The 144,179-nt window shown below is 39.3% G+C and overlaps 5 protein-coding genes and 2 non-coding genes across 11 annotated transcripts; 3 read left to right on the plus strand and 4 right to left on the minus strand.

Annotated features, from left to right (window-relative positions):
* Positions 1–4,270: 4,270 nt before the first annotated feature.
* Positions 4,271–4,342, minus strand: trnac-gca (transfer RNA cysteine (anticodon GCA)). The gene has a single exon. It is a non-coding gene; the product is annotated as a tRNA-Cys (tRNA).
* Positions 4,343–5,211: 869 nt separating this feature from the next.
* On the minus strand, positions 5,212–5,283 carry trnac-gca (transfer RNA cysteine (anticodon GCA)). The gene has a single exon. It is a non-coding gene; the product is annotated as a tRNA-Cys (tRNA).
* A 7,210-nt stretch (positions 5,284–12,493) lies between these two features.
* lfng (LFNG O-fucosylpeptide 3-beta-N-acetylglucosaminyltransferase) lies at positions 12,494–22,076 on the plus strand. Its single transcript, XM_084743847.1, has 8 exons — positions 12,494–13,036; positions 18,569–18,617; positions 18,823–18,925; positions 19,050–19,203; positions 19,310–19,395; positions 19,750–19,915; positions 20,026–20,111; positions 20,473–22,076. The coding sequence occupies exons 1-8, from the start codon at positions 12,638–12,640 to the stop codon at positions 20,537–20,539; spliced, it is 1,110 nt and encodes a 369-aa protein (XP_084599973.1). The 5' UTR covers positions 12,494–12,637; the 3' UTR covers positions 20,540–22,076.
* An 11,971-nt stretch (positions 22,077–34,047) lies between these two features.
* ttyh3a (tweety family member 3a) lies at positions 34,048–66,060 on the minus strand. Of its 3 annotated transcripts, XM_084743751.1 has the most exons (16): positions 65,701–66,059; positions 65,032–65,217; positions 59,002–59,171; positions 56,263–56,374; positions 55,879–56,099; positions 54,393–54,488; positions 52,857–52,929; positions 50,956–51,031; positions 46,517–46,572; positions 45,750–45,842; positions 43,395–43,487; positions 41,806–41,942; positions 39,705–39,878; positions 38,675–38,750; positions 37,053–37,154; positions 34,048–34,717 (listed from the first exon to the last, which is right to left on the minus strand). In XM_084743751.1, exons 2-15 carry the CDS (start codon positions 65,155–65,157, stop codon positions 37,074–37,076), a joined length of 1,584 nt encoding a protein of 527 aa, XP_084599877.1. In that variant the 5' UTR covers positions 65,158–65,217; positions 65,701–66,059; the 3' UTR covers positions 34,048–34,717; positions 37,053–37,073. The 3 variants fall into 3 exon arrangements, with proteins under 3 accessions (XP_084599877.1, XP_084599878.1, XP_084599879.1); XM_084743752.1 differs by having other exon boundaries at positions 65,032–66,060; XM_084743753.1 differs by lacking the exon at positions 37,053–37,154 and having other exon boundaries at positions 65,701–66,057.
* Positions 66,061–67,376: 1,316 nt separating this feature from the next.
* snx8a (sorting nexin 8a) lies at positions 67,377–84,807 on the plus strand. Of its 3 annotated transcripts, none has more exons than XM_084744896.1 (14): positions 67,377–67,625; positions 67,727–67,791; positions 69,894–70,021; positions 72,077–72,206; positions 73,406–73,596; positions 75,060–75,180; positions 76,120–76,256; positions 76,407–76,487; positions 77,530–77,690; positions 77,882–78,011; positions 78,107–78,175; positions 79,561–79,710; positions 81,608–81,757; positions 83,701–84,807. In XM_084744896.1, the coding sequence occupies exons 2-14, from the start codon at positions 67,770–67,772 to the stop codon at positions 83,779–83,781; spliced, it is 1,551 nt and encodes a 516-aa protein (XP_084601022.1). In that variant the 5' UTR covers positions 67,377–67,625; positions 67,727–67,769; the 3' UTR covers positions 83,782–84,807. The 3 variants fall into 3 exon arrangements, with proteins under 3 accessions (XP_084601022.1, XP_084601023.1, XP_084601024.1); XM_084744897.1 differs by having other exon boundaries at positions 67,377–67,619; XM_084744898.1 differs by lacking the exon at positions 69,894–70,021 and having other exon boundaries at positions 67,380–67,625.
* A 1,308-nt stretch (positions 84,808–86,115) lies between these two features.
* Positions 86,116–94,119, minus strand: nudt1 (nudix (nucleoside diphosphate linked moiety X)-type motif 1). The gene is made up of 4 exons (XM_084744696.1): positions 93,887–94,119; positions 93,615–93,780; positions 90,816–90,961; positions 86,116–86,764 (listed from the first exon to the last, which is right to left on the minus strand). The coding sequence occupies exons 2-4, from the start codon at positions 93,764–93,766 to the stop codon at positions 86,592–86,594; spliced, it is 471 nt and encodes a 156-aa protein (XP_084600822.1). The 5' UTR covers positions 93,767–93,780; positions 93,887–94,119; the 3' UTR covers positions 86,116–86,591.
* Positions 94,120–94,240: 121 nt separating this feature from the next.
* mrm2 (mitochondrial rRNA methyltransferase 2) lies at positions 94,241–95,648 on the plus strand. Its single transcript, XM_084744695.1, has 2 exons — positions 94,241–94,694; positions 95,201–95,648. Exons 1-2 carry the CDS (start codon positions 94,343–94,345, stop codon positions 95,629–95,631), a joined length of 783 nt encoding a protein of 260 aa, XP_084600821.1. The 5' UTR covers positions 94,241–94,342; the 3' UTR covers positions 95,632–95,648.
* Positions 95,649–144,179: the final 48,531 nt, after the last annotated feature.

Consider the following 144,179-nt stretch of genomic DNA (forward strand, 5'->3'; position numbering starts at 1 on the left):
AACCTCCGGGACAACTTCAGCATTCAGCCTTTGATTAAGGAGCACAGTTATGCATGGATGACTTCCTCCAAGGTGCCTGGAGGTTGTGGGAAAGGCCCAGTGAGCAAGTGTGGCCTCAATCGGGGGGCCGGTCCTGCCTCACTGAATGGACTGCACAGACTTGAGCCCAGCTGAGCAAGAGGGAACTCACTGTAGATCACGTGATCAAGGCTGAACCTGATGGGACACACGTAACTCTGTGTGTGTGTATGACACACTAGTTCTTCTCCTTAAGGAACTTTTTCTTCCAAAAAATATGTGTTGAGCACAGAGAAACTAGTGTCAAACTCTGCACATTCATCATTCTGCACATTCTGGAGGTAAAACAAGTAAAGTAAGAATAATCAAAACATATTTTCTGGTGGAGGAGGACTTTGAAGAACTGCTTTACTTAGTGTTGGGGCCAGAATTAATTGATAAGGTCAAATGCAAGAACAACACATTAATCTTAGCTTGACCAGGACACTGTTGTAAAGATCGAGGCTAAGGCTGTTGGCCAGAAGCAGACTAACACAAGCTTAACAGTGCAAGGCTCTGGTGCAGGAGCTGATAAAAGGTCAGGGCTGTTTGTGCCCAGCCTCATCTCAGCACATCTGTGTTGGTGTGAGGGCTCGGACACAGACAGCCTCGTATTAAACAGTGTGATTAGTGTGGCGCCCGTATGGAAGCCTATGAGGGTGATGGGTTGGCTGCCTTTTGAAGGAGATTAATATAAGAGCGCAGGCAGGGAGGAGCACCTGCCGTCCGTCTACTCAAAGACTGGCAGAGCATGAGATCTGACGCTATCTGTGTTTGAAGTGCCGTCTTCATGCAGGGCGACCCCAGAGTGCTTTAAATGACTGAAATGCTTGGTTCCTGCTTGTGGGTTAAAGCAAAAGAGGACAGTGGAGTTCTGGTTAAGTGAGAATAAATGCAGTTTGGTGTGAAGTTGCAAACCCTACACCCTACATGTGATTTTTCCAGATATCTGCAACATGATCTCCTCTATCCCGGTCATGCCATGCAGCATTTAGGTCCTAACCTAACCTGCGCCTGTCATGGATGTCTCCCATGGGAAATCAAAAAGCTTGTAAGCAGTGCTAATGCTACAGTTTCCCACGGATACAACAAGAGCTGTACACGGCTGATACTCTCTGAGAGGTCACTGCGAATCATGTTTCTGACACTAGTGTGCTAAAATTCACTCAGTTCAGAAGCCCTGGTGTGAACAGGCTGGAAGATTTATTGTCAGTGAGTGCTTGATTTACATTTACAGTTTGAAATTTTGTCAGAAAAAAAAATGTCAACATGCTAAATCCCTGTTCTTTTCACAAGCCCCTGACAGTAGAACAAGGCCTCTGCTAATCCATTTAATATGAGAGGATCAGCCCAGTTGGACCCACCACAAGGGATAAACTGCTGCTCTGTGGGACGGAGGCTGCTCTTGTTCGCCGGCTGGAGCCGGGCCAAGGCTGGTGCCAGGAATTAATCCCAGTACAAAACGAGCGATTCCCTCATCTGACCAGGTTGGACAGTCTGGGAAGAAGGTGTGTGTTTATGTGTGTGTTTGTGGAGTCTGTTATAATAAGGGATTTTCTGACAGGTGGTTTGTTCAATATATGCCATGTGCCCCCCTGTGCTTGGCCCTGATACCCTTTATCCCCTTATACTAAGTCCTCCTGTTGTCATTATTGCCAGTTGCCTGATTTTAATTGCAATTAACGGATGATTCAAATAAAAAACAGCTTTCAAAGCTGGATAGATGATGACAGATCACAGAGAAATGACAACCTCTGAACATGTGGCGTGCTCAATATATGCCACGTGCAGAGGTGGGGAGTAAGCTAATGCATTACACGTGAGTAAAAAGTAGTTTTCTTGAAGTGATATTTTGGATTATGGTTGCATGAGGTACTTATTGATAATCAGCATGTAGCTACAGTAGATGGCGGTCGGCACACTCCCAGTTAGGAGCAACAGAGAGGAGCAATGTACTGCTGTGGACAGAGTCAGCAACATAAGAGCCACTTAAAAAGGTCCATCTAAAAAGAATATATTCACCACTTCACTTTGTCATCAGACAGCAAACGCAAATAAGCTGCAGTGGTTTTCAAAGTGGGAGGTGGGCTTCCCCAGAGGGCCTCCAGAGCGGTTCAGGGAGGGTTCAGTGAATGGAAGTAAAAAATTATTACATTAATCATTACATTAATTACCCAAGGGAGATCATATCAAATAGCCAAAATATGTGTGATTTGTTAAAGAAATAGTTCAGAGACTCAGTGAGGGGGATTTTTCCCAAGCTTTGTCTGAGAAGGCCCACAATCTCACACTACGAAACCCCCTGCTGTAGGTTAATTTTTTGACATTAGTCAAAGTAATGCCAACTTCAACATTAATTTTACTTTCAGAAATGCAGTACACCCTAAAAATCTATTCTTGAGTATAGATTTAACTCTTCCCACCACTGGCCATGTGGACACCCCTGCTTGGCCCTGATGCCATTTATCCTTTAATACTGATACTGTTTATCCTTTAATACTGATATCATTTATCCTTTAATACTGAGACCTCCTGTCGTCATTTAACACCAGTTCCCTAATTTTAATAGCAATTAATGGATCATGAGAGTAATCTGAGAAAACTGTCTCACAGAAATATGAGAACTTGTGGATTCATGAACATGACAGACCGGGTAGGACAACACTGAGAAAAGGAAAAACATCTCCTCCAACCTGTGTGTACATTATATTTAAGGATTGTCTGTTCAATTAATTACCAGAGTGTCTTTGATAAGTAGCCAGCATTTACTAAATTGTCTCTCGCTGTTTTCAAAGAGCAATAAAGTAATTTAACTGTCCTATAGTCACATCTGCTTCTCATTGTCACGGCTCCTTAATTTGTCTGCCCTCCCCTGTTGCTGTATATCACCCTGCTCCCTGCGGAGCTCACTCTCAGTAAACAGTAAGGAATGACTGAACTTTGCCGCTCCGTATTATAGAAACATGAACCAAAAACCACAAGTCGTAAAAACAATAAGGAAAAGGTTTAAATCTGGCAGACTGTGAAATTGAAGGGTGGTAATTAACCTTGATCCTCTGAAAATGATTAATCTTGCTAGTTGCTAATTGACCTCTGGCTGCAGAGCAAACATTAACATCCTAAATAAATACAGATGGAGTATACTGCAGAGATGATTGACCTTGAATTTCTTCACATCTGTCATTACTCTCTGTGGGGTGTCACAGGATCAGAGGGGAGTATTGTGTTAAAGCTCGGGGGACAGCAAGCATCTCAGAAATATTCGGTTCTTTCCTGATGGGGAATGTTTGCAGTGGTTTCCTTTCATGCCGCTGGGAGAAACCACAAAGCCCTGAGGCCTGGGAAGTGAGGAGGTCGCAGAGGTTTGAGTATTCCTTAAACAGATCCAGTGACAGGACGCTCTGAAGTGAGAGACCCAAGGGAGTCCCCTTCACCTATTTACCTGTGGTCACGTGGCCACCAGTCGTTTAAATTAAGGAGTCACTGAAGTCTTACTGCAGGAGCTTTTTGCTGCAATTAATGATGCACTTTTCTTTCACTTTTAAAGGAGCAATATGCAGCAATTGCATATGCAAAAAGAAGCCCAAATTGTGCATTAGACACTTTTCAATTTGGCAGACGTTCTGCATTAATTTGATCTCTAGTTGACATGAAATGGGCAAACATTAACAGTTCTTCCCATCTCAGATAAATATTTCAGGACAATATGGCTGTAGCATTGTTTTCAAAGAAGCAAGTATTACAACTTAGCATGTTTCCTTAATCTCTGATGACATATCATGGTAATTTTATCATTTATTGCAGCAAATATATTAGATTTGTCCCTTTATGACCAAAAGAGTAAAAAAGACTTTGTGATCAATTTGTTGTATTTGCAGATGTAGAGCTGTTTATCCTCCCCAAGGACTAATAACTTCTTATCATTTCTGTTCATTACCTCTTTTCGTGTGTTTTTGACATAACTTTGCTGCTTACTTATCATTTCTTATTAAGTTCCTCATAAGTAACTTCTGTAAATGTCTGATTGCTACAGACGGAGTGAGATTCAAGCCACAGATGTCTCTATCTACAGTTAGTTACATCCCATCATGGCTTTCTAACTTTTCCAGCATTTCCCCAGCATGTAGAGGGGTTGTCTTTCACTTTTTTGCACATATTTTCATAACAACATGCTTGTGATTCTTTTCCAATTATGTAACTTCCGCTAAAGTTAAGGGGGCATCCGGATTTGAACCAGAGACCTCTTGATCTGCAGTCAAATGCTCTACCACTGAGCTATACCCCCTCTCACATGTGCTTATTGTATAGATTCTCCAGAAGAACTAGTAATAAACTGTTCATAAACACAGCATTCAAAGTTGGTTGGATTTTGTGGTCAATGGTGCTCGAATCCGTTCCTGGGTCGCTAATGTGACAGCCCCCTCACAGAGCTGGCTGCAAAACTCACACAAAATGCAAAAGGCAGTGTTTGGTTTGTCTGTTCTGGGCTACTGTAGAAACATGGTGATGCAACATGGTTGACTCCGTGGAAGAAGACCCTTTGTAGGTATAGAGAGACAAAGTCACGACCTTTCTGCTGTGCCCCATGACCAAAAATTGCAAAAAATATGAAGACAAATATTTATTTTTATCCCATTTGAATTTATACATATGATGTTTGTCAAAACATTACATTACAAAACAAAAAAAGTTGCAGTTTGTTGTAGGTTTGTCGTAGTTTTATGTGAAACCGCTCAGTGAACTATGTATCTCACCTTGCCCAATATATATCATCAACTCCAACTTTGATGCCTCTTGTCATGTTATCTTACCTGAAGTGTTTTATTTGCTGTAAACTTGACTTCTACTTAAGTCTAGGAGGCATCCACATTTGAACCAGAGGCTGCTTGAGCTGCAGGCAAATGCTCCTGAACTATAATCTCTTAATGTTGCTGGTTTGTAAGCTTCAATTACCTTGTTATTAACTTCCCAGGATGCAATTTCTGTAAATGTTTGACTCCAGAATGAGTCAGATATGAGTTCTTGGCATGGCATTTCAACCATTTGAGCTTTTCACCTGCATGTAGAAGGTTTATCCTTAACTTTTCTACTCTTTCCATGCATGTAACAGTGATTATTAAGTCTTCTCCAATTATGAAATTTTTGCTAAATTCAAGGGGGCATCCGGACTTGAACCGGAGACCTCTTGATCTGCAGTCAAATGCTCTACCACTGAGCTATACCCCCCCATCATTATTTCATTGAAGGACTAAATCAAATGAAAAAAATTGTCTAAACAGAGAGGAAGTGGCAGGTCTTTCACAGCAGTTTTATCCAAATGGGCATGTTACTGTAAGAACTAGTCCCTTAGAGCTTAATGTCATGTTTTTTGACTGTTGTTGCATATCATCAAATTTAACTTAATTCACTATTGCTGTTAGCACAAAACACTGGAAGCTACTGTTGCCACTCACATCTCTCTGAAAAAAAAAAAAAAACAGGAATTACACAATGAGTGTAACACCCACATAACACTCCCTGAGTGAAACCTCAGCAGTTTCCCACCGGAGCTGCTCTCGCTGCAGCTCCGCTCTGCCTGCCGTCCCGTGAGAGTCTGACACATCAGACTGCTCTGTCATTTTCACAGTATCAGATCCCACAGCCCTATTCTTCCTCCATAATACACACAAAGATCATATCTCTGCACTCTTCATGTTCCACAACATAAAGCCCTCCCTGTAACACTGGTGAGAAAAGAGACAACAGTCATTCACAATTCAGGCCGTCCCACTAACTGCATTTATGTTTGGAGCCACAGTCGCGAGGCTGTGAAGACCAGACAAGACTGGAGTCCTCCTAATTTAATGTGTCGATCTCTTGATGTTCCCAGAACAACAAGGGACGACACAAAAGGGAGAGTGCTGGGAAGCATTAGGCTGACGGAGTGGAAGTAGGGCAGGAGCAGGGGGTGACGAGCAGGTCTGAACAGTTATGCAAATAGCTCGTGTTCGCCTGGTTATGGAGAAGAGAGTGAAAAGGGGAACAATCATGACATGGGGGGCCACTTTAAAATAGGACATCAACCACCAGCCGTGAGTTTCCTGTTTTCATTGGATCTGCAGAGTCGAGTCTTTCTCCTCTGCATCCTCGACTCAGAGCCCCGAGCTTGTTTATTTAGGCAAGAAATTCAGAGTAAACTTTATCGCTACTGATACATCCTCCAACAAATCAAAAGTCAACTATCTCCGACACGGTGATTTTACATCTACAACAAACTCTTTACATACAATGTTCTGTGATTATAGATAAAAACAAACCTGATTATCCACACCGCCTCTGCAATGGCTCACACATTCAATGTTTTTAAAGGATAACTTCAAATTTGAGCTTATTTGTTGTTTTGTGTCTAAGGCTCGTTTTACACACGACTAGTTGCCGGTTACAAAATGCATAAAACATAATTTCCATGCAGCCTGATAGTTACACAAAGCAATTCAAAAATGACCAAAGTATATACTTTTTTCAAACTGTTTTTTAAATTGATCCAGTATTGAGGAAGAACACTGCAGCTGTCAGCCATGAAACAGGCTGCAGTATAATCTAGGCAATTGCAAAAAATCAGTGTAAGAGCACTAAAAATGCTTGTTTTATCTTGGTTCATCTTTCCACTGCCCCAACAGTCACCAACTCTGGTTGAAATTAGCCTATAATTCACCAAGTTAGAAATGAAAATATTCTGTCTCGACACACATCTAACACATCTAAGTTGCACTGCGGCAGCAGAAAGACAAACCAAGACGGTTTTGGTGAGTTTTATTTTGTAATGGACTGTACAGCCATAATATTTTCAGATGTAACTTGGTGAATTAAGGGTGAGTTTTATTCCCCCACCAGTCCCCATTAGTCACTAATGCACAAAAACATGCGGAAATAGGGTCCAGGTTGAAAGATGCGTAAGTCGTCCTTTAAATAAGAAAGGACCTGATGGTGAGAGGCCACAACAAACTATTAAAAGGACTTCAATGACTCCAGTGTGATATGATCTTTGTCTGCTGGACCTCCCATTATACATCTCAGCAAGGTAGCTACAGCCTACAGACAAAAAGACACTGTGTATTGGTTAAAGCCAACACAATGAGAGGCCATTTCACAGGCCACCAACCTCTCACCTCTTAAAATTTACATTCTGATATGGAAATAACTCAAAGTTGTCAAGAGCTTTTAGGGGTCTCTTGAGTTTATTGAGCTCTTAGTGGAAATATAAACCTCACGGGTCTCCAGTAACAATGAGTAGAGAAGTCAATGCTGTTATGAGACAAGGTGACAAAAATTCTTCTGATTTAACGAGGCTGATATTTCTGAGTGACTCACACATGATTGCAAATAAAAGACGGTTTCTAGGTCTTATTATTGAATAGAAAAAATTCTGTTTAACATGTCCAGGCATGCCAGCATGTAACCTGACACGCCTCAGCTCCTAGTTGACCTTTTACAGTTAGAAAATTAACCCTGTGTTCAGTGTTGGGGGGTAGTAAACTACTTTGTACGTGTAAATTAACCATAGTTTAACTGCACTTTGAAGTATCTTGCGAGTAGTTCAACTACATTCGTATTTGCATTGTAATTCAAGAAGTTTTTTGCTCTTTGCTGCTGAACCTGCAGAAAATTATGCAATAAAAGGAAAGGAATGATTTTTTTAAATTTTACTATTGTTTCTCTATTGACTGATGGATATTGTAGACAAAACCAAAGCTGGCATTCCTTGCACTTCCTAATTACTATTTAGGTATTTTATTTATTTTTCATTTTATGTATGACTTGTGAACAAGTGCAGTTTTTGCAATAAACTTTTTTTTTTTGCTGGCATGTGATTTTTTTTGTATTGTATATTGTTGAAGTTTTGTACCATAAGTACAAATACTCAATAGTTTACAAGAACATTTTCGCTTTCTTCTTTTCTCACTTAACGTTCTTTACTTCCTCCTATGAGATGACAATACCATCAGGGGCCACAAGCCAGTTTGAGCTTGAGGCCCCTGGTTTAGGTTTTGGTTTAATTTAGAAAATAAAAATACACATGTTCTTATTTTTTACTCAAGTATTTGTCAATTATTAATAAATGACTTGTAAACTTTTAAAAAATCATTGCATAGTGAGATGCACCAGATATTTTTAAAACTTAATGGTTATAGTTAGTTTGAAAATCATCTATAGACATTATTTGGATGTCTATTATAAAGTAGCAGCTGAGAAGAACATTTGTGCAGCTTTTCTCATTGTCATTATTGATGTTTTGTTCTTTATCTCAGCTCAGGATCTGGTCTTATGCCCCCATTCTACCGGTTCATTGTGTTTACCTGAAGGAGGTCCATTCAGTCTTATGGGAACTCTCTATGCAGATCAATAAAAATGGGTCATATTTATTTGTCTCTTCAGCAGCTGAAGCATTCTCAGCCGAGGTCCTTGGAGAGCTTCCTCTAATGTTGCATGAGGAGGGAAACTGAAACCGAGTTCTGAGGAGGACGCCCGGTCCCCTGGCTCTCACTTCTGGTGTGACCTGTAATCCCATCAGAGCGAGTGTGTCCATACTGGGAAAATAAACAGGACTGAAGACTGATCCCACTGCCGGGCTCTCATCCACTGATCCTCAGTCTTATACCAGTTATATTTACTGTAGCTCTTGTTCAAACTTGGACAGAGGCATTCATGTTCATTGAGGTTAGTTGCTTTTATTTTGAAAATCAACATGTTTTAATGGTATGTAAGTTTTATGAGGGTTTATTGGCAGAAATGGATTATAACATTCATAAGTATGTTTTGATTCTACAGAATGCTGCAAGAATGAGTCTTGAAACCCAGATATGAGTTAGCATTGTAGCACTGCAGGGTTTGGGTTTTTCGTTATTTGCCTGAAATAAGATCTGTGGTTAACACAATTTTAAGTGATTTTCATGTTTTGTTCTACAGACTACAGCGGTTCTCACGGATATTCAACATCATGGTGTCAAGTCACACAACTGTAGTGTTGTTTGTTTATCGCCTAACATTAGCTTTACTTCTGATGATTGAAGATGCCTGTTGAGATGAGAAAAGTAGTGTTGGTTGCTGGGTAACAGACATAAACATTGATAGGCGATGTGAGGATAGGATGCAGTAAGATAAGATCCAAGTTAGTTAGGATTTGCTCCAAATTGGGAAAAATCTTAAATTAAATTCTTCCTATCTTAACTTGAGACTTAAAAACAAAGTTTCTGTAATATGGTCCCAGGAGATCTAAGACTCTGCTAGCTGACCTTGCACAGCAGCATCTTAGATTAAAATGTGAAGGACTGGAATTCAGTGGACGCATATTTGACTCAGTAACTAATAAACAAAAGCTCCAAAAGGCAGAAACATTCAGGGAACCATCCTGAGGAATGTTAATAAACAGACTGACTTATTTTATATTTATAAAATAAAAACAAAAGATGTGGTTTTGAGCAAATGTCTTCCATGTTGAGCCTGATCTATATACACGATGCAGAGTATCAAGTTATCTCACAGAGCCGAGTGTGCACATGTGTTTTCGGTTTCTGTGGTGCGTATCAGAGAATAAAAAGAGACGCTTAGTGATGTTTTCTGGACAGCTGTGGGACTCTGCAGTGCATGCTGGGATTCTTTACCTGCTGTCCATCCATTATATGTAATCAACCTTGTGTAAGCAAGGTCTATAAATAGCAGCTCTCTCAGATCCCCCAACATGCTGATACCATCAGTGGGAAAATCAAGCACACTGTGGTGTTTATTTGTGGGTTTGTGGGCACTCTGGTGAGGAAGTGGGCTTGTCTGAAGAAACTGGATTTAATCTCACTGGTATTTGCCTGTAAAGTCAGAGGGGGTAGCTCAAAGATGTGCTCAAAGGGGACAAGAAAGAGTTTTTCTGTTGGTGTCAGTGGAGCGAGCAGAAAGGCTGAAATAAACTGTGAACCAGGGGGGAGGTTGGAGCTAATACTCGCCATTTTAACAACTGACATTGTTTTCACGAGTCCAAAGGACCCGAAAAGGGTTTCCGAGGTGGGACGGATGCCCCGCGAGCCCAGCAGAAAGAGGCGAATGATGGAAGAAGAAAGAAGGCCACAGAGACAACCCCCTCTGCCTGGTTTCTTACACTCGCTTTTAGACGCCTTTCTAAGCACACTTATAAAAGGTGAACAAAGAGCCGTGTCAGGAGCAACAAAGCAGAGAGGTAACTTATGTCCTGTGTGTCCCAGAATTAAAAAGAATGAAACACCTGCAGTGGTAAATAAGTTTTTTTTCTCCTGCAAAAGAGTTGAAAAAACAATTCTGCTAAGACACTATGGAGTTTAACAGAGACTCAGTTGAAAATCTGTTACATACTTTAAAGTTTATCCCAAAGATGATCTTACCCAATATCTAGATTGAGATCAATATTATCTGCATTTTCAGCTGCCTTTGTAAATAATAAAAAGGAAAGATTTATCCTGGGGTATTAATAAAAGCCTTGAGACAGGGCAGTCTGGATTGAAGGATTTGGCACAAAACTTAAGGATGTCCTTCTAGATCTCTGTCTGACCAGACATTTGTTTGATATAGAGTTGTCACCAGGGCTCGAAATTCTATCAGCTATTCCAGGCTTAACAACAATTGTCCCCAAAATCACAAAAAACTCCAAGGCAAACTAACTCAGATGCGTTTTGGCATCAAGTCTTCATCAAGGAGTCAAGACAGTTTCAGCAAAAAGTTGACTTGATGCCAGAGTCTGTTTGCTTTAAGGTCTAACATGACCATGTCACGACAATAAAGGCATTTTAATTGTTTTAAAAAGAGTGACTTGGAGTTTTTTTTGTGATCTTTGTGTATATATCTCACTCTCTAACGAGCACTTCAAACAAATGCAGGAAGTGCTCCTCCCAAAGCATTATTTGAGAACCATTTTCCCTAATTGAAGGTCTTTCTTTCATTCTGCATAATAAATATAATTTAACCACAGTTTCAGTAACTCGCATCACTTTATTGGCTCGTTCTGGTCCACCATGGAGCTTCTGTTAGTTGCCTCTAAACACACGGTGTTAAAACAGTATTGAGCTATTGATGCTTTTGGCAACCTTAGTTCGATACTAAACTGTCTAAATGTGTTGGTTGCTGAGACTCGGGGGGTCATTGAGGCTCCACCAGCTGCATGTTGGTCTAAAAGGACTTCGTGTCTTTTGGTCGGCGTCCCAGCAGCACCAGACGGCACTCAGTTGTGAGAGCCAGAATTTGAATAACAAGTGTTCAGGAATGACCAACTGTTTAGAGTCCTCACAAGGTCAGCGAGGAACAATAGAGGCTGTTTCTCTGGTGAAAAGCCAGCTCACAGCACAGTTACCGTCGCTCTGTATTTTCCATTAGTTTTTATCTTTATTTAGTTTTTAATTTTTGTTTTCAGTTCAGATTAGTGTTGGTCAATTTCCAGAGAGACTTTGCTTTTTCAGTCTACTTTTTATTGTTAAAAAATGTTTAGTTTAGCTTTTTTTTATTATGCTTATGCTTGTTGTGTTGACAAATTTGACCAAACATATCTGTTTATTTTTATTTTAGCTATTCTTTTTACTCTATATCATTACACTGTATCATTTCAATCAGGTCTATTTCTGGCAAAATGTAGTTTCTTATTTTTATTTCAGTCAGTTAAGATGTTTTTTCACATCTAGTTTTAGTTTTAGTTAACTATACCTTAGTTACTAACCTTGGCTCTAGCTGGATTGAAATAGCTTCACAAGTCTGATTGTGGATTTAGATCTGGAGGATTTACAAACCTCACACGCAGAGCTGTGCGTGTGAAAGATGCAGGTGCAGGTGAAACACACCTTTCCTCATGACCACCTGCAGTCTTGTTGTCGTTGGGTCAATCTTTTACTCGTGTTATCTGTAAAAGCCAAACTGAGCTGATAGCGCAGACATTATACAGCATGACTCCTCACAAACTGCAACAGAAACTCATTCACCTGTTCTTGTCTCATAAATATGTCATTTATAATACAGCAAAAGTCTTAAAGGGATAGTTCACCCAAAAATGAAAATTCAGTCGTTAACTACTCAGCCTTTTGCTGATTGAAGGTCGGGTTTTGCTTTTCAGTCCACAAACCTAACTAATAAACAAACTAATAAAAAGTACAGTATAAAACACTAAAGCACACATTTTAGGACATTACATATACATACTAGATATGAGCACAGGTTTGTTCTTGAATTAACCAGGATTCTTAAAAGTGGTGAAAATTTTGTTTATGTTAAAGTTTGTGTGAGGTTGACCCCTCACTCCTGGGTGAAATGTACACACACACACACACACACACACGCACAGACAGAGCTGGAACCACGCCCCAGGGTGCGTCAGTGGCTGGCATGCTGCGTTCAAGGACCTCCCATGAGGCGTGGCCAGCATGGAAGCTTATATATGCCCCCTCACTCTAATTCATTCATATGTGGTTCAGCTATGCACACTGACGGACGTGTCATTTATCCTTTTGTGCTTTACTGAGGCAAAAAGCACCGTATGGACTTTGCGTAGCGGATTCGTCTAGTTTTTTTTTTAGTCTTTTTAAATTTAGGTTTAATCATGTTGAAGAATAATGGAAAGAAGACAGCTATTTCTGTAGCCAGCACAGCCTGTCTCTGCCTGCTGCTGCTCCTGGTCGCCGTGCAGCAGCATCACCGGGCTCAGGTGGAGGAGGCGGACGCGCACGGAGAGGACGCAGGGACGCGCTCCCTGCTGCAGGAGGAGCAGCAGGAGGACGCAGGAGCCAAGAAAGGATTCTCGGCGTACTTCACCAAACTGACCCGCGGCCGGAGGGAGGTGGAGAAGCCCGCACGCTCCTCTGCGTCCTCCGCCGAGCCGCCTCCAGCTGAGGACATCAGCGCGGATGACATCTTCATCGCCGTGAAGACCACCAAGAAGTTCCACCAGTCCAGGCTGAACCTGCTGCTGGACACATGGATCTCCAGAAACATGCAGCAGGTAAAGGAAAAGTTCAAAAAATTCATTTCTGATGCCATTTGTGTTTATCATTATTATTTTTTATTATTATGTCTATCAGTTGTATTTATTTGGTATCATGTCTTTTGCAAATTCTGAGCATGCACAAACTGGGAATTCAGATTTTAGGAGATGATTTGCTTGTTTGTTGGTTGATATCACTGTTGATGAACAATAAGCCAGTGTCCACATGCAGGTGATGCCTGTCACAGTGCTGCATTGTTCCCCCTGTCACCACACCGCATGAAATAGCTGCTGTTAACCGTGCTGAATTTTTCCAGCTCTGTCACTTTTTATTCTCCTCTGAGTGATGTCCCTGAGAACGCAGGGAGCAGTTTCAGGACTCCCTCTTCTCCCTTTCTCAGCCCCCCCCTCTCTCTGTCCCCACTCCTCTATTATCCCTCCTCTTGTTGGGTGTCCTTGTGAATGCCCCCGGTGCAATGGATGCTTCACAGCACCGACTCCAGCGCTGTCCCCCTTCCAGGACTAACAAAGCGTCTTTCTGAAGGGGGGAAGAAAAGCTTTTCCCAGCCCCTTGTCTCCCCTCTCTCCATGGGAACGTGGGAGCTGGGAGTCTGGGTCAAGCTTTACTGGATGGGATGGGAGAAACGGGGGCTTCGTTAAAGGGGATGCCTGGCTGGGGACAAAGGGGTGCATCTATAGGCAAGTTTGTGCTGGGAAGCAGCACGCTGAGTATGTGGCCCTGAGAACCAAGCTCTCCTTTAGAGGGTGCACACAAAGACATGCACGGCCGCAGTGTGGAGAAAGCTAGTCAAAGTGATTTTATCCTGCACCCAGAGGTGTCACATGTGCTTTTTATAAAGTCTTTTTAATTTGTCACAGGCAGGGTTTCTCTTCTTCAAAAATCTTTTATTTGAAGCAGCAGTAAAGTTTGGAGAGACGTTTCTTCTCTCAAGATGACAGGAAGATAATGTCAGACACAATCACCTGCACAGATTGTGTTAAAGGGATGGTTCAGATATTTTGAAGTGAGGTTGTATCATATAGTCAGTGCATTACTTACAGTAGATGGTGGTCGGCCTTCCCCCAGTTTGGAGAAGCAGCAAGTGAGCATAAGAGAGCAAGTGTAGACATATCATTTTAAGTGTGTGCTATATTTAGAATATTTTCACTGCTTTACTTAACCATCAGACAGACTTTTTTGACTGGAAACTGCTGTTATAGCTCCAAAGCAACCAAACTCCATTTGCAAAATCACTAATTTTACTTCACAGAATACTACCTTGATCTGTTGGTTTGTTGACTTAAGTGAATGCGAACTAGCCCTTTAAAACACCAAAAGTCACACAAGAATCTAAACAAACTCACTCATCGTGGCACTGTTAGATTAGCAACTTCCTGTTTTCTGTGAGGTAAAATTAGTGATTTCACCTGTGGAGTTTGGTTGGTTATTTGGCTCAAATAAAGGCAGTTTGGCAACAGAACAGGCGGTCTGAAAGCAAAGTAAAGTGGTGAAAAAATTCTAATATTGTGTGCATTTAAAGTGATATAGATTTGGATAGAAGTGGACCTGAATTGCTTTGCCTCTGTGTTGGTCCTCTACTCTGCTTCTCCAAACTGGGGGTGTGCTAACTGCCATCTACTGTAGGTAATACACTAACCCCACGTGAAAAAAGCCCAAACTACCCCTTTAATGTCCACATCATGTTCCTCAACAGCTGCTTATATGTGAGTAGTTGATTGGTTGTAATCACTGTCCAGGATGATGTTAGTTAACCCATCTGACAGAGTTAACAGCAGGGCTCGCAGGCAGGCAGCTGGTGGGTGGGTGCGCGGACAAAAAGGAACAGACTGAGGCCACAATGCGAGAGGGAGTTCCTGGAGGAAGGGTGACAGGTGGTCAGGAGAGATGGAACAAAGGACGGCCTTAATGCCAGCCATATGATGCTCTGAGTTTCCCACCATGTACATATGGTGCATCCTCCATGCTCAGGTCTGATTCTCACGCTCAGCTGAGGAACATCTGTGGAGTTTGGATGCTGTTTTTTTTAGACACGAGGGACAAAAGTATAATTTTTGCAAAGACTTTTTTTTTTTTTTATTTCTGCCTGTGCTGTTGCTTTTCTCCTCAGAGTGAGATCTCCTCTTCACTCGTATGCAGATGCAGCTGCTATCTGCTGCTGTTTACATGAGAACTGGGAGGGAAGATTATCTCTGTGATAGCTCTGTTGACACAATTGTGCCCTCGGCCCTCTTAATCTTTGAGCCCATTCAGAGCATAAATAGGTTTTTTTGTAAATCCAGCCAGTTAAGGTGGGAATCAGTGCTTTTGAAACAGAAAGCCTTTTTTTTTAAATCTCATCACAGTATATAACTTTTTTAGGACTGCAACTAACAATTACAAATAACATTAATGCTTAATCGGTCAATCATTTAATCGATTAGTTGTTTGGTCCATAAAATCTTAGAAAATGTGTTTCCCAAAGCCTAAAGTGATGCTCTTAAATGTCTGAAATGAAGGAACCAGAAGATATTATAAGAAAATTTTGACTTTTTTTTACTGAAAAAATACTCAAACCAATTAATCGAATATCAAAATAGTTGGCAATTAATTTAGTAATCGATTAATTGTCGTAACTCTAGTTGATGACTCATTCGATTAATTGACTATAACTTGCAGCTCTAAACTTTTTCATACACACAACTTCTTCCTGCTTTCTATTATTCCCCCATTAATCACCCTGGAACAATAAAGCTTCAGAGGAAGGTCAGAGAACAAAAGAACAGAATGGATCGCACTGGTACTTCCCGTCCCAGAGTGTTGATTTGTAAAACTGGAACCAACTTGCTGCGTTTATCAGAGCGTAAATTCATTTTGCAGCTGGCACCTACATCTTCATGATGTGCCATGCATTCCTCTCTCTCGAGAGTGTGATAATTAGCCAGCACCCAAACAATGAGCGCTTTTAGCATTTTGGAGTAGGAAAGCACAAGCATCATTCAAGAGGACAGCCTGTGCCTGTTGTTCATCCTTTCCTACTCTTTGTCCCTGCTGCAGTCCTTCTTGTGCTCTGATGTCTAAATTATTTGTCTGGTTTAAAAAAAAAAAAAAGTGCTAAAAATGCTTTGAATTGCTGGGGCGGAGGGTGGAGGTGGTTGATTGAGGGAGGGGAGCCTGATGCCTTTCCTTCCCGTGGAGCTGGAGACAGCCAGCCAGGCACCACGTTCGGCTCAGACAGGGCCGTGCCAGGCCTTCCTGTGGTCAGGAGTGCAGCCCACCCCTCCACCTCCTCTTTGCTCTCATCTCCTCACCCCTCGCCTCTTATCTCTGCTTCACACACAGCCATCTTTTCTTTTTGTTCTCTTTCTTTTCTTTTTGCTTCAAATTAGTATTCTGTGAAAGTAACTGTTCTTTTAAAGTTTCAGTTAAGAAACAAAGATGGAAAAAAAAATAAAATGGGAGGGGGGGGTCTCTTTAGTTAACTCCTGCAGCTGTATGCAAATGCTGGCAAACATATTTAGAATTTACCCAGTGGAGACTTTACCCAGCATGAAAACTCGCAGCATTGTTCTATTCAAGAGTGTTCTGGCCGTGGATGTAGCCCGGAGGTGGGGGCAGGCAGGATAGGGGGGTGAAGTGGGGGTGAATGGCCACACACGGTTTTCGATTTACTAATCAGCAGTGAGATTCCTCCCCTCTCCTCCACCCTCCCTCCCTCCCCGTCTTTCTGTCAGTGCCCTGGCAGCTCTGGCAGCTGCCTCGGTGATTAGGCTGTCTATTCAACAGGCTTTAAAGCAAACAGCGCCAGCCTCTGATCCCTCCACCAGAGAAACCACCACCCTTCCTTAAACAAATACAGGCTCATGGCTTCAGCATCGAGCTACATCTGCCCGGAGTTTGTTCCACAAACAGTTCAGACAGAAAAGAAAGAGTAGAAAGATGCTTCTTTTCATCAGTGCTGGAAAGATTACTAAAAACTGTACTCAAGTACAAGTATTGCTATATTACTGAAATATTACTCAATTATGAGTAGAAGTGCAATCAACAAGTTTTCTGTCACTGGTAAAAATGATCTAATTAAATTTTTCTTGCCTCTAGCGCAACAACCTGCAATATCCTTCCTTTATTTAAGATAGAGACACACATGTTTGGAAGACTTTGTGCATAAGTTGATGCTTTTTTTCAAGAATAAATTGGTGTTAGGACTCAAATTAGAAATAAATTACTTAATAATGTTGCAGTTTTTTGCAGTGCAGACAAAAAAATTTGGCTCATATATTTGTACAGGAAATATGATTTGTGTGACTGCAACTAAATTGCAGTTTTTTTGAAAAAGGAAAAATGTTTGTGAAAATAGCATTATAATGACAGACCGCAGTGCTGCAGAGATGTCCTGACCTAAAAGTCTTGTTCTCCAGATGTAAGAAAATGTTTGTTTGGTACAGACCCCAACAAATGTCACAGCATCTTGATTTTAATAGTTTTCTTAGTTAGTTTTTCAGTAAAAATGAAAATCTTGATGCAAAAGTGATTATTCCCACTAATCTTATCACATATTGTAATTGCAATTTCAGTTAAAATAAATGCAATAGGACTTTTTTTTTGTCTTGAACATGGCAACATTTATTGAAGTACAAGAACCCCCAAAAATCACTGAATTACAGTAATTTGAGTAGTTGTAATTAGTTACTTCCACACCTGCTTTTCATTCAAGTAAAGCCTGTTTGTCGATGCAGTTAAAAAAAAAAATCGTGCAAGAATGTGGCTTCTCCTCGTGCTCTATCAGTGAGGGTTAAGGCACCGCGACCTGGCGTGTAGAGACACGTGGCGTAGATAAGGTAGCGTGATGTTCGGCAGGTGCTGCCTCACCTGAGGTGAAGTGTAAACAGACCACTGGCGGTTACAAAGCCTTTTCATCATCATCACTATTCAGCAGCAGCAGCCTGCACCTGCTCAGCGTGAGCCATCATAAAGAGGAGTCTAATCTTCCTCTGCTCCATTTTAAAGTCTTTAAAGTTCCCGTCAGGTGCCCTTTGTTGTTAACTCCCTTTATGAGTAACTGCTACATTTAACAAGCGCCTGCCTGAGGTCTCGTGGTTTGATTCCCGAGTGCGTCAGTCAGAGGGTTGTGTTGGTGGTTTGTCAGATCTGTATGCTGCTGCTGAAGGCCGGCAGCAGGTCCAGCAGAGTGAAGGGGGCTCAGCCGGGGGATGGGATCCATGAATGGGGTGTGCGTGGGGGCGGACAGTCTGCCTCCTGCTTTGTTCTATGTCTGGGATGCTTCGGGGCGGCGGCATAGTTGCCATGGAGAGAGTGAAACGTGGGACAAAGGGCCTTTATTAGAGCCGGGGGTTGTTTAACTCAATGTGTTTTCCACTGCATAAAAGACATGTTGATTGATGCTAATCACACCGGGCTGGATGTGAGGAGGAGGAAGGACTTTGGACACTGTTGATCGTGTGACCACTCCACATGATCATCCAAAGTTGCTTTTGATTTAATGTATGTAAGAGCAAGTCCACTTATCTGTGATGTCCCTTGTTTATTTGCAGACCTACATCTTCACAGACGGAGAAGACGAGGACCTAAAAAAGAAAATTGGTGAGTTTTATGAGGGGGATCTCATGTTGGGAACAGAGAGGCACATTGATAATTCATGGAAAAAGCAAATCATATGTTAAAGCTAATAAAAAGTCCGCTCGGAGCTTTTTGCGTCTGAAAAAAATGGTATTCAGGCACATAGAGCCTCTATTGATCGAGTTATCTTTAATTAAAGATCCGCCTGTTTCTTTCATTGTTGCCACAGGGAGTCATGCAATCAACACCAACTGCTCTGCAGCTCACAGCCGACAAGCTCTGTCTTGCAAGATGGCAGTGGAATATGACAAGTTCATAGAGTCGGGGAAAAAGTAAGTATGACTTTGATATTGATTTTAGACCCTTTATTAGACCCTTAGTAGACTTAATAAAATCTAATAACGGTTATTAGTTTGAACATTGGGGTCTAATAAGTCTTCTGTCTCTGCCTCTCAGGTGGTTCTGTCATGTGGACGATGATAACTACGTGAATGTTCGGACTTTGGTGAAGTTCCTGTCCCAGTATCCCCACACCCAGGACATGTACCTGGGTAAACCCAGTCTGGACCGGCCCATTGAGGCCACGGAGAGGCTGGGGGACAACAAGATGGTACGTAGAGGAGTCTCGTGTTTAGTGCATCATATAGTCCGGATCAAACAGGCTATAACTGTCAGATAGTTCTGTGTGTTAACAAAGTTTTTCCGTGTCCTCATAGAAACCAGTCAACTTCTGGTTTGCTACTGGTGGAGCAGGCTTCTGTGTGAGCCGTGGCCTGGCACTGAAGATGAGCCCATGGGCCAGGTGAGCTACACATATTATCAGTGCACGCATCCTGTGTTATTACTGTAAGATATGATAAGATAATCAGTGTCACAGCAGCAAAGTGGAGCTAAATAGAAAGAAGCATCAGTGAGAGGAAATATAAAAATAGTAACAATATAAACAAGGGGGAGAATAAAAAATAGGAACAATATAAACAGACCCAACAGTTGAATTTGCACCATTGCACATCAGAAATATAGTTATTGCACAGTCGAAATGATAATACACCTCAGTATTGAAGAGGAAAGCAGCAAAAATGGGGAAATTTGGGAAATATACTTGCTTGCTTCATCGACTCTGACCAGGCGCCTGTCTATGTTTTTGTCTTTCCAGTGGCGGTCACTTCATGAACACGGCAGAGAAGATTCGCCTGCCCGACGACTGCACCATCGGCTACATCATTGAGTCAGTGCTGGGGGTTCCTCTGACCCGCAGCAACCTGTTTCACTCCCACCTGGAGAACCTGCAACAAGTGTCAAGATCTGAGATACACAAGCAGGTGAGAGGTTCATAAAAAAACATTAGCTTTTGGTTGAGCGAACCAGAGCGATGCTAACTTAGAGTGTCTTTTCTATGGTGCTCATGCTTATGTTGTATTTTATCCTCCAGATCACTCTCAGTTATGGGATGTTTGAAAACAAGAGCAACATCATCAATTTGAAAGGAGCTTTCCCTGTGGAGGAGGATCCATCAAGGTGAGAGACTGTTCTGCATCTGAAGGGATAGTTTAGATTATTTGAAGTTAGTTTATTTGACCTATTTATCCATAGTCAGTGTGGTGTATATATATGTTTAGAATATTTTTACTACTTTACCTTTCCATCAAAGGCCTTTTCTGACATGAAACCACCATTATATAAGCCAAATATTCGCTTTCTCCAAGCCAACCAGCAACTCCTGTATTCTGAGAAATAAAATGACTGTTTTTGCTAAAAGATTCTGGTGGTTTTGGAGAAATAATCAGAACTATCCCTTTAATGTTATGACACAGATTTCATCTCAGTTTCATCACTTTTCAGCGAAGCTAACTCCAACCCTCTCATCTCTGTCTTCCAGGTTCAAGTCTGTGCACTGTCTCCTGTACCCAGACACCCCCTGGTGTCCCCCCCAGGTTGCCTTTTAGGGCGACCGCTCCTTTCTCATCCTCGTCCCCGTCGTGCCTCGGTATCTGAAAGGCTCGTGGGGACCAGTGTTTGGTATTAGACCGTGCGGCTGCTGTATTCTTGCTGCAGTTGTGTGCGGTCTTTAATAGTTTTACTGGGCTGCTGTGCGGCCCGCCTCGGGACTGTTCTTTTCCTGTCCGGAGCCAGGATCCCGTCCCATAATGCTCGGGATGGAGGACTCCGGCTGTCGGCAGGAAGTAGCTTTCAGCGTTAAGCTTTGCAGGCAATCAGTTGAGCTTTGTGATGTATATGTTGCTTGTAAATGTATCTGCAATTCTCATAGAATGTATTGTCATTATATTTACGCCTTTTTGCCAGCTTTACATCAACATTTATTGTGTTTTAGCTTTTAAAAAATGCAAAGCCACGCAGGACTTTGCTTGTAGGCTTTTATCGCTTATAATTGGCTTATTTGTTCAGATCTTTTAACTCTGATGACTCCGGACAAACGCGCTAATATGAAGATATAGTTGTGCTTTTTAAGTTAACAGTGTTATTTCTCCCACAAGCTGAGCTGGCAGTAGGCAGATCTCCAAATGCATCTTTACCTAATGTGGTGACCTAATCTGAAGTATGTCAGGACAAAAGCACTTTTTGATATTTTATGGTGAACTGACCTAAGTTACATCCTTTAAATGACATGCTTCAGATTTGTGTCCAAACTAACAAAAAAAAAGAGAAAATAACCCCTCAAAATCTCAATATCTATTCATTCTTATGTATTCAATAACACTCCTTGCATTTGTTACAATCAGGGAAAATAATGAGTGGAAGAGATTTTGATTTTGGGGTTACAATCATCTTTTGAAAAGTTTTCTTTTTGTTTGTTTAAAAATTGCACAGCTGAGTTTCAAATTGAGCTGATGTTTGCTCCTGGGAAGATGCTCACCTCACGAGGTTCAACAGCGGAGAATTAGCTCGGATGAAAGCCATTTTAGACGAGAACGGTCTAAATAATAACCACATGTATAATCTGAGCCACAGTCTATGAATAGTTTGCACAAAAAGACTGATGTGCCTCTGTGTTGTTATTATTATTAACATAAATGTTCTTTATTTACACAAAATACTGGCTGGTTACTGTTGAGGCCTGTGAGGTGAGGACTTAACAAGAGCAACATCAGTGTTTCCACATGGAGGTGTTTGTTCCCTCTGTGTTTTCTCTCACCCATATTGGGTTACACTGTATACATCTTGATTACAGTATTGTGTACTGTGCCTTTGTTTAAATTAGTAGTGATTGTATGTAATGTTTAGAATGTAATTTCCCCTTTGTGGTTTACATATGCTTTTAATGACCCGGACATGATTTTTGTACCGCTTTGAACTGTGTTAAATGACTGTGGTGTTTATTCTCCAGTATCTGGAGCGTTCAAACAGTTCATTCCCAATACTGGCTTCTCAGGGATTATGAGCTGATCCTGGTATTAACTACCATGGGACCCACAGTGGGACCTTAAACTCTGAATAAAAGTGCATAACCACTGAGAAACTTCACATATTTGGTCATGTTTTTGTTTTGGCTGTCTGATGTTTGAAGTAATCACTTTTTTAACGTACTTGACTGTCCTTCAGATCTGGTAGCGTGGAAACATATAGACAGGCTTTCAAATAATATAATAAACATTTAGCAACCAGAGTTTCATGCCACGGATACCAGAAGAAACTTGTAGAGAGAAGATGTTGACCACAAAGATACTGATGTATGAGACAATCAGTGCTGGAAAGTAATAAGTGCTTGTGTCCAATTTTAGGCTTAAGTATTTCCATATCATGCTACTCCGTGTATTTGTTTCAGTGGGAAATATTGTACATTAAACAGAACCTTTTTTAGTTATTTCTTCTCTAAACTTCTCATATGGTTTCATTTAAATAACTGAGGCTCAAAAAAGTAAAATGAATGCATCAGTAAACTAAAATAAACGAGATCTCTAGAAATGAATACAGATTTGTGCAGCAGGACTTTCTGCTTTATTCTCTCCTGCCTCATATTTCATATTATGACCAAACCCTCAGCTGGAAACCACTGGACTGAAATGCCTTGCTGCGAAATAATTAAAACGTTTCGGGAAATATGACTGTTGGCTTTTGAGATGAGAAGGGCAGGCAACTTATAGCTTAGCTTAAAGACTGAAAATGGGGAGGAAACAGCGAGCCTGGCTCTGTCCAAACGTAGCAAAGTCTACAAGCACCTCCAAAGATCACTAATTATTATGTTATATATCCTTAATCTGTTAAGAAATGACAGTTTGCAGCTTTACAGGGTGTTATATAACCAGAAAATTAATATGGCAAACTTTTGCTTATGTAAAATTAGCAAAAAGTATCAGTGTAAAATCAGTGGTAGACAGTAACTAAGTATATTTTCTCAAGTACTGCAAGTAGTTACTCATGAGTATGTATTGAGTATAAGTAGCTATTTGTAGGCTATTTTAAGATATTCCACAACTATAGCTACTAATTATTTTGCTGATCAAGGTTTTAAAACGCAATGCATTATTATCATACAGCAGACTAAAGCTGTACAGGTAAAATTAGCTCCACACAGCGCTCACATGTTAATGCATCAGTCCAATGATATTATGTTTGGACTTTAACTTGTAGTGACTATTTTTACACGGTGGTGTTGCTGCTTGGATCTCAATACTTCCGACACTGATTGTGATGAATGGTCCCATTCACAGTGCTCTCAAATACGCAACAAATTTTGGTTTTAAAAAAGCTGCCAAAGAGGATTTTACACTGTCAAGAATCAAATTCTGACAAAAAGACAGAATACTTGCATTTTTTTCTAATTATCGGTATAAAATACAATTTAAAAAACATCAGACGTGCTGGTTGAACTCTGGCAGACACAGAGATGAAGATCCATCACCAAAGCCTCACATGGGAGACAAATTACTCGGAGCAAACACCCCCAACCACAAACCATAATCACAGCTTTGGCTTCCAGAAACGTATAGTGGGAAAAACGGCAGTCTTTTATGTGTCTAAATCTCATGTTCAAACAGACATGAGTCATTCTGCACCCTCTGTCCTCTCTCAGTCGACTCGTGAAATGTTTCCAATAAATCTGTACAGAAGTTTCAAATCATACAGTGTATGAAATAGAACAACCAAAGCTTTTTGATTGGTAGCTTTAAAGCATTTGTTCAGTTCAAATGGTTGATCAGTTTCACTCAGACGGCTGCTAACGAGAGGAAGAGACAGATCCCTCCTCTGGCACTGCACCCATGGGAAAAAGAGGGCATGTGGCTTAAGTTTAAAACTCTTGTATTATTAAATTGGCAAGCTGTGAATGTGCAAACAGTAATCGGATCAGCTGCAGTTTGATCTTTTCCTACAAAAGAGGAAGGTTTTTAGGTAAATAAATCTTTAGTGTGTCGCTCTAATCTGTCTCTGAGCTCAAACTCTCAAAACTGTCACCTGTGTGCAACATTTTTAAATCATAACTGAAGAGACGCGTACATCATACAGATATTCAAATCATCTAACAGTACGCTCAGAGAAATAAAGGTGATAACTAGAACCATAAAGGGTTCTTTGGCTTATCCCCATGGGAGAACCATTTTTTGGTTCCTGCATAAACCCTTTCTAAAGATTCCACTTGGAAGCCTTTCAGAGAGTCCTACCTAGAATCCAACACAAAGGGTTATACCTAGAACCATCCGTGAAAGGTTCCACCCAGAAACTAGAACCCTCCCTGAGGATTCTGTCGAGAACCTTTCTACCGAAAAGGGTTCTTAATGGAACCCTTAATCTTTACAAAGAACACTTTCTTCAAAAAATGGGTTTCTTTGAAAGCAAAGTTTGTAAAGGACTTAGAACCCCTTCAGAGGGTTCTACCTAAAACCCAACACAAAGTTTTATACTTAGAATCATCTGTGAAAGGTTTCCCACAAAACAGCCAATGAGAGGTTTTACATCACATTGTTCTATGGTTTTACCCAGAACCTTCTCTGCTGACAACCCTTTAATATTCCAAATATTTCATCTAGAACCCAGTCTTTTATATTGCAGAAGGAACCCTTGATGGAAAACTTCTTCAATGATTTCAAGAATCAAAACTTTTACTTTCAAAAGTTTTCATTCTTCAGGCTTACAAAGAACCTTTGATGAACCTTTTCTTCAACAAAGGGTTCTCCAGGGGCAAATGGTTCTGGGTAGAACCTCAGAACATCAGGACCAACCTTAAGCCTTATTTGTAAGAATGCAAGAAGTCTGCCTCTGCAGTACCGCAGTGAGAGGAGATAAAGTGTGTGCATGAGATTTAAATTTGCCTGAAGGCATTTCCTCCAGCTCATCTGTAATCCCTCTGCATCACTGATCCTTCACACATACCAGTCTGTCACATCTGTGAGAAACTTTGAATGAACGGCAGTTGTTACGTTGATTACTGTCCTTCGCCGGTTTTCCATTGTTTATCTTTTCCTTAACGTTTGCTGTTGCAATTATGTCTGTTCCCATACATACCAGCAGCTGCAGAATAATAAATACGGTCAGACCGAGCTCTTAAGCGAACGCTGTTAGAATTTCAATTCACACCCTGAGCTGAGGCCAAGATTTCAGCCTCACACAGGGAGACAGTTAGGACAGAGGACAGAGAGAAGGACACACTTGAGGACACTGTAGGCAAAATATTCTTATTTTCATGCACTGATCAATTTTAAGATTTTGGGCTGTTTTGCTTCCGCAAGATGTCTTCTGCAGACAAGAAAGAAAACATCCAAAATACCAGAGGTGGGAAGTGATGAAGTACAAAACCTTTGTCATTGTACTGTCTTACATCTACCAAGACCAGTTTCAACCTAAATGGATGGGACAATAACACACAGAAAAAAATATCACTTGGTTTACCTATCAGTGCATATCATGCATGACAGATGTAACAATGCAAAACAGAGAAGAGAGGGGTAGTAAAACTGAGGAGAAAAGATGAGATTCAGTTAGCTTTGCTCAGAAACAACTACTAGAAATGTGCTTAGGGGCGATTTTTTACTTTAATACTTTGAGCACATTTCAGAGCCTGTACTTTTTCACCTTTACTTGAGTAAAGCTGTTAAATCAGTACTTCTGATTTAGCCTTTTTTTACACAAGTAAACTTTTGCCACTTCTTCTAAATACACAAATTTCTGTTCTAGAAATATTTTAACTAGTGCATTAGATAAAGCATCATTTGCATGTTTAAATGTAACATTTCAGAATCCTGTAATACAGAAAACAAACTGTCTTAATGTAAGTAAACTGTCATGATGATGACAGCGGTATCTTCTGATCTACTTCATCACCAGAAGCCAAACAAGCTAATTTTCCAAGATGTTGAACTATGAAAGTAAGATTTTAAATGGAGTATGTAAACATTGCATGGACTTACATTGCAGTATCATTGCTTCTACTCTTCAATTCTGCCCTGCAAAGCCAAAATGCACTGTGCCGTTAAATGTGAAATTAAAAAGTCACACAGCTAAAAAACAAACAGAACTGTCTGCTACACATCTAGCTAAAGCAAGAGGGTCAAACCCTGTTTTTACCAGCCCTGACTGAAGCCCTGTAACTGTTAGGAGAGCTAACATCTTGGTGATTTAGTTTGTTGACCCACGTAAGTAAAGCAGAGGTTGAATGTAGTCAAGGAGAATAAAAAAGGTAAAACTGTCCTGCTAAAAACCTGAACGAGCCAAATGTTAACGCAGGTGTAACGTCATTCAGTTCCTGGCAGCGGGAAGATTTGAGTGATGCTGTTTTGCATATATATGGTGTGGCAACAGGTGAGAGATTACAAGAACACAAACATCCAACTGCAGACCTCCACCGCTGGTCGACCGCCCAACTGACTTATGACTGGAGGCTGCTGATGATAATCTCCCGCCGATAAAGGATCTGCTATCCACAATGTCGATCATGTTCTGTTTACAAAACACAGAAGTCCCGCATGACTTGTGTCTGTCTGAGTTTGTGTCACACTTGAGGGAAAATGCAGCTTCTCTGCTCACCCATGTTTTTTTTTTACCCCAGGGAGCAATCAAATAAAAAAACATGACGTGTCCTGTCTGTCACCCCCGTCTAATGAGCCGACAGCCTGAGCTGAAAGACGTTAGGAGGTTTATTACTGTTGTGACTTGTCATCACCCATTTCTGAACAAGAAAGATTTCTAATTATAAATGCCACAATAGGATATTCTTTATATCATGCTGTCATTACAACTGAATTTGTTTATCCAAATATGAAAATGAAAAAGTGTTTTTGTCCTACCAGAGTAAGGAGGTTACAGGCTTGACTCATGTCTGTGTATGAAGTCTGACACAATATGACTACAGAGACAAAAAACAACAAGGTAATGTAAAACAGCTATAAGGACACCAAACAGTATGCAAAAAAAAAAAAGAGTAAAAAACATCAGTTGACTAAAGAGACACAAAACAGCCAGAAAGAGACAAAATGACTACAAGGTAATAAGACGCAAAAAGACTAAAAAAAAGACATTAAATAACAAAAGAGGCACAAAATGACTACAAAGAGACAAAACAACTACAAGGTGATCCAAGACAAAAGACTAAAATCAATTAAATGACTAATGAGACAAAAAAGAAAAAAAAGTCTACTAAGAGACACAAAACAACTATAAGGTGACACAAAACAAGATGCAAAAAGACCGAAAACAGAAAAAAAGGAAATCCAAATTGACTAAAAGACATACAACTAAACAGACAAAAAATGCAAAATGTATAACTTATATATAATAAAATATAAGAATATCTTTAAACAGTGGATTTTGAGGCTTCACACGTCTTATAGATGACATGCTTTGAGGCCTGTTTACTTAATGTTTTGTTTTTGAGTCAAACAAACACAAAGAGAATGATTTTACAGAGTTGTGAAATTCCACTCAGAGCACTGACAGGAGTTGTAAGAAAGCACACCGGCGTGTTTGTGTTTTAATCAGCAGGGTACAACCTGTTAACTGACCGTCAGTAAAATGAAAACCCTGCAGAGTGTTGGAGGGGGGAGGGGGGCAGGAGTTGGAGTAGATGTGGTGAAGTATGGATGGCAGCCACAGAGGGACATTCCTCAGAGTGCAGGGGATTACAGAGAGGCTGGCCACTCACACATTGTCTTCGTGACTTGCCTTTGCTATATCAGTCAGTCTCCAATTAACAGCCTGCATTGTCTGCGGGATTAGGAGCGGCGGGACAAGTCCCACTGGCCCACAGAGGGATCTCACAGCAACTGGCACAGGCCTTAATCCTGTTCAACATGTGCTCTGAAGGCAGACGAAGAGGCTGTTTACTATAATCCAGGTATCACATATCCCGGCTGCTGGAGGAGGACTTGAACTTCGGAGTGAGAAGCACTCGAGTGGAGGACTTGAGGAATTTGGAGGAGGACCAGCCTGCCTGGCTGAAGCTGACCAAGACCCTCTTTTCCCCCTCAGTTGGATGCTGGTTGTAATACAGGATATGACTGATTTCCACATTAAGTGTGGTTGTTTTTCTGAAGCCAGTTCATCCTGAATTAAGAAGTGTTCAGACTGAAATTTCCCCATCAATAAAGAGCTACATACCTACCTACTATTTCTTCTTCTTGAGTAACGAATGCATGGTGCACATGGTGTGTTACTGTTTATGATATCCAGTCATTGTGTAATAAAATTTCCCGTCCTCATGCTGGTTTGTTTCTAGGAAACAGTCAAACTGTTGGAAAAACGAACTGTTGTCTTTAGTTTATACAGTAGTATAAAAAGTATTATATAGAGGTAATCTGAATCCAAGTTAAATAAGTGAGTCATGGTTCTTGGCAGAGATGCAAATCAGGATGCAAATGATGCTGTACAACCTCAGGCGCTGATAACTCATCTGTACTATTGTAATAATACACTCAGTAGGCTTGTGCAAACGAGATTTGTGGGTATAATCACCGCACCACACTTTTAGAGTAATGCGGCCTACAGGAATCATGGATTGACTGTGATATAATGTGGCTATTTAGATTATCTTTACCAAAATACTTGACTAAAACCTCTTTAAAAGAACAGAAAAGAAAGGGAGGAGGCCATAAAGCGTCTCGGTGAGCAGGAGGCTCTCTGAGTGGAGTAAAAAGGTGAGGACAGGGATAACCGCACAGCTCCATAAATCCTTCAGTGGGTACGTGCTCCCTCTGACTGGTCCGTGTGATGTGCACAAAGGAGGAGGTGAGGTGTGAATAACGTGAGCAATGACTCCCAGGACACAGCTGCCTCCCTCTGAGCCTCCGGCCACAAAGGAGACAATCCAGGCACCCTGTTTCCCCGTGACTCCCTCTCCCTCATAAGCACGGAGGCAACAAAGCGGCAGGATTCCCTCCAGAAACAGGACACAAAGACGCTCACGTCCTGTGTTTGCATTCGGCGTTCACCTGCCTCGTCTGTCCTGTGAGGACAAGATATGACATGTCGAGAAATGAGAGGGAAAAGTGAACGTTATGAGCAGTGAAAGTGATGAAACACTTTTATTCCACTGCATTCTAGAAAGAAATATTGGGCTTTTTACTTTATTACATTTATCTGCCAGCTGTAGTTTCCTTTCAGGTTTACATTTTGCATAAAAAAAAATTATCATGAGCTTCTGAAATACAACATATTTCCAAACAGTTGCTCTTCTCTCTGGTTTGTGAAGACACACATGTAGTTGGGCTTCTTGTTATGTTTCAGGTGCTTATATGAGTTGTTAGCTGCTCCACCAAAGAGAGATTTCCCCTCTGATAGCACAATATTGGATTTTTTTGGTGGGGTTTGGCACACATCACACTGTACTGGAAAGTCAGTAATATAACAGTTTCCCCTGCCTATCTAATACAAAAATGCAGGCTTATATAATACTTTTGTGCTGATTTTCCCATATTAGTGAAAGTTGAAAAAATATTCTAAATTGGTGTTTGTTGTTATAAAATTTAAATCTCTATTGACACTTTTGTCTGCCAAATCACTTGAGCAAACTGTGTACATTGTGCATGTCACCTCAAAATCCTGTATACTGTAGGAATGATTGATATTTGTGTGGTTTATGCGTTGATGCCTCGTATCTTGTGGGCATGGAGATCAGAACTTCATCTGGACAAAGAGTGAGAACTGACAATGTCTCAATAAAGAGCGCCGTGATGCGATTTTGGCTGATAAATCGAGTGCATTTTTAAATGGAAGTCTCGCCTCGTGCAGCTTTAACTCTCTTGTGTGTCTCCTGGCCGTCGTGCAGCTGCCTGGCATCGAGGAGAAGGAGAGCTGTGGTCCGAGCACCTGGCAGAGAGCCCGGCCAGACTCAGGAAGTGTCTCTGGCACCTCCCCCTCCCTCCTCCTCTCTGCCTCCCCTCCTTCCCCTCTCCATTCAGCTCCTCACCTCAAAGCATTAGTAATGCATTCCTCCAGTCCAGCAACAAGCAGGGTAATTCAATTTCCTCGACAGTGAGACCGTGTGAAATTTCATTTGCATCTCTGGGTCTGTGTGTAAGACGGGTTGTAAAATCCTCTCTGCCTCCATCGAGCTTTGTTTACTGCTTTGTTTAGTTCGGCCCCCACAATAAACAGCAGGGAGTCCAGCAGATGATGTAATCTTTGGATCCATCTTTTGAGACAGAAAATACCCTGAAAGATTAGAGAAAATGCTGCTAAAAAACTGGTGGATTTTAATATTTAAGCAGTCTGTTTGTAGTTGAATGAATAATAAAAGTTCAGTGAAACATTTAAAAACCATAATAATCCCAACATGTTAAGATTCAGAAGATAAAAACAGATTTTTTTTTAAAGATACTCTCACTTAATCTTTTCATAATCCATTTCAAACCCCAGACTTCCTCATCAGAGGTCAGTGTTTGGGGGCGACAGCAGCTGGCTGGCGGGATGAAGGAAGTTGACAAAACCAGACTGGTGGCCCGCTGCTGACACTGACCCCTTGCCTGCTGTCAGCCCAGAGAGGTCAGAGACACAAAAACTGCCTTTCTGCTCTGCTCAAAGTCATCTGCATGCAGGCCTGAGGTCTGTCACTGCACTGCAAGAAGGAACAAATATCAACACACACAGGAGAAACAGCAACTTTCTCTAGAAATCATGCACAAAAGTTAGACAACGTTGATCTGAAAACTTTAGGAGGAACTGAATCCAATGCAGCTTCTGCAGATTCTTCATCAAATTATGTGATTACATTGTCTAGATTTCATTGAGTTGAATTTAAGTTGTGACCAAATTTTGCCATGATCAGTTTCATCTCATTTCATATTAAACACTTCATTCATGGTTCTGATGATGTCACTTATAATTGGATCTACGTGATGACAGTTTGCAGAGGTGAGTGACTCCCTGAGTCCCATGACTTGGACTCCAGACTTTCTTTTGACAAAAGGAAAAAAGACTTACAACTCAACTTTAACTCCACTGACTCACGGCTTCACTCGGACTTGAAAATACTTAAATCAAGCCCAAAGATGATCTTCAGTGCTCCTACAGTCTGTTTCATGAGGGATGTGTTTTAAATTGTCAAGTTTTATCTCTTTCATGTCTCTCCGTTCCTGTTTTGTTGTGCTTTATGTGATTGTTGTAAAATAAAACTTAGACTGCTATTCTGGCTCAGCCTGTCTTGTAAAAGAGATCACATCTCAAGGGACGTCCTGGTTAAATAAAGGCAAAAAAAAGGAGGGAAGGGAAACACTAAAAGCGTCCAGACTATGGAGTCACATGAATGCCATAATGAAATATTTTTTTAAAAAAAGGACAAATAAATGTTAAAATAAGTTACAATGCATATAATCACTTTTAAATTTGGCATTTTTCTTTACATTACCATATTTTTACATTCACTAATTTATTCCTTTTTATATGTCCACATTTTTTTTCTTCTTCTCATACAGATTTATTCTTTTTTTAATGAGACTCATATGCTTCCATACTGGGCAGCGTTAAAATGTACTACTGTATAAACTTTTGTGTTGTTTCACTTGTAAAGATGTGTGGTTTCTGTGTTCTGCTTATTAGAAAAATAATACAGGACTGAAAGAACATGACCAGTGCCTGTGCAGAAATCGATGGGGATGAAGTGCAGTGGGGTTATGCTGCTACCTAGTGTCTGTTCCTGGTCAGGATGTAATAAAAGAAATGCACAGGGCAGGTGCACTACAGTTAAGGTTTGTTTAATTTTAAAACACAGCATTCAAGCTCAATATAACCACAGGTTTTACATGTACACAGTTTAGAGATTGCAAAAAATGATGTATAAAATTAAAAAAGAAAATCCAAACATCTACAGTGATTTTTTTCCCCCAAAAAACAAAAACTCAATGAAAAATTAAAATCTATTTACTGTATTCACATTAATGATGTAACATAGTGCTTGCTACAGATTCTAAACTGAAATGAAAAACCCTACAAGCAAATCAAATAGAAAAATCTTTAAAAATGTGAAATGAGCCTTTTAAGAAATTAAAAAATGAAACGTCAATTTCAGCCACTTTTTTTCTTCATTTTGTAAATTTTTATAGTCTGTACAACAGCCTTGCATCACAAACAACAAAGAGAATATGACTACTACCCAAAAACAGAAAGTTGCATCAGTGTAATAATGTTTTACAGGGCGTATATGATTTGAAAAAGTCAGGCTCATTTTCTCGTTTGCTTGCGCAGGCAACCAGGAGCTGTCAACTTTACAAACTGGCCTTCAGTAAAGACAATGAAAAAGATATTGATATAGTAAAAGAGTTGTGCTTAACTTGTTGGCACAGTCTAAAAAAACAGAATCACCTCTTGTACTGGTCACAACGCACATCTAAGAGAAGCAAGTTGAAGCAGCAGAAGTACAAACATTTCATGCTTCAACAGGAAAGTCAGCAGAGTTCCTTTGACAATTTCCAGATTATAGAGAGAGCAGAGTTATCACAATCCCTTCACAGCATCCACTCACTCCTGTCTACTTTTGTTATAAATGCTAAAACACATTTGTGAGACACTGCATTGCCAATGCATAAAGTTTCTCTTTAAAATTCTCTTGATTCACATAAACTTGCATTACGATTCTTGTTGGAATAATCAGCGAGCAGAATTTCTAATTCTAAACTGCTGCGTCTGGTAGAGACGATCAGTCAAGGATGTGTGTGTGGACAATTCCCGTTCTGTTGAGGAGACGAGGCTCTACAGCTCATCAGGAACACGGAGAGAATGACAAGCAGGTTGCAAATTATTGTACAAGGTCTGCGCAGAAGACATCACGCACAACTCTGTCCTCCTCTGCTTCACCATCATCTTCAAATTGTTGTAAAAAAGTTTCTGCTTCCAGTAGTATAAAAACGTTTTTGTCAAGCTAAAGTCTCTTTACTTCTTTTTCGCCCCCCCCCCCCCCAACATGCTCCCGCTGTGACTCTTCTTGTCAAACAGCTGCATTTCCATCATGCAGCTCATCTTTGTCCTTATCAAATCCTCTTGACAGCATGTGCCAGAGTCAAGTTCACAGCTTGTTTACAGTCACTGCTGTGGAATAAGTGGCTCATCAAAATAAAGTAAACAATAAAAAAAAAAAATGCCACAGGAGATAAAAGTGTTCCAAGAAGACGAAAAAAAATTTCGGTTTCACACCTGTAAGACATGCAATACTGCAGGAAAACTGGTCCCACATATCGGATTTAAGACAAAATGCAAAAACAAGCCAATGTGCACCTGTGACATCCAGTATAGCATTACTGTTACACATTAAAGGGATAGTTCGGATTATTTAAAGTGGAGCTGTATGAGGTACTATACTGTATAGACAGTATATTACCCACATAAGATCATTTCGACACGCTCCCAGTTTGGAGAAGCAGAGAAGAGTATCAGCATGTAAGCTAAGCAATGTACTGTAATTTGCCTGCTTCTGGACATTAGCATGACAAATTTTTTTTCTAAAAGGAAAGTAAAGACCTATCTTTTTAATCCATCTTTTTACTTTTATTTGGGAGTAATGCTATAACCTCAGTTTTAATGATTCAATCAATTAGAGTCTGCAGGTGGAAAATAGCTTCATTTACAATTACTGCAATTTTTATTCTTGCTAATTGTTTTGTTTTTATTGTTTCCTTGGCTTTCATAACAGCAGTTTCCAGTTGGAAAAGGCTGTCTGACAGCAAGGTAAAGAGAAAATATTCTAGATATAGGCTACACTTCAACAAATATTGATTTTCTTAGGTGCCTACAGTACATTTTACTGCTGACCTTGTTCACGGCAGTGCATTGCTTAGCTTCCTGCACCAGAACTCCTGCCAGAACTGGGGGTGTGCCGACAGCCACCCACTGTAGGTCACACACTGACTATGGATAAGCACCTCATACAACCCCACTTCAAGTAATCTGAACTATCCCTTTAACTGGAGAATAATTCAAATCTGACTGGTTGACTTGCATTTCAAGTTCCACAAGCAGAAAGACAACTTAAAGAACTGAGATGCTGCACTTTGAAATGAATCTTTTCTACCACAGTGAGAAAAATCATGTCTACGCTTCAGCTGGGAAGAACCCAGTTGATTCCTCTCATGTTTAAGTGTAAGGCATTTGTCTTACTCTCCCACAGGAACAATGAGAGAGTGGAATACAGTACAAAATAAAATAAGATCAACCAGTAGTTATCAGTGTTAGTCTATGAGCACTTCCAGAGTCCTCAACACTGCAATGCCTTGTTAAATGTGACACCGTATCTCACGGTGCTTTCATGGGCAAAGAAATTTTATAAAATGAAATAAAAATAATATAGTCGGAGTGTAAAAGTCAGTTCAGGCTCCATCATATCAGAGTTTCAGATGAATTCCCAGCACCAAAGATGATTCGTGCAATATTAAACCATCAGCCAAGGATTGTGGAAATTGGAGTACAAGCACGTCCTGACGAATGAGATGAGATTTGATTTTTGCTTCAACCAAACAGCAAAAGCACATTTGGTTTTCCATTTTAAGCCAAGTGAGACAGTGGAGGAAAGCTGGAGGAGGAGCGGCTGAAACCATCTATGAGGAGTAATGACAGACTGACTGAGTGGATGAGTGATTGGATAGCCGTCAGTGCTGCAGACCAGATGAGTCCAGTGTTGTCTACTGTGCTGGAGGGTTGTTTGGATCTGGTCGGCTGTTGGCCAGGTACTTGGCTCGCATGCTGGAGGTGTACTGTGAAGAGAAATGGAAAATAACACCCAGAAGAAAACATGAAGCATGAGTTTATTTATTTTTTTTATAGCAAAAAGAACTCATTAGTACAACAGGGGTAAAATCTCTTTTACCACAGACTTTAAAGACACCGTTCACCCCCAAAACAAAAACATAATTTTCTTCGTACCTGTTGTTCTATTTCTACATCTAGATTTTGTCGAGTTGACTATAGATCTGCCTGCCTTCTCTTGAATAAAATGGGACTCAATGGTACTCAGTTTTCACTCTTTTCTTTCCATCAAAGAACAGCAACCGGATCAGTGCACAATAGGAAGTGTGCACGTACTAATGGACAGGAGGCTCCTTACATTAATGGTGTCCTCCTTGGCTAACATTAGCATTAGCACCACTGAGCAAGCTAGCACGGTGATACAGTTGACAGTTGTAGTTCAGTGGAAAGAAAATCGTTCCTATATGAAACTGCTCACAACAAGGTCTGTGGATTATTTTGAGTAACTGGGTCATGATTTCTGAAAAAGAGACATCGTTGCTGAGTTTTTCCAAATATAAACTATTTTGAAAGACGCAGGTTTTGAGTGTATCTGTTGGAACAGCAAACAGATTCAACGGCTCAGTGCTTTGATGGGTAACCCCTTGCCTAGACCGCAAATGTCACGTCAGCACCATGCTCGCGTGACGACAGCGTTCACGCCACATCAAAGTGTCTGTCTATACAGGATCTGTCTTATGCGAGTCCAGCAGCTAGCAAGCAGCCAAACTTTCCACGGAGTATGCCGTTTTTCCTCAATACAAACCAGAGCAGAGTGAGCTGATCATGGGTTCCAGTTCAAACTCTGGAGCCTAGGTTACAAAATGTGGTTTAAATTCATTTTTAGTGCCTTGTTACTAGACACCAGCCTTGCATTTACATGTGTATGGTTAAAATAAAATAGACTTGAATTCTAAATAAACTCTTCAGCTCACATTAACATCTGCCAGATACAGCTGGGACATGAGACGGACAGAGCTGATGCAGACAGCTACATGAATTAAAATGAGAGCATTTCTGTTAGATGAGAAATGTGAGTGAAAAACGTGTCCGACTCGTGCGGGATCAAGGCAGGGGGTCAGACGCAAAGGTTTCTCTGAAATACAACATCAAAAATTTAGGAGCAGTAGAGGAATATAAAAATTACGATTGCGCTCGCACAACAACACACTACAAAACACAATTCAGTTATCAAATCAGACTCCTAAGTGCTGGAATCTAAAGGGATTGTAAATAACTCAACCACAGAAAGAACATCACAGAAACTACAGAGAACAAGGACGTCAAAGTACAAGGAACTGTATAAATATACACCAGCTCTACAGGCGGTTCTTTTATTATTTGTTGTCAACCCTTGTTGCACATCGGCATGGTCAGTCATTCATATACAATTAGGATGCACCCATGCATTTTGGAATAACAGGCGATACAAGCACAAGAAGGCTGCATTTCAAACAAAAACACTTGATTTGGTTGTTTTTCCACTGTGTTTTCAGGAACATGGTATATTTTCATGTGTCTGATCTTTCAGAGCCACTTGATGTGACTCAGCACCAAAACAACACGACTTGGGTGTAAAAGATGAAGCACTATACATTTACCTGAGTTTGTATTATGCTACATGCTAATTTTAAACAGTTTATATTTGAATTGTACAGAATGCTTGTGGTTCTGAGTTTACCGAGTCTGATTTTGAGATAATAAAGCTATGAACACAGAATTTGGGCAAACCTGTATTGCTAGTTTTGTAGTTATACCACCAGATACAGTGGCAGACACCTTAAGTATTTGCTGCATTTAACTGCCTATATGAGAATTAACAAAATGAAAATGGTACCTTAGATTTTTTCCTGTTATAATAACTGAATTTGAATGCTTCTAAAAGGTGTAAAATATTTTATTTACTCTTAAGCCCCCATGAGTTCACCCTCAAACCCAAGAATCAAGACAAAGCAGATCCACATAATCAGTGAAAGAGTTAAAGAGCTTCTTAATCTGACTTGTCTTTGACTCAAAGGTCACAGTGAGCCCCCAGGACAGAATTACAGCTTTACATGTTCCTCCGAGTATAACTGTGGTGCAGGGGGGTCGGGTAACATGCAGCCCAGGGCCACAGGAAACACATATCAGGTGAGACACCAGGTGGGACACTTAGCAAGAATCACGACAGAGGGAGAGTGGGTGCGGGGGGGGTCCAGCAGCCCTGGTGGGACCTGAATAGAGGGTGAATAAGAGCTGGGAGTTTGGGAGGTGGTACAGAGGAGGAACAGGCCAGCGGGTGGAGGAGGCGGGCATGTTTTGTACCTGTTAGCATAGCAGATGAGGTTACCAAAACGATCTTGAACTCTCCGAAGGCTTTAACTGCCAGCTGTGACCGCTGTTACTGTCCGCAGCAGTCAAATACAACTGTATGGGTTCGTAGAAAAAAAAAAAAAGACGACAAGAAGAGAGTATAGAGAAGATACACAAAGCAGCGTCTAGGTCCAGGCAGACACACAGACACCAGGGAGGGTAGGATCTCTGGTAGAGGTTCAGGCCGGGGGGCAGGAGGGAAAGACTGAGGTTTGATCTGAATAAATTTATAGCTTCTACCTCTGCAAACCTTCTCAACTTTGTCAACAAAAAATCTTGCACAACATCAAGTGCTAAGGCCTGTTTAGATGCTCTACAGCACATGGTCTAAAATGCATTGCTCAAGTGCATTTGGGGCGTCTCCAACTCCACTTTGCTATTTAAACAGCAGATAATCTGGGCACAAGGTGCAAAACACTTGTATTGATTCCCTTAATTAGTCATAGGTGTGTTGGACTTAACATGAATGAAACCAATCTGTGTCAGAGCAGTCAGACAGGTTGGGACATAAAAAATTAACATTTTGATTAATAGCAGATGGGTTGAAGTGTCTAAGAGAGACATTGTGTGCGCATTTACACATGATGCACAGCAGTACTGCTGCTGGCTGCTGTGACATTTCAGCATGAAAGGAGGCATTACTACATTACTTACTGATGGTAGCCTCTCTAATCATTAAAGTAAATCATTTAAGAACACACTCATATCAACACAACACGTAAGAAATAAGTAACCTGGGCAGCTTGTGCTGCTCAGCATAAGTTAAAAGATGATTTAATGATTACAGAGGCTGCTTTCAGTCATTTTAAGTCTTTCCACGCACGTCACTGTGACAAATATTGTTTCAGCAGTAAAACTTCAAACTGTGGTTATAAACCTGACAGGGCAGAGGAAACCCTCCAGTGAAAACAGAGGAATAGACAGCGGTGATGGATGTCAGGATTTATATGGATATACAGAAGAATACAGGACATGAATTAACATTAGATCCTGACTGATCCTGTCAGATTTAAATAAATAGTGAAGTTTGTTGGCCGGCAATATGTTTGATATATTTCTTTGCTTTTAACAGTGTGTCTCCTGGACAGTTAAGCATCATCACTGACAATGAAATCTGTGTCGAGGATTGGTTATAATGATTGAGACTATGAGCACGGGGGAAGAAAATGGCAACTGGTGGATAATTAATTCTTATTTTCTTTTTTTTTGACAGGGAGGTTTCTTTTGTATATTTCTATGATTTGAACACAGACTTGTTGTTAACAATGTAGCATTATTAGGGAAAATTATACCCTGGATGTGTCAATAGTGAGTTTGCGATTTTAACATGTCAGAGACAGAGGATGCGTACCGTATCACTGCAGTAAATACGACGACTGTGTGAAAATTTCATTTCAAACACTGTTGCTGTTTTCTAATCCTTCGTTAGTCTAATTTGCCAAATTTTCATAGTTCCTCAGGTGACTCGGAAACAGGAACATGAAAAGTTTCTTTTTTATTTCTGAGATTAGTTCCAATGGTCCAACGAGTTATTCCTACAGGTATCATGTTTTTACTGGAAATACAACACTCACCGAGGGGGGAGGAGACTCTCGTCCTATCAGAGGCGTGTTTTCACAGCGAGAGTTCTGAAAGTTGGCGTTCTGAGCCCTGTTGGATTAAACACACAGTGAGATCAAACACCACATGCCAAGAAGTTTATTAACATCTACACACTGCTTTAAAAAGGACAGTTCACCCCAAAATCAAATATTCATATTTTTACTCTGCCCTGTAGTGCTATTTGTCAATCTGGATTGTTTTGGTGTGAGTTGTTGAGTTTTAGAGACCTCTGGTGTGGAGATGTCTGCCTTCTCTCCAATATGACGGAAGTGAACGGATTGTGGTGATCAAACTATGAAAAAACACATTTGAAAAACTTTCTCATAAGAAGAAAGAATTTCTGGTAGATTCTACTGTGGATTATCTTGAGTACCTGGGTCATGACTTCTGGAAAGTCATTTTTCTGTTGAGTTTTTTCAGATGTATTTTTTGTCTCTTTGAGCAGCTAAGTGCCATCTAGTTTCATCCAATTGGAGAGAAAGCAAACATCTCTACGGCCGAATATCTCTAAAACTCTGCGACTCACACAAAAACAATCTAGATGGATGAACAGCACTACAGGCCAAAGGAAAAAATAGGTTTTTGATTTTAGAGTGAACTGTCCCTTTAAAGATTTGAAAAAAAAAAAAAAATACACTGTATACAGGACACTCTCCCAGTCAGTTTCCAGCATACCATGGCTTTATGATAAACAGCCAGAAACATGAAGATCCCTTCCCCCAGTTTCCCTAACACTGAACTACACTCAGAGAGCTTTGGGTTTCACAGGCAGCACAGCTGGAGAGCAACAGCTGCATTTGCTGGCCACTGCATGACTCTCTGTAGGAGAGCTTAGCTCCTCTCCGGGGACATAAAAAAACTGGCTTCTGAGCACATGAAGTATCACATATCAACCACGCTGTGAACAACGCAGACTGGGTTGTGAAAATAAATTATCTACCACTTGTGCCTTTCACTTAGCGTGTTTCTATTCAAATATTCACAGTAGTTTGAAGTACTTACATGTACTCAGTGACAGGTGCGTTGCTGACGGTGTGGGCAGCAGCAGGGATGGAGGTCTCACTGCCGTAGCTGCTGCCACAGCTGTACAGGCTGGGCATGTGGACCCGATACAGGTTATCATGGTTTTGTCTTCCCCCGTGGCTCAGAGATTCATCCTCACTGTCCTCATCGCTCCTGCAAACGTCACACAACGACTGTAAAACACCACCACCACCACCAGAGGGACCCCCTGCCCCATCTAACTGATGACAAAGCAGCACAAGAAGCGCCACGTGGTCACGTTTTTTTGTGTTTATTCTCAGTCACATTTTGATTCAATTTCATCACTGCCTGAGGGAGAGAAAACAAGATGAATTCTGTGCTGTGTGAGGCATGGAAGATTTTCCACTGACCTCAATGGGATTGAACAAAGACATTAAAAATAGTCTCATGCAACTGGTTCAGTTTCTGCAGGAAGATTAAAAGCCCTAATTTTGCACTGAACAATTAATGCATTTATTCACGCCGTCAAATCAAATCCTGCTTCTGAAGAACCTGATTCCACTTGATTCTTCTCAAACAATGAAGCTCCTCAGTGTGTGTGAGATCACCGTGATGCACTGAACATGGTCTGTCAAAACACAGCAACAATGACACCGACATCATGGAGCCTGTCTCCCTCTAGTGTTCATCTGCCAGGCTTCTCCCTGCATATTTAATTCATGAGATCATAGAATTTCATTCATTGCAGCTTATAAGACATTTACCTCAGTATGCATAATCAGAGAAAAATAAGAGTGACTTACTTATAAATCAAATAATATTATTACTCTAGTAATGCTAATCTTGAATATTAATTCTAAGCCTTCATATAATCCTAGATGGGGTAAATGAAATCAGTATGCTTGCATCATGATAAAAGTAAAACAAAAAAGCCTAGCAGGGACCAGTAAGAAAAGCAGACTGGTAGCGTGTAAGCCCTTTCTTTATAACAGGAAGCACCAGCTGAGATCAAACTGATAAACATACCCCCCAATGGTTAGGAGGGATCAGTTAATTATGTGGTGCAGCCGAGCTGACGGCTGTGGCTGGGAAACCACTTTCGCCCCTAGTCATCCTGCAAACCTTATCTGCTACTGATAGGACAAAGAAATCAGAGTAATTTCACCCCTCAGCTGCAGAAAAAGACACCAGCTCCGGCAGTGGTTATGATAGATTTAGGCCAACTCGGCACAATTAAGGAGGATAACGGGAAGCAATCTATTTGAGGAAACAGCTGGAGCCTCCTGGACAAGTCCCAGTGGTAAACAGCCAGTCTTTGAACAGCAAACAAACACAGGTTTTACACAGAAATAATCGTGTTGTCATATCTGTGTAGATTTATCCTCAATCACTTTGTCTGCTTCAGTCTCATGTCATGTAAAAACAAGCGCTGATGCTATGAAATCATAATTAATTGATAGGCTTATCCTCTTAAATTATTTCTCACTGTATACACAGTCCTGCACACAAACTCAGCTTAAAAGCTTTTACAGTGGTGCCTTTGTGGTTGTGAGTCGACGGGTGTACTGTATAGGTGGTCAGTGGATGTCTACCTTAATTGAAAGGAGGCCTCTCTTTTGTACATGCACACTGTTACAAGCATTCACAACTGGAAGCTGCCCAGTACAACTATAATCTGATCTGCCGGCCAACTGCAAATTCATTTTATAATCTAGTTAGTGTTTTGGGTCATTTTTTAAGAAAAAAAAAATCAAAATTCTATGACTTCAGTTCCACAAATGTGAATATTTTCCACTTTCTTTAGTCCTCTATAACAACAAACTGAATATCTTTAGGTTGTGAACAAAACAAGACATATGGGGACGTCACCTTAGATTTTGGAAAACACTGATTAACATTTTTCACCATTTCCTCACATCAATCAAGAACAGTTGACAAGTTTATCAAATGAAAATAATCATTACTTGCAACCCTAGCTGGAGTTAAAGGGCCACCAATTTAGAGATAGCAATGAGAGATTATGTTGCCTTTTTCAAAGATTTAACCTACTGGTTGAGGGGATTGAACCGACAACCTTACGGTCAGTTTCTCTAACCCTCACCACTGCCCTCTGTCTTACCTCTTGGGGTGCCAGGTGTGGGGCACACTGCAAACTATCGAACTGAACATGAGAGCAGTGACGAAGGAGAAGAGCACGAGGTAGATGAGGCCTTCCAGTCCGTCATAACACAGCCCCGTCATGGCCTGGACATAGTCCTGCAAAAAGAGGACAGACCACTTTTATTATCGCAGGCAAAATCGGATCGAAGTCGACATTCAACCATGGGAAGCAATTCGATAAACTTCCTTCCTAAGCAGCAAAGAAAAAGAAGAAACCTAGGGGAAAAAAAATCAAAGTGCGACTCAGTTCAGTCTTTTTCATCAAGCCTGAAATGTGGCTTGCAGCAAAATCAACATTCAGTTAATTTTTCTGTACCAGCATTAGGTTGTTACAAAAAAAGGGAAAAAAAGGGAAACGTGATAAATTATTGGGAAATATTGGTCTATCACAATGATATCGGCCTATATTGGTATCAATCAATATCAGTTTAACTATTTATGTCTAAGCATGCATTTTTAATTCTTAGGCACAATGCTCTATGTTAAGTATATTTATGAAGATTTTGATGTTAACAAGAATAAATAACCTGTGAGTTGACTGTTCTTTGTTTTTGCTGTAATAGTGATGTCAGATAGATTTGGTTCGGTCTGAGCTGTGGAATATTAAATAATTAATCTTTTCTCATTAAATCTTAGCCTTTCTTGCCCTCAGCTGGGCATAAACTGCAGGTTATATAAACTTCTTTTTAAAAAAACTGTCTGACTGTTTGCTGACGGTAATCTGTTGGTAATTCTATCAGTATTGGCCATAAGATGCAGGTGTCAGCAGAAAAAAAATCAATGTCACGCATCCCTAAAACAGATTATCCTACATTATGTTGGTGCATTGGACTTTTTTCTTTTTTGAAATAAGTATCAGTCATCTTTTTTTTAAAACTCTAATGCAGAAAAAGTAAAAGTCTAGATTTGCTGTTTCTAATTGTCTGAGTGTGGATTCTAAGAGGGTCTTTAAAATGCATCTGCTGTGATTTCTCATTTAAACTAGGTCAAACAAACGAGCTCAGTGTTGGTGAGATAGAAGGAAGGCAGTGCATTTTTACCCAGGTTTAAAAAGAAGCACTATGCTCCACAATATCATGATTGAGAATCTCCATTCTGTATGCACCGCACAGCAGAACACATTTGGTATTCTACTGAAGATACTCTCATTTTCATGAAATAATAAGTTTGGCGCAGCAACAGGATAGATATTTTAAGAGAGAAGGCAGAGCGGAAAGCAGAAAGAAAGTGCTTCACTTGCACGTGTGCACTTGGAATTTGGACGCTGCTAAGGGACAGTCCTCCAAAGCGGTGAGACGGCCAAGTACTTGTCATTCAGGCAGCTTCATAAATGGTACACTGCCAGCAGTAAGTGGACAAGAACTCGCATACAGGAAGGCAAATGTTATTTATGGTGACAGGTGTAGTCAGCTGCACAAGCATAAAAGAGGGGTTTGCTTTATACAACTAAGCTGCACTACAAAGATGTCACAACAAATCAATCAACAAACATGGAGCAACTCTACAGTAAGAATGTCCCTGTTTGTAAGTCTCCTCTTCACTGCTCACCATGTGCAGGCTGCGACAGTCCACCAGGGCAGTAAGCTGATGTAGACTGATCTCAGTGGTGTTCAGTATCCTCTGAATTTCTTCCAAACGACCCTGGAAATGAGTGAGGAAAAAACACAAAATTTCCAAAGATGAAACAGGCTTAACTTGAAATCCAACTTTGCCATCTGGTTATGCATGGATGCCTCAACCCACCATAACAAAGCCATTTGAAAACATAATAAATCAGTATAATTTGCTTTGTCTACATGAAAAAAACGCAACTAAGTGGTAGTTTCCTTCTTTTAAATCAGGGGTTCTCAAAGTTTCAACGACTGAGTGCCAATTTAGGGAGCGAGCATATGATTGAAAGCTGCACAGGAAAACCACATGACAGATCACTTTACTTCCTCTACCCCAACGTCTGACGAACTGACCCTAGTTTCACATAGTGAAAGTTTCGTGCAACTAGTTACAGGTTGCAAATTGCATGAAACATAATGTCTACGCAACACAAATAATAATGAAAGACACAATCTAACTGACTGACTGACTGACTAGACAGGTCATTTTTTTCCCCACTGGGCTGATTTTATTAAAATGATATATTAAAGAAGAGCTAAACTAAGCTATCATTAATGATAATCAGCTTTTAACTGTAATGTAAACAAACTTTGCCTTGCTCATGTTTGTTGACAGCTGTTGTGACAGCGTTACCAACTTTGAATGAAGTCTGAGGGCAATTTCCTTCTGAAGAGTCCAAAAGACCATCTTCTGTTTTATTATTTTGTTCATTTTGGTGATAAGAGGCCATTGTCAGGTTTGAATCAATCAAGTAAAATTGGTTGAAATGTTTGGAATCAGCATTTTGATTGGCTGTTGCAAGAAACTAGTTGAAGTTGAGAGTTTTCCAACTGTTGCTCCCGAGTTTCGAACATGTTTCAAGTGTGTTGCAGAGGGCTTTAAACCATGCAACTCAACTGCAGCTTAGTTTATTAGTTTGAACCAACTAAAACTGTGTGAAAGTTGCACCATATATAGCCAAAGAGTTGCTCATTTTCTCCTCAACCAGACAGCATTTTTACCATGGTGGCTTTTCTGGCTCACTTCCACATTAAACTGTCAAGTAGTCCACTGAAATTGCGCCCGCTAATAGCACTAACATTGATGAAAAAACGCAATTCCCACAACACTAACCAGGTGCCACTAGTTGCCATGAAACCAGCAGCTTTCTTTAAGTTAAACTGACGATACCAGTTCCTATATGACGCTTTTATCAAGCTTTTTTAATTCCTTTTTATACATTCAAAGTGTCTTAAGAGAAAAATATAAACTTATTTAGCACAATTTGGTTAAGCATAAATTGTTTCAACTCGGTAGTTTGAAGTTTGTAGTTTCGGCACCTTGGGATTTTTCCCCTGAAAGCAGTTTAACAACATAAAAAATAAACCACAACATGGAGAATTACTGAACTATAAAAATTTGGTATTGAATGACAAGGCATTTTTGATACCTGATTGTATTTAAGCAATTCGGTTGGTGCCATAAAAGTCTTACAGTTCTGTGCCCTGCCCTAACTGAAGGTAAAAGTACTGAAATTGAATGATTAAAATGTAATGCATGTATTTCATGTCAGGTTCGCGGGCTGCCAGGGGCCTTTGGGCCATACTTTGAGAATCTATGTTTTAAATGGTGTAAACAGTCAAGAATAAGAAAACGAACATTTGCAAAAAGGAAGCAGGTGAAAATATGCTGCAATTTTGCGATTAAGTGATTAATTCACTGATTATCCATTCCACGCACAGTCGACAGAGACGTGTCTTTCATCAATACACAACAGTACACAGCAGCGAGCGAGCTGAAAAAGCAGATTTTAATGTTGATACATAATGGAGTGTTTTCCTTCTTCCTCCAGTTCTCATTAGAGCTCCGGCTGAAAATACGTCTGATTGCCTGATATAAACATTTCCACAAGCTCAGCACATTTCTCTGTGTGGGTATGTGAAGTGAGATATGCCTCTCTCTATTCCCAATGTCAGCTCTCATTTGTGCCTCTGTCAACACAGTGTAAGGACCAGCGCTGGACAATACCACACTGTTGTATTGACAAGGGCCAGACAGTGAAAGCCTAATGCGGCTAAATGGACATAATGCAGGTCCCAGGTGGGCCGTCAGCAGATCTTTATGTGGACAGGTGCACTTCACTCCTCTGCAGGTCAGTCGTTTGGTCCCATTCACTGGGATATTCTGTCATCACAAATGCTACAATAGTACAGGACAGCTTGTGGCCTGGAGGTGGGGGGTGTCTATGGTAACAACTACCCTCTAAATGTGGCATTTCTAGTAAAGAGTGCATTGACGGGGCTGGAAACATACCTTAGTTTGTTTATACTCTCTGGTGGCAGAGCGCAGCAGTTCAGACACGTCATCCTGCATCTCCACTAATGCTTTGTGGCTCCCGGAAAGCTTCTGAAATAAAGTATGAATACTGAAGCAGCACATCACATCTCAAAAGTATTTCCATTTTTTTAATTATTACCATGGGCCTTCTACTGTCTCCCTTTGTAATCACGTGAACGTCTGGTGAAAGCATGCAGACAGCTTATAGTTGAGAGCTGAAAGGCTGACATACTTTATATATAGCTTCCTTTTCTTTACAGTCAGACTAACAATAGATGCCTGGACTTCAGCAGCACTCAAAAGTTTTGATTTATTCATGTGGTTTGCAAGATAAAAAGGCAGGTAGTCCATTAAAGTAAGCTATAGATTCACAGTAAAAGTGAAAGCTTCCAACACACGTTCTCTGATGCAAGTGCATGCTATCAGTACAGACACACAGGAAAAGCTGCTCTGCATCAGTTTTCCTGCTGGCAGAATGGGAAGTATTGTACTATTGCTTGAAAAAAGTCCTTCTCTGAGGCAATGGGAGTGACTCATTGTGCCCACTTGAATTCTTACCAATTACAAGGTCATACATGAACCAGAGAATACATCTGTAATATTGTAACTGCTGAGATTCAAATATTATCAACATCACATTCACATGAGCTGGTAAACTGCCAGCCTTATTCATCTTAAGGTAAATGGTTTCATGTAACAAAATCAAACATGCAGAAATTAATTTAGTAATATATGCAACAAACCTGCTGGAAGGGGTTGGTTTGTTCCAAACTGCAACTAAGGTAGTACTGCAGGATATCTGTGAATGAAAAGAGTTGGAAAAGAACAGAACGTGTTTTAGCTAAGCCACATAAATCTACATGTAGGGCTGCAATTTCATTACAAACAGGCAAAATCCCACATAAATTCTATCTATGTCATATATGACAAAGAAAGGTAGCAAAACCTGACATCTGAGAGGCTGGACATTCTGAATATTTATGTCATTATTTTGCCAAATAACTGTAAGAAGATATTTGAGACAATTTTATACAAAGTTTGCACCTGGTATTCATTTCCCATTTGTATTTCTGAGCCAACCCGGCTTTATATTAAGCCAGCCATGAGAAAACTTGCCTTTACCCATTGTGATCATTCTGTTTTTTAAAGTTAAAGCAATGATTTCCTTATACAGAAAAGACAGTCAGAATTTTATATTCTACCAAAGAGAATGGGGGCAACAGTCATAGTCTCTTTTTTCCCCCATACTTATAAAGACCATTAAATGAGTAAAATCAAATTTCCATACTGTGTAGAAACCCTGCAAAAAAGTTGACGTTTAAGTTTCTCTCAATCAACTAAAGAATCGTTTCACCTCTATTTACATGAAAGACGTTCATCACAACAAAAGCCAAACATTACTGATAATGAAAATAATTGTTACTTGCAGCCTTACACCATTTGAGTAGTTGGTGAAATTGACATGGAGGGCTGGTCAGAGCCTTGTAAATATGGTTTAATGACCAGAGGCACCAATGGAGCTGAATATTACCATCAAAAGCTGCATTTTATATTCAATTATATCATTTTTAAAGCCACTACATGGAACTTTCATATTTCATTAATTTTCAAGGCTGCTGTGGACAAAAGCGGTAGTGTTTCCACCATAATCACCACAAAATATAACATTAAAAAAAATCTAAATACAAATGTCCTTGTGCTTCTTTTTAACTGGCTAATGTGCTACTCATTCTAACTCTTCCAGGAAAAATGTAAACAAAGGCTCATTTCATTCTGTGGCAGGCATTGAGAAAAACTATACAGAAATAGCCAATCCACTCACAGAGGGTCTTGTTAACTTATGTAGGTCATATAGAGGCATCCAGAACAAATGGAGACTGTTTCACGCCTAATTAAAAACTCCTTGTAGGAGCTTTAATGATAGCTGCTCATATCATTAAAGAAAATGTAGTCATGTGTTTTATTTTGGTATCTCTCATCGCATTGTGCCATTTCCTCCCACTGCTTCAACCACCACTGTTTTGTTCTGGGAAAGAGGCCAACCAATAAGCCAACTAACAGACTGATGCAGAGATACTTAATTTTATTTTCTAGCTCTGTCTCGTTGTGTTCCCTTCTGCCCTGTTTGAGCTCGACTGCTTCTGCAACTGTGCACCCGCTGAGCTAATCCTGAGCTCTGAGGTGAAATGTTCCAAAAGAATAAAGTTCACACGTGCTGTTAATAGTATAAATGAGTGTGTTTTTCCCTTGACGCAGCAATACCAGTGAGAGGCTTAGGCTTAACCCTTACAACCCTCCATACCGCACAAACAGCAGTTATGTCACCTCTGGAGTTATTGTTAAATTACAACATGACCAAACTTGTATTCTGTTCACAGTACACCACGAAGCTAAGCAGACTGTAATTAAGGTTTTGGACTTTGCTATTACAGCCCACTCCAGCTACTTCTTCAAGCTCACAGTAGCGAGTAGGAGTTGATGAAAAGTCCTGAGTGACTTGAAAGCTACTGCCATGCCTACAAACACAAGCTGTGAGAACACCACCACCAACCTAACACACGGTGCGAGTGACGTCCACACTCACTGCTGTGTCAGGAGCTTGTTTCCCACACAGTTGAATAACTCATGGGAGGAGGATTTCCGGTAAAGAGAAGCACATATCCATGAAGCTTCTGTCACACATACACCCACACAGATAAATATCAGGAAGAGCAGCTTTCTTGGAGTCTGACTTGTGGTAATGGAACTACTAATGTCTCATCATGGGGCTGGGTTCAGTTCTTGTTAAGCGGGAAATGTTACACAAAATTTACAGTTCACTATGTTTTTGGTGCAGCAGAGAAAAAAATGTAATAAACTGAAATAAATTAAACATTCAACAGTGGCTTATTGTCCATAATTCTTACTGTAACACTTAAGGCACTCCAATACTGTCATATTGTAAGAAATAAATAAATAAATGTCAGTAATGCTTCAACATGGAACCACAACCACAACAGTTTCAGTCTTGTTTTCACAACTGTTACAGTAGTAATACAATACAGTAGTTTGTGTGCCAAACAGCAGCAGCAAGATCGAAAAGTGGCTGATGGTATGGCACTAGCAGTTCAGCACCGTATGCCACTCTGTAGAATGGTTGATGTCTACAGTGGCATGCTGTTATTTCTACCGAGGCATGCTGCTCGTACAGTGGCATACCACACTGTAGACATTGGCGTATACCACTGAAGAAGTGGTTTAACTCTGTAGAACGAGCAGCATATCACCGTGAACATCAGTACATGCCACTGAATGAGCAGCATGCCACTATAGACATCGGTATATGTTTATGGTTCATAATGATCACACAAATCCAAGTTTCAGGAAACAAATTTATGTAATTCTGTCATTACTTTTGCCACTGATCCTCGGGGCAAAAAATGAAGAATTTGTTCTGCCCATGAGTGAGTGAAACCTCAGAGTAAAGCTTCAGTTACAATGACTTGGACAGGACCAGGGTATTGTTCTGTTCTACAATCAGACTGATTAACAGTGTGCTGCTGCGTTGGTCACAAGATAGCTTGTTTATTGGACAGAGAATTGGCAGCACATTATCTAACCAGGTGAAAAAGTTTGGCAGGGTAAGGGAGTCAAAAAAAACAACAACTCTGTCTCAGTCCCCAGAGCACACGTCGACTATTTTGCCATCAAGCTGTTTGTTTCCCAAACATGAGAAACTGCTAGCTATCAGACGTCAACAAAACTGAAAAAGGAAATGTTTTATAGACACGAACCTCCACAAAACAACCTTATAATGAAGAAATACTTGAATATGGTTGTTTTTAGTATTGATGGGATTATTCAGGTTTACAAGTTTTGATACGAAGTCCTTGTCTTAAAAAATAATTCTGCATGTTTTTTCAGAGATTCAGCTAATCTTTGTCACTGCTGCATAATATGTATAGTATTTTAAAAAAGGAAACTATCAGAAGAACAGAGAAATATTGGCTGTGACATGACAGATTTCAGACTGACTCTCACTTTCTGTTTGGATTAAGACCATGTGTCTGACATAATTGTGCAATGAGGAGAAAGCAGAGGGATGAAAAATAACAAAGAGGGTTGTCGAAATGATGCATGTTTGAGAAAATATAACAGCTATCCGGGGGAGGAAAGCAATAAATCCACTGTAGTAATAACACATACTGTCCTATCAAGGGATTTGTCTGGTGCAGTTTCAGAAAGGCATGAGCTGTGAAGGGGAAATATACAAAAATTGAGTAAGATGTTCCCTTTTCAAGGCCAACATCTGTAGGTAAAAGGAACCCAAATGTATAGGCAAATGTATATGAATGTACTAATGAACTGAAATCAATTGGCAAACTAAAATAAAGGCTTCTTTCAACGGCTGAATAGTTGACATGTGTTACAAGGGAAAAAATGGAATGGAAAACCCCCACACTGCATGAATCAGCCCCGAGGCACGATACAGCTTCATGGCTGCAGCAGAATACAGTTTAGTGCACACAGTAAGTTGGTGCTCATGGTTCAGATGAAATCCCAACATTTACAGCTGATGCTCAGCCTTGACTGACCAAAAGCTCAGTCTGTGCATTCAGCAATCATCATATTTTAGAGAAGAGAGCTGGAAAAGTGAAATAGTGAAGTTAATGTTGGAAAAAAACACATCAAGTAGTGAGGGAGCTTTTATTTCTAAGCACCATTTTCTCTTTATCTTTTTTTTTTTAAGAATGAAGCCGGATACAGGAAATATATGGTGTTTCTGATCCTCTTCTCCACTGCTCTTATCTCCCTCATACACTCTGTATCACATACACACACACAAACCCAAGGCACAATCATTTCCTCCCTTACACGCATCCCATCACAGGAAAGATAGGGCAATTACCAGAACGAGACAAGTTGGAGAGGCATCTGTACTGCCTAAAAAGGCAACCCATTGCCCTCTTAACCCTGTCGCAGATGTGGCAGTAATTTTAAGAGGCTGTTTTTTATGGTCTATGGACAAGACCAAGCCCCACTCTTTGGAACAATGTCGTCCATTGACATGAGGACGGGAGAGGAGATTAAACAATTCAGGCTAACATGTCCACTTCAGTCTGAGATGACTAATATTCACCATCTTGTCAACATGATATAACCTCAGTACATATGAATGGTACTTGATGTATGTGATTCATACCTTGATTCACGACTCCGTACTGGTTGGCGACTTTGGTGACATATGTGTCGGGAGCAATGCAGAAGTCACTGGTGGTCTACAAGCACATAAAAATAAAGACTTAAAAATGAAGAACATACAGCTGTTTTGACATTTTCACTGCACACTAACAACACAGGGGTCCAACAGCTTCAAGAACTCTACACTAGGTGTGAGAAATTGATTGTAGCTTTAAAAAAGTTTTACAATGTGACAGGCTGACTAAATCACAGCATAGAGCTATCACACAGACTCAATCAGGCTTCATTAAAATAGTTTTTGTGCTCCTCAAGGAGCCAAATTAGCTGCTTTGCTCTTCTGTGAGAACAAGGGCTGCAATATTATGGCTACAATACTAATCCCAATTATTTTTCTTCTGGTCACAGGTCTCACCACCATTAATCTTAAGGATTTCTAGAAAACACTCCATAATAAGAAAAATAAATACAATACGACCAAAAAAATCAATTTCGTATAAATACCTTTTGTAACACATGTGGCTATTAATACAACTACTACGGTAGCTGCAATACAAACTGAATAAAAAGTGTTTTGCTTATTGTTACTTCACTCGAGCTTCATTGTGCAGAATGATGTTGAACAGAGTTTGACAACAGAAGGCTGTTTTTGCATTCAGCTGCTGAATGGGGAATGTTTATGTACTCACCTAAAATCTGACCGCACAACACTCATTGTTTAAAACACCAGAATAAATAATTTTCTCACAGGCTGAGTCCCAAACTCACTCTTCCGTGGCTTCAGGCCTCCTGTTCCCACCTGAACCCACCATGTCTACATCATCCTCGGAGTCAGAGTCCGGTCATATCTGCTCTAAATCACCTCTGGTGCTCTATTCCCTGCCAAAGAAGCCTCTAGAGTGCTGTGAGTCCTGTCCAACCGCTAAGTGAGCTAACTAGCAAATGGAAGCTACAGCACAGTTAGCAGCAGTGAGCTGGGAAAAAGTCTGTTGCAATAATCCCCTGGGCCTAAAAGTGGTGCACAGATCAGATCAGGTTATTTTGCAACTAACAAATAAATAAAAACCTGGTTGACTAGACTGGGACAACTAACGGTGAAGTCGAATATCACAGGGCAGCTCTAAAATAATCCAGCGCTTCATAAACAAACTGTATGCTAAATTATTTCCTTTTCTTTCAGTCCTCGCTTTGTGTCTCCCAACACAGTAATCATGTTTGCACAGTTATGGTTATAGGCTATGAACCCAACTTCCTACATTCGTATTTGGAGCGCAATTCATTTACCAAAAAAAAGAGAGAAAATGCACTATAAATAATGTAAATGACACATTTGACTGATAGCATTATTATATATTTATATAGGTTCTTTCGATATCGTGATAATATCATCATTTTGGATGATCTTTTTGGCTGTGGCTGATCATGTAGTGAAACTCTGATATTCAGAAGTCTTAATCCAGCAGTTAACCTTTTGAAATGAGCAATATTTGCATATTAATAGAGTTTGTGTTTTTCAATGAGGGGAAAAGAGGAGATGTATTTTTAGGAATTGTAACAAAGTGTAAACTTTTTTTGCAGACAAACCGTATTAGACACAAATTTTTATTCAAAGCAGAGTATTTTTTCAATCTTTACACTCATCTGAAGGGTATCTTTACAGTTACAGTATTTACTGGCTCACATTACATCATACAGGCGTTCCTATTTGTCTTGTCTTGACTCCATGCCAGTTTATCACCATCTTCACTCTTCAACTCTACTGATTAAGCAAAATAAAATGCCTCTACAAAGGCCAAATTCTGCAGTCATTGGCTGTGCGCACGGAAATCGTGTTATCCAATTATACATAATGAACTGTGCAACTCCACCTGGAAAACAGGATCATGCTCTGATGGAGACACTTACCGCTGAGACGGCCAACTCCAGCCCGAGGGAGAGCCAGCTGATTACCAGAGCCACAACGCCAAACAAGCACACCCTGGGGAGAGCGAGAGGAGGTGAGAAGTTCAACTACCTTTAACCTGCAGTGTTACAGGAACATTATTTATGAGTAAAACAATAATCCGTACAGTGTAGAGGGAGACACGTTTCAGCTAATTAAGTTGGTCCTTTAGTATGTGTCATACTTTCTCATTTATCACATTGGATCAGTTTTCTAAGTACAACACTGATTTCCTGTCTAGGGCTGAAACTAAATTATTTCCATATCAACTGATTTGCTGATTTTTTTTTTTTTCTGCAATTAATCGTTTTGTCTAAAATAGGGTTGCAAATTGTAAGCACTTTTATCAATCACTGGTAACATTAACAATGAATTAATTGATGAGTCATTATTAAAATAATAACATTTCTGTTTATATTAAACAATACAAAACTTTATTTCCACAAAACATATTGTATATTCTGACAAGATTACAGAGCCTATGAAACATATCGATTTAAAGGCATACATTTTAAACACATATACTTGATTATCAGATAACACTCACAAAAAATAAGCTGTTACATGTCATATCTTTATTTGATTGATCAAATTCTTCTCAACTGATCATCCCAAGGCTAAAATGTCAAAAAAAATTGTTTGTAATGCTCATCACAATTTCCCAGAGCCCAAAGTTAAATTTTCACATTGCTTTGTTTGTCCAACTACCAATTCAAAACCCAAAGTCTCATCATTTACTCTTAAAATGGCAAAGACAAGCAGAAAATCCTAATATTTAAGAACCTGGAACTGGCAACAGTTTGATATTTTAGATTGAAAAGTCACTGACATGATTATTTGATTATCAAAATAGTCAGCAATTAATTTTCTTTCAATCGGCTAATGGACTAATCCATTAATCGAATAATTGTTGCAGCTCTACTCATCTCCAGAAACTGTGTTGACATTGTGCATGGTCAGGCTGAACTACAAAAAGAATAATTAACTAGAAGTACTTCCATTTCGGAGTAGATAGCTTACTTTGTTCAAATTATGTGATTACATATTTGGCAGAGATGCTGCTTTGCCCTTATCTGTCATTAAAAGGAAAACAATAAATGGTTTCAGTGATATGAGGGATTAATGCTGACTTAACTGCATTTATAGTATTATTTTTAAGTGGCTATACAATGCAAATAACCCTTTTAAAGCTGCTGTATTTAATATAAAACAGTAACCAACAAATATATAAGAGAAAACTGTAGATTTAAGTGCATCATTAAGTGTCATTAGGATATCAGGGTGTGATCCTTATGCTAAATGAATTGTGACTGGGCTGATATTTTATGGAGCATGAATTAATCCTGACTAAACTGTAATGACAAGGTGGCCCTGATGAGTTGAAGGCTTCATGTACAGTAACTGCCTCTCGTTCTATGACAACAGCTAAAATAATTTCCCAGGGCACAATCCTTTTCCCAGGAGCGCTCTTGTGGCCATGAACTTGTGATGAGACTCACCCTACAAGCGTTCCCTTGGAGTTACGAATGAGGCCAAACAGCACCAGAAGGCAGATGAGGACATCGAACAGTAGCAGGCCTATGTAGCCCAGCCACCTGTGAGGGCAAATGGCATTAACAACAAATGGCCAAGAGCAGCACTGCACACCATCTCTCAACAAAAAACAAGCTCCAAAAGGACAATAATTCAAACACAGAATTCTTATTCAATTAACTATATATATTAACAGGGCAAATATGTTGATAAAAAGGTAGAATTTCTTTTAAGACAGGGTCAAAACGTTCATCTCGTCCACAGTTCTGCTTGTTTTCTAAAAGCTTATGGATACAGGAGAAATGAAGCAGTCCACGTGGTAGTTGTGGGGGCAGAGTAGCAAAAAAGCGAGACATAACGAAGAAGTTTTAAAATCCAAAAGTATTGGAAATTATGTTTGTGGGAATTTGTGAAAAGAATCACCATGCTTTTTGTTGTTAGAAATATTTGACTCTTCTTCTTCTACAGGGTAACTTTTGACTCTCTAGATGTACTGCTTAACACCCATGCCAACGTGATGGATGGGCATAAATGAGCCTTTAGTCTGCGACTCTCCATGAAAAACATTGATCCATTTGGTGACACACTTGCATATTTATGTTTTCAGGGAGCAAACTCAATACAGCCCTGGGGGACTACCACAACTCTTCAATATTTTCTACCAAACTGGGAAACTTGATATTCTTGGTTTGTCAGCTGCCTCATAATATGCTGAACAAGTATCCTTGCTGTCTGTGCTCACATCTGCTTCCCACTTCAGATTCAGTCAGATATTTGAATTCAAAAACATCTAAGACAGAGCGGCTTTAGCCAACACTATCACACCAGGGAGGAGACAGTAACTTTCAACTTATCTTCAATATATGAACCATGAGGGAGTGTGTGTTCGCACTGAAAGTTTAATAAAGAGATGTAGCACATGAATGAATCATGGACTGTTGTAGTCTGTGGTCATATGCTTTTCAACACTGCTGCTACTGCCACCACTCCTTACTCTGCACTCTGTATCACTCTAAGGGTACCGGTATCCTAATTTTTTCAATGATACCCAGTCCTAATCCACATATTTCAATATATGGCATAAGGGCATATTTAGATATTTTATTTAACGTGTATGCAACATTAGATGTATCTGGACACAGTAAACTATATGATGTCAAAAAATCTCCTGATATGATCCATATAAGAATAAAAAAATAAAAAAAATAAATATATCTGGATTTCGGGATATTCCTAGTTTGACCATTTATTGACTAAGAAGATTTATTATCTTAAATAAATAATTATCTTTACATTAAAAACACTCATAAGTGGATTCCTCAAGACAACATCCTCTCGAAAAGAGGATCTGTTGTGTAATGTGCATCTATTGTGGTGGTCCTTGATAAGAAAAAGTCTGGGAACCCCTGCTGCATGGCACTCATTGTTTGGACGCCACTGTCTGAGTCTTACCTGTACCAGTCGTACAGCTCAATCTTGACGGCCAGCTCTTCCAAGGAGATGTTGGTGTTGTCCCAGAAGGGAATCTCCACCATCTGCCTGACCAGCTCATCCAGCTGGCCCTGCAGCTTTTGGACGATAGACAGGTAGTCCGCCTGCTGCGCATACTGGCCCTCAAGCTGTTGCAGATTGTCATCTACTGTCTCGTTCAATGAGGATGTACCATCATATACCTAGACCCGGCACAGGGACAAACAAGGACATGATAGAGTGGATTTAAAAAAAGGGGGGGACTCACTGACTGCACAGCTAGTAGTGGGGGAAACCAGGACTGCTCATGGCAGAAGGGCGATGAATTATTAAACATGTTGGTACAATCTGTGCTCTCAGTCTTACCAGCTTCTGCACCCCAGTGATAGTGCGGTTAGCATGGCGCAGGGAATACGTCAGCCGATTCACTCCATCACAAGTCTCGCCGTTCCCATAGAAACCGACAGCAATGCCAGCGCTGACGGGAGACAAAAGGAAGGGAGGGGAGACAGGGTGGTGAGGAGGAGGGATTAGCTAAAAAAGACACAGAGAGGAGACAGAGAAGAGAGCAAGCGAGGGGGATAGCTAGGCAGGAGGAGAGGCGTGTGAACTCTACATTAACCCTGTCGGTTCAGACCCCAGTCAACAGGCTCCTTTCAGATCCAGCAGAAAGACTCCATACAGAACCATGGAAACACAGAGGAATGGACCAGCTATGCCCCAAACCCCTCACTATGGCTGACAAAGGCTGTACTGAGGCAGGAGATCAGCTCTCATTTGCACAGACAGGCCTCGGGTTGCAGAAAAACAGTTGTGGCAACTGCACAGGAAACAGTTACCAAAAAAATACAATATTTTAAAGTACTCTAACTACTTATGTGTGTGCAATTCACAATCCTCTGGCTTGACATAAGCTATTCACTGGGCTCTCTTTGTACGTTCTCTACATTTCAGGGACATCAATAAACACCCTTCCTGGACTCTGAGAAGCAATTTTGGAACTGAGAACGGATATCTCTCCCTGTGCTGCAGCTGCTGGTCTTTTTGCTAACCCCCATCCTATGCCAGGGTGGATTTGATAAAATAGGATGATGATAAGCGAATCGCTCCAAGCCAAGTCAGACCAAGTCTAACAGCGTTCAGCCAACAGCACTCAGCGAATCAATGGGTTTTTTCTCTTCCTGGAGGGCTGCTAATCTCTTCCTCTCACAGTCTGCAGTGTGAAAAAGGTGAACAGGGGCAGAGTCACAGCTAAAACAAAACCGGCCTCCCTGCTGTTATGTGAACCTGTGGAAACTCTGTACTGTTCTTTCAATTTTGGAGGACAACGACACTTAAAATAACTGTGAGAAGACCAAAGAAATTCAAGATAATCCCAATATGCTTTAAGCAATGATGCCAAGCAAAACAAAACAAAGCCCAGATATGTATAATCTACACAACTAGTTTTTCCTGCTTTAGCTAAAACACATTTATGCGTGAATACAAGCACACAGATACAGTGATTGTAATGCAGTTCTTGTACTCATCAGGTCCCCAAGCTCTTTGTGCAACTCTGAATCAACTGTGATGGCTCTCCAGTGGCCCATCAACAGGAGGAGGAGGAAAACAGGAAACCAATGCAGTGTTCAAGGATAGAAAGCATGTCCAGATGGTACAGTTCTCACACTTCAAAAATAACAAAAAATAAAATTAAAGCCAGTGTATATAGCTCTCCTGTAGGCTTTGTGGTCTGTGTGTGCACACATGCAAATATAAATTTCCCTCAGCAGAGTCCCAGCAAGAGTGTAGAGTTTTTTTAATGGGCAGCAATTTCTTTAAAAATGAAAAAGAAACTTATAATTTACTTGCTCATCTATGCAATTTTGCAGCTGTCAGTCTGGCAGGAAGTCTTGCCTTAGATGCTGAGTTTAGGGTAATAAAAAAGTCCTTGGGGTTTCTGCTAAGAGGTTGTTTTATTGAAATGTGAATTATTTTGACTGGAGATCATTTTGTGGTGAGCTGTGGTCAAATATGAAAGCATAATCTTTTTGTTGGCAGTTTATATGGAGTATTGAGGGGAATGGATGAAATTTCAAACCTCTGCAAATGTGAAGATTTATTGAATTTGTGTCTATTATTGTGATTACAAAATCGCATGTCCCTGGTGTTGGCTGGTTTAATGTCTTAAGGGACAGATCATCTAAAAATCTAATATGCGTATTTGTCCTCCACCCTTTAGTGCTATTTTTCCATCTAGTTTGTTTTGTGTGAGTTCTTGAGTTTTGGTGATAATGGTTGGGATGATCTGCTTAACTCCTGAATCAATCACAATCTATCACAATACTTGAGTGCTGATTTAACATGCATTATGATTCTATATTATAATTTATGGCCATATTTAAAACCATGGAAAAAGGGTTAATCATACACTTTTGGATTCTGTATATCATGAGTTGTTTTCACATAGAGATGTCTGCCACCTCCTCAATATAATGTAAATAGATGACCCTTCTTCTAGCTTCTAGTGCTCAAAGCACCCCCCCCCCCAAATAAAAGCCAAAAACTCAACAGCAAAGGCTCCACAGACCTTTTGTGAGCAGCTTCATGTAGGATCCATTTTTTCTATCAAACTACACCTGCAAACTGTGTCACCATGCAGAAGGAAGGGTGTATCTACTCATGTATGAAAGGTTACAACTCAGCTGAGGAGGTGAAGACTTTTGTAAAGAGACACTGCTGTTGAACTTTTCAAAACTATTCTTTTGGCACTTAGAGCACAACAAGCAAAGTGCCATCTAACTGCATTTTATTGGACAGTAGGCAGACATCTCTATGGCTAATGTCTCCAAAACTTGGCAACTCACACCAAAACAATCAGGATAAAAAGCACTACAGGTAAAAGGAAGAATACTTAATAATACAGAGAGGCAGGCTGCTTGAGACTAGTTCTTGCTTCTCTCTAAATCATTATTGCAGTGCTGAACACATTATTCACATGTTTAGCTAATATTGGTCAGTTGTCAACTGATGTCCTGCCTCTTCCTGTATATTTGTCTGTGGGTGTGACGAAGTAGTTTACATCAACAATACCACTGGTGAACTCCACTCTGACCCTGTACTCACCTGCAGACAAGTGTTGCAATGATGACGCACCAGGCTGTGCAGCAGCAGTCAGCATTCGGCTGCTCCTCATTTTTGTTCCGCCGGCAGCACAGGCAAATGGAATAGAAGAGCAGGAACAGGAGGTCCAGGGCCAGACAGGCAAGCGCCACACCTCCCAGTAACAGGATGGACTGGTGGAAAGAGGGATGGGGTTATGGAAACTTCATGGCTGATACAACTTTCACATCAATAACAGTGAAGACAATGGGCCTCCAAAGTGTCCCACAGTATGCTTGAAGAAGAGCACTGTGTTTCAAATATACTGCTTTAACTACAAGATATCTCAGAGTATTCTTTTGTTGATTTGCGCGCATCCAAAGATTTAATCAATATACATTACACCCTTCGCAACACAGTCGCTCTTATTTTTGTCCATCCTAAATGAAACTAGGGACATCTAGCTTTCTTTTCCCATTTCAAATATGTAGCCAACTAGGCTTTATATTTGGGATTGTCAAGTCAGCCCTTGGAATTTATCCATTGGTTTAGTCTCTTTTATGAATAAGATTCAAAAATTTATTTAACCAATTATAAAATTTAATTTTCACATCTGTGCAGCCTTTTTTAGTCTCTGTGTGGAAGTGATGAAGAGTGGAGCCATAATGGTATGGTTTCTTGTGCAAAAAAAGCATATTTACTTGTCATAATTTTATTATTGCTTAAGTAATAAGCAGCACCTTCCACAGGAATATGAAGTAGCGAGCCAGTGGGGCAAAAGTCACCAGCTGGGGTTCTGGGGTTCTGGGGTTCTGGGGACATGCCCCCCCCCCCCCCCCCCCCCCCACCAGAAAACACATTTTGGCTGGAAAAGCACAAATTTGTAGGTCTCTAGCACATATTAAATTCAGTTTTTGCACATTTTAATGAGCTTACCTACTTCATTTTAAACATGTAGTGAATTACTGTAAAGGAGAATTAGGCTTCTGGTGCTGTTTGCCCATGCTGTCTGTTAATAGCTATAAATATTTAAAACTATTCTAATGAAGTACTGTAGTGCTGCAGAGATACTCTGGTCTACGAATCTTCTCCTCCAGATGTAAGAAAACAAGTGTGTTTGGTACAGACCCCAATAAATGTCAAATTGTCATGATATTAATAGTCCTTTCAGTGAAAATTAAAATTGCGATGCAAAAAAGATCAAGATTTTTTTTTTTCCACATTGTGCAGGTCCCGGTTTTTGATTTTGATGAACTACAGGACAGCAGGTTAATTTAAGCACAATAAATATGGCACTGATTGTGGACTTCATCTCTTAGATATAATGAAAAACAACAACAATAATTAAAACCCCTCATTTTAAGTTATTTAGTGCTAAAATTTCAGATTAGAAGAAAAGTAGAGAGATGAATACTTCCCGAAAATTTTAACAAGCCAAAACTGGTAATATCTGCTGCATTTTATCAACAGCAAACCTTTGTAGCATTTCAAAGCTAGCAACAGAGCAATAAACTATCATGCTATCATAGTGAAACCTCTCAGCCAACAGCAGCACTTCCTATGTAGGTCAGACAGAAGGCCTCTGTGTTGTTCACTGTATACTCCTGAGGATTCATGGCTGGGGCAGATTTCCATCCTGCCACTTTTGTTTGTAAAAACCACCCAGGGTTGTTCTATTTGTTCAGTTTTCTCCATGATGCACCACAATAACAGACACACCCTGATGTAGTGACTGTCGACCAGTTCATGGCAGAGAGTTGATTGCAGGCTCAAAGCGCCGTCTTGGACAGAATCAAATCAAACTTAAATCAAAGCTCCTCTGCTGCACCATGGGCATGTAATGTACTCAGGCAAAAGAAGTCCACTGACCATGCAATACTTCTCCATTTCTTATGGTTTATTTAGCCAAATACACACAAGCAAACAAACAAAGAACAAAGAGATCATGTTTCCTGCATCCTGCTCTGATAAAAAAAAAAAAACTATTTGCCTAACCAGGTGCATGCTGGAACACTCTCTGCCTTCATACTTATGCCCACAGCATTACCCAAACCACAAACAAAAATACTTGTTGTACAAAACACTAAATAAGCTAAGCAAGAAAATAATACAGAATAGACAAACAAAATAAACAAATAACTAGCCAAAGGAAAATACTATCAATATCAATACTAAAGTGAACATCTAAAATAATCCCACAATTCTACTTATTTATTGGTAAATCAACAACTAAATGCTAACAACTACAGCTGACAATGGTACATACAAATGATAGACACAAATACCACTGAATGACTTGGCTCATGATTGCTGCTCAGCACAGTTCAACCAAGTCAACCAAGGAGTGCAACAGCAATCCAGGAGTAAAAACTATACTCTTACTGCATGTTACTTTTGTTCCATTGCTTCCATAATGCCTGTGCATGAGGTAAGAGTGACAAATTCACTCAAATTCAAATTCAAATGATGCAGTCTGACAGTGCGCACCACTGACAGCTCAGCAATCTTAATGAGTCATCACCTCCCCAGAAGCCTGAGTGAGAGCACTGCATTGACGAGAATTGCCAGCGTGTCATCACAGTGGGTTAATAATTATGGTTTAGTAAGACAGCCTAATTATGATCACTTATGGTTTGCTCTTGTGATAAAAGTGTGAAGGGGGTGATATAATGCCCTCAAACACTGTGAATTTTAATAAAAACCTGCATTACTCCGCCCCACCATTCTACATTAACTGAAAATCCTTTTAACAGTGATGTTTACCTTGAACTTTTCGCTGTACACAAACACATATAATTGCAACCATAGTCTGACTCACCAGATCTACACTGCAGTTATAAGCCTGCCATTGGTTGCTCGGTTTCAGTTGGCATCACAGCATCCACCATCTACGTGATGGTGACAACCTTCGAGCCGCAACTGCTGAAAATGGCAAATTACGCTAATGGTATGAACATAAACAGGCTAACAGCTGTTACCTTTTAATTTGCAATGATGTACTCATTTTAATGTCAGAGTTTGCCTCTCGAAGTGCAAATGTTGCAACAAAACAAGTTCCTTCTCAACACTATTTTGCAGCAGCACTGTTGCTGCATCCTGGGCTCCTTGGATTTAAAAAAATGCAAACAAGGCAGTGCGTTTTTTCCCATAAGCAGAATATGCATGTGTGGAGCAACACATTTCTCCAGCGATTAGTGCTTTGGAGAGAAGTTTAGCTATGCAAAACTACTACAGCTATTATCCAGCCAATGAACCGCAGAGTCATACTTCAGAGAGAATGACAATAAAAAATTGAGGTAGTTCAGTGATGAGCTTTTTCAGTAAATGGACTTAACTGCCATCTCAGGTAAACAATATATTCTTTAAAATGCTCGAGGGCTTGACAGCACCAGTTGCCAGCTTGCCGTTGGCAACTGACAACTACTGGCAACCATTTTAAGAAACTGGCAACTAATTCTTGGCCTTTGGTTGCCAACAGTGGCAACTGCTTTTTAACATATGAAAGGACAATCCAAAATAAATGTTTCTTAAATGTTTTTAGAAATAATGATACTTGAAAATCTCTGTTACAGTTGATTACAGTCTGTTACTGAACATTCACTGAAATTCTGTGCCAGTGGTTGCTGTTGATGCAAATCCAGTCAGTTTTCTCATCTGGGAAGTTTGTTTTGTTTATGTAATGTAACTTGTGTAATGGCTAAGAGTTCAAACTTTCTAGTTTAGGTTCTGAAATACAAATGTTGAAATACGTTTCCCTTACATTACATGCTAATGTAGAGCAGACATGAAAAGCGCTACTCAACTCTCAATTTGAGCAGCTTAGCATAGTATTACAAAGAATGAAAATGTGGCATTGTGGAATTTCGATCAGAAAGCTGGTTGGTAACACATCCGATACTCTATAAATGACTTTTGTCAAGATCGGGTCCTGATACCAATATTAGATTGCATTGGTCCCAACTCTACCAGACGATGCTGCACATGCAACTGTAGGGTGAAAAGTTCAACCAAACTGTCAACATCACCAACAAATATCCACATCCACTGACTTCACTGACAATGAGCCACATGAATGAACCAAAAACAAAAGATAAATTTGTGATGTCTTGGGAGGTGAATTATCCTGACACCTTTGGGGTGGATGGAAAATTATACTGCAGAGCATTTACAACATACACCTTGATAAGTGACACTTTAAGACCACTAATTCAAAGCAGAATACCCTACAGAACCACGGGATATTGTAAAGAACATTCTTTTATTTCACATTTTCATTATTAAGCTGATGTTTAACTGTATAGTAATATTTCAGCAGCAGCAACCAAACACTGATGCCTGGTTGCTGGCCTGCTGCCCACTTTTACAAGTTGGTGTTGAGCCCTGAGCTAATTTTGTCTAAACTAGAGCCCATCCTTCCCACTAAATCATGAATGAACTGAAGAAATCCCATGGCAAATATCTAATCTAACACCTACACAAGTTAAAGTACAGTTAAGTTAAAGATTTACCCCTTTGACTACTTTCATTTTCAAACATGAATCCCTGTACAAGCTTTAGCTCATCACAGCTGCTGACGATGCATGCCTGGACTAGAACATGTCTGGAACAGTTCTTCCCGTTTCTCAGGAACCATGATTCACTTCTGGATTTTCTGAATCACACTTCCACAATAAAAGAGAAGTACTGCTATCTTATGACTTCCACCCATGTCTGCCAATCTTTTACCTTCAATTAAATTTAACCCTCTATCTCTTGTTATTCCTTCTGCCCTTGGTAGCCTTTGAAACTGGAATGCTAAAAACTCATTACAGGTTTCTTACAGCCTTTTAAAAACCACAGCACCACAGAAGATCAGTGAGGAATTTTCAAAAAAGAAAAGCATATCAAGGTCCATTAATAAATTAATTAAAGACAACTGTTACCTTTAAGGTTAAATGATAGTAGCACATGTAACTCTTTATCAAACCCATGACGAAACAAAAAATATCCCATCTTACCAAACTAATCCAATAGATTAATTTTATTGAACAGTCAGCTGTTTATGTACTCCTTAACTTCAGAAGACATGGCCTTTACAGATATTAAAGGACATCTATTATTATTTCATGTAAAACCAAAAAGGTAATCTGAAGGTTCTGCTGAGCCCCCTGACTAGGGCTTAGGTTTAACTGCAGTTTAGCCAAAATCATAATATGGCCTGCTGCAATTTTGAAATGACAGGAGGTGCAATTGTTGGGAAAATGTGTGTCAAAATACCATTTCAAATCAAATATAGTAGTGTTTTGCAGAGACATTGTGGCCTCATTGTTTTATACAGATCCCTGCAAAAATCAAACCATACCACACTACAAAAATAATACAAAATCATTCCCACTAATATTGCAAAAATACATGTCACAATTGCAATGTCATTCAAAAATAATTTATTTATTTATTTATCATTCCGCCCTACATCTGACACAATCAATCATTCTAGTTTTCTAATTTTCAGACAGGACATACGCAGCGCAATTTCCCTGGATCTTGTGGGTCAAATCTAATAAGTAACTATAATAATCACTGTTCTGATAGGGGAATAAGAAACCCAGTGGCATAAGCATGATTGAGAACACAACAAGAGCTACAAACCTCTTAAAACTACCACTGCAACACGAAAATTAAGTATCACTTAACCTAAACCATGTGAACAAGTCCGTCTAGGTCACTTTATGTGGCTTGGATCACACTATGCAATGCCAGCTGGTTGGTGCCTGGAAAAGGTCAAGACATGGCTAGACACACAATTACACACAGATGGTGACATGGATCAAAAAGTGGAAGAGGAAGAACAGGTGCAGTAAGGTCTGTCCTCCAAAAATCAATAATTTGGACTTTAAATTTAAGGCAGCAAACTTTGAGAAAGTATTGAATACACAATCATGTTCTCCTTATCTTGCTGAATGTAGACACTTCACTCAAACTAAAACCGAAACAAACAGTTGTAAACACTCCTGAGAAGATGCCTGAGAATCACAATTTGACAGGAGGCAAAGGGGTCAATGGGGTGTTTTTTACCTGTTGATATGTCCAGTCCTCTGGTTGGAAATCACTGCTTGTTTGCTCGAACTTGAAGTTGAAGTGGGGAAGTCTGTGGAGAAGATTCACCCACCATGGTGGAGAGTAGCTAACCACCGCTGCCATGGCGAGTAAATGTCAATGAGATCCTTCTCTCACCAAACAAGCAAGCAAGGATGCTTGAAACTGTAAACAGAGAGGGGAATCCACTTCAGAGAGTCTGTCTGTATCCGGGATGAAAGACAAAAACAATACCACTGTTGCTCATCTAGCAAGAAGTTAGCAAGCTAGCTAAATATATTACTACCTGGTAAAGCTGAAGTGTTACTTCTGTGCAAATAAAAATTATTTCATCATTCAATTACTTTAAAAGCTGTCTATTGTATATTCAATCGATACTTGTTTGTATTTACAAGCACAGCCAACAACAGTCCGCTAACTAGTCCAATACTGATTTAGCTAGTAGCTTGCTAACATTAACTCACTGCAAACCTATAACCTCGGCGACCTGAAGATTAGCCGAGCTAGTTAGCGTGTTAACCTGTCAACTTCAGTCAATGTCGTGTCGCTAGCCGTGACCCTGTTGTAATGTTAGGTGTAAACTCCCGAGTGTCGTGCTCCATTTCTATCTTGTTCAAACAAAATAGTCCGTTTTGAAGCTAGTTATACCCGTAGTGTAGCTAGCTGGTTAACTCAGCTAGCGTTAGCCGGGTTAGCTGCTGGTTAGTTCAGTCCGCCGAGACTCGGAGGCGAATAACAACACGAAGAAGAAGAAGAAGTCTCTTTTGTTCCACTTGACATTCTGCTCTGCGGCTAGTCACATCCTGTTTTGTTTAGTTGGTAATTCCTCACTTCATCTCCTGCAGTTTTATTCCACCGCAACTGCTCAAACCAGCACCTCCGAGTAAAACCTCCATCCAGTTATTGACGGAGTGCTGAGAGACTGGAGCCAACAACACGGCGACTGTTCAACACAGTCACCCAGCTGGCAGCTCACCCGGCCCGGCCCGCACACAGCCCACTTCACCGGCATTAAAAAATGGCCCAGTAGCGCCACCCAGAGGCGCCACAGTGTTAGGCTAATGGGAGGTTCAAGTACTGTGGGACAATTTGTTAGTAGCTGTCGTCTGCTATTGAACCAGATAGTGAATACTACTGGATTTCTCACTTACACCATAGCTAAATGCATGGCGCTGTCACAACAAAAATGCTTAACAGACAATGCTCTGGAATATCCAGTTAATTTCATTATTCTATTTATCCTTTGTCCAAAGTTTTTTTTATTTACAATTTTACAAATTCTAAACATTTCCCTCAGATTACACATTTTCTCTTACAGCTGAATTCTCCATTCAAAGTACTCAGATTAATAGACAACAAAAAAGTAATGAGTGTGTGAAAATCCCTGACCTTTGATTCGAATGTATTTGCATTTGTGCACTTCTGTTATTTATGTATTGTAATTTTCTTTTAATATCTCCATCTTATGTTCTTCATTTCTGTTTGTCTTGTCATTTATATTTGATCTATATGTACTTATGTATGTATGTGTATTTATTGCTAATTATACATAGGCTTATATGTATATGCACACACAGGCATTAGAGGTGTAAGAAAATATTGATATACTATACTAGTGGTGTGTTCTTCATACTAAGACAGCTTTCCTAAAATTAGATTAAAACTAGCAATATCTCACCTTTGCATACAGTATCACAATTTATTGTAATTTACTGCATTGTAACCCCTATCTTATGATATGTATTGTATCACCACATTCTTGCCAATATACAACCCAAACACACATACACACACAGTCATCCAGTTTTTATACATAAATGCATTTTTTGGAGGGAAAAATAATTTTAAAAGTTAAATGCATAAGCAATTATAAGTAAGTATAAGCAATTCAAAATGGCCACTTTTGTTCATTCTAGAGCTGCAGTTAATTTCAAATCTGGAAATACTCTGATTATAGGGAAGTAACTATACTTCAATTATCCATTGCCAAAGACAATTCATGCAATTTTTTGCACATGTTTAGGTCATGGTTGTCTCTTTTTATTTTATTTATTTTATTAAAGAAGGAAAGCAGGAGAACTTACAATTAAAAAAACAAAACAAAAAATGCTGTACACATCAGATTTATAATTTAATAAACGTTTTCTTTCTTTCTTTCTTTCCTTTTTTTTTTTTTTTTTTTTTTTTTTTACAATACTGTTATAAATATTGTGCCGTGGACTTTTTTTTAAATCACGGTATTAACGTACCTTCGTTACAACCCCATCCCATCATAAATATCTAGCAAGAAGGGGAAACTTACGGGGAGTCCTTGAAGGTAGCGATTGAAGAATGAGGAACATGAAATTAAACCGAATTAAGTTGCATAAGTGAAACCAGGAAATAAACAGGTTTAAATAAGACAATGTTTTCCCACAGCATTTGGAGAAATGTAGACTTCATTATCAGCTGACAGAGTTGGAGAGGAGCTGCTGGGATTTACCACCAGCACACCGGCGTTTGTTCACACGCCTTCAAATCTAATAAGTGAAGATTACCGCAGGATATGACACGCTTATTTGCAGCCGGTGCGTGTAAGTGTCAGGTTATACTGCTCTACCCCTCCAGACTTGGACTTTAACCAGCGCTGACTACAACTTTAAGAAATAAATTACTTGTTTTTTCTTTTCTGCAGGAAATCACATGGAGGTGCTGGTGCTCACATGACAGTCTGAACCATGGCAGGAGAGATCAATGAAGGTACAGTGCGAAAACTTATTATAGTCCTCCTAACCCATCATTTCCTACTTATTTTTGCTGTTTTGTTAGTTATTAGAGTGTGAAGCCTGATATAAATGCTGTGTTAGATGTGTTAAAATGTGGACATATTCCGCTCGGTGAGGTCGCGATGTGAACTGACCAATGAGAACTTTTGGGTACATGAAGATCTCGGAGTGAAGTTGCCTCATCTTAAACGCCTCCACGAGCGGTTGATCTGGTTTAGATTCGCCTGTTAATGTTTTGTTGACACCTGTTGAGCTGCGGTAACACTGAATATCCCTGTTTAAGATGATTCCCTAGGGGCAAACGGTTTATTAAAGTTTTGATGCTTTTTTTCTCCCGTGCCACGTGAAAAACTGTCAGCTGTGCATCGCAGTTTCATCACATCTAACTCTGATTACTGTACAGCTCTGATAAGGCTGATAATGTACCGAGACGTTTTCGTTTTAAAATTTTTCGATATCTTTTAATTAGCAGTGCAAAACTACATCATGTGTGTTGGGATAAAGTCATATGATGGGATATAAAATGACCATAAAAGTCCCATAAAAAGTGATAAGATCATCATAACCTCAGCAGTTAGTCCTGCTGACTGTCTCAACTGAAGTTAAAGGGACAGTTCACCCAAAAAGTAGAAATACATATTTTTTTCTCTTACCTGTAGTGTCATTTATCCATCTAGATTGTTTTGGCTTCAGTTGTCAAGCTTTGGAGATATCGGCTGTAAAGATGTCTGCCATCTCTTAAATCTGATGGGACAAAATGGAACTATAAAATAAATAAATAAAAACTCAAAAGGAGTCTCTCTTGCCAGAAATTATGATGCTGTAATTCAAAATAAACCTCAGATCAAGTTGCGTGTTTCATGTTCGAAAAGCTGCATGTAGGAGCTGTTTTCTTAGAGAGAAAGTAGTTCCATGGCATAAAACTGCTCACAGCAAGAAAAACACAAAAATCACTTTATTTTGCTGATATAAGAAGGTAAAAATATTCCGATATCCATATTCTTTAATGAGAATATAAAATACTGAATATACATTATGATACATCGTACATAAATGCACATTTTTTTGCAGTGATCCCTGATTAAGGCTTGCGACAAAGATGTGTAATGGATGCAGGATATTTTTCAGTTTAAGAATAAACTTTATTGTCTAAAATGATATCAGGACACCGAAGCAGTAAACTTTCACTGGTATTTGTAATAATTATAAATAATGATTAAAAAAACAAATAGAGCAAAGTATATGTATATATTAAATCTGAATTAAGTAAAATTATCAAATATACACAGAATGCTGTCTATAAAGATAACAACAACAAAAAAACACACACATATCAGGCAACATATATCCTGATTGAGCCGATAATATCGGTCAGCTGGTTGGGCTCTGCTTTAAAGGTCAAGTCTGTAATATATTTGCTGTAATGAATCATAAAATGATCATGATTTGTCATCAGAAATTAAAGAAACACACTAAGTTGAAATACTTGCTACTCTGGCAGCAGCACTGCAGCTGCAGTGCATGTTTCCATTCCAGGCTATAATAACTGTTTTTGTTTGCCCATTTCATGTTAATTAGAGTCAAATTAATGCTGAATGTTCCCCAAACGAGTAAGTGTGTGTTTATGAGTCGCAAGAAATCATTAATCATCTTTTAGAAGGAGTAGAAGTTTATAACAGTATAATTGGGTAATATGTTAATGGAGTCTGGCAGGCAGCGAGACAAGCAGTCACTGAACTCATTTTCAGAGCAGTATGCTTTTTTTTTGCATGACAATGGGCTTAGCTTTACATTTAGAGATGACTGACAGTTATTAACAGTTGATCAACTTACTTCCTGAGGAGGAGGGGGCAGGGGGAAACAACTCACTTCAAGCATAAATCTTTATTAAAGATTTCAACTTACACCATCTATGGCTTCAACTTGCTATTCGGACTGCTGTAGTCATTTTTGGATGTGCAATTACTACATATTGCTCCTTTAAACAAGTGATATTTGATCAGGGGTTTGCTGCTCATGAAATATATCTGATACTTTGGTGGTGGTGATGCTATGTAGGTGTTGTTCCTCTTTTAGGCTCAGTTCCTGCCTATTACAGGGAAGTATATGAGGCCATCTGCTGTAGGACAGATGAGAGAGTGCAGGTTGAAGTTTTTCAGCGGTTGCTCCACAGGACCGATCTCTCCAAGGCGGTTTTAGGCCAGGTGAGGGGCTCACACTTTACTGTGCTGTGGGGGACTAATTATCAAGATGCTGCAGCAGGCAACAGTTTAAAAAAAAAAAGGCTGCAACACAACTGTAGTTTGTAATGATCCAGAGGCAGCACCCACCATAAACCAGTGGTTCTCAACCTGAGGGTCGGGCCCTCAATGGGGTCACAAGATTATTTCCAGATGGTTGTGGGGACTAAAATAAAATATAAATGCACAGTATGTAAGTTCTGCCGCCAGGGGCCCCTCTCACATTAAAACAATAACAAAAGACGTAGACGTAGATGATGACATTGTGAAGAAATGTGGGATCATGGGAAATGTTTTCTTCAGATAGAAACCCATCTGACATGACCTCAGAGATGAGGTTCACAGAGAGATAAAATTTTAATCATGTTGCGTCATGTTCGCCTACTTCCTTCCTTACTCACTGACATATCCACCCTGAGGGACAATCACTGTAACAGCCACCTCACTAATGGTTAAAACTATAAACCAGCACAAAAATGACAATTACCAGCATAAACCAGCAGGTTCTGAACAGACACTAATAAAAGTAACATTGGCTTGTAACATAGAATATCAAACTTAACAAACTTCTCAGTCCAGCAAGCATGATGGGAAGGGAGGGTCATATTTTAGACTGGGGAAGGTGTTTTACATTACCTCACCTGTGATATACTTTGTCTTAAAACAGTTTTAATCTAGTGTGTAGCGAGTAAAATGTAAAGTATGCATGCACACTTTGTTCTGATTGGACACACAAAAAACAACTGTTTTTGTAACGTGGTACTTTTGTGTCACCAAAAAGCTATAGTCAGTTTTACTTGCTCTCATTTGAAATGACCACTATGGAGTGATGGCTTTTCAGAAAAAGAATTCCAGCTCGAGACTCGGGCCAATAGGACACTGGACAGGAAATGGAGACTGTGTCTCAAGGTGGATCACCTAATGTCCGACAGCAGAAACACAACCCTGAGCTTCCACCAAGCCTAGGAAATTATACACTGGCTTTCTCCCCTATGGATTTTTTGCAGCGCTTGCAAACACCAACCTGATTATTCCAGGGGCTGCGACTCTAAATGGTTGAGAACCACTGCCATAAACTACAGTCATATTTTCAAAATTTCAAATTAAGGCTAACTTAGGCTGAGACTTGTGTTTTTTCTAATCAAAGGAATACATTAAAAAGTTTAACACTTCAGTATATGATGTGCTTGCACTAATATTTGAGAAGACATTGTGTTTTGTGATTTAATATCAGGCAATGCAGACAATATAAATACAGGTGTCATGTCTTATCAACAGAAATGTGGTACATGCTTTGTGCACAACAGCAGACTGTTAAACACATGTGGCCTTTTCTAAGTCCCGCCCCTTTTTGTTCTGTGCTCCAATAACAGTTGAAAAAGCTTGATACTTCAGCTACTTTTTCCTTTCCCTGTATAAACGACATATAAGGTCACATCTTCACTTAGCTAATGATGACAAAACACTAGCTATATAGCTAGCTAATGTTAACAAAATGTTAGCTAATAAGCCAGCTAATGATTGATGTAGATCAGATAGTTAGTTAGCATTTTGCAAGCATTAGCTAACTTAAGATGGTCCGCCAGCAACATTTTTTAACCATCTTAAGATTTTTTTTTTTTTTAAGATAGACAATCCGAACACATAGCATATCTAAGTAGAGGAAACAGTAAATGAGAAAGAACCAAGCTTGCTCAATTGTCATTGGAGCACAGAATGCAAAGGGGCGGGACTCAGGAAAAGTCAACTGCCAATCTGTTGAATATGGTTCCTTTAATACTGAGATACAAGCTAATGGCACAACACAGTATTGTTATGCAATTGCTCTGAGTGTTCAGCGTCTGTTTCAGAGCCAGCTCATGGCTCAGTAGAATTTCCCTTTTCCTGACATTTCAGCATGCCGTCACCTTTGTGTCTAGTGAGCACTTTCTGCATGGAGGAATGCAAACCACAGATGAATTTAGATGTTGGACTGAAAAACGGCGACCTTCACGTCATATTGTCTTTTGTCCTCCTCAGATTGCTGAGCACGTTGACTCCACAGATGGATTCCTGAGCAAGTTGTCCCTCTATAAAGCGCTCGCTCTGATTGCTCTTGCTCAGCAAGGAAAGCAACCAAGCCCCAAACTCTTGGAGAATTGCATACAAGGTAGGTGTTACAGCCACAGCAGAGCAGTAAAGCTTTTGCTTAATAAGTAGCTTGATGATTCCTCTATGTGTTAAAGGATGGTCACATTCAACCCATACATACATTTCACATGTACAGGGCAAATGTCCCTCATGTTTTGGCTCACATAGGCTCAAGATTTCACAGGAGTTATAAAAGTTCTCTGTGACAGTTTACCACTGGAATACACCCGCCTGTTGCTTCTAATAAACTGCATAATATCACAACAGACAGATGTTTGAGAGTACTTATATATCATTTATTCTTGAGAACTGGGGCAAAACCATATTTTGAGGGGGGTTTGATTTTTACTCTTCAATTATGCTGAAAAAATATATTTAAATATATTAGATTTAATAGATTTAAATATATTTAAATCTGGGACACACTTTTAAAGGTACAATTTTACACCTATGTTATCAGTAGTAAGTTTTATATTTCGAAGGCTTTAAAAACATTTTTAATTGAAGTTGTGAATTCTTGTCTGGGATAAAGGGTGTTTTCTTGGAAAGAAGACGTTGTAGTACTAATCATTTTCAAATGATTTTTTTTTTTTTTTTGGTAGGAAATGATTTGTCCCAATTTTCAAGAATGGGTGATTTACATTTTCACCCCGTACGTTGTGTATCTTTTACAGCAGAAGCTTTTATTTTGATTTAATTCAGCTTCATTTGTTTAATTTTATTTTGGTAGAGAATCCTTAACTATGTTTAAGTGTTGCATTCTTTCACTGGTCTCACAGTGGGAAGATGATAGGGGGGAACTGTATGGTTTTCACAGAGGTAGCCATTATGCTGGCTTGAGTTAGATCCATTCCCAACCTTCTGTGATTATTTAAGGCTCTCTCTGTTATTTCAGGTGGGGCCAGTATGGCAGCTAGCGGCATGCCACTTCCTCATCTGTGCGAGAACAAGTTTTCTGCATTTGTGACATTACATTACATTCAAATTCATGACCTTCCTGGAATGTACAGGAAGGGATGAATAACAGTTCACATGGATGCACAATACTGTGCCTGCTAGAGACAAATAAAGCAAGACACGTAGTAATCTGTCCAACAAAGAAAAGTGGTTTCAACACAAGCATTCCTCAAAGTTAGGAAATTCATTTCATTCTATATCTATCGATTGTAATCATCAAAAGCAAATATTAGATGTTGGTGCTGGTTGTGTGCTTGACAGAGTTACCAAAACCTCAGCTCGGGGAGCCGAGGGACTTGAGGGCATTGAGGATGCAGCCAGCTCAGGACGACGTACTGACGGTGTCCCAGACGCTGGACAAACTGCTGGCCAGGGACACGGTCCAGGTGGAGCTCATACCTGAGAAGAAGGGCTTGTTCCTCAAACATGTGGAGTACCAGGTCATCAGCCAGGCAAGGATCACATAAATCCTACTTCACTGTGTTAGAATGACTGAAGTAACAACAAGAAAAACTCAAATGGTTCAGTATTCTTTTCTTATCTATAGTTGGATGACATTTCATGACATCTTCTGACTTGAAAGGATGGTTCAGATTATTTGAAGTGGGGTTGTATAAGGAACTATACAGTCAGCATATTACCTACAGTAGATGGTGATCAGCACAGACCCAGTTTGTAGAGGCAGAGAAGAATATCAGCTCAGGAGCTAAGCAGTGAACTGTTTTTAATGTAATGCATGCGACTCAAAAGTCAGGACAGGGGCTTTTCTTTTAACAACACTCAGTAAGCGTTTGAGAATTGAGGACACTAATCGCTGCAGTTTTGAAAGTGAAACCCTTTCTTTTTCTTGTTTGACATGCAACTTTAGGTGCTCAACAATCCAGGATCTCTTTTGTTGTATTTTCCTCTTCATAGTGCACCACACACTTTCAATGGGAGACAGGTCTGGACTGCAGTCTGGTACCTGAACTGTTTTAGAAAGGAAGCCACATTGTTGTAACACATGCAGAATATGTCTTGGCTTTGTCTTGCTGAAATAAACAGGGATGTACAAAACCTGTATGTACCTTTCAGCATTAATGCGGCCTTCACAGATGTGAAGTTAGACGTGATGTCATGGGCACTAACACACCCCCACACCATTACAAAGGCCGACCTTTAAAGTTGGCCCTGGTAACAACCTGGATTGTCCTATTCTTCTTTAGCCCAGAGGTCACAACACAATAACACAAACAAACTAACTGACTGAAGCAGCAGTAGATCAGCAGCTGCAGTGTTCTGCAGGATAAAATGACTGATTTCTTCAATGGAGTCCATTTGAGTGAGAAACAGTCATATTTTGCTTATATAACAGCAGTTTCCTGTCAGAAAAAGCCATCTGATGCCAAGGTAAAGTGGGAAAATATTCTAAATACAGTGTACACTTAGACTGATATTAATTATTTTTAAGTGGGCTTAGTTTTTTTTTTAGGTAAAATATTTTGCTACTGACCCTGTCTACAGAAATACATTGCCTTACTGTAGGTAATACACTTTATATGCTATATATGGCAATACATACCTCATACAGTCATCTGATGATCAGTGCCTCATGCAGCCCCTTTTCAGAAAATCCGAACCCTCCCTTTAACGTCTCATTTCTCAGATATGTGCGTATTTAATTGGGTAAAGTAACAACATGGCTGTACTGACTGCTGCAGGAATATAAAAAATGAAAATAAATGTAGACTCATTGCATCATTTACTCCAGGGCTCCTGTTACGACAGTGCCAGTGTTTTTTCTCAAGAAAAGCCTACGTGAAGATTTCAACCCTCCCTTTATCAGCCATATAACTACATTTCCAACAGAAAACGTAATGTTGCATGCACTCGCCCATTTACTGTTTATTTTCTCTCTTTGATTTTTGTTTTTCAGCGATATAAAGTCTCAGTTTACCGACGCTACAGTGATTTTGATGTCTTCCATGAGGTTTTGCTCCAGAGATTTGCCTACAGGATGGTGCCAGCGCTTCCACCTAAAAGAATGTTAAAGGGAGGTATGTTTACTCTGCCTCACACCTACACAGTCACCATTGTATTTCTTTGTTTCTGCATTCCCTCCATCTTAGAGTCATTATTTCTGAATCCATTGTTTGGATTTACATGCTTTGCTGAGAGGTCAGCAGTAAATATCCAGGAGGTTCTGGTTAACTGAGCGATAATAACTGTTCACTTTTAATAGAAACCGTTCCTGCAGGTTCTATTGTCTCAAACACAGTCATCCCCATTCATCAAAGTTATTGCATGAAAGAAACAAGGAAACTAGTGATGCGTAAAATGAGCCTGTTTCAGTTCACAATGACTTATTGTAGCTTTGGAATGATAATTATGTGGACACACACACACTGATGAATCTTTGCAAAATGCTCGATTAGACGACGCATCAATTAGAGATCTTCATCAAGTACAAAATATGTCAAAAAGATACGACACATGTAAATCTGCCAGCCTGTCAGTTGTCCTTGTTTCCTCTCACCCTGTACTGATATGTGTAGCTCTAGATCTACTTCAATATGTGTTACTATGATTATTCTTTTACTCCAAAGTGCAAGGGAATCTCTTCTTCTGAAAACAGTAAATTTACATGCAATAAATTGAAAGAATACTTGATATTAACCAACACAATTTCAAGGGAACTTACTGCAATAGATTGTTTTTGTTCTGAGCTTAACTCTGAATTAAAGTAAAAAAAAAAAACAATTTGGCTGACCTACAATCTGTAGTTGAGATAATATGATTTTCCAGAATCAGGAACACAAAAGGTGGACAATAAAAAAAATAAATTGGCTCCCTGTTTTTGAGGTTTCATAGTTAGTATGGCCCCACCATGCGCAGCTGGTGCCCTTGTAATTTTTTTTGCCCCTGCCCCTCAGACAGCCCGAGTCCACCACTGAATGAATCCATAGATTTTATTTTTCTTTGGTATCTGTCCACAGTCCTGACCTCTGTCTCTGAGCGTGAGTTCATTGAGGGGCGGAGACGCGCTCTTGGCAGATTCATCAACTTGGTGGCACGGCATCCCTTCTTCTCAGAGGACGAGCTGGTCAAGACCTTCCTCACCTTCAGTGGCTCCGTATGTGGTATTTTTGTAACTCGCTGCCTCACTCTCGGGCTGTTGCACAATAAGCATTATCATGATGATGACTGACAGTGAAATACATCCTGTTCCAGCTACTCAGTGTCTTTTTCCACTCACACACTCCTCACCCCTCTTCCCAAACAGGATGTTCAGACTAAGCTGCGTGACACTTACAAGAAAACGGGTGATGAGTTCATGACCAACAGAATCGCAACCCTGGCAAAGGTTTGTCACATATGTAGAATGGAAAAATCCCAGAAACAGTAATCAATTGAAGGGGTAGTTAAGGTTTTTTGAAGTGGAGTTGTGTGTGGTTTACTACCTACAGTAGATGTGGTCGGCATGCCCCCAGTTTGGGGAAGTGGCAGAAATACCAAAATGGAAGCTAAGCAATGAACTGCTGTGGACAGCATCAGCAGCAAAATGTATTTTTGGCACTTATAAAAAGCCCACTATAAAAATAAATATAAAGTTTAGCTGTACGCTATTTTTTCAGTTCTTTACCTTGCTGTCAGACAGCCTCTTCTGATGGAAAACTGAAGTTTTACAAGCCAAATATTGCTCCCTCCAAACCAACCAAACTGCATTGGCAAAATCAGTAAATTTTCCTTGCAGAGCACAGGAGGTGCTGGTCTACCGCTGCCTCAATCAGTTGGTTTGTTTGTGCTATTTTGTGACTTCAGTGAATCTGAACTAACCTTTTAAAACACCAAAGTCACACATTAACACAAACAAGCTCACCAGTTGACGCAGCAGTAAACCAGCGACTCCTGTGTCTTACAAAGTAAAATGACTGATTTTGTAAATGGAGTCTGGTTAGTCTGTTATTAATAACTGTATAATATCAGTTTCCCCTCAGAAAAGGCTTTCTGACAGCATGGCAAAGCAGTGAAAATACTGCACAGCTAAAGTGACACTGATTTTAGTTTTTTTTAAAGTGTTCATAGCAATAGCTAATGTTAGCAAAATGCTAGCCAACAATTGATGTAGATTAGATAGATAGTTAGCTAGCATTTTGCCATAGAACAAAATGCTAGCCAACTGGCTAGCTAACAAATGATACAATTAACTAGCTCTCCAGCAACATATTTTAACTATCTTCAAAATTTGGTTGACTTTTCAACATAAACGAGCTTAGCACTTAGCATTCGCAAGTACAGGAAACAGGAGAGGAGGAAGTTGACTGAGGATCCAAAAGAGGCAGAACGTAGGAAGGGTCAATTGCATTTAACACTTCAGAGAGCTTTGTGTTGTACCTATTTTGTAGGAATATCTGCCCGCTGACATTCAGGCTCAGTTCTCGACGAGCAGAGAGCTCATTAGAAATATTCACAACAGCTTCCACAAGCTGCGGGACAGAGCGGAGAAGATGGCGGAGCGCTCGAAGGAGAATGCAACTGATCTTCTGATGTTTGGAAGAGAGCTCAGGTATTTCATTATTATGGGTATAAAGTCTCTCTCTAGTATCCAGAGGTTTAGGACCGAGGAAACAAACGTTAATAAGATTCCAAATCCTCTGTCTTGTTGTGTGTCTTCACGGCTGTTAGCCTGAAATGAGTTTGGCAGCTCAGACACTACAATCTTACATCGTGCCCCTGTAATAATGGTGTTTTCTGCAGTACGCTGGGCTCAGATGCTACGTCTCTTCCCTCCTTGGCCTCTTCACAAAGCACCTGGGGGACCCTGCGTCAGTCTCTAAAGAGTCTGTCTGTGGAGTTTGCCGTGCTGTCTGACAAAGCTGCTCAGCAGGTACAGCCCTCAGTCCTTCATCCCCACCACCTGCTCTGCTGTGCTTGTCCAAAACTGGCACTGGGTAATAAATGTTGTTTTGCTAATGTCCTCAGGGCAGACGGGAAGAAGATGATGTTGTGGAAAAATTGAATCTTTTCCTGGATTTGCTGCAATCGTACAGAGTGAGTCAGTTACACTTTTGGTTATTTGAAATCTGCCTTCAGGGGTCTTCAGCTTTCAGAGTTGGGAAGTAACTAAGTACAAATACTTCATTACTGTACTTAAGTAGCATTTTCAGATGTCTGTACTTTACTTGATTTTTTTTCTGTCAACTTTTTACTTTTGCTCCCTGCATTTTAACACAAATATCTGTGCTTTCTATTCCTTACATTTTCAAAACAGGCTTGTTACTGTAGTTTTCATACATTTTAGGGGAATTCTTTTAATAATTCTTTTATGTTTTTATTTAGCAACATTGCACACTGCCTTACCAATATCAAAACTGTTTCTAAATTAAATGGATGCAACAATAACACATAGAAAAGAGATCAAGAGACCAAGATTTCTTGGTGTATACATTACTGCATATCACGCACAAAAGACCTAACAAGATAAAAACAATGTAAAATGAGTAGCAAGACAAAAATGATGCAACAAGACCAAAAAGATGGTAAAGACATAGCAAAATGTAATAAGACAAAAATAACATAAGAGACTTAACAAGATGCAACAAGACAAACAATGTAGAAGACATAACAGGAAGAAAATGATAAAAACAACAAGATGATAACAGATGCAACAAGACAAAAATTACATAAAAAATTAAAACAACGTAACAAGATTTAAATGATGTGAAAGATGTAACAATACGATAGAGATGTAAACAAGACAATGATGTTAACACATAACAAGACAAAAAAAGACACAAGACGTAAAAAAAAATTAAATTATGTTAAAGATGAAAAAGACAACCAAGAAAAGATGAGGTTCAGTTCAATTAGGTTCAGTTAGCAGGTAGAAATGTCCCTCAGAGAGCTACTTTTTACTTTTACACTTTAAGTAGTTTTCCATGTGTTCTTGAGTAAAGAAGTTGAATCAGAACTTCTACTTTTACCAAGATCTTTTTTTTTTTTTTTTACACAAGTATCTTTATGATGCTGTGCAAAACTGTTTTTATCCCTCAAGGCAATAAAATCTCCTGTTTTCTTATGGAGAGACACAGCAAGTAGCTTTATATTTAGAGTAAATCCAGGTTCAGTTAGTGATTAAATTCAGGATATTATGTAATGATTCGCTTTAACAACAATGCAGCCTGTTTTTCTGTCTTGGATATGTAGTTCTCAGTAGGGTTGGGTTGCAGAGACTAAACAAGGTGACTGGTGGGCAGATGAAGTGGCATTTTCCATAGCCTCTACTAAATCTATTAACTTCAATATGTATGGTAATTTCATATTCTGTGCAAAAAGCTCTCCCATCATCCTTCACTGTTGTGTATTACTGCCTCGTATATTACCATTTCATTTTGAGGCAAATGAGGAGAGCTTTATGCGAACGTGTTTTTCTGTAGGATCTCTGTGAGCGCCACGAGAAGGGCGTACTCCACGAGCACCAGAGAGCTCTGCACAAGTACAGCGTGATGAAGAGGCAGATGATGAGCGCCACGGTGCAGCCGAAAGAGCAGGCGTCTGTGGAGCAGCTGGAGTCACGAATTGTTCAGGTGGTCTCACGGTTTCTCTCTTTCCACATTTACTCGGCTGTCAGTTTTAAGTCATGTGGTACTGTAATGATAAGTGATAAATACTAAATTGGCCCGAGTGTATCTATTACTAATATACTCAATATTTCCACTGGGTGTAAGTAAAAGTGATGCAAGATATCTGGAGAGCTTTTTTATGTGCAGTTTGTACCAAAAAAGTCACACTATTTCATATTTTCCAGTTCCAGTTCATTTCACATTTTCAAGCACAAGTACCTCTACTGCCTCAGTGTATTTCCTACTGCAGTGTTTACCCCTGATTGTCTATTGAAATATTCAATGTAGGGGTGCAGATACAATAATGTAACTTAATGAATAAGAGCCACTTTGAATGAAGCAAATTACCGTCTCACACACAAGTACAAAGCTGAGTCACATGACGTACCAATACCAATTAACAACATTTGACAACTCACTGTATGCTGTTGTATCCCTGCTGGTTTTCATCTTGTGACTGTAGTTCCTCTTAGTCAGTGTGGTTTGCCATATGTGGTCATAAATTCAAAGACTACTTGCTTTAACAATATGAAATAGTTTGGTAGTTTCCTGACCATTGTGCATTCAGTTTGGGTTTAAAGGACTGTTCACCCACTGTGTTATTCAGCCACTTAAAGCTGGGTTGCACTAACAAGGATTCATTTTTAAACTAGCTTAAAATTAAGAATGATTAAATCAAAACCTCTTACTAAACCTCAGTCTAGTTTTTATTTATTTGCAACGTTTCGGTACTCGACCTGGTTTGCCTGATAAAGGTCTAGTACCGAAATGTCGCAAATAAAAAACATATTGCAAGTTAGACAATGTGCAGGAGTCCTTTTGCAACATATTTGATTTGTTGTCAGAAATTAGCAGCACTTTTAAAAGGAAATTTAAGTCAAGATAAAAAATGTATTTGTCCAGGCAATAATGGAAATTAGTCTTTTGCTGGTGCATGGCACATGTAGAGATACAATACTGTATATATAAGAATAATCAAATACACAGGAAAAGACAACACATTACATGTGTACAAAAAGTAAATGCTGTGTACTAACAGGAGTAGAAATTGAAAGATAATTTAAAGCTACCATAAGTCTTATTTAGGCCTCAAAGTAGTCAGTGGATCCAGTTTGTAGGACTATTTTGGTCATGGATTTCATATAATTCATGCAATAAGACATCTAAAAGCCAAAATCTTATCAGATGGGGGACGCTGGGACAGAATCTTAATAAATGGGGGTCCGTGGTGTAATTTGTTTTGGTTGAGAGTGGCCGATCTAATTAACTCAAAACACAAAGTACAACTGAGGCCGATTTGAATGACATTAGTTTTTCAGGTAGGCTGTTTAGTCATAAACAGATTAAAAGAACATCAGAGTGATTAAAATTCATCCTGAGGGGAACATGAATGAGTGCACCAAACCTCATGTCAATCTGGCTAATAGTTATTAGGACATTTCACAAAAACACTAATGGCTGGAAACAGATAATTGAAGGCACAATCTCACCATATTATTCTACAATTACAAAGACCTGTGACTGTCATCGATGGTCTCCTTTGCGTGATACAAGCTTCTGCAGAGGTTCTACATCAGTGGCAGACACCAGTGTCGGTGTAGGTATCAGTGATTGATTTGATGATGAACAAGATTAAGCAAAAGTTCACTTGTGAATCAGATCAAGAGCCAATTAAAATGTGATTTAAGGACTGTTTTGGTAATATGAGCAGACTTTTTTCAGCCTCATTGCCGCTCTGGTGTCATTCAAGGAAAATTTCCCCGCAGAGAATGTTTTTTTAAAAAAAGACTGATTATCATTATTAGATAAGCGCAGACAATTTCACCATTATTTTTTTTTTTTTGTATTATTCTGTTAATAGCAAGAAAACGCCATTCAGACGATGGAGCTGCGCAACTACTTCTCCCTGTTCTGCCTTCATCAAGAGACGCAGCTTATCTTCATCTACCTTCCAATCACATCCCACATTCTGGGGGCCTTTGTTAACTCCCAGGTCCAAGGACACAGAGAGGTGAGGCTGCATGTCTGGAAATCATTTTTCTACAGTCCCTTCTGTGCTGCTCCAGGAGGGTCAAATCAGTTTTTATAAATTGGCTTCCAATGAAAGAACTAATAATGATGGATGGTATCACTGGAGGGATAATCTCCTCGTCCAGGGTTTGAGCTGTCTTATATTTCACATGAATAAATGGATCTCCCACATGCCTTTGCCTATACATTTCTATTGAAATATTTATTTTAAAATCAAATAAAGCACACAGTATATATTTCTTTGTTTAGATGTCTCTATCTTACTACATTTCTTCTGTTAAAACACTGCCACCATGTTAGATACCATCTACTCCCCCGTTACCTTTATCATAATTATGAGTAACAGAATATGTACATTAACTCCAATTCCAGTTGGGACACAGTGTGACATAAATAAAAACAGAATACAGTGATTTCTAAATCATTTTCTACCTAAATTCAGTTGAACACAGTACAAAGACAACAAAATTAATGTGCAAACTGCTAACTTTATTGTTTTTTGTACATATACACTCATTCTGAATTTGAATCTGAACATTGCTCAGCACAAAACGTCATGAAAAGACCCAGAGAATTGGGAGAAATCTCAGCATGTAAGGGGCAAGCAAACATCGAATGCATGTGACCTTTGACCCTTCAGGCTGCACTGCATTAAAAACACATTTTTATAAACATTATGACAACATGGCCTCGGGAATGCTTTGGAAAACCATTGTCAGTCAACGCAATTTGTTGCTGCATCTAAAAATGCAAGTTAAGACTCTACCTTACTATATATAGTGAAAGCCATATTTCAACAACATCCAGAAATGCTGCAGATGTCTCTGACACACAGTGGAAAAGTGTGCTGTGGCCTGCTGAGTCCGCCTTTCAAACCGTTTTTGGAAATCATGGATGTTGTGCGGTGTGTAGTGTAAAGAGGAAAATGATCTGTGATTGTACCAGCACATCTGTGAAGGCCCCCACTGAGGCCGAAAGGCGCAGACAGGTTTTGGAGCAACATGTGTTGCCATCCAGTCGTCTTTTTCAGAGACGTCCCAGCTTATTTCATGTTGAGGAACATTCTGCACTTGTTACAACATAGTAAAAGAGTTCAGGTACTAGACTGACCTGCCTGCAGTCCAGACCTGTCTCCCATTGAAAGTGTGTGGTGCATTATGAAGAGAAAAACACAACAACAGAAGCCCCTGGACTGTTGAGCAACAAACTTGTGTACCAAGAAAGAATTTAATTCGGAACAACAGTTCGTGTCCTCAATTCCTAAATGCTTACTGAGTGCCGTTATAAGAAAAGGTGATGATTCACAGTGGTAAAATGCCCCTGTCCTAACTTTTTTGGAGTGTATATTTACAAAAAACAATTAAGTTTATCAATTTGAACATTAAATATCTTGCATTTCTAATGTATTCAGTTGAATATAGGTGAAAAAGGTTTTGCAGATCATTGCACTCTGATTTTATTTATGTTTTAAACAATGCGTCAACAGTTTTGGAACTTGAGCTGCAGCTCATCTTTACGCTCCTTTAATAACATTTGTAGAACAGGGGAAATAACTTCTCACAACTTCCCGTAAGTCTTTGCAAATCAGAATACGGTCCGTTTCACTCCAGTACACCCAGACCAGAAACGCAGGCAGACCCTCCACAGCCACAAGACACATAAACACAATCAAACTCGCATTTGTATTTTGTGCCAAACTGAAAAGTGAGACTGTGGCCTGTCCATATTTGGAGCAGTGGGATTTAACCTCCATGCAAAACTCATTAGTTTCTTTATCTGTTTAAAATCCCCTGCCAAAAGATGCCGTTTTAATGAAAAGCCACTTTGATTGTTTTCTTGTGTAATATGTCCATTCACTCTGTCAGTAATATGAGCTTCAAGGAAGTGTTGGTAAAGAGAAGGGACTTTGTGCTTTGTTTCCAGATGGGAGAGGTGTGGAATGAACTCCAGCCAAAGCTCGGATGTCTCTTTGGTGGTAATAACGGATTGAAAACCCCCATCTGAAACCTGAATGTGGAAGGAGAGAAACACAGCCGCTGACGAGGATCACAAACTGGAAAAATAACTCGCTCTGTGAGCTACAGAAAAAAATGTAGAGTGCACAACTTTTTTTTTTCTATTACACAATATACATTCCATTCAATAAGAGGATTTTAATGTAAATGGATTCTCAACTTCTCGACTTATTTTGGGTTTGATCAGCAAGCATGTAAGTGGAAAGGACAGTGGGCTCATAAATCTGCCATTTCATGCTCTGCTTGATGGGGAAACAATTTCCATTTCTAAATCAAGTAAAGAAAATCCTCTAAATGTTATTTTATAAGGGAGCAGTCAGCATGTCAGACTTGAAGGATGACAGTATATTCATGCATCCCAACTCATTTCCTAAAGCATGTGTTTATAACTTAACCTTGTAAGAAGTTTTATACACTAAAATAGCTGAGGAAAAAAAAAAGAAAGTTTTACTTTATTAAAGGATGGGATTATTTTAAATCTCCAGTCATGAAGGTTATTGGTTTTACTTATTGATAAACTGTAGACCAATGTATTTTTGATACAGATTTTAGTTTATAAGGATGTGTAGCGACATACTTTACATTTTTATGAACAAATGTGCTATTTCTCTCACTGTTGTAGTATTTACTTTTATGTGTAGAGCAACAGCTTTGCTTTCTCTCCTTCAATTGTTTGCAAGACTCCCATTTTTATTTCATAAGCTATCTCAAAAGGCCGATGCTCAAAGCGTACAGTACTACAAAGGGCAGAGATTTGAGATTTACTGATTTAAAAAAACGACAAACTCTGGAACTGGTGGCATAATGTCAATAATAACACTATAAGCTACTGATTAACTACCAAAGATATATCCTATAAATTCACTAAAATACACAGTTGTGCAAAAAATCATGCAACAGGATTCATACACAGATAAAACTTAATAATCACATTATTAAAGGGATAGTTGGGATGGCGGCCGGCACGCTCCCAGTTTGGAGAAGCAGCAGGAGTCACAGTGTAAGAAGCCCCTTAGCAAAAAGAGCAATTTTACCTCGCAGAACAGAGGAGTTCCTCATTTACCGCTGCCTCGATCAGTTTGTTAGTTTGTGTTATTATGTGTTTGGTGTTTTAAAGGATTAGTTTGAATTTACACCATAACACAAACCAACTAACTGATCAAGGCACTCCTTTATACACCGGGGGGGCTGTTCCATCAAGGATGAAATCTGAGTTTAAGTTAAAAAAAAAAAGCCTGGCTTGAGTTCCACTCAAGGTTTAAGCTGTTCCACTTCAAGCTGAAGAACAGCTGACTGTCAAAAACAGGATACTATGTCAGAAAAAGACGGGAAAACAAGAGATTCTCAGCAGGCAAACAAACCCTGCAGATTGAACTATATGAGGAATATGCAGATAAAAAGGTCGCTACTGCTGCAATTAGCAAATTGAGGGAAAATTTATACAAAGTAAATGCCAATACAATATGATCCTGTGCTGCGTCGCCCACCTCAGTAGTTCACCTGGTGGAACGTCTGCCTCATGAACTGAAGCCTCAGCAGGAGTACAGGTTTGATTCTAACCCGAGCCCTCTCTGTCTTCCTTTTCTTGTTGATCTTTGGCTGCAATCTGAGCAAAAAAGGCAAAAACTCACAAAAATAAACATTCTTTGCAACTAAATTAGACATATAATTATGCTTAGTCATGTAGAAAAGGCTCTGAACTTGTGTTTTTGCACAGATGGAAGTGATAAGAAAAAAAGTCACTGGATTGGAACTGGTTTAGTCCCCGTTCTTTGGAATTTCTTTGCCACACAGCTAAATTAATCTTGACAGTTATCCTGCCACAGAGCAGGTTAGTTCAGTGGTACCTGAGCAGGGACTCCTATAAGCCACAGTCATGGAACGAAGCTCTCACTTAAATTAGCCAGACTTATCAAAATAAGCCAGGCTTTTTTCCTTAATCCAAACTGATCGAAAACCTTTCAGTATCCCTGCTGCTTCTCCAAAATGGGGGTGTGCTCAGCGCCATCTAGTGTAAGTAATACACTGACTATGGATGAGAGTCGTATACAAACCTCACTTCAGAAATCCTTAATGATTTTTGGCCATATCACTTTATAGATGAAGATTATTTTCACAGTTGGAATGAAATGATGCACATTTGTGTATGTACACATGTAGTTTATCAGGACTTTGTATATTTAAATCTGAACAACAAAAAAAAAAAAATCAAAAGGGACAATTAATGCCATATATGAGCTTGTCTTTTTAAAGTTACCTCACAAATTCTCACCAACTGATGTGATCTCTAATACTCCGAACTGACTGTTGAAATGATTGATGCCAGTATGCAAATCAGGATATGTGCACACGTGTCAACATTTATTTTATGAAGAAACTGTTTTTTTTTTTTTTTTACATACAGTATGGAACATTTGTTTGTACAAAAAAAGTATCAGGAATCAAATTAACTTGCACAAAATATGAAACCCAATAAAATTATTACTGTAGATATTGTAAATATTTTCTCCAAATTGTGTTAAATCAGTTATCCTGAAAAATAAAGTGACAGATTGGATACTTTTTTCAGTCTACTTCTTTAATTAAAAAAAGAAATTTAAGTGCAATTTTATATATAAACACTCAACAGGTACAGTTAACATGGTTCTCTAAAGTCCTCCATCTCCTCCCACAAATGAAACCGAGCGATAAAAAACATTGAACAGTATAAAACGATTAACTTCAGCATTTTTAGAGGAAATCTGGGAGGCTGATGTTTTCAAATAAAAGTCCTTGGAAACTCAGTTCCTCCCAGACGACTCACAGTTCCTCCACCTCCTCCAGTTTGTGGTTGAGGATCACGTCATGACCCTGAAACTTAAAGTAGCCGACAAATTTCTTCTTCTGGAGCATGAGGGGGAACCACATGATGTCATCCGCCCACATCTGACTGAAGGGAATTTCGTCACTTTTAAACCACTGAGGCTTCATTTCTAGACAACAAAAGAGAGAGAAATTAATTATATATTATCTACCTTGAGATTTTACAAGAGGATCACAAATTAATGGGTATCACTTATCTCTGTTATTTTTTTGCCACTTATGATCCATTTCAATCACTGTTCAGTACATAATGGGAATTATTAAATCAATTTAGCATTAGTACTTACAAAATCATAAGTAGCTGACAAACACTTATTAACGCAGTGCAGATAAAAACAATTTCAAACTCCTTTCCTGTTTGATCTTATCTCAGTGGTTCCCAGTGCTGTCACAACCATACATTACTGCACTATACAACTATACTAACAGTGATGAATGATTATTTAATTCACTATATCAGGACTTTGTGCATTCTACACCCTAAAAAAATCTTAATAAACCTAAAAAATGAAGTACTGATATCATGTTAATAATACATGATAAATACCCCCCCGGTCGGTGCAATTTATTTAGCACAAACACAAGTGCTGACTCTTCCTCCACCTCCCTGGACTCGTATTTTGAGTTGAATTCATTCGCCAAAAAGAGACAAAATGCACAAAAAAAAGTTGTGTCACGGCATACATTTTCAGATTTTCTATAGATATTGCATTAATAGTGTTACTGTCAATTCTTTTGGGAACGTTTAAGATTTTGGTTTGCCCTTTGGTTTATCTTGGGCACAAAAAGTTTGAAAGCCACTCTCTTATCTGTTCTCTACAAGGACAAGTTCTTTTAAACAGAATATTAAAAAAGAAAACATTTCGAATTCAAAGGACAGCTTGGTGTTTTTGAAGTCTGTCTTAAAACAATAATCACGTCTTTACGTATAACCCCATTCACAAATAGGATGCTGTATGAATATAAACAGAAGTCAATGATTTGCAAAAATTTATATTCAATGGATACGAACACACACTCAGATTTTCTATAAATATTGCAATAATCCCAAATTCTTTTGGCCACACTTAGTGTAATGTAGTGAAAATCTGACATCATGACAGACCTAACTGCTGCCTGTTTCCCCCCCAACACACAATCTGGGATCTCTGCATCTGATTGGTTAATACTCATTGCCTGCGTTTGTTAGGTTGGTGATGGGGGCTATTTTGTATGGAAGAAAACACAGGTGAGCCTCGAGGTTTTGACTTGCCCTTTGGTGCGCCTTGGGCACAAAAAGTTTGAAAACCACTGTACAATCTGTTCTCTACAAGAACAGTGAATGTTCTTTTAAACAGAATATTAAAAAAAAACACTTGAAATAAAGTTAAAGGATAGCTTTGTGTTTTTGAAGTATGTCTTAAAATAATGCTCACACATCTACATGCACACAGGAGTTATTGTTCACTGGCCATGAAGAAATGCTTTTGTGGCTCAACACCAAAGCAACAGAATCTTCATTCTGAAGCTTCTGTGAGGCTTCAGATGAACAATTCAAAGTGGGAATCTTATAGTCATTTTAGCACAAATTCCCTCTATGCGTTTCCCTGCTGAGCTGTGTGACAAAAAGAGGGAATGTCGTACAAAGGAACCTCGTAAGATCTCCACTCAGACTGAAGACGCCTCATTTTAACTAATGAAGTGTTGCACAGAATGACGACTGAAGATTTTTGTCCTCCATCTCTTGTACTCATTCACAGCCAGACAGTGTGGTGTGCCATTATAAAAGTATCATTACAGTGACAAATTACTGGGACTGTATCCAATAGAATTTTTTTTTACATTCAAAGCTTCTATTGAGGTTTTTGAATAAAACTTTAACTGTCTGTCATCATATTTTATGACGTCATCACACTAAAAAGACATGAAATCTTCAGTTGTGTTCCTAAAAAGTGATTCACTGGATTAAATAAGGTAGTTGTTCTTTGTTAACTCAACTTTCCTTTAAAGAACATAAGTCGTCACTTGGGTGTGTGAGTGAAATTATAAAACTACATCATTTCAGGGTAGCCCAGTCCCCTGATCGATAACAATTTTGATACCACGAGAAAAAACTGACTCAACACTGAGAGAATAAAATTTCAGATGTTTTTTGAAAGATAAATATAACAAACCTATAACTTGACAACCAATACAGAAAATGAGATGAGTGACGTGAGGAAGATGTTACTGTGAGTAAGTTAGAGGAGACGGGACTGTGGTGAGTGTCAGCTCACTGTTGGAGAGAAGAAAGAGCGAGAAAGTGCAGGTGGTACCGGAGTTTGATACTGCGAAAAATGGGAACCGAAAGCATTTCAAATATTCAGTATCGATATTTATCAATACTTTTGACAACACATTTGGTATTAGTTTCCTGTCTGAGAAAACTTTCCACCAAGGCTTCTCCTGTAACTGAACTGTGTTATAAAACATGCAGCTTTTGCTGTCCTGAACTAGAAAAAGTAGCTCTTTCTCAGACTGTCTCTGAAACTTGAGTTTCAGCACAAACTTTGGCACATTTAATTCAAGCTTTTTTTCCCTCCTTTATCTCTTCACCTTCCGGCTGTTTGACTCCTCTTGCCCTCCAGACTCTTTGGTCAAGTGCTAATGTCTCAGTCCTCTATGAGCTGCACTTTACTTTGTCTCTCTAAACTTCACCCCGTTGACCTTGACTCAATTCTCAGGAAACACAGATCACTGCAGGCCTCTGCATTCCTGCTGCTGAAGGCCTCTTCTTTCCTTTGTGTATTTACAGTCTTTTAGTCTCCACTACTGAGAGCATACTTATAGATTCTTCCCCCTGACTGAGAAGCTCTCCTCACTCACAGTCATATCTGTGAAAAAGTTCCAGATAAAGGTTTCAATCAGTTTATTTAGAGGGATCCTTCTGGTCTATTTTGGTTTAATGGTGATATGAATCTGAGCTGGACACACAGTGAGCCAAAGCCTCATTATCTAGACTTGGAGGACAATGCAAAACTAAAATTTCCACGAAGCAACTGGACTGGCTCTGAGATAACATAATAGGAAGTTAAGATTTGGGGAACCTAAACTGAAGAGGGAAATTTTATAGTGTTTTTTTTTTAAGTTACTTGGAATCATGCACAATTAAAATAGTTGTTCCTCTTAATGCATGAGAATGTTTTATCATGGTAACAAGTGGGACTATTTTTTTTTAAATCAACTTAATATTAAAGGAGCAATTTGGTTCAAAGCGGTTCAGTTGCCCCAGCGACACATGAGGCAACAAAAACAGCGACAATATGAGCGCAGATAAAAAAAAGGGGGTCTGTCGGGTCAAATGTATGGCAGTTTTTTTGTTGTTTTTATGTCGGACATCTACAAGAGGGAGCTCGGAGTACAACGCTGTACCTTTGTGTTGAAAGGAGCCAGCTGGGGTGGAGGAGCTGGACAGCGTTGCCGGAGAGGGTGACGTCGTGTCCGGCCTACTGTCACCGCGACCCAACCACTGATATGGATGGATGGACGACTATCTGAACAGCTTTGTGTAAACTGCAGGAATACCTTTCTTACAAAGACCGGTAACAAAACAAACTTCTTTTATCAACTCAGCCACTTGGGAGTTCACAACATGTCATCAGTCACGACCTACATGATCAGTATTTATCTACCAAGAAGAAGCTTTGGCAGTCAAAAAACCAAGTTGGAGCCATAGACAGTATATTAAATAGGTTGAAATCCTACTTAATATACAGTCTATGTTGGAAGCAAGTTGTTTCTCTCTGTCCCCTCCTCCCCAGACACCAGGAAGCTCAGGCAGGCTGCAGGAACACTGCAGGAGTTATAAACATCTACTCCTTGTAAAAGATTAGTAATGATAAACAGACACTGGCAAACATTTGAATTCAAATGAACATGAAATAGGCAAACAATAACATCTCTGATGATGTGTCATTTTATGATTTATTACAGTAAATACATTACAGGTGAATTAAGAGTTATTCCCATTAAAAATGACAGTGCCGTTTTCAAGCTCCAGTTGCCTAAAATCTAACTTTATCTTTATGTTTCTCATTTTTGAGACTCTGGTTATGATTTTCCTACCAACATAAAACCCTGGAAAAAAATCTGCTGGAATTATCCTTTATCACTCCAGCTCAGTGTGATGCTGTGTAAACATACCCTCCGATTCTGTCGGTTCTCCATTATAAGTGTCGGCTCTGAAAACGTGGACGTCGAGCAGCTGTGGGTCTCCAACAAATTCAAATTTGATATTTCCGACCTTCTCCAGAGCATCCACCGTGAGGCCACTTTCCTCTAGCAGTTCTCTGGAAATGAAAACACCAAATGAATATTTGATAACGTTTATTTTAGAAATAAACTCGCAGTACACTTCACAAAGACTAAAAGCAAGTTAAGGAGGTAAAGTCAGTGTTTCACTGGCAGACGGTCTATTTGTGTAAAATCTAGTCAACTATATTTGTTGATGATGTTTGCATGCACAAAATATTACAAAAAAAAGACAATACTCCTATGTCTTTAAATGTCTAATTAAAATGACTATTCCTTTAATATAACTATTTACATGCAGCATACTCTAATCATCGCTTTTTGGTGTTAAAATAGGATTTTCTTTCAAAGATTGGTGGTGGACTTGTTTCACATACAAACACATGACAGACTCCTCTTTCATTCATTAAACCACCGTCTTGAAAATGTCTTACTCTGCAGAAATATATCATATTCTATAAGACTGTCACCATTCCAGAATTTAGTTTGTTATTTTAGTAAAAATGTGTATATTGAGATGTATATTACAGCACGTTGATCACCAAACACCTTGTTCCTCTGTCATGTCTTCCTTTTTACATCGTCATCATGATGCAAAGAAAACAAAGCTAAATCTAATTAAACACTATGATGTGACATGAGTTAGAAGATTTTAATCTAGTCATTTACCAGCAGATTCTGTCCGAATGATTTGATTGAAGATCTTTTCTCTGATTGTTTCTTCAAGCTAACACAGAAATCACAAACTATTTTACTGACACAAAGAACTAGGACTGGTAATTTGCTTCCACCAATATAATCTGGCTGTCCAAAATACTTTCGTTGAAAGAAAACCCAAACTAACAAAGTCTTTGGATTTTGCTGATTAGTTTTGGTTTCCAATGTTCTTTACACAAAGCAGGTCTTTCTCATACTGAGAGAAAACATCAGGGTACTCGGCCAAATTGCTTTCAGGACTTCCTTCCTTCAGCTTTAGAACAAACATCCTGCTGGTGACTGATGATCATTCACATCCAGCTTTTTATTCATTGTGTCGAGCTTACAAAGCATGTGAAGCCACATTTTAAATTAACAAGTATTTTCTCTTTTTTTTTTCTGGAAACACACACACTGATTGATTTTAAAATACAAAGACATGACTCCAGATCTCATTCATCTGCTGTGGCATGATATTATTATGCAGAACAAGCTGTGATGTGACAATAAGCACCGTGGAGCTGAAACATGGATTGTGAATTCAATTAAATCCAGTGGGGAAAGTAACTAAGTACATTTACTAAAAAACACAATAGTTATATGCTAGTATTCTACTTGTTATTCTATTTGTTATATTTTATTGCACTGCTCAGAAATAGCACTCCTTTGTTGATTTCTGTTCAAAGAATTTCTATTCTTTTCTATCCTATTCAAGTACTTCAGTATAAGTTTTGAGGTACTTGTACTTTACCTGAGTATTTCTAATTTATAATACTTCATACTTCCACTCCAGAAACAACCCCAAGTTAAAGGTTCTACTTATTAGACCACTACATTTGTCGGATGACTGTAGTTACCTAACAGATACAGATTTTATAAAGAAACTATAATCAGTTAAATATGTCATGTCATCTTTAATGCAAAGTTGACATTGTGTCTGATGTCTTTGTTATGACAGCTTTACATTACAAAGTAATAAATGACATGTCACAGAGTATTTTCCATTATAGTAGAAAAGGATAAGAATACTTTTTCCACCCCTGATTAAATCTTATCAAATTTTCTTTTATTCCTTCTACAGATTCTAAAATCTATAAGAAAACACATAATTAAAAGAAGAAATGCTTTGTGCTTATGGAGTGATAAATATAAAATTCACAGCTGCTTTAATTGCTTGGTTAAATTCATTCAGGCTTTGTGAAAAATACTTTAGGCCTTCATCTGTGCATCCCACATTATACTGAATAACAACCAAACTGTCAGCTTAAAAGGAAGGGTCTAAATGTTAAAGGTTCTTGAAGACACCTGATATGCAGTGATTGATCGTCTCCGTTTGATTGGGGGGGTTTTCCTGTGTGGGTGGACAGGAGTTGGGCTGTTTTTTTTTTATTTTTTTTTATTTTAAACCTAAAAAAATTACAGTATATTAAAAAAAAGTCATGAATTGGATTTCTTTAGTTATGAGAACACTCAGTCACTCAGTACAACTTTGATATGAATTCATTTTCATTCATTCTGCTGAGAGGACATTGATAGCTGTTGCAACCCAATGCAGGGTTGTGGCAGCGTGCCATTGCATGTACTTGTTTCTCATATTCTCTCCTTCTCCCCTCTTTATGTCTCTGTGTGTGGGGGACTACACTTTAAGTTGGCGTCCTGTCAAGGCTTGTTGCAGTTTGCCAAGTTAGATAAAACATTTTTTTTTGTTATCTGAGCTGTCGTTTTATTTTTCATTATTTTTAAGGCAGAGGGCAGAAATGATAAATGGTTTTATACTTATTTTGTGGCCTCCTGTCTGCTTTCAAGTGCACTTGTGAACACTTGAATTGTTTTTTTTTTACAATTATGTGATATTGAAAATTGTAATCAACCACAACTTTGTTTTGTTTATGAATTCTTCTTATTTTTTTAAACAGTTTGGGGGGGATTTTGAGCAATTAATGGGCTGGAAAACATCAGACCAATCTGGCAACACTGCCGCCGAGATGATTTTACCTCCTTGCAGCATTTTCAATGGTTTCTCCAGGTTGAACTTTGCCCCCAAAGCCGTTCCACTTCCCAGCCCCAAATCCTCTCTTCTTCATGCCGAGCAGCACTCTGCCCGGCTGGACCACCAGCACCAGGGTCAGCAGCTTGTGGGTCAGCATCTCACCTGCGGAAACTTTATATAAACACAATGTAAACACTGCCTGACGCAGCATTACATGCATTAAGTTGCACTACGCTGTAATGTGTGAGCAAAGTCAACACTGCGTCAACATCCTCACCTGTCCGATTTACGCTCCGTGAGACCAGAAAAGCGCAGAACAAACGCTAAATAATGAAGGAAATAAACGGAGAGATAGGTCACTGTATACAACACGTTGAACAACTCCCGCGTGCAGCACCACAGACTCCGTCATGTGACGCGCTGACGTGTAAGAGTACTGGATTGGTCGGATCAACGCCAGACTGGATTAACAGGTCCCATCAATTGCTTGAAAGATCAGTTGGAATGTGTTACCTTGATAGACGCTCGACTAGAAACTGCTGAGGTTTAGTGTACCGGCCGGCGTGTCCTTCAGTCGAACCACCCACTAAAGATATGATTTAAAAAAAACCATTAAATTAATGTTTTTTGTATATCAATATATAATGTGTTGATGAGGTAGGAACTATTATTGTCAGTGTTTTACAGTAAGGGGACATATATAGGTGTTACGCACAGTATTTGCCTTAAACCAATGGCGAGCTGTATTTCCACGCAAGCGCAGTTGACAATACGGAACACATGGCCCTGCACAGTCCAAACAATGTTGTGCCGGTTCATCCAGAGGAGATGTCTGCACTCTTCGTTGTGTTTATTGAAGAAGGGTAAAACAGGTGCGGAGCAGCGCTGGCTGCAGCGGCAGCTCAGAGACCCGTATGTTAAAGCTTCTCACGCCCAAAACTTCAGGTGCAGAAGCGCTTTCAAGCTGCTGGAGATAGATGACAAGTTTAGACTTCTGCAGCCTGGACACAGTGTGGTGGACTGCGGAGCTGCGCCCGGAGCCTGGAGCCAGGTGGCAGTCCAGAGGGTCAACTCAGCCGGGACAGGTGAGACAGACAGACACAGACAGGAGTGGACAAAATAAGTGCATCTGGTGCACTTTGTGTGGAAAGGCTAGATCTGTGAAAAAAACGTCTCCCTTCTCTCAAATTCTGAAGTTGATCCAGCAATTTTAAACCTATAGATAATAAAGAAAATCATTAAAACTTACTGCAGGTTTACAGAATCTGCGTCATAATATCTGCCAGAATAAGACTGATGTGATTTGCATTTCCTTAAAATTTTGAATGTTAGGAACAAATTTGTCATAATTAATACTAAACTAATCATGTAAAACATATCCCAGCCCATCATTTTGAGTAAATGTATATAAATATATAGTTTACCACAGATATAAAGTGCTGAAAAGGCTTGAAAATAGATCTTGAATATTTTTGAAAGGTTTTTGACTTTGGAAAAACTGTAGAAACAATGCAAATAACGTTTACATACCACAGAAATATATAAGCAAGTAAGCATGTAAATTACAGTTGAATGTTTTCTTGTGTCTTAGATCCAGAGTTACCACAGGGCACAGTTGTTGGCATTGATCTGCTGCACATTCCACCTCTGGATGGTGCCCACTTTCTGTCCAGTCATGATGTCACCGACCCCGCCACGCACGCCAAGTTGCTGGAGCTGCTCCCCGACGGCCAGGCTCACGTCATCCTGAGCGACATGGCGCCCAACGCCAGCGGTTTCCGAGAGATGGACCACGAGAAGCTCATTGCCATGTGCTTGTCTTTGATAGACTTGGCTGAGAAGGTTTTACGGCCGGGGGGCTCGCTGGTGTGCAAATACTGGGACGGGATCCTCGCTCACAAACTCCAGGAGAAACTCTCGAGCGTGTTCGCCAGTGTTCGGACCGTAAAGCCAAACGCCAGCAGGAAGGATTCAGCTGAGAGATATTTCTTCGCTAAAATGTACAGAAAGCCAATAAAATGATGTTTTATTTTGTCTAATCTGCGTCCTTGATGAGTAGAAGGTGTGGTTCAGGGAGTGAAAGCCCCCCAAAAAGACAGCAGTCAATTCCTGCACACACTTATCACCTCTGCGCTGATTTATAAACACAGTGCGGACATTTGAGTCAGAAGGATGTTTCTCAAGCCAGCAACCAGTTGGGGGTACGCCTCTTTCCAAAGTTGTAATCCTGTGGAAGTGTTGAAGTGAAGTACTGCTTTCACTGTCTTTGCCTGGTTCTCTGTGGGGTTAAGAAGACTCCTCATTGTGGCTGACTGTATTCCCTCATGTGATAATGTGGTGTGATGTTTAACTGTTTGCTATTTCCTGCAGGCTCCAAACAATCCATCCAATCCTTTCTCATCTTGGCTAGATCTCATGCCAGTCCACAGTGTCTGAGTCTTCTCATCATAGCAGCGTGTCTTCACTCAGATAACAGATAACACTACCTTTACAGTCTAATATATTGAGATATAATGCCGCCCCTTTTTTTCATTTTCCAACTGCCACTCAGTTGTTATGTTTTCCCTGATGGTGGAAAGATATCAGATATCATCATGCCAACAGTCAGCTCAACATCCCTCCTTACTGCCCTTGTAGTTGCCATGTCTTCCATCTCATTCCCATCTACCTCAACATGTGCAGGCACTCACAGAAAACCCATCATGCCTCCAGTCTGTGCAAACAGAGTCGACAGTCACCACCACCACAAGCTCTGCTCGACCCCCAGCTTATTATCTTTCAGAGTCATTAAAACTGAGTCTGAACTGTAGAGCCCATATTATAGCGAGCAGCTCTGTTGTATTCACTAAAACCCCCTCAGACAGTTGCTTGAGCTTTACAATTTCCAGATTTGGGATGTAACAGGCAAAGCCTGATTTCCTGTTTTCCTGTTTTGGGATCTTGGGATCTGTATAAATCTGAAGATACTTTTCCCAGTTGTTTTTTTAGCCTGTTCATTACCATGCCTGAATATGCAGTACTTTCATATGCAATCTAATATATAAAAGTCTAACTCTGGTGTGGGTAGGATTCTTGGTGGTATAATTGACCAGTGTGTTTGAGAGGCCTCCCCTCCCTCTTCCAGTCCAAGCTTCTCCACTTCTTTACTCATTAAAAATGAAACTTTCTCTGTTCTTTTACCCTGACCCCCCCCAGGCATCATCCAGCACTGCTTTTGCTGGGTGCTGGTGGTGCTGCTTAAATACAGCCCATAATTTCATGATAGTCCACAGCTGTGTTGGAGGTGTTTCTGTAGTCACATGCAATACTCACTTGTTCAAAATCCTCAAAATATATAACAGCCACACACCTCTTAATACCACAAAAAAAGGAGGGAGGAGGGGAAAGAGTGATGATATGTTAAATTAAAATGGTCAAATAAAAACCTCAACACCACTAAATGGGGGGAATAAAAGAATAAAAATAAAAACATTTTGTAAAATAAAAAATGAAATAAAATCAAAATAATTAAGTTTCCAAATTAGTGGGAGTTCAGGACTATAAGACTATGAGATTTTTTTGTTTTTCCCTCTTTGTTTTTTTCTTTTTATTTTCTTTTATGTGTTTTATTATATTTAATTTATTATTGTTATTAGAAATTATTAAAAAAATAAAGAAAGAAGAGAAAGAAATAAAATAATTTTTAAAAATTACAAAATGACATGTTTTTTGTATATATACCACTAATTTGGAAACTTAATTACTTATTATTTTTTAAATCTTATTTCAATTATATTTCATTTGATTATTTTTATAAATATGTTTCACTTATATTCCTGTCTTTTTTCTCTTCTTTCTTTTTCCCTGCTTTATTTTCATTTCATAGTATTATTAGTGTAGTATCAGTATCTTCACCCCCTTTTTTCCTCCTAACAGCTGTGGACTAATATGTAATAACAGGCTGTATTTAAGCACTATGTGACTTTATGATCGCTGTGTCTTAAGAAAAGTCCTTGTGACTGAAACATCCGCTTTCTTTGAATAAATCAGTGCAGAGGGAATAGGTTTGCATAGGAACTGACTTTTTTCTTTCTAATGTGTGTCCTAAAATGAGCAATTTGTGTTCTGCAGATTCAGACAAATGCAGAGGCTTTGCATTATAACTTTGATCAAAAGGTGGCACTGTTGAGGCATCAGTGAGGCTCGGACACATCACATACTGCTGGTGCTGATTTTTATCCCCTCAAACTTAACACAGCAGCAGCAGCAGCAGCAGCAGCAGAGAATCTGTAATATGTAAACCTATGCAAGAATCATCAGTGTGATATTCCTCAAGAGCCCATTGCTGTGTTTTCTCTCAAGTTATTGTTTGCCCCACAGTGTTTGTTCTACACAGCCAGTTTGGTATTTGCTTTGTTACAGAAAGTCATTTACCAATGCTGCTTATGCTAATAATTTGCACTGCCAGCCATGTAGAAATATGTAATCATTCTCTCATTGAGAGCTTATGAAGGGAAAACCTAATACATAAGAGTCACATACAGCATGACTAATGGGAAGTGGGATGATGCTGAAGCTTGGCACGCTGCGAGTGTTGCTGGGCTCTGCTCTCTGACAGTGGAGCGATGTCCATTTCCTGGGAAAATGTTTTCAGCCCAGTAGACAGATTTTCTTTTGAGATTTTCTTTAAATTACTGTGCTGAACACTTTGGAAAGGGCCCTCTATTTTGTTTGTATCTGTGATTTTTCATACTGATCTCATTCTGGTCTAAGCAGAATTTAGAACCGCAGTAATAAAATGTTTCTACCGGAGCTGTATTTTAAAAGACAAAACTCATATGTTTGAATTCACAGAAATCTATATAGGGATTCACAGTACAGACCTTCCTCATATAACTGCCAGTGTAATTCATCAAGATTTGGGCACTATGCATATGCATTCTCAGTGGGCCCACTTCCCTTCTTAATACATTATTTCTCATGCATGTGCAAATAACTTTGCCCACAAAAGATGTTTCACAGAACTGAAGTTTACAATTGCCACTTGAGGCTGCTCAGGTGGATCTGCTGTGACTCTGTAATTTCCTGATATATTCACAGAGAACCTGAGGGCCAAGTCCATTTAAACATTTAAACACAAGCTTTACATGGTGGACATTTTTCAGTAAAGTTTTTCAAAGTTTCAAACTTTTACAAAGACATTCAATAGATTTATGGCTGACTGGTTGGATGGGGACCATGGGACAGATATGCAAATATCATTGTATCTAGAAACAGCAAGACGCAGTCAAATTTCAACCAATTTCTTTTCATCTTAACCACTTAAAAACTCCTCACAGTTGGTTGGATAAGCAACTTTTGAGGTTATGGTTTTGCTAGCGGATCTAAAAAAGTAATGACACGAACGAATGTGAGACAGTGAGAACGCATATCAGACACACAACACTCAGGCATCACCCCTGGGTGAAACACCTAGACTTTAAGTAGTCCCAGGAAGGCTTTGTTTTCTGAGATTGGGATGGGAAGGCATGACCCATCCTACTCTGCCTCTGATTGGCTTACCCCGATATTCTTACCCTAACCTTACCCAATCACAGTCCTTATGCCTAAACCTCCCCAGAATCTACCAAAACCCAAACCATAGACATATATATGTAGATGCAGCAATGGCCTCTGGCCTGTATGTCAACGTTACCAGGTGTTATTACAAAAAAAAAGGCAAAAATCACCATAATTTTGATATTTCCATAAACCGGCAACAAAACCTCATTTGAAAGCAATCAATCATATCAGCACCTCAAGCGTAAAGCAGTGACTCAATGCAAATCTGAGGCTTTTATTTTGATGGATAAGAGCAGAGAGAGTGATTGTGCTATGGGCTGCGACTGGCTCATGATCCACAGTTGCCATCTCATTCAGATGAAGGAGCCTCCATGTAATATGGTCCTCATTGCAAAGTTTTGTCATTCAGTATAGTAGCCTGGCCACAGCTTGTTTCAGCATATATGATCATTTTGAAGTCGCAGTACAACATTGCTGTGTTTGCCTCTGGCAACGCTGAACGTCACTGCGGTTTTGGACAGGGCAAAACTAATCTCTGATACATGTAAATGAGGGAGCTGTGGTCATTCTGGATAAAAAGATGAGATGAGATGTCGCTGTTACATTTTAGGATTGTGGCTATTATAGTACTCTTCCATGATGCTTCGAATAAAACGTATTTTTCTTAAAATAAGGTTGATAAAGTTGACATTAAAACTGACATCATGACTAGTAATCTAATATTCAGAATATGGATGGTATTTTAACTTTCAGAACTTCTAGTCTAACAGTCTAAAGATTTAAAAGTGAAGACAAACTTTTAATTCCACATTTTCAGAGTCCTCCCCATGGACACAATTCTGGTTCTGACTCTGAAGGAGCAATAAAATAATTTCAAAATCAAGAGAATCCTTTTTAAATTAATGTTTTAGTTCAAATTATTGATTTTTTTTAAAAAGTAAGTAGGCATATAATAAGCAGGATAATATACAGTGAGTAGGTCATTATTGTGAAATAAAGCAATTGAGGTGAAACTGAACTTTATGGAAGTCATTTTCTTTGCTTGCATAATTTAGGGTTGTGTATGAGAGCTAGCAAATAAGCTGGAAATGATCAGTCTCTTACAAAATAAATTTCCTAAAATAGCTGATAAATTATCGTTGTTATTGAAGTCAGATTATTTCCGAATTAAAGTTTGATCATTCCACCAAATGAAAATTAGCAGCCTCATCAAGACTGAATTTGCATTTATGGCTGCAAAGGAAGAGATGGCCCGCATGAATAAATTAAACAGGCTGCTATTTAGCCTTTCTGTCTCAGGAGTGATGAGTAATACAGTCCGAACTGAAACATTCATGCCTCTTGGTAAAATTAACTACATTGAGGGGGTACTGACCTCTAAAGATGATTGTTTGGAATGAATGAGTGCAGCCATGCCTGTTGATGAAGCAGATAGTGAAAGATGTGAACAGATGACCAATTTTACTTCTCATTACTTGTTGATTATTCAGCCCTTTGCTATTTAGATTTAAATTATTCCAAAATTACTGCGGGATTTATGTAAATTCCACTGTGGTATGGGCACTCCGGCTCAGGATGAATGATGATTCATTCACAGGTTAATTCATTCTTCACTCCGGCCAGCTGCAGGTTCAGATGTAAATATTAGTAAATTAAAAGAGAAAAGCTGTTGGAGAGCTGCAGATTTTAAATTCAGATGTGTGGCTGAGATGCTGTAATCGCCTCTATAATTGTCTGGATTTTGAAAACAAATCTGCTGCAGAAAAAACTCTTTGAACTGTTCTGATTTGTTTCTTTTGTGGAGTGTGTTTTTATGCACTTTAATAGCGCAATAGGATATCAAAGGTGACCCATAACATTTAGCTACTTCATCCAAGGACCTTTATTTATAATAGATAGAGGATGCTACCTCATCTTATTTATCTGGTTTATTCATCTTGTTTTCTATCACTGCTGGTCTCTGAGAGTTAGTGTACAGTGTATGCCTACAATCAAACAGACAAACAAAATGTCTAATATGCTTCAAACAACAGCTTATGTGCTTTGTTTAAAAATATATATGGCATATTTCAACATATTTAGATATTAGCCGGTAAAACGCTTCAAATATCAATAGGTTCTTTCTCTACTTTCTGTCAGTTTATGTGCAACAGGTAATTTATGATCTAGTGCTCTCAGTAGAGTGCAGATACCTGCCAGGCAACAGATGGTGAAGCACCTACTGCAATGTCACCACAGCTGCCAGATGCAACCGGCGGAGATTTAGAAATTAACATGACCTCAACATACACTCATTGTCCAAAGTCGAAACAAGATCTGACATGACCTTTTGGATATAAAATGTCATCACTTCATCATTTTATCCTATTAGATATTTCTGTGTTGTTTTGTCGTAATTTACATTGGAATTCTGGAGTTATGGCTAAAAATGTGACCTCTACCTTTGACCTTTGACCTTTGACATTTGACCACCAAAGTCTGATCAGTTCATCCTTGAATCCATGTGGATGTTTGAACCAAATTTGAAGAAATTTCCTCAAGGTGTTCTTGAGATATCACATTCTGGGACAACCTGAAAACATAATGCCTCTGGCCACTGGTGTCACTGGCATGGAGACACAAAAAAGGGTTTTCAGAGTTTTTCAAATCACAGAGGTCAACATAAAGTCATAAATGTGAGCAAAAAAAATTGGGGTGATCAGTCCAGAGGTATTCAGTTGTGTAGTATTTGAAATTAAGCTGCAGACAAGCTAAATGTCCGTTGATCACGCATGCACAAGGTGGGGATGATTATGAGGATGAAGGTGAGTATTAGCAGTTGTGGCTTCGTGTCACCTTGATCAATTATTACCTGGAAGTATCTGAGCATAAACACACAGTCTTTGGGAGGATTTTTTTTTCTGAGGTTATTATGAAAAAAATTGTTCACTTGAGTTCTTATTAGATAAACCTGCCATGTTCTGTGTGCTCTGACGTTATTTGCTGTGGTGTCAAAGGGCTGCAGAAGATGTAAAATTAGAAAAGATCTTGAATGGTTTGAAATCAGAATTGATTTGTTCCACTCCAAGCATGCTTTCACAGAGTGTGCTGCTGCTGGACTTTGGAGTCATTTAGAAAATGTCATCGTTTTCAGATGCAAACTAGCCGATGATGTTTATAAGATGCTACAAAACTCTAAAACTTGGTACATTTTGCAAATGAAGGAACAGTTCCTTTTAAAAAATTTTGCTCAGTTACAATAATAAAAACAGTCTATCTAATATTAACACAGTCAAAGCCTCAAATTGACAGGAAATTAAAGAAATGGTAATATCATTTCTTACCATCGTGCCATTCATTCCCTTGGCTGACCTGAGTTGCCAAAATGAATTGCTCGTCTGACAACATTCATTATTCCCAGAGCCTGTCCCTGAATGTTAGCAGACCGAGCCAAGGCAGGCATTCACTGACACAAAGTAATGACTACTATTATGATGATAATTTCATACCATCTTCTATCACAAATAAATGAATCTGAAATCTCAGGACAGTGTGACGACTGCAACTCTTTTTATTGGTACCACTTTCAGTTTATGATGTCGATGTTTTGGCAAGACATTTGACATAATGACACCGGGACATTTCCCTGTAAACAACTCAGTTTCTCACAAAATGTGGGAGTTCAAAATGAAGCGTGCAATTAAAATATTCATGCCTGTTCAAACATGATATTGGAGGCACAGCGCTTCAGTGCATCTCACACCGTGACGCGCTAAAGTCTGCCAAAAACTTACAGGTGTTTTGTCTCTGCCTCTCCGGCACCATCAGCACAAAAGGACACATGTCGGTGAATAATCAAGCAATCTCCTCGTGATCTTTGCTTTTTTTTGAGGTTGCCGCAGTCCTGCCGAAAAATGTCAGGAGCATTACTGCAAACAAGGTGAAGGATGGTTGTGGGAGGAGGGTTAAAGAGGCGAGAGAAAAACAAAACACAGGCTACAGAGAACAAACAGCACAGGTTGCACTCAGTGGCACCATTTTGCATCCCTGCATCAGCTAAGCCTGACATTTACTAACACGCGTGGAAAAAGACTGCAGATGGAAACTGAAAGCTAATGACCTTATGTTAACATTCTTACTGTCAGTGTGGGTTTGCTTCAGGTAATTTATCAGACTTTTTAAGATTGTAAGGTTTTAGCAAAGAAACATGAAGAAACAAAAGCATTTTTGGCAGAATATAGCAGAGATTGAATATAGTATATTCATAAGTACGTTTTCATTAGTGTATAAGCACCAAAAAGAAAATTAAATTTGTTCTTAATTAAAACAGCAAGAGAGAAATAAGAAAAGACAGACTGTCTATTCTTACGCACCAGAATATGTTAATGAATCGGATTTGATCTTGAAATGGATGTGTGTGCCAGGAAATGAGCATTTATCAAATAGAAGTGGGCCACCGTGTTCAAAATTCTGTGCGTGGCATGTTATTTGGACGTTTATTGAATTAATTTTTACCTTTTGAGAAAGAGCAACACGTGGAGATGGTGCCTTGATGTTCTCGTACTGTAGATTTATCTGGTCTGCTGAGCAGGGGTGTGTTCAGACTTTTTTGACTAGGGTGACTCAGGTGGGCCCCTGACTTATGTCGGGGTGGCATAAACGGAATAGCATTCCTAATGTCTAATGTCTACTTTAAATGCTAACATTACAGTACAGTTTCTTATCATGCCATGTTAAATATTTTAAATTAATAGTGCATTTAGCATTTAGCGGTGTGTGTCAAAGAACTGCTAAAGGGTATCTTGTAAATCAGCATGAGATGCTGAGGGGTGATGACAAATTGTCGCTATTTGACAAGTTGGTTAAGTACAGGTTGGGCTTTTTCACTTCTTATACAGCATCACCTGACTTCAACAACATATTAATAAAAATATAAAAGGGCACCTCCAGAAATGACAGTCGAGGGATACCTACAGTATCATATTTTGCAGCATTGGATGCTTAAAAATCTGCCGTATTTGACACACTGGGAGTGAGAACAGACTGTCAGATGGGTCAAATCAAACATTTTAGGTAGGTTTCGTAGCCAACATAGTTTCTCCTACATGTTTAGAAGGGAAATATAAGACAAGATATTTGCAATCTGCAAGCTCACCGTTTTTTCCACACAGCTTTCCATCCATCGATGAACTAACCAGTCAATATAGTAACTGCCATACTTACAAGAGAAGATCTAAGCTGATGAAAGATTATGTGTAGAAGTGGCAGCTCTCTTTATCAAACCCTTTAAACATATAGCTTTAAACACTCTGGAGCTCATGAATAATAATTCTTCATTATTATCGTCAGCTCTCCTTTGAAGACCAAAAAGACCACTTATCAGTCTTTGTAAACACTCCAAGCATCTATAACGGTTAGATCTTAATATCATGTTTCCTGTGAATCAGCTAATTTGATTTTCTCCCTCTTTTGCTACACCCCCTTTTTTCTTGTGAAGGCTTTGTCCATTTCTAATCTGCGCACAACCAGATGACTTGTTCTGTCAAGATACCGATCAATTGGCATTTTTTAACAGCTGTCTGCAGTTAGTCAATGAAGACAGTGAATGTTCTAGTTAGAGTCAACCTCTGTGAATCTCTGAAGCGCAGCCATTTTGGATTGTGTGAATCTACATTTTTAATGAACTCATTATCATCACAGAACAAACTGGTCATGGATGATGAAGACCGAGGTGACTCGATTTGAGTCGAGATGAGAGAGAGAATTGAGTTCAAATGAGCCTCAAAATGCTGCTTGTAACTGAGAAATTGATGGATTTGGTCAGAGGATTTGAATGCTTACAACTGCCACCTCCCCTCCCTCTCTAATGCACTTCAGCCCTGCCTGTAAATATTTAGACTCAAACTACCTGTCTATTATGTTTTGTCGAATAAGGAAAAGGTCCTGGGTACAGTGGTGTTGTGTAAATCTGCACACTGTAGTGATATGTGAGTCATGAATCAATTGTTCAAAACAGATGACTCTTTTCACTGACTTGGGAGTGACAAGTCCTCATCTCCTCTGGTAGCGAGAAAGCCGGTGACTCAGAGAAATAATGTTAGATTCTGATTTTCTCTCAGTGGTTACTGGCACAAATAAACACCTTCCACACTGATGCACAACCTTGTAGCTGAGGCTGAGCATTGTTCCTTCTGCTTGCTACTAGAGGCGAGACCATGAGCCTGATCTGAAGCACAGGATTCAAAGTGCAAGGTGGAGGGGTTTTACTCAAGGTGTGTCCAAATCCACCTTTGTCATCTATTGCTATGGGCGCACAGGGTGGGATACACCTTATCAGCTGCGCACAAGTGCCTTGATTAATTCATGGTTGGGTTTTGGGCATAACATACAATAAACCAATCAGAAAGTCAGCTCCCATCACCTTGAAGAAGCAGGTGTGCCCTAGGCGCAAGCATTTGCAGCATGATGACAGATTTACTGGAGGAAACAGAGACAGTGATTGCATGGACAAGGCTATCGGCTGGGACTCCTGCTAACTTTACTGCGGGTGGAGGAAACAGAATCAGAAAGTGTTTCTTAAGTTTTAGGGAAGTGATGCGCAATTACACATGGGTTATCCAACTGGTATATATAACCAGGCCCTGCCAGAAGTACACAGACCTTTTTATCCCTGAGTCGGGTCAGTCTTATGGGCAGATATATCACCTGGTTCATTTGTACATCATAGATCAGAATTGTGTAATCCTTGTTTTTCTGGATCCTAATAAACATGCAGACACAAACACTACAGTTGCACCAGCTGTCATGCTGACTGATCTGTAAGATCTGATAGAGGGCTGTGATCCCGTCCTGTGTGCACTTTGCAGGTCTACTGAGATTTATAAGCTTAAGCATAATTATAATGATAATTCCTTATTCATTGGTCCTGTGTAGGAAAAAACCTTAACATAAATCAAGAGTGTTTTGTGATTGGTGAGACGTGTGTGTGCGCCTCAGCCAAATGCGTCGTTTGCAGATCTGTGCCACAGACTTTGCATGTCCACCAGGTCTTTGCATGTGGTGTTGACTACAATGTGCCCTGCATAAGATACCAAAAACATCTGGCCACACCTTCAGTTTTAGACCACCCACTCATGGGCGCACAGACAGGCACAAGTTCATTTGCTATCTTGTAAACGTGGGGAAAATGACAGCTGTGCTGGTGTAAGAGAGCAATGCTGCTTGCATCATCTGCCCCATCCACTGTGCACCAGGTATGAGACAGGGCCCCGTCTGTCACTCACACAATTGTGCAATTCATATATTTACTGTATTTGTGGAAATTGTTTCGCTCTCAGTACTCAGCTTTTCATTCCCACAGGTTCTCTGCCACAGTCAGTAACCATCCATGGATGAGCAACACAACTCTGGTGAAATGATTCCATTCACATCAGAATTTGATCAATTCAGTTTGATAACTTTTGCAAAGTCTACAAGAGCCACATGATAATAAACATTGTATCCCCGTCACCTTAACGGAGGGCTGAAACGGAAGTTAGCCAGCTCAGTTGGCAGAAACCTGTTTCTTTATAGTGAGTGATACAAAACTCGAGTCAGCATAAAAAGCTGCACCTTCCATCCTTCCACCTTCTCTGGCACACTGACACCAATAAAACTCTGCTTCAAATTTCTATTTAAAGTAGTAGTGTCATTAGATATAATAATTAAATCACTAATCTAATTTCAGTTCATATCAACTCGACTTCACTGTGCTAATTTGTGTTACATATTTATGAATTTTAAACCGGAGGCAAAAAGGAGTCTGACACAAAAAATTAAACGACAAGCAGTGGAAACTGATCCAAAGACTGCATTTAAATATATCTTTTTCAACTGGAAATGTATTATAATCAGTCATATATGGTTGATCTTTAAGGGAATCAAACCTGAAATGCTACTGAAATAAAAAAAAACAAAAAAAACCTCCACAAGTAATAGACAATTCTGCTCATAAGTGCCGGAGCAGTGTACTACAATGCTTCTGTTCCTCCTGCTTGGACTGATGTTGTGACTTTTTAAAAATGATCTTTGCCTTCATGTTGGTCGTGGATGGTGGCGAGGCTGACAGGGAACGCAGGGAGGAGAGCAGGGATGTCAGGCAACAAAAATCCCCAGTCAGATACGAGAAAGGGGATGTTGCAATTACATAGTCAGTGTCTTTAAACCCCAAAGCTATCGTGACACTCCAGTGTTGTTGGTCTGCTGAGACACTGTTTATGATTTTGTGCTATACAAATAAACTTGACTTGAGTTGACATGGCTGCAGTGATAGCAATTTCATCTTTATTTTACATCTCTGCAGTTCCACTGCGCACAATGGTTGTGGGGCATTTTTCCTACCTCACCATATAAGAAACAAGTTGTTTTAGTGCTGGTTCTCAGTGAACAAAGAAATGATAACTCCTGATGGATCATCATTATTACACAGGCTGCAACAGTAGAACTACATGCATTCAGCATTTCTCAGTTTAAGTGCTCTCACCGTGCAAAGAGCCGAACTATTGAATCTAAGTTTTAATTGGCTTTTTGTTTGCTTTTCCATTTAATTAACTTGTCATGGGACAGGTGGGGAGCAATCTTGTGGGAATCGTGAGGCCGATCTGCTTGCTGGTGGATGGAAAAAATGAGAAAATGCAACAGGGAGTGAGGACTGGGCAGAAGACAGATGGTGCAAGGGCTAATTGTATGACATCTTACTTCATGTATCTGTTTACATATTGGCCAGAAGGACTTATATTATCTGTATTCCAAGTCAGGCAAAATTTTAAAGCAGTGGAGTTGGATAAATAAATAAAATGAATTAGATAAACCAGTTATATTCATTCCCAGATACACATTTACACTCAGCCAGCAAATATTTTCTGATTTAACCCTGAAAAATGTTGTAGCTGCAAAATTACACTTGTGTCTGCACAATTTAAGGCTGTAATTATAAAATCTAAGAATGTTTGTCAAATCCAAGACTTTGAAGTAAAATTCACCCACTTAGCATCGCAGGTAATGACTGAACCCCCTCTTGGATTACTTAGAAAGGAAAAGAGGAAGCAGGGGAGTCTTTTGGAGTGTGCTTGCTCATTAATCTTTCTAAAGATGCTGAAGGCAGAACTTGACATGGTTGTGCAGCGGCTGCCCCTTGGGTTCATGTCAGCACTGTATGGAGAGCTGCTTGTACAACCAGAGGCTCTGTGTTGGGTTTTGTTTTTCTCAAGCAGAATGGGAGACAGATCGGACGAGCTGTCTGCGCGCTCCCACAGTGCTCTACTGGTTGTTATGGTCGACTTGTCTCATTCCTGGAAGGTGCAAAACTTCACCTATTGGGGGAGTTGTCATTTTAGCAGCAGGAGAGGAACACAACACTTTTGGCAAGGCATCTAACATTCTCTCAGACTAAAGAGCAGCGGGAGGTTGATGAATGTGGAGGAAAAACACATCCTCATTGTTATGCAAGAGGAATGAATTATACTTGTTACCGTTATAGAGTTCTTGGTCGATTGAAGCTGTGATTTTAAATGTTCATATAATTTATTGTGCGTTAAACTGGATGACTTTTCAATTTTAAGATGGTGTGGATTATCAGAATCAGTGCTGACATACAATAATCCGTCAAAACAAACAACATTGCACTCACGCACTGTTAAAATGCTATAATCCAGCTCATCATTTTAACTATCTCATATGCATCTTTCTCTTCTGTGTAAAATGAAGACAAATGTGTCTCCAGGAAAGCAGTCAACTGGTATTTAAAGGGAAAATTTTCCAATTCTCAACCAGCTTTGTGTCATTATGTTGTGGTTAGCAAATGCAAATCAACAATGTTTAGTTTCCCTCCATGTTTCTGCACATTTGCATTTGCTCCGGGGCTATTGTTCAAACTCCAGGGACAGTCAGATTGAGAGAGGGGTGGCTCTTTCTGAGGGTGTACTTGTGCCTGTGGCAAGGTTAACTTGCACATCTGTGAAGGCTCTGTTAATGCTTAAAGGTACACACAGGTCTTGGAGCAACATGTGCTGCCATCCAGATGATGTTTTTGCAGGGATGATTCTACTTTTTTCAGCAAGACGATACCAAGACACCTTCCATCCGTGTTACAACAATATAGCAACAGTTGAGGTACCAGACTGGCCTGCCTGCAGTTCAGACCTGTCTCTATCTTTGTGCTGTATTCAATTGAATATAATAAATATTAGCAAAGCATTGCATCATGTTCTAATTTACATTTTACAGTGTCCCAACTAATCGAGCCTATCTAGACTCAAATGTTGCATTCAAATTTGCTCCAATCAATGACAATCAAAAACGCATAATTGTCCTCTTACCTGTAGTGCTATTTATCGATCTAGATTGTTTTGTGTGAGCTGCCAAGTTTTGGAGATAATGGTGGTAGATAAGTCTGCCTTCTCTTCAATATAATGAGAACAGATGGCTTGTGGTGCTCAAAGTGCCCAAAAAAAAAAAAAAATCATACATTCAAGTACATCTCAACAGCAATGTCCCTTTCCAGAAATCAAAATCCGGTTTCTCAAGATCATCCACAGACCTTGCTGTGAGCAGTCTATGTAGGAACAACTTTCTTTCTATGGCAGAATCTACTGAAACTGCTAGAAGCTTTTGATTTTGGGTGGTGTGAAGTGTCTCTTTAATGACAACTCTTGTCTGGTAACATGCCAGTGCAATCCAACATGACAAAAAGATGCAAAGCAACAGAATGAATGCAATAGTCTTACTTTGTAAATGAATTATGTAACTCTGACATGTAACTAGTTACTCTGCAACACTGTACATAATCAGCCCAGTTTAATGAAAAGACTATCTTTCCAGCAGTCAGAGACCTTTAAGAAAATGATTCTCTGTCAGTAAAACCAGCTGTTGAAGTGAAACATGGGAGAAAGCATTTATGCCAGAATCAAAGTTAACCTTGCAGTCTTTGTAGCAGTGCTGCGCAAAACAACACGAGAAAGGGGCTTCAAATGAGCTTCCTTTGTATATTTTACACCTTCGAAACAAATTGACAAAATATTCAAACACATCAGCGTGAAAGGCATGAAAATGGAAAAAGCACTACAAGATGGATGTGTGTGGTGAGGAGGGCTGAGCGGGGTTGTTGGTCAGGAGGCGGATAGAGGTGAGGGGCGGCCTGATGAGACAACGAGCAGCACCTGAGTCCCATTAACTCTCTATATTGGTCGCCGTCCCTCTGCACAGTCACAACCTGTCTCCGCTACGCCATATGGTGGCTTCACCTTTTGCTGCACGGGCTTCATTTAATGAAATAGTCTTTTACTGCCGTCCGCCCCTTTTCATTTTCTTTTTCAGGTGCAGCAGAGCCTCGGCAGGAGCCTCCATTTTGAAAAACTTCTCCTTTGTGACAGAACTCGCCTCCCTACTGTATGCAGGATGAGCAGTCTCTTTGTTTCCAATTTTATTGTTCTGATTTTGTTTCAGAATTGCTCTATCATCCGTTTTCCTCAGCCTGCTGTTAAACGAATTAACATTTCTTGCTTTGGTCCTTTGGTTTTGTGAAATAAAAGAGGAAAGAAGAGCAAAGCTCCAGTGAAAAGAAAACATGTTGCCTGGAAAACAACTCTCTGGTATTTTGGGCTTATTGCTCTGTGCCTCTTTTCCCAAGGGCGTCATCGTAGTTTTACTGGGCTTTGTTGGAAGTTGTGAGATGGTAGGAGGGAGAGAAGAGGAAATGCCAGGTGTTAGGTGTTTACTGTCAGGAGAGTTGCATATTAAAAGCTCTATAGTAGTATAGTTAGTGAGTGAATGTCTTACTTTGTTTGTGAAGAATAATGTCTAAAACATTCAAGAGTCACGTCATGTGTCCTCCTCCTCTCACCTGTGGCAATGAGAGATCACAGCTAAACACTGAGTCAGACCTGCTGTATTATTGCCTGGTCACATTTTGTTTCACACAGGACTCCAGCCCCGGTCTACTGAGTCAAAGTCCTGTGCTCGTTTCAACCATCAATCTACCTCACCTCCTCCAAAGGCACATTTTCTTGCTTCTTGTAATTCTCCTGTCATATTTACAATGTCCACAGGGGGTCGCCACTTAAAAATAAACCGACATATTAGTTGAAAATAAACTGCTTGCACAATTGACCAACACCAATGTTTTTCTGGAGAATGGGCTGCAATCAGTGATCACAAAACAACAAAAACAAAATCAGCTCTTGTATGTTAAATCTTGGGGTTAAAGCAAGGCATGATAAACACTTTTTTGTTGACCATTTTGCTAGTGGTAGACCGGCGACTCGTGTTCTTAAGCTGATACTGATTTTTTTTTTAGGTGGCTAAAATATGTTTTGCTGCTGACCCTGTCCACAGCAATACATTACTTTGCTTCCATACTGCTACCTCTGGGACATGTTGACCGCTATATACCATAGGTAACACACTGACTATGCCTCATACAACCCACACCTCAAAAAACTCTGTGCTAACCCTTTACAGACCTCTATCTGTTCATCAGATTTCTTCCAATTATATTCTTCATTTCACTCCAGCACTTATTATGGTATTATAAAAGGCTGTCCACCCTGATAGCTTCTGCAACAATTTTCTGTTAGGACTGTTGTGTAACCAAGCCAACACCATTTTTCACATGCTGAGATAGAAAATGATGGCGGATAATTTCCTTGATAAAGTTTGAAACTAAAACTAATGAAACCTAATAGTGAAAAATCACCATTGTCAAGGCAGGCAAAATGAAATGATCTTTCATCACCACAGTAAATGTGCAGGTCAGTCTGTCCTTGTCTTTTTCTGCCGTCCAGATAAACTCTCACATTCATACACAGCAGTGAAACATTCTGTATACAGTACACTCAAGTGCCTCATAAATTTGCATGAAATAATACGTGATTATCTTTCAGGATGTCATATGAATGTATGCATGGATTTCAAAGTTCCTCAGTCATTTTGATGTCTGAAATGAGCTAATGTAAATTTTTGAATTTGTAATTTTCCAGGAAATGGTTTAGGCCTATTTTAATGTCTGGCTTTGATGCTTTTTTTTTTTTTTTGTCACGTACTTTTCCTCAAGACTCTCTCAGAAAATAAATTTCAGTCTTGTGAGAAAAAAAAAAAACTTGTTAAGATGAAGGTCAAGTAAAAAAAAAAAAAGTGTCCTCAAAAACAGCAAAGCTCTATCTCAGCCACAATAGCTGAGGCAGTGTACTCCTAACGCTTCATCCGAGTCAGATTGCTCTTTTATAATCAGTGTTTCCAACTCGCAGTGTGACCACAAATGATTCTCACCACTTTGTGAATGATGTAGAGCAGGAGTATTTTATCTCCTGGTGAAAATGATCTCAGCTGGACTCAGGACACGATGAATAACAAACTTGCTCTGAGATAGAATTTCCTGTTCTTTTATTCAGTTGGTCTATGCAGTAGGTGCAGAAACTGTCTGTCCCCAAGGTTTAGTGTACATACCACTGATTAAGAGAGGTTTGATTTAATATTCATACGAGTACTCCGCTGTGACACTGTGGCCACCACATGTGATGCATCAGAATACCTTATTAAAGTCATAATCAACTCTTATTTCTTAGTTTCAGGTACTCCAGCATATATGATACAATGAATATTAATACTTAAATCAACCTGTAGCCTCTGTGACTTAAAGAAAACCTGAAACCTTTGCTCATGATTTGGCTTTATGAATGGCAAATTTTTTTTGGTCCATCACTTGCGTCAACAGTTTCTATACATTTTTTTTTTTTTTTTTTATTGCTTAGCCATACATCAGACACAAACTCGGCAACTTTTTTTGGTCTTTAATACCTTTAATGAAAGTGCCTGACTTTGCATTTTTGGTTTTGTCTGCACTTTTGTTTATATATTTATTTCACTTGTCCAACACTTTAGTTTGTGACCAAATTAAGTCTGCAGAGCTAATGATCATTTTCATCATCCAAAGCTCGACTTTGAGTTTAATGCCAATTAATGAATGTTGTCATTCTAAGACGCTGAGTTAAGATGATGAACATGGTAAAATATGTTTGCTTAAATGCACAATATGTAAATTCTGTCACTGAGGGTCTCTCTCTCATTAAAACAATAACAATGCAGGTTGATGATGTTGTGAAGTAGCGTGGGATCATGGGAATTGTTCTGTTCACTGTTAAACAACTATCATAGCTGATAAAAGAGCATCCACGCTGATGAATGATAATGTTCTGTAAACAGTGCTGCCAAGCACGAGCCAACAAATATGAAGTGAAGCCGAATATTTCGTAAAATAAAAACATGTTGTCAATTTTTTCAATACATTCTGATTTTTGGACTTTACAATGCTGTGGAGTTATTGAAAATGTTTGGCTCACACAGAAACTCTGTTCAGCATCCTCCATCAGCTGTGCCCTGATGAGTCTGCCACAGGCGCTACAAGCTTAAAAATACATGTGAAGTTGAAGATGTAGCAGTTAAATCTGTCTATGGAAAAATTTTCTTTTTTAGCAGATATCTTAGTTAAAGCATGACTGAACTAACAAAGCAGTTTTTTGTTTGTATGTGTGGTATTTATTTAGTTTGACCTCTTGAAATCATAAACATTAATTCAAGTTGGCCGGCTAAGTCAACAGGGACGAGATATTGTCTCCGTTACTGGTCTTTACTAAGACTCGTCCTGCTTACTGTGATGCTTACTGATCGCATCACTATCTAGTAATATTGCTTGAATGTTCCTCAGAGAAAGAAAAAGAAAACCAGAAAAACTTGGGTTCACAAATTCTCCAAAGATGAGAAGTTAGAAGACACTGTTTTATAATTTGGAATATGTTTTAGAATTATTCAACCTATGGAAAGCCATAATGAATCAGTTGAAGTTAAACCATGAAACTTTGCTTTATTTGTTGTGGTAACATCCAGAAACTAAATTCAAACAGTATATCAATAGTCATAAATGAGTGCAGTTCTGATGATTTTCCTTTAAATCATCCCGCTGTTAAATCGACTGTGTCGGGAAAAAAGTATTTGCCGCATTTTGTTGGCGTTCATGTGGAACAATTGGCTGTTTTTCTCAACAGGAGATGTAATTTGAGTGTGAGTTAATGAAAACAAAAAATGACTAATGAAGCTAAAAAATTTGACCTCAGCTGAGAAAGGCCCCGCGTTTGTCTAGCTGTATAAATGATCAATGCAGGCCTATTGTCAGTCTGCACCAAAAGACTTGATGACACGCTGCTGGAGAGCAGAACACTGATCTCGGTGAAAAGTTTAATCAAATCCCACCACTGGTGCATCAGTCTGTAATGTCATATGTGGACTAATTCATCTTTACATTTCCATTACTGCAGAGGCATTTTCAAAAGACAGATTTACACCGCACCCATTCAAAACGGTCGATTTACACTCTTAGAAATAAGGGTTCTAAAAGGGTTCTTCCTAGAGACTAAAGATTCCATTAAGAACATTTTTCATCCAAAGAACCCTTTTAAGAAGGAAGAGCTCTTCATGATTGTTGAAATCTTTGAAGAACTCTTTTATTAAGGATTCATCAAGGGGTTTTGTGCCATAATATGAAATATTTCTTGGTAGAATCCCCTGTGTAGGTTCTAGATAAAACCCTTAGAATATAAAAAGTTCTCTGTAGAACCCCCTTAGTAGGTTCTAGATAAAAGCGTTGGAATATAAAAAATGGTCTCTGTAGAACCCCTTCGGTGTGTTTTAGATAAAACCTTTGGATTATAAAAAAACTCTCAGTAGAACCTCCTTGGTGGGCTCTAGATAGAACCTGTGGAATATAAAGAGATTCTTGGTTGGCACCCTTAGAAGGTGAAGAGATTTTGGATAGAACGTCCAGAGATGGTTATGGGTGGAACCATTACATCATAGATGGGTTCTCTGTACTTTCACAGATGGTTTTAGGTATAACTCTTTATGTTTGGTTCTAAGTAGAAGTCTTTGCAAGGGTTCCCAGTAGAACCTTTATAAAAGGTCCCAGTAAAAACCAAAACAAGTTCTCTTTCAGGGACAAGCCAAAGAACCCTTTATCGATCTAGCTAGCACCTTTATTTGTAAGAGTGTTGGTAAAAACCATGATAGTTATTGTTATTCTTTCTGAAGCACTATAACCATTCATAGCAGGCTTTCGCGCTGCTCTTAAGGCTGCTCCCATCTATCACATTAACTGTAACTGACAATCACTGTCAATGCTGCCTCTTAACAGTCCTCAAGAGATTTGTGGCTCTGTTGTTTCGGCTCTAAGAGAGAGGAGCGGTCCACATTCACACAGAAGGAGCGGATCATTACGAAGTGAGCTCAGTCTGAAAGTCATGGGAGTAACACACGTCTCAATTCTTTTAATGAAGGGAGCTTGTCACAGTAATTGTCCTCTTTTATTTCTTTTCTACTACAAAGACGTGGGGTAGTTCATCAGTCGACTACAAAGACCAAAAGCTTGAGATTCCAAAAGGATTATGTGCTCGGAAATACAATACTAAAGCCTGGAATTAAGTTCAATGATAGTGATGCAAAAAAAAAAGTCAACTATCAGGGCACTTTAGGTTGCATAATATTGAAAATATGAAGTCAGGAAGTTGGAAAAACATGTTATAATGTATAGCGATGCCATATTTTATGTTCTGCATTTTATGGCAGCCATAAGGAAGTGACCACATAATCTGAAATGAGCATGGCAGTGCAATAAATGACTATGTTGTTGGGGCTAAAAATACAACTCAGGATCATGTGACTGTTTAACAAACAGAAAGGGTCATCGATCGAGGTTGGGACTGAAACAAGCCCGTGAGAGTAGATCCGAATGAAGTGAGTTAATCAAAGGAGCAAGTTGCAGATAGAACATCCATATTATTGATGTTTCATAAATAAGAGGCATATATCTTACGCTTTGACAGGCTTCCTATTTACTGAGCAGTTTTGGATCAGAACATTATTACAGCTGGTCAGAGTATGATGATGGTGGTCCTTACTGACATGAGTTTTAATACTGATGCTTTTCATTTACAACGTGATTCTCCGTGCGCTTGTGTCTGGCAGAAAGTAGTGTGATATTGGGTTGAAATTCAACAGCTACAGGCACGGGTGGATTATGAGACAGTGGGCCCCTGGGACAGACACGTACAAGTCTCCACACCTCTCCTACATCAGATCAGTCGTGCTGTTTGTGGGCATTTTCTGTCCCCAGGTTTGTTCAGACCGCAGGCAAATCAGATTTGTTTTCCTTAAATCAGATCTTCAATACACATATTTTAAAGTGATGAGATTGGATTAACGTGTCCAGACATCACCTGTCATCCATCCGCATGGGTTGCTGTGGTAACAACTTAGGCATCGATAACCACACGTGTTTTCCAGCACAGAAGCACGAGAGATGAAAGAGCCAACACAATTTATTTCAGCATCTGTTAGACATGTAGCTACATATCAAATATAACAATTAAAAAATGTCTCGACTGTATCTGACTGTGGCGATATTTACTGTGATAATAAAAGGACTGCTGCACTATTTTTGTTTTGCTGTTGTACAAACATAATTCAAACAATCATGCATTTGTTTTGCACAAGTCTTAGGTCATGGTTGGGTACTTTAATTTATTAAAAAAAGAAAGCTGACACACTTAAAGTTAAAAGGAAAAACAAATTTTATATGAACAACAATGCTGCACACATCCGATTTATTATTTAATTACAATTTTTCAAGTTGGCAATTTTCTTTGTTTTTTCTACTGTGGTAAATATTGTATTGTGGACTTCTGTGTTCTGTCTGTTCAGACATTTTAAAATCAACCTTGGTAAAATCTGGATATGACAAAAAACAGATTTAGGCTGGCTGTGTACTTAGCATGTCTTTGTAGTTGTTTATTTGTCTTTTTGTGGCTGTTTTGTGTATCTTTGTAGTTGTTTTATGCCTCTCTGTGGTCATTTAGCATCTTCTTGTAGCCAATTTTGTGTCTCTTTGCGGCTGTGTTGTATATATTTGCAGATGTTTCGCACATCTTTGTTGTCATTTTGCATCTTTTTGTGTTTGTTTTGTGTATAGTTACTGTTGTTTGTGCCTCTTTGTGTTTGTTTGTATCTTTGTAGTCTTTTTGCACTCCTTGTGGTTGTTTTGCATCTCTTTGTAGATGTCTGACTTTCCAACAAGAAATTTTGACAGCCACTTCAAACGGAGTGTCTTTCTTCTCATGTTTTATGAAATGCTGTTATATTTATAACATTATGAAACATCATTTGCAACTAGTGGATCTTGTTTTGCTGAGGACAGAAACTTATCCAGAAGAAGAAAGTTAAAACCACTAATGCATATATTCTAGGAATCAATTCTTTACATGTTTTATGGTACAATAAAGAAACACCAGCAGTAATTTTCAGTTTACCAGATTTATGTGTTCCTCAAGAATAGAGCTGTGGACAGTGATTCACCTTCAGTCTGATTGTCTGTTTAAGGAATGGCTTCAACTCTTTTCTTTCATTAGATGTGACCAATTGAAGTGAGAATGAGGAAGCCAGCATCCTCTGGGGACCACAGCTTCAATTTACGTTATATTGTTGAGAACTCTGCCAAAGCCCTGTTCAATCCCTCATTCAGGACGTGAAGAAGAAACTGTTTCCAAACAGCGGCTGTGCTTCCCTGGAAAGTAACCGGCATTGGCTTGCTGCGCGTTGATGAAACGCCACAGCCTGGGCCAGTGATAGCAAACATAACAACACGATTTGCCTGATTAATTTGAAGGTTTATTACTCAAGAGTGAAAGTTTATATTGCTTGCAGTCATGGTGATAACACAATTGCTCCACTGCCGCGTGTTGAAATGGGGATTTTCAGTCAATAGTACCACATTTGCTTCACATTTACTTCAGGAAAACGCAGTCAATAACAGCAGAAAATACTGATGAGAAAGAACAAAAGTGAAACACAATGTTGAGTGAAAGCTGAAAATGGTCTGTATCACTGACCGGCAACACAAACACACGCACACCTGAGCCAGTCCACTTGCCAGCAAGACTCACGGCTCAGCAGATTCAAACAACAAATAACTACAGGTTGTTTCTACATGCTTGGTTTGAAAAGTCTTTATTGTTTTGCAGTAAACTGTTGTGTTTCATATTGAGTCCACTCAGCTTTGAGTCAATATGAAAAAAGTATGCTGCTGTTTAACTGAAAGTTTGAGATTAAGGCAACTAAAACATTTGGTTAGGAAAGGTGATCAGAATGGTTAAGAATTTAAAAATGAAGTACTGTAAAGGAAATGCACAGTTAATTAAGAGAGGTTGGATAAAACCACTTAGGCTAAGGTTTCCCTTATGATTTCATCAAAGGACGTCTTAGGAAAGGGTGGTTGTAGGATGTAGGGAAGCTTCTATAATTTCTAAGTATTTGCCCGTTGCTACTTAAGTATTCCCTAGAAGCTCTTTAAGAACCATTTTCCTTGGAAAAATTTAAGGGATCCAAAACAGTCCACTGGTAGACATGGCTCACAGGTAGACATCAAATGAAATGCTGATAATACTGAAGCCTAATGCGCACTGGTACAAGTTCGAGATGAGACAATGAGACATGATCGAGGACGTCCAGCTGGAGTAACAGATCAATGCATTTATAGGCTTTACAGATTCCAAAACACTACTCAACAGTTTATAATACTCATAAACAGGCTTTTACAACTCTGGAAACTTATCACGCCTGCAGCTGTTTTATGTTTTGTCATGATCATTGGGAAGTAAACAATAGAAATATGGCCTTCGACTCACACAGCCCAACTTCAAAAACTATCCCCTTAAATTGTTAATGTGAGACCGGACACAAACCTTGGGCTTCTGGCAGTAACATCAAATGTTTATTTACTAATCCTGACCTCCATACTTTTAGTTTCCACCACTTTTCCACCACGCTGCATAAATGATACGCTACAATATGTTCTGCAGAATCACCCCAATATGAACAGACATTTCAGGAGAGACTGGGCTGTATTTTTTCATATCTCCTTCATCTCAGTGACAGACCTGAGACTGACAAACAAGTTCTCATCATGGAAAAATGTCTGTTGAGCATCCTCGCAGCCTTTGTGGCACATACCAATATAACAATCAGGTCGACCGCAGGACTGAGCTTGAAAATAGCTGCATCTTCTCGGCAGGAGTGGAGGTGGATATTACTGGTTGTCTATTGGCAAAATGAAAAGAAAATAACTACCACAAGTGCCGCTTCTTCCTCCACAGGATACTAGCACGTTTTCAAGTCACTCCACTTGATTCATGGCTGAAATGGCAGAGCACACTCATTGATTATTCTCGGCCCAAAGTCTTGTGTGTTTTCGTGAGGCAGGAAATCTGTCTCCTGCCTAGCGGTGCATCGGCATTCAATGAAATCCTGATTCTGTGTGTTCATCCAAACATGTCAGTCATGTAGCTGAAAGTTGTTTCTCATCACAGCGTCTACAGTCGTTTTTCCATCACTTCAGAGGACAATATCATAACTTTTATAGCACTTAAACAAGCAGCAAGAGCGTTCACTTTTGTTTTTCATTAATTATGTTTATTATTTATTCTCATATTGCATGACTTTGCGTAAAGCATTTTCATATTTGCTCAGAGATAATTAATATTCTAATTTTTTCGTTTTCTTTTAAAAGGGAGCCTGCCCGCTTACAGGTGGGGGCTTATTTTGAGCGAGTCTAATTTAACAAAAAAATTTCTGGTTTGTTTTTGTTCTTGCATGTTTTAGGACAGACCTTCCTTTTTAAATATTCTATTTTGATTGCTTTTATAAATATTTTCCTGTTTTATTCTTTCATGATTTTAACAATCTGTAGTACAGTGTTTTATTCTGTTCATAATTAAGCACTTATTGAATTGATTTTATTAATTTACGCGTGTTGTGATACATTTTTAATATTTTATATTTAACTCCTCTGGAAAAGAATAAACGTATGCATAGTTATGCTACAGAGATATGTATAATTTATTCCTAAAATTGTCTTAATCTTTTTGCATTTTCTTATTTCTTTTTATTTATCCAAGTTTCTATTTTGACTCCATTCAGATTTATTCAAGGATCAACCTGTGGGAGAGAGGGAGTCATGGGGAGCTCAGCATTTTAATTACTGACTGTTTGCCCTTTGCTGGCTGACCTGTCCATACTCTCAGTACATTGCCTCTATTTAACCTTTTTTAATTTTTCTCAATTTTTCTGCTGCATTCAAATCTTACTTAACCTAAACTTACCCTTACCCTAACCCTGACCCCAGTCTTCACCCTAAAATTAGGGGACTTGTGTTCGGTCCTCATAAGGAAGGCAAGTCCCCACAATGTAGTGTGTAAACAGATGTCCCCACAATATATGTGACACACACACACACACACACACACACACACACACACACACACACACACACACACACGTTATGTTTCCATCACTTCAGAGGACATTACAATGACATGCATTAATTTCCTGGAGACTTATCCTAACTTTGCCCATAACAATTACTTGTCCAGCCCTAAACCTACCCATAAACTTACCCTAAACCTAACCCGGGTTTTTGCTTTAAAATTTAATGACTTACATTATGGGCGCTAAGGAAGGCAACTTCTCACAATGAGAATTTGTAAACAGATTTATGTCCCTGCAACATGAATAATGCATGTCCACATGCACTGTGCACACAGACTCATGTCCATCTTGTTTTGTGTGCTTGTGTTTATTGTTTATGTGTTTACATTATTGCATGGAAAGCAATTGCAAGTTATGAAAAAAAGGGGAAAAAAAAAGGAAAATATGAATTGTCACTATCAATCACTGTAATTGTGGATTCTTATTTTGCCAAGTGAATAATATAATTTTGAAGCATTGTATTTATTTATTGTATTGTTAGACTTGATATACCCGTATTTTAAGTAATTTCTTGATTGAATTAACAGAACAATCAGTGTTACTGTGATATAAAATAATCTTTACTTTACATAATACACATCCACACACACACACACACACACACACACACACAATACTGCTGTCCATCTTGTTTTGTGCACTGCTGTTTATTGTTTACATGGTCGCCCAGAACACAATTGCGAGTTATGAAAAAAATGGAATGAAGTGTCACTATCAATCAGTGTAATTGTGGACACTGATAGAAGTGGAAGAAGAAGATATAAGTGATGATCTGGTGCTGAACGTGGGTCTGTACTGGTGCTGATCTTGAGTCCCTGCAGCCAAGGCGCTGTGTGACTCTGCAGTTATGATTTTAATGTGCGTTTGTTTTTAAACACCCTGTCAGGGATGATTTATGTGGATACTTTGATAGATGTTTTATTGAGATTCAGGAGCAGAAAATCAGGTACCATTATCCATGACAAAATTGAAATGAGCTTATTCTCCATCATCACACTGGATGTGTAATCACAGTGACAATGGATGAGTAACTGATCATCAGGAGGCTGGACTTAAACTTGGAAACAAAAACAAATTTACTCTGGTTGAGCAATTTTGCGTTTCACCTTAATTGCATTGCTAAACCTTACGAGAAGTCGGCACTCTTCTAATATTTTATTTAAGACAGTTATTATTATTGAACCTGTGAAAATCATTTTTGTATTAACCCATAAGGTAATAGGAACACTACCTATAATTGGATAATACATTTATGTATGATTGATATATGTATTAACCTACTTTTTCCATTTTCAAGAATGTGAAAGGACCAATATATAACTACTGCGAGATGAGAAATGAGTACTGCAGTTGGTATATCAAACAGGTTATACTGTCCAGTCTATGGTTGAAGCAAGATGTTTTTCTCTTCCCCAGACACAAGGAAGTTCAGACAGGTTGCAGAAACACAGCAGGAGCGCAAGACAAGCACAATATCAGAATTTGAAAATAACAAGCGACATCGAGTCCTGCACTGTGAGTCGATGAGCTGTTCGCAACTGACAATTATCTGTCAACGTACAGTTAAACCCGTTATCCTGAAAACGAAAGCCCACTGCTCTGAAAATACACACTGTGGAGTTGAGTGACTGCCTGTCTCACCGCCTCCCAGACTCCATTAATAATTTTCTCAATTTAATCATAACTCCTTCTAAAAGTCATTAATCATTAATGAATTGTTACAACTCATAAATAGACACTTACTCATTCTGCAAACATTCAGCATATTAATTTGAACTCTAATTAACATGAAACAATAAAACAAGTTATGGACCAGAATAGAAATTTCATGCAAGCAGGAGAACATGCAGGCTGTCATGTTGTCATCAGAGAAGCCAATATTACATCCTATGTTCCCTTAATCTCTGCTGACATATCATGATCATTTTATGATTTATTACAGTAAATATATCACATTTATCCTTTAAATAATGTATTTGACCATCTTGAGGGCATATAAATGTCACACAGCAATTACAGGATGAGCTAGAACAAAAAAAATGTGAGATTTAAAACAGTTGTAAGATGTCTCTCACTCAGTCTCAGCCTCCTGGACAGGATCCCTCCACTTTGCTGATTCAGTCTTCTTCACTTTTTAAAGGCTCTGTTGTTGTTGTTGTAACGATGTTCCACCCGAAGTAGGTGTGAAGCTCACTGACAGTCACTGCTCAAACTACAGACTGTCCTTCTCCCACAGCACAGCCAAACGCATCAAACAGGCAGCTAATTCAGGTCAGCAGTCAGGCATTCGTCCCATGTATCTTTGGCAGCGACTGTATGTGAGTGGAGCTTTGTGTGTTTGATGGCACATTTAACACTTTTATAGGTAAGTTACATCTGCAGGTGACCTTTACTGTTTGTTTTGGCTCCTAGACCTAAACTGGACTGCATATGTTGCATGCTTTTAAGGCATTTTATGTATTTAAAATTAAAAGCTGCTCTAACCAGCATTTTAATATTAAAGGATGACTTCAGTACTTTTCAACCTGGGCCCTATTTTTTTCTGTTTTTAAGTGACTAATGGGCACAACATTTTTTTTAAATTGGTCCATTATTGAAGAAGAGTGCTACAGCCTTTAGAAATGAAACTGAGCTGCAACATGCTTGTTTTTGCAGCTGACAGGCTTTTCAAAGGGTAACATCCTTTTTGTTTAACCAGAAACAGCCACTGAATCACTCTGTTCAAAAGAACCAGACACCATTTGCAGAAAAGTTCATTTTACTTTTCACCCCTGCCTTCATCGCTGTTGTGTCACTTCGGCATTTATTTGTGTTATTGTATCACTTTTGCTGTTTTAAAGGGTTGAAAGCTGATCGAGGCAGCAGTTGACCAAAGAGGTAAAATGACTCTTTCTGTAAATGGAGTCTGGTCACTTTAGACAAAGTGGTTTAACATCAGTTTCTGGTTGAACAAACGTATCCTATAGCAGAAACACACCGCACACTGAAGCGCCCGTGGGGCTGCCCGCTTTTCTGTTCAGTGCCCTTGTTATTGAGTTCGGCTAAACCACAGACATAAATAAAAAATGGAAGACACATCTCTACTTCCTCCCACTGTACAAAACTGAAGCCAAACTATCCTGGATAAGAGGACTGCCATCTTGTGCTGGTGATATCATCTGGAGCGAGAATCTGTGCTGCAGCGCTTTCAACACCTACAATCGCTTAAATTAAAATCAAACTGATCAGAAAAATGAACACTTAAACAAACATGAGCGTAACTACCTAAAATAACAGAAACCACGTACTTCAATGTTTTAGTTTGGCACATGTCCTTCCTTTTAGCACTGGGGAGGCAGGATTTATGATCTGTACTAAAACCCACCACCAGGGGGCACTTGAGTTGCTTTGGCTTCACTTTCAAGCAGCTTTCATGCTCTATATTTATATTTATACAATCTATGGGCACTAGATTCAGCGTCTCTTTTTGCTGTGTCCCATTAGAGAATTTGGCATGAAAACACAGTAATCTACTATAAACCATACAGATGATATATGTGATATAAATGATCCAATTCTGATAAATGATGAAATATGCTTCACATGATTTCCAACTCTTTTCATTTCTCTCCTCTCTCCCTGCTGTTCTCCTGGAGTTTCAGTCCCCCTGATTTTTCCTCCACATGATGAAATAGGATAATCTGCCATCCACTATATTTATTAGAAATTGTATCAGTGCTGTTTGTTGTAGTAGTTTTTTAAATTAGGTACTTATCCCACATATTTATCAGTTGTGTCTGCAGAGAGGGAGAGAGATGAGCGGAGCTGACAGGCAGGAGGGAGGGAGGGTTTGCTTTCTATCCAGGAGCACAGGAAAAGCTTTAAATTCATGAGGTTATTATAAAGTTCAGCTCTACATGTAATTACAAAACAGCAGAGGAGCCGAATCACGTGTTGAACGGTGCTGAGAAAAGTGCTTCTTGTGTGTTCAGCCAGGCTGCTGCTTGCTCCAGAATTGACATATCGCAGTGCTTCACAGTGCTTCAGTGTGTAGTACGTCACTGAAACAGGTCTATCTCTGCAGCCATCGTTTCCACAATGTTGTAAGAGTCTATCAGCAGCCAAAACAAGCACTTCGGATGCACTTTGACGGTGTGCATTGAAAGTTTCTGCTGGCTGCAGTGCTCCACCTCAATACTGGACCAATTTCGAAAAAATGTTGTTTCCATTTGTCAGTTAGATCAGTGGTTCTCAAATAAGTGGCTGGGGAAACCCCAGGGATTCATACCACTCAGCCAGGGGGTCTGTGAAAAATATATACAAATCTTCCTCCTGCCAGTGAAGCACACATCATTCATTAATGATGGAAAGTGTCTCTCTCTAATCCGAGACATGAGGGGGTTCCTTGGTACTTTTTCTTCTTGCAAAGGGTGACTAAAAGCAGGAAAATGGAGTCCAGGCTGGAAAATACTTAAGTCACCCTCTAGCAAAAGATCAAGTACCTATGTGTGTGTGAATGGGGCTGCTTGTAGTGATGGACTCACAGTGAATTATTATGGCCTGGCTCTTCAGTCCCTCTCAGCTCTACCAAGCTCCCCCAGCTTTACCAATTTGATTCATTCTCTGCCTCATTTTTGGCAGCAGTACGCAGCTGTTTTCAGTTAAAAAGCTCTAAAAACCCACTGCCTGTCCAGCACCAAATAGCAGACACACACAGTTAACAACTAGCTGGTGAACATAGTGCAGCATTTAGCAGCTTAAGTGCCAGATGTGTCCTGTTACGGCCGTGTCTCAGCAGTATTTCCTTTCCTTTCCTTTCCTTTCCCCTTCCCTGTGTTTCCAGTGATCCTCGCCTGTCTCTCGTTGTCTTCATTTACGTACAGTAGGTGGGCGTGTTGATGTGGGCGTGGTCTCTCGCTGTATTTGGCTGTATCTCTTCTTCCACTCTGTAATACTTTGCTTTTAGTAATTCTGTCTCTCTGTGTTCCTGCGCACTCATTTACTTCTCTTTGTGACTCAGGATCATCACCCACCTGCCCGCCTCTACCTGCCAGCAATTTTCTGCAGCCATGCTTCCTCTCATTCACTCCCACTCATGCCAGCCACTCTCCACATTACTATCATTCACCGCGCCGCCTCTGGATCCCCCTTTTCTGCCATCAGCCCCTCATTCAGATCCCCTTTTTCAATAAAAATGATTTTCTTACCAACACCACTCACTGGTGCGTAGAGGCCACTAGTGTTCATAACAGTTTCCCACAGAGGTTGATGGAAACAAATACAGTGTGAATATTGAACTTGTCATGTGACACATATACATATGTGTAAATAAGCTACTGTTTGCTAACAAGTTTGCCATTTTGGCTTTATTAAGTCATAATGCTTGCTCTTTAAGCACATTCATGCTTCTATTCAACTTTTTTCTAACTTTTTTACTTAAAATATTTTCAACAATTTATTACAATAGAAGCGACAAACTTTAAAAAAAAAAAAAACTTTTTAGCTAAGCAATTCAGCTCATATGTGTTATTTACTCAGCAATGCTTTGCAACTCTTGTTTAGCAATTCATTTGCAGCAATGTTTTGCAAATTAATTTCAGTTGTCAGCATTCTGCAGAAAATGCAATTTCTAGAATTGTGTTCACAGTGGCCAAAAAATCAGTTAATACAGATTTAAATTTCTGGTACAGGATGTTGTCAGTTTGCACAGTGAAAAAGCCAAATGCTTTATATCAAATCAATATCAAAAGATATATTACAAAATGCAGGTTTTATAGGGAAGTAAAACTTCTGTCCAGGAAAGGTAAGTTCATTTATATGGCACAATTCATATATAAGGAATTGTTTGGAAACAAAATTTAAAATAAGGATAAAATAAATAAAGAAAATAAAGATGATAAACAGCATTAGCAGGCAGCAGTAAGCCTCAAAGGCTGAGCGATTGGGGGTATAAGTCCTGGTAATTTCATTTCAAGATATTTCAGTTTAGGTTTTACTTTTGGTACAGACAGCAAATGTTTTACAGAGGATTCAGAACAAGGACTCATTACACAAGCAAGAGACATAATCTACGCTGCGGTGTTTTGACAGTTAACTCAACCAGTATTCTTGGTGTTGTGCTTGAGGCATAATCAATAACTACATCCATCATACTGAGAGGAAAAACATCAAGACGTTCCCAGTCGCATATTTGTGGGTTTAAAATGAATCACTCAGGATCAGCTGCAATACTGCATTATCTGTTTTTGGTTTTATTACCTTGTAGCTCTACAGTTTTTGAATTTTACTGAAGACACGACCAGCTCCAGGCTTTCTTTCTCTCCGAGTGTTAAGGTGGGGCTTGACTAATGTGGTTTTCCCGACTTCAGAGCTACTTTATAAAGAAGTTTTCGATATGGCATATCTCACATTCGATTTAAATGTTGTTTTTCACTGAATTCGGTCAAAGAATATTGAACAAAATATCTATAAGCCTAATGCAATTCACCAAAAGAAAAAACCTCTTTAATGTGCAAAGGTGACAGACATCAGACAGCACCCATGCACAACAGTTAATAACACAATATATCCAAAACGTGACAATAACATGCAAACTTCTACTACTACCAATAATAATAAGAATAAGAATAACATATTTCCTCATTTGAAAAAATAAAGTGCAATGTAGATTCATGCTGTGGCTTTAGCACCCTTTATCTCGGTGAAGCACTCTTCTTAACTGAAGACAAAACAAGTTTGTGAGAAGCAACATGTTACAAGGCACATTACATAACTTAATAACATCCACTGTGGGCTGCAGCTTGTTCAATACAGTCATGAAGCCTGTAACTCATCAGGAGGGCAATAGTCTCATTATATTAAAGTCCACAAAATAGTAATTCTCCTCCTTCTTTATGTGATTTCTGCAGAGGTTTATGACTGGAGGAGGCCCTGATCCTCATATTACAGAGATAGATTTGAATAACTGCCATGTGCAGTCATTACAGTGACAGTAATGGCCGTGTTATCCCCGATTGTAGGAGTCTGCCTTTTGAATTCTTGCTGTCTGAAGTATGCCACAACTCCTTTGGTTGTGGCAAATTATGACTTTTATGTTTTACACCAAATCCAATAAAGCCAGAGATTTATTTGTGCAATAACAAGTAGTTCACAAAATGCTGCTCACAAAGCGTCTGTGAAACATGTGGTTATTGGCTAATTTGTGCTTATAATTAAAATGTTATTAAATGAAATAGTAATCCACTCAATATGCAGTCCTCAATAGTTCTTCGGGGACAGTAAAAGTGTGTCACAAGTTAGTAGGACATCACCACAATCACTAATTGTCTACACAAACTTCACAAATAAAGGCTAATGTTTGTCATAATTGGTTTAAATTCAGTATGCACCTATTAAAACAGGTGAAAAGAGAGAAAACAAACTCTTCGAACTCATCAGAAAGAGGGAAAACAGTTGTCTTCAGGCAGAGCTTAAATTGGAAAAATCCCCATTAAAATGCTAAATAATGAACAAACTTTGCTGCACTTGAATGGAAGCCGTAGTTAAAACAGTTATGAACCTAAATGTCGACCAGATTTCCACCACATTACATCATCCTTTATCTACATTATTAGAACTGGCATCATAATCTGCTGTTCATTAAACTTAAACAGGCTGGTTAGGCATTATTTCTTGTTGCCATATGTTCGTGATGTAAATCTTACAGCAAACTGCAGATGAAGTCTTAAGTGGATTAAAGTTAATTAAAGTGATGAAGTACACCTGCAGTGTTCACACTCTCAGCTCTCTGTATTATTATCCATGCTAATATTTGACTTTGCATATGAGGACAACCTCTGTGTTTTTTTTTTTTCAAACCTGACACTTGGATTGTGTGTAATTCTTAATTTAAATCATCATTCACAGATTTGGACAAAAGACTGGTTTTTCACACTTACCTGTTTGATTACAACACTTCAGTTAAAATACAATGAAGTAGTTCTTGCTGACGGCTGCAGTTTATTCTTAAGTGATACTATACAAACAGTTTAACTTACAATATGAACAGGTTGCCCTCAGGCCCGGCTCTAGACAACACAGGGGACCCTGGCAAGGTTTTCTTTGGGGGGCCTCCAACTATGGAATAATAATAGAAACATAGTTTAATATAACAGTACCTGATACTATTATTTGTTTTGACACTGGCTTCCCATAAAATACAGAATAAACTATAAGATCCTGTTGTTCACATATAGGGCACTGCATGACCTCGCTTCTGATCTTCTTCTTGCATATTTCACCTCCTGACCTTTGTGTTCTTTAGATCTTGGCCTTTCATCCATCCCTGTGAGCATAAGCTTTTAAAAATTAATCTGGGTTTGAAACATACTGGAAACTTTTGGGACAGTATAAGTATAGGATTTCAAGATATTTTAATGTTACCTATTATAGTTTTAATACACACACATTTGGATAAAACATGCCTTCATTCAATAGATGTTCAATAAGTATTACGCGCTCACACCTCAAGTCAGAGGTCTCAGCAACTTCCTCAAGACACACAAACAATAATTATACAGAGGCTGACAGTATAAAAGCAACACATATAAGTATTAAATGTCAGGACGCTGTTGATGGGGGAGGGGATGTTCGGGGAGATGGTAGATGAGGATGAAAAGAGGAGAAAGAGATGGAGAATATGGCGGCTACCTGGCTCAGGTGAATGTTCAGCCAGATTGAGGTGCAGCTTCACAGCCAGTCTTCTATTATTTTTTGCAGGCATTAATGTAAAATAAACTATTTCCACATGAAGCTGCTTTGGAGATGTCCCGCTGTCTCCATATATTGCACGCTCTGACGCTTTCGCTTGTCAAACCAGGAGATCTGTCTCCTCGCTTGAAAATCTTTTCTCTTTGTTTCCGCCTGGTAAATCCGCCGTCCTGCGGCCACCGCTTGCACTCCTGGCGCACCTGCTTCTTAAAGGTGATGGGAGACGGCTTTCTGTTTGGTTTATTGCATGTTTTGCCTAAACTCATCCATAAATTAATCAAAGTGTATCCTGCTGTGGGTGAACTTATCAAGGTGAACTTAGAAACACCTTGAATAAAATAAATCAATCAAAGTGTAAGATGGGGCTCAGAGTACTTTACAGCAGAAAAATAAAATCAATGAAAAAATTAAATTATACAAGTCATAAAAACAATAAACACTCCTTAAGGAAAGGCTTAAATAAGGTAAAAGGGTATAAAAACATATCAAAAACAGTTGAGGTAAAAAGATTGATTGTTTAAAAGCAAGATAATAAAAAAATAAGTGTTTAGCAGCTTCTTTACAATTCACTTTGGGAGTATTTAGTAAGCCTGCACTACAAGACCTAAGAGGGCGGATTAAGTCCATCCTCTGCTGAGAGGCGGGATATTTAACCTGTCAAGGCCCTGCCCACTGCCTGCTGCTCTACATGTGGCACCTCAGAAGGAAGCTAACCTGGAAACTGATAGTGTTTGGAGGAAATAAGCACCGTGCTCCTCACTATTTGGATTACCTGTGGACCTCAAACCTTCACTTCACAACAAAAACTGGAGGTATTTTTGCTTCTGTCTGCAGGTTTTGATCACAGAAGTCTTTCCTGAGGAGATCAGCACTTCACTTCAGCAAGCTAAGTGCATGTGTCTGATACATGGTCTGCTCTGAAATAGTTTAGCTACATGACAAAACAGCTCATGTTAACCCTTCCCCTGTGCTCTCAAATGACTTTTTGTTCAGGTTTGTTTACGAATTGAGATTGTGAATCTTTTTTTTTTTGACCTGAAACCGAAGTTCCTAGAAAACAAGGTCAAGAGTGAACACAGTTGTTGCTGCTGGTTTTAATTACATCTGTGCTGTGTGTTGATATTTTTGGGGAATTTGTGTGTCTAATTCCTGCTGTTTCTGCTGTATTGGTGCTAACTGTGATATACTTTGCTGCGCTGTCGCTGAGCATGTTTTTCTTGTGCTTGTTGCTCGTCCATTGTGATGCTTTCATTTACTTCGATAGAGCTGGTGACATTTAAGTATTGGAGTATTGTAGGCTGAATTGTTTTGCGATGCTTTTATTTTTATGGGTTTCCTAGTGACAAACAAAATTCTTAATATTACAGTCCATTTCTGCCATCTTCATCAAGTAGATCCCTCTAAATCTTAAACACTGGACCTTTAACAGGCCTTTAAACGTTACAATTCTTGCTGTTGGTTTTAATTACATCTCTGTTGTGTGTTAATGTTTTTTTTGGCAATGCCTGTGTCTGCTGGCTGTGAATTTCTTCTGTTTCTGTTGATATTGGTTGCAAATGGACTCCTGCACATTGTCTAACTTGCAATATGACATTTATCTGTGACGTTTCGGTACTAGACCTCCTATGTCTAGACAATCATCATCTGCCTGATGAAGGTCCAGTACTGAAACATTGCAAATAAATGTTATATTGCAACTTTTTGGTCTACTCACCTCTTTCCTATGCACCTGTGTCATCTAATAGATGCGTGAAGTGTTCCTTTGTTCTGTTTGTATCGGTGAAATACTTTGTTGTTTTGTTGATTGTGACATTTGTGTTGGATGTTGGGCTGAATTGGTTATGTGACATACAGTATTTCTTTTGTGTGCTAATGCAAATGTTTTCATTGGTTTCGGTTGTCTGGCTGCAGACCTCAGCCTCTAATGGAGGAAATGTTGAGTGTTGTCTTAGGGATTATTTTTGTCATGCACACAGCTTGTTGACATAAACATAATAATTTCCTTGTCTTTTACTTGGGTGCTCAAATTTACATTTTTTTTCCGCACACTTCATTTTCAGCTATAAGCTTTAGAGAAACATTCATTCATCTTCAGTGGGTTTCTGTGGTGCTCTTCTTCATTTCACAATCATGTCTAAACTACTGAGCTTCTGTTTTATTTTACACACTGCTGCTACATTCAGCAGAACTGCTGAACTGAACTGAACTGTTTGCTAACCTTAAAGAGGTACTGCACACTTAAACCTGTTTGTGAGCTGTAAATTAAATTATAGAATTGCAGTGTTATGAAGCGCATCAACGCTGGTGGTAATTTTCCGCATTTCTTAGCAAATTCCTGAAAGAAAAATCTTAATTTCATGGGGGGAAATGGCTCAAAACACCACCCATTGTTTTACATCATCTTGAAACTTCCAAGGTGTCAATGCTGAGACAGAGCTGGCTCTTTGAGATGCTCTATGCCCTGAGATTTATATTAAATACAAACGTTAATGCCCTCAGTCAGAGTTGGGTGACCCGCCTCCCCTAGTCCTTGCTTTGAGTTGGAGTCTGTGAAACTGCGTCATTTTCACATATATTCTGAGTTCACACTGTTTCTTGCTAAACCTCTACTTTTACATTTTGACCCTTTCGACGGAAGTAGAAGCTCCATCAGACTGCATTATTTCCCTTGATTGGTGAGGCCATGATAAACAGCAGGACTATCGCTCAGTACTGACACTCCCCTGCACAAATACACACATCAGAGAGAGAAGCCTCTCTTAACTGCTAGCATTAGCTCGGCTAGCTACGGCTCTGGTGTGACACAGCTCTGACTGGCTATTATTGCTGCACTGAGCTGTGATCAGTGTGTCCACAAGGCCACGTCCTGTACAGTGGTTGTTCTGTGCACCCCGCCTCGCCTCTCTCCTCGTTCCCTTTTTAGGATTTTTTAAAACTATGCAGCAGGTGGAGGCTCAGGCTCAGCTCTGGGGTGCAGAGTCCTGTACTGATGGTCATTTACAGCTTATCATCACTTCATAACATTTCATGAGAGATCACTATCTGCTATAAGACATTAATATTGAGATACTGTCAACATTTGCCTGCTTCAGAGCTGAGGTGTTGTAGCCTGGTGCTGCATATCAGATTTGTGCACCCGTCCCACACACATGAGATGGACTGAAAAGTCGGCGTTGGGTTCTGTTTGTAATGCAGCTTTGTGTCTCATGCAGTATCGGCTCTCTGCTGGTAAACTTGGTGCATGAGGAGGTGAGTGATGATGGCAGAGCCTGCAAGCCAAATATCAATACAGGACTTTGTATTCACATAATAAATCCAGTCTATATGAGCTGGCTAATGCAGTTACCAATAGGCTGTTTCAACAAATGCACAAATCTCACTACAAACTTCCTTCCACAAATACTACACTTATAAACTGGTGAAAGAAAAGTTAAAAAAAAAACCCTTCTTACATTTTAATCTTCAATCTATCTGCTAATCTTTTTTATCTTCTCATGTTTCCTGTTTCTTTACAAAACTTTGGTGAGTGAGTGTTCACTACAGGGCAGCAACTAACAATTATTTTCATTATCGAGCAATTTGACGACTTCTTTTTCTCAATCAATAGATTAATTGTTTGGTGTAACCTCTCAGAAAATAATGAAAAATGACAATCCCATGGTATTTTCCCAAGGCCTAAGGTGAGATATTTAATTTGCCTGTTTAGTCCGATATTTAAACAATGTATTTATTCCCATGAAAGACCACTCAATATGTAATTTTAGAAGCTGTGGCCCGTGCATTTTTTGAATTTTTGCTCAAAAATAGTCTTCAAAAGCTTTTTTTTTGCAGCAACAGCGGCAAAGTTTGCTAACATCAGTGGAGAGTAAACTGTATGTGAATACAGTTTGGTAGTATTGGTTAATTTGACATTCTTGTGTGGCTAGTTTGCTGTAGCAATATATCTGCCAAGCCTTGGGGAAGACTCTGGCCATGCACAATGTTTACGTGCAGGAAGGCAGGTATGATTAGACTTATTACAAGCCTGCAACAGCCACAGATAACATAGCATTTGATTTATTGATTGCTGTCCAGATATATAGAGATTTTAAACAAATTTAATGGAAATACATCACCTACTCCAGCTTTAAGTGTTAACTGAAGCTGTGTTTATGCTTTCATCATTGACTGAGAGGCGTCACAAAATTGCTCCATTTGTTGCTTTGAAGAACAGCAATGCGCCTTGAAATGTGACAGAAACAACTTTAAACTCTCCTCTACATTATAACTGTATTTTCATGCAGTGGAAAATATCTTGTGGAAGATCTCAGCAGTTAGGATAATGTTGGATATTACACAGAAGTGTCAAACATTAGTGTTTTTTCTTCTTTCATCTCAAAGTCAGTTTGTGTTTCATATTTATCCCTTCAGAATGAAATGCTCTTTTGTATCAAAAGTGAAGACACATAATTGTTGAATGTTTTCTTCTGGTTTTGCTGCTGAAAATGACTTTGTTCTGTTTCTCATAAATGTATTATGTAGATGCATTGACAGCGTGAAGAAATATTGTGTATCTGAAAAACAAATTTTTAATGAACTTCAGTTTTAGTGATCTCAGGACAATTCCCTCAAGCTCAGAGCATCTTTTACAGTTTTTTAGAAACTGGACTGTGGAGACTATCACTAATGAATCCAAGAGCAACAGTATTCAGTAGAAAACAGAAAACAGCCTGAAGGATTTGTTTCCATAATTGCCGTCCAATTAATGAGCTAACTAAAAACAATGTGTCCTGCAGCAGTTTCCTCTGTTTTGTCCTCAAATTCAAGCCATATTAAGTTTTGCCTAATTTCAAATGACACATGTCCTTTGGAAGATAAACATTCCCTTTATTAGTTAATGCTCCTGGCCCAGTAATTCTTGCTTGTTGCGGTGCGAAGCAAGCCCCTGTGTATTACTCCGTCATATCAGACAGCAACCATTTTTAATTTTCAAATGCAAAATATGCAGAAGTCCTTTTAATAATACATTTGTAGTTTAATAAAAAGGTTCAACACAGAAGTTCCTCTTCCATATTCATTTAAGTTCCACAGTGGAGGCCTAAAAGTTAGAAAAGTGACGACTGCAGACAGACTTTGGCAATGTGGGCTGGGAGATGAATGAGTAACATCCACCCATCAAGCCACTGCTGAGCTGAAGTGACAGGAAGTCAGTGGTTTATCATCTGTGTGTACCCTTTCTAGTCAGCACCAGAAATAGTTAGTCAAACTAATTATTGATATTTTATTCAGTTATAACACCAGTTAACTGTTGATGTTACACAGCTACCCACCACTATTGGGGGTCGGCCCTGGCAGACAGCAGCCTCTCTCTCCCTGCGTTAATGTGCAGATAGCCTGCATGAATAACATAAACCATTCAGCAGAGGCATGTGGACGTTAACCTGCAAGGAGAGCGGCTCACACTGTGTGCAATGAGCTCACAAACTCATAAACAGACAAGTGTTATTTTGGCGTGCCATCTAGTCACTCATGTTAATTAGCACCAGCTAATAGGACCTGCCACTGTTGACACGTCTGACCAGTGAAAGCGCTGGTCAGCATCAGCTAAAAGTGAATGTGCCATAGGAGTGTAGCAGGAGAGCAGTGTTTTCGGGCCTGGTTCTACACATTGGAAAAACCCAAAACCAATGAGGTGCATACTGACGTGGTCAACTTCTGTCAGAAGGTTCAGCAGGCGGTCTGAAATTTATATTTGCGTTCAAATTTTTATTTGCTCTGCTTGAGACTATGAACAAAGAGATCGCAAGCAGAGGATGCCTTAGTAAGCATAAGCATTTATTACATAAAACCAGTGCATAATTTGTAAATCAGGAGGTCAGGTAAGAGACATCAAAAATCCATAGTGCCTGGAGCACACTGGACGAAGTCACCTATAGGTGCTTGCACTTAAAACTAAGCAAAACTGTCATCACAAACACCGCACCTACACAGGCATCCCTTAATTTAGCCTTGGTGCTGCACACAGGAGCAAAGTTCTGCAACTTTTTTTTCCCTCCAAGTGAGGAAATGTAGGCGGTTCACAGTTCACATAACCTGTTTTCCCTAAAGCTGAAACCCCACTCAGACAGAGAGCAGTTTTTGCAGTGAGAGTCTCAGACGCAGCAGAAACACAGACAAATATGCAGACAGACAGAGAGAGCAAGTGCCATCTGACTGTGTAACATTCTGAAGTTTGACATGATAAAATGATTCATAAAGCCAGGTTAACATTTGATTGTGTGGTCAGGTACAGCTGACTAATGTATGTAAACTTGCACTGCAACAGTGCAGTGGTAAATGGAACAGTTGTTAAATTACCTGGAATGAGCCACAATATAAGCATGCGCTTAGATGCGCTCTGATAATTAAAAAAATTGCACTACACTTCTGAAGTCAGCCAGTTATTTCCCCATTTCACAGCACAAATACCCACTTGCTTCTCAGTATTACACAAACTATATTGAAAATTTTGATGGTGACACACCTGATCCAATCAAATAGGTGCCGGTCCCAATCTGAGAGGTCCCAGATCCTGCTCCGGCAGGAAATTAAATTAAGCCCTTTATAAAAAATAAGCCTTTAACCTATGATCATGCAACACATCCTGAACAGTGTTCATGATTTATTGCTGCTCTTTATCTTCATTCTTATTTTTATTCTTCATGGCATCCTAATGTGGAAAGTTTGTCACTCAATTAGAACAAAAATGTAACATCTCCATTTGTTTTAAATGTATGCAAGAATGGAGAATTACAACTTGTGTAGTCTAGTTTGACCATGGGCTATATTTGGGGCTCTTTTACCACTACAACAACTTATTTCTGGCCTTGAAAGAACTTTTTCGGTCTGGTGAGGGTTCCCATTGACCTTGTGTCCCACCAGGCTTGTAAAGTTACAGGAGAAACACTGGAGAGCAGCGCTGCATCACCCGCAGGCTGAGGTGACAAAAAAGTAGAGTTCGGCAAAGAAAGGATGAGACTTTGGTTTTATACTTTAGCCGACACCGATCCATTAAAATTGGCCAACACCGATCCTTAGGATGCCCTGCTTTCAGATGTTGTAATCTCTCCTCCAGGAAAATGTGTTGTCCAGTTTTGACAAAGGAAAAGGACTCAAAACATGTTTTTTTCCTTGTAATCTGCTTTTTAATGAGGGCACAGATTCTAAATAGTCAAGCAAGGGCATGGAAATTGCACAATATCATAGTTGCTTGTCTTGATGTTGTGTTTATTTGTTGTATGCTGCTCTTGAGAGCAGGTCAATGCATCCACAGCATGCCGCTCTGTGTATGATAAAGACGCTCTAACTAGAGGACAGACAGTAATATCTGTCTACACACTTGAGGCTCTCTCAAGTATGTACAGCTGTATGATAGACAGAGGTCACAGGTGTCTGTTAGCACTTTATGCAATCTAGCAGATACAATTAGATAATGTTGTGCCTTATGTTAGGAAATTGTGTCGGAAAGTGGGTGTAATAACATGCTGTACGATGTTTTCATTATGTAAAGGGCTTTCACAGCGCTGGGTTGTTTTATTAAAATGTCATCATTATGCAAGATCATTGTTCCCCACTAGATCAATGACAAACGCAGGTGGAGGTGGATGAAAAGGGACCCACCTGTTGCGTGACATTTACCAGTTAATTTTTGTTTTAGCTTGCTTTGAGAAGAAATGCTTAATTTCTAACGTCCTTTTTTAATTTTTATGACAAAGCTGAGTAAGCACCACGCTCTCTGGGTGGGAAAATATCTCCCAGGCGTTCTCGACTGGAGCGAGAACCTACAGTAATCTCATGAGGCCGCTGCCTGTCATATTTATGTAATTCTTGATGGGATTCACACGCTGTAAACTATTCAGATTGAGCGTGGCAGTTTCGCAAAACGACAACATCAAAGCTAAACCCCCCTGCTCGCTTCAGCACCGACACATCTGAATTAAGGTTTGTTCCATCCCTCTGAGATGTTAAACATTTCTCTGTGAGCTGATTAAAGCAGGCCTGCATCACCTTTCTCAAGAGTTTAGTGTGAAGAGGACAAAAACATTAATTGTGAAGTTAAAAAGGCTTCAAGGATCTTTAACAGAATCTGTTCAATTGGGCCTAAGTATGCATCCTTCATTTCTATGACACCTTAAAGTGCAACTCAGGAACACAGAAGTGATCAGATGAGAAAGTTTTGCCTGATATAGAGCCCTGGGATGTAAATGACTTTGGCTAATTGCTGCATTTAGACACCCAGTGTGGGTGAGAAGAGGAGAGCAGTTGGAAGGAAGGCATGAGCTGCAGGTGCAGTGGAAGAGGATGAAGTCTGACGTCTATTTCATTTCTAAGAAAAGTGCAATACTGAAGTCATTTTCTTTATACAGTAGATACGGTTGGGTACTGGTCGCATTTGAACTGGTACCAGTAACCAGTAACTGGAATTCAGAACTGGTACTCAACAATACCATTGTTTTTTAGTCTGAACTTCTCAATGTTAACATTTATGTTATTTATTTTTTAAGGTTTTGTTATTTATTTGGACACATCTGGACAGGTGAACCTCTGTTGGTCTGCCTCACACTAAACCTGGGCATTTCTTTCAAATATAATGTGAAAATAAATGTATCTTTAATAATAGCAGGACAAAAATAACACCATTTTTCTTGCGTACCTCCCCTGCCTCTGTCAACTTTACCCTGGCTGGCACCAAAGATAAGCCAGCATGATAAATTAAACTGTCACTGATACTTGCTGCGTTCCGTTTGTACTGCGAAGTTCGAATTTCTGAGCTCCCAATTGGAAATTTCAACTGGAATGCCCCCTGAAATTGGATTCCTGACTCGGGAAAAGTCAGAAGATCCTCGTCTGAATATGGCTGCTCCACGCTTCAACGGTAATAAAATATACCGGGGAAGGGAAAAAGAGAAAGCCACTAGGATTACTTCAGGCACAGTTGCACAGAGACAAGGATATATTTTAAAATTCTCCTGGACTCCTCTTTCCATTCATGCCCTGAAGAAGATCCAGTGCGGGTTGAAACCGGTTGGTGTTTTAGAGATTTTTAACCCTGACCTGCCATAACCTGTAAAGTGCTTTTAAAACTACACCCTTGGCTCTGAGCAAGTGTGCACGAAGTAAGCCTGGTGGCTTCCCCTTTTTCCCTAATATAAGATGTTTATTAACACTTTTGTCTCATTAAATTAGTCGTACACACAGTGTCGTCTGCAGACATGTTGCTTCGGTGTTGCTCTGCAAAACACTGTGAAAGCACAAAAATGTTTTTTTCCCGGACTTGTTGCAACTCAGGTGTGACGTTATTCCCAGCTCTGACTTCTGATCTCTGAGATAAATGGAACACACCACCTTTGTATAGATCTAACAGATTTGATATATTTATCTACACTTTTCGGCCCTTAAAAGTACAGAGTTCAGTACCCAAACTTAATTATAGGGTGTCCACTAATGCGCTAACTGTACTGCAACTACAGCTGCTACTATTCATGCTGTTCCCCTCAAATGATGTAGACAAAAAAACAAATGTCACCCTGTTACTGAATTTGTAGAATGATTTGTCAGAGACGATGCTGTGTCTTTGACAGCATTGTAAATCTCCGCCTTGTGTTTGTCTAAAGATAAAGTGAACATCAGAGAAGATCCCCTCAGCTGGTTTCGGTGCTGGAAATGTTTGTGCAGAACGCAACAGGCACAGATGTTTTAGAAATACACCCTGTCAATTCAAAAGTTATTTATATTCATACGGTCTTCGTGGCACATTGACTGGCTAATAGTAGCCTATTTGCTGTGAGCAGGAACACAATGAGAAACACAGGCAATGCAGTGGAGAGTGGAGACTTTCTGTTTTCTACAAACATCATTGCAGTCTTTCATTTCCAGCTTCTAATGTTTTCTGCCACTGCAGCAGTTCAGAAAATTACAACAGGTATCAGTGAGCTGTTTAACCATTTACAATAATGATTGAGTCGTACTTACTGGGCCCTGGAGGTTCAATTACGTAAATCTATTAATCGTCTAAATGGAAAGTATTGATTGAATTGACGTTAATACAGGGATGTGAGGATGTCCTCCGGAAAGTTGCTTGCAGAGAAGAATGAATCTTGAGCTGCATGTAGACCACTTAGATTTAAAAGTTTTTTTCCCACAACTTTCTAACTTGGTAAACACACAGTGAAGGAAATGAGCTGCTTTGCAACTTGGACATACACCTCTGGAGTTACTTTCTTGAACAAACAGCTTTAATCAGAAAATTTGAATATCCCTCATTTTTGTTTCTACTGGCGTTTGTCGAATGCAAGAGGATAAGCTGCGGATACCTTGCAGCAGGTTGTTTTAAATTACAACAAAGTCCTTTTTGAGGCTTTAGATGGTATACATGCTGCATAATCTTCTCGTTGTTTGTTAGATTCTTGCACATGAAAGGAAAAAGCAGTTTGTTAGACTTCAAATAAGTGCTCCGTCTCTGATGAGCGGTGGCATGCGGGCATAACAAACTGTAGGTTTAATGAACAGTAATTCCAGTGGAAGAAAAAGAAGATGCTGGCATTGTTTGGAAAAAACAAACAAAGAAACACCTTTTAACCACTTCATGTCATCAGATTATTAAACTATAAAATGTACAGGGATAAACAGTGGCATAAGAAGTCTGTCAAGGTTGTTTTTTTTGCCTTTAATCTGAATAAAGCCTGCATGCTTCAGATTTATCTGGTTTGTTCTCCACTTATAATGTCTACGTAAATGGAATGAACTCGGCTCATTAAAGACATTAGCAGTCACTTTAAGCTTGATGACTAAGTGTTACTCAAAAACAGCAGATTTACAAGGTTAAAGTCACAGCAGTCTGGAGCTGTAAATTGTCAGAGAGGGAATGTTTGAGTTGAAGCAGGGACGGGTGACACTGACTGGCTGAAAATGTAGAGAATGAAAAGAATTTAGGAACATTTGAAGCATTAATTCATGAAAAATGCACTTTTAGAGACTTTATATCATGATTCATATTTCCAGAAACAATACACATCACATGTCTCTGAGTTTATTTCAGCCGTATCATTGCTGTACTGCACATAAAAGAAGCAACAGCACAAATGTGAGTTTTGACCCTTTGAGGTTGCTGTAGCTGGTCAGTGTGGAGTGTTGAAAGCGGAGTAAGAGACCTGCGACTACAATGCTAATCTAAGTTAGCATGTTAATGGCAATTCCCATTATGTGTCAGCAAACTAAGTGCTATTTAATTATGCACAGGAAGAAAAAGATTCAGCAATCTGAAAATAAATTCAGGAATTTAAAAAAAAGAATCACAATCCTCAAGAGTCTTTTTTTCATGACTCAATGACTAGTCATTAATTGATTAGCTAAGAGACATGTAGAGCAGAGATGACCGGCCAATTATTTATTTTCTAACTCCAAATGATTATTCTGTTGGTTAAGTTCCCGGTTTTAAGAAAATCATTCAAATTTGTATTATTATATTTCATCAACAAAAACAGCTGCAACTTCTACAGCAGGTTGTAGGTAACTTTATTCACAATGACGGTATTGGAAATGATACTGTAGGGATTTATAAATACCGTGTTATACCATAATACCATGATGCCACCCCAGACTAGTTTGCATTTTGTTAGCCACCCACTGGCAATCCCAAAATGCCTTGGACTGAGTTTGTCTGCCAATCAGAGGCTGTGGTCTTGACTTGTGTGTGACAGCGCTGATCGATAGAAGTATTAAAAGATCAATACGCTGATCTCAACGTGAGATTGATCCTTAAAAATAAAATATGCGGCGTTGATGGAAATTAGCTCAACCCCACGGTAGGAATCATGACTGCAGTATTATGGTAATGCTGTTATGTCATAGCTTTAAAGCTTTGTCAGATGGTTGATCAAATGGTCATGATTTTTTTTCATTCCCTCCATTTTTAGCCAAGTATTTTCAGCCAATATCAACAGCTTCAACTTCACCTAAACAGAGCTTAACATTGGATTTAACATTCTTCAGGAGGACAAAAGAACAACTCTAAATGAATGATAATGTTGCTCTGTCACTGCTGGATGTGTAAATTTGCCATATCAGCTTAAAAGATAAGTCAGTGTTTTTTCTTTTTTGCAAAAGCAAATTTGTGTCTAGCTCTCCCAGCCATTTTCATGATGTACAAAATGATTCTTCATCTTTACATGAAAACAGTAAACCCTTAGAAAGAGTTGCATAACCTGCAGTTATGTTTGTTCCCATTCCTGGTCTGTGGATGTGTAGGTAGAGTTCTTTGTTACAGAAAAAAAGAAAGCCTTACTTGAAATAAACAGAGCCAGCTTCCACAGAAAGTTCCAGGGGCTCCAGTGTAATTCGAACATAACGTCTCAATGCCGAGAACGTACAGTGGGTGCTTTAATGCCACAGGAATGTAAGAAACTGTGTTCGTCTAAATTAGAAAGTAAATTTTTGAGCAGTTTCAGACTGGAACAGGCATTTTTCAGTGTCTGTAAACCTTTTATGCACAGAATCACAAGTGTATCATTAACTGGCAGGTCTCTCCAATATATTATCACACTGGTAGAGTGCTCTGAATAGATTATTCATAGTGCCTGATAACTGTGTGGGATGTCTGCGTAGGAGTGGGGATAGAAGCAGGATCCACTGAATTACCTCAGCGGCTACCAGCAGCAGCTGATGTCTTCATCACATTTACAACAGACCTTTATTTGAGCAATCATACATTTAACTTCAGCGTTTACAACAGCACAAGTTAAACAGGGAAAAAGTAAAATAGCTCCTTCATCGTCGTCGTGGTAAAGTGAGATAACCGGTCTGAATAATTCGTCCTTGTTCAAAATCAAAATCTCGCTGTCAACAAATCAACAAATCCATGCAAGTGAGTAAAATAACTGTTTGCCCTTGGATTTAGAGCTGCAGCTAATGATGAATCTGTGGATAATATTTTGATGAATCTATGCTTGTTCTCTAGATCTTCCAAAACTCAAAGGTATTCACTTTGCAGTGATATAAAATAGAGGAAAACCTACAAGTCCTGGAACCTCTGAGTCTCCACTTTGTTTGATAAACAACTCAAACATTTAGATGACTGTCAAAATATTCATTTCAGACTCCTTGAAATAGATCTTAATTGGAGCCTGATGGTACTGGATTTTTGAGGCTGACTCTGATACTTGAGCGTTGCATAAATCTAATGACAATATGTTATCTGATATCCACTTTTATAATTTGTTTTTAATGGAGTTACGAGAGTTAAGAGTCACTAAGAGTCTGCAGCCATATGTGCAGCTCCCTGCTAGATGTTGGCTCTTAAGAAAGTTCTGATTATAACAACACAACTAAAACCCCTTTTTATCTCTCCTGAAATACAAAGTCCATCTGTTTTCTAAACATATAGTTAGGGCGTCAATTGCTGGTTTCCCTTTCTCTGATTTCTGTATTGATGGCAATTTTAAAGCAAGAATAAGAGTCTGCAACCTTGCCAGCAGATCTGTCAGGCTGTATTTAACTACACAGCCTACTTATAGTCGAAGCAATAAAAGCCAAGGAAAAAGGACATAATAAACAAAATCTGAGCAAGTTAACATAATCAAAAGCTCCGCTGCTGAATTGCTTCTAAAATGCTGTTGGTACCATGCCCAGTGGACTCAAGGGGTAGTGTTTACCATGTTTCCCAACCTAGTTCAACATGCAAACATTTGCTAATTCTCTAAAGAATCCTCCACAAATGTTTGTACACAATTTCAGCACAATCCATCCAAGAGTGGTGGACCAACCATCAGTCAGACTTACTGACATTATCATCATAGAGCCACTAGCAACTTACCAGGTTTGACACTGTTTCTTGTTTTTTTTTTTTGTGTGTGTTTTTTTTTTTTTTTTTCGAGCTTGTCAACTTTAAGAATCCGGGCTCAATAATAAGGACTGCCCACTTGAACATGGCAAGTAAAATGTGATGCCTGGCAAGTAAATCTGGAAACTCACTTGCTTGACCGGGAAAGTGGTAAAAAGGAATTAAAATTGATTTATCTTTCAAGTTTTAACGCAGAATAGCAGAAAATGCTTGTTTCAGCCTCTGGAAAGAGTTCCCTCTTTTGTTTATTTAATACTGAATATGTTTGGATTTGGGATTGGCAAAATGAGACATTAAGATAGTTCACCCAAAAATGAAAATTCAGTCCACTCACCCTCACACCTAGTTTTTTAGTTCACAAAACACTGCTGGAGTTTCGCAGGATTATATTGTCTGGGACATTCTGCAATTAATTAACATTAGTCTTTGTTGTTAATTGATACCAGATAATAAATAAAATAGGGGCAAATAAAAATTTACTTTGGGTGAGTAAACATCTGACCCGCTTGCTCTGGCCAGGCAAGTGAAAAATACCATCAATGTTGAACGCTGTTCATATTCAGCTGGGAACGTTACCTAAAGGGTTCATGCATTTTATCTTCACATAGATATGTATGTAACTCTATACACCTATACTGTGCTTTTGTATTGCAGTGACACACAATGCATGACTTTGCCTCATTTTTAAATCATTACACATTAATTTCATGATGTGTAAACTTCATAAAATGATATTATGGTTGAATTGTCGTAGCAATATTCTACTGTTAATGAGTCTGATTAACTTAAGTGATTCAACTCTGCTTCAACATATGCACTTACAGTATTGCTTATTAGTATTCATGAAGCATTTGGAGAGGCTAAAGGCTTTGTTTGAGATGTAATCAACTCTCAAATGAACACAACAAAAGGTGTAAGTATGATGCTCATCGGAGGTCAGATAGAAACGCTCCCTGAAGATGAAACAGGCAGGTAAAGGCGGTGGGCGACACCAGCAAGACTATGTAGGTGCATTGAGCCGTATATCAGGAATGCTAATGTTAAACGGCGCCCTGAAATTCTAATTGCG

The sequence above is a fragment of the Lutjanus erythropterus genome, chromosome 19 (assembly GCF_056507025.1).
Source record: "Lutjanus erythropterus isolate fLutEry1 chromosome 19, fLutEry1.hap2, whole genome shotgun sequence".
Lineage (NCBI taxonomy): Eukaryota > Metazoa > Chordata > Actinopteri > Lutjaniformes > Lutjanidae > Lutjanus > Lutjanus erythropterus.

Bases quoted from the DNA above. Each gene is read 5' to 3' on its own strand.
- lfng (XM_084743847.1), top strand. From the start codon at position 12,638: ATGTTGAAGAATAATGGAAAGAAGACAGCTATTTCTGTAGCCAGCACA. The intron at 18,618-18,822 runs GTGAGTTTTATG...TTGTTGCCACAG, and splicing joins GGACCTAAAAAAGAAAATTG to GGAGTCATGCAATCAACACC. The intron at 19,204-19,309 runs GTACGTAGAGGA...GTGTCCTCATAG, and splicing joins GGCTGGGGGACAACAAGATG to AAACCAGTCAACTTCTGGTT.
- ttyh3a (XM_084743752.1), bottom strand. From the start codon at position 65,157: ATGGCAGCGGTGGTTAGCTACTCTCCACCATGGTGGGTGAATCTTCTC. The intron at 45,843-46,516 runs GTTTGTTGCATA...ACTTTATTTCAG, and splicing joins AAACCAACCCCTTCCAGCAG to AAGCTTTCCGGGAGCCACAA. The intron at 43,488-45,749 runs GTATGTTTCCAG...ACTCATTTCCAG, and splicing joins GAGAGTATAAACAAACTAAG to GGTCGTTTGGAAGAAATTCA.
- snx8a (XM_084744896.1), top strand. From the start codon at position 67,770: ATGGCAGGAGAGATCAATGAAG. The intron at 75,181-76,119 runs GTATGTTTACTC...ATCTGTCCACAG, and splicing joins TAAAAGAATGTTAAAGGGAG to TCCTGACCTCTGTCTCTGAG. The intron at 77,691-77,881 runs GTATTTCATTAT...TGTTTTCTGCAG, and splicing joins ATGTTTGGAAGAGAGCTCAG to TACGCTGGGCTCAGATGCTA.
- nudt1 (XM_084744696.1), bottom strand. From the start codon at position 93,766: ATGCTGACCCACAAGCTGCTGACCCTGGTGCTGGTGGTCCAGCCGGGC. The intron at 90,962-93,614 runs GTAAAATCATCT...TTTCATTTCCAG, and splicing joins ATTGAAAATGCTGCAAGGAG to AGAACTGCTAGAGGAAAGTG. The intron at 86,765-90,815 runs GTATGTTTACAC...TTTGTTGTCTAG, and splicing joins AGAACCGACAGAATCGGAGG to AAATGAAGCCTCAGTGGTTT.
- mrm2 (XM_084744695.1), top strand. From the start codon at position 94,343: ATGGCGAGCTGTATTTCCACGCAAGCGCAGTTGACAATACGGAACACA. The intron at 94,695-95,200 runs GTGAGACAGACA...CTTGTGTCTTAG, and splicing joins GGTCAACTCAGCCGGGACAG to ATCCAGAGTTACCACAGGGC.